At 47.5% G+C, this 144,179-nt stretch overlaps 1 protein-coding gene and 1 long non-coding RNA gene across 2 annotated transcripts; one reads left to right on the top strand and one right to left on the bottom strand.

Moving 5' to 3' along the window:
- Nucleotides 1–47,963: 47,963 nt before the first annotated feature.
- On the bottom strand, nt 47,964–96,380 carry LOC119437497 (zinc finger protein 841). Its single transcript, XM_037704503.2, has 4 exons — nt 95,796–96,380; nt 83,888–84,120; nt 68,187–68,420; nt 47,964–48,983 (listed from the first exon to the last, which is right to left on the bottom strand). The coding sequence occupies exons 1-4, from the start codon at nt 96,120–96,122 to the stop codon at nt 48,698–48,700; spliced, it is 1,080 nt and encodes a 359-aa protein (XP_037560431.1). The 5' UTR covers nt 96,123–96,380; the 3' UTR covers nt 47,964–48,697.
- LOC125942447 (uncharacterized) lies at nt 67,776–68,822 on the top strand. Its single transcript, XR_007465116.1, has 2 exons — nt 67,776–67,960; nt 68,327–68,822. It is a non-coding gene; the product is annotated as an uncharacterized LOC125942447 (long non-coding RNA).
- Nucleotides 96,381–144,179: the final 47,799 nt, after the last annotated feature.

Raw genomic sequence — 144,179 nt, 5'->3', positions numbered from 1 at the left:
TTCTTTTTCAGGGTCAGAAAATCACGCAAAGCAATTTGAAGAGAGGTGAACATTCTTCTTCTTTTGGGGGTTTTACGCGCCAAAACCAGTTCTAATTATGAGACACGCGGTAGTGGAGGGCTCCGGATTAATTTTGATCACCTGGGGTTGTTTAACGTGCAGTAAACGCAAGCACACGGGCGTTTTTGCATTTTGCCTCCATCGAAATACGGCCGCCGCGGCCGGGATTCGATCCCGCGATCTCGTGTTCAGCAGCGCAACGTCTTAGCTGACTGAGCCACCGCGGTGGGTGAGAAGTAAACATCATCATCATCATCATCATCATCAGCCTACATTTTATGTCCACTGCAGGACAAAGGCCTCTCCCTGCGATCTCCAATTATCCCTGTATTCCAAGCGTATTCCAACTTGCAGGCGCAAGTAGGAATACGCTAGCGCAAGGCAGGGGTAATTGGAGGTGAACATAGAGCAACGTATTCATTTTCCAGGCATAACCTATCCTTACAATGAGAAAGAATTGTTACTTGGCTAAATCCTTCTCTTTAAAAAATGTAACAAACTTATTCCTGTGTATATATTTAAATATATTGTATGTGTGTGTATAGTGTTCACAGTCGAAATGCAAAAAAAAAAAAAAAAAACGTTGAAGTGAGAAAAAATGCTTACGAGGTAGCCGCCGCTGGCGCTTCTAATGCGCTTGTCGTCCTATGGTCAGGATTTGCAGAAATAAAGCGAAAGTGTGAATCTAAAGCCGTGCACGTCCGCGCTGATGCAGTAAGCTTTCAGCCACAATGACATTTTTAGTGAAACGTTGAGGCAACTCTAAAGAAACCGCAAATGATGTGGGCAACAGAACTCTGGTGATGACACTTTGGCGAGAAAAGGGGGGGGGGGGGGGGGGGGGCTGCTCGAGCCCCAGAGCCCCTCCGTAGTCGGCGCCTATGACTCGGAGAACGAGTTAAGGAGGAAAAGCATGGCTAAGGAGGAGGATATAACTTGTAATAGTCCGTAGCTCTCTTAGTATGAGACGCTTCACTTAAATTGTGGCGCTAATGTTTTACTGTCGCGGTACCCTACGCGTCTCCAAAATTTGTCCAAACCGTTTCAGGGACCCTTTAATATCCACTCATAATAAAGGCTTTCTAAATTTTTCAGCGTTAAACGTTTTCTTGGACGGGGCTTTACAACGTCCAGTATATATACAAAACTTTCGAGGTGCCCTGTTAAGATGCTGTGGAAGGACGTGAAATGTGATAACCGCGGACAGCCGCTGGTCAGGCAGGTTGGTGGGGCTTTAATTTATGAGGATTCTTTACCTGCTTCATTCCTCCACCCTCTAGCAGTTCACATTTTGGACATCACAGTGCACGCCACATGAGGCGATTAAACGTCTAAATGTGGCTACGTTTTCAACGATATTTTTTAGATCAAGTACAAATTAGTATATGACGCTGGATTCTGTATGACGCGCACGTTATCGTCTTATACTAGCTATCTGCATTGTTGAGACTATGCACCGCAACTTTCTTTCCGTAGTTCCTGTAAACGAAATAAGCTTTAGATGTCAGCTAGCGTTTTGAGGCGACGTAGTTGAGACGCAGACGCTGTCGTTTGAGACGCTGTGGGCCTCAGAATACAAATCATGGTTCATACACCCCATTCTCAACCATAAATAGCTCAGGAAGACATTATCTATGTCAACTATACATAAAGGTTGAATCGCTGACTAAATTTTATTTTTGCTGATGCCGGGATCTTTTGCTCCCAACTGTATATTGAAATTAATGGAAACAACAGTAATTCATCACTGGTGGTATTTAGGCTGCAGTTAACTCGAAAAACCGTAGGCGACCCTAATAGCACCGTGACCCTAATCTTTGACTTAGGCGTCTCTTAGTGGCATTGGCACCTCGGCGTTGGTGTTCTTCAGGTTACTTTGTGTGTGGTTGTTTTGAAAGAAGGACACAGACGTAGATAACCACCGTCTGTCGGTCTTCTTCTCGTGGGTAGGCTGTGCTTGGCCCGGCGGCTTCCTAGTCGACCACCTCCATGGCGAACGCAACGCGCGAACCGAACTCAGAGGAGCAAGCGAGCGAACATCTTTACCCTGGCACGATATGTGGGCGAGCCACCAGAGTGCGCCACTTGGCGGGGCGTACCCCCCTAGCGAGCGGCGCACGAAGCGCACTTTACGCGCCCTATCCATGTGCTGACGTCAGAGCATGTAAGCGAGCGAGTGAGTGAGCGAGCAGGTGGGCGCCGGGAGAGGAGAGGCGCGAGAAGTGGCATTACATCCGCTTTACTAAGCAGATGTTTGGTGTATTTAGTTTTCCATTAATTAGTCGATTAAATATCATGTCACGTTCTTGTGTGTGACGTCATCAGTGACATCATCACTTCCGCTCTCTACTTACGGGTTTTCAGGAATTTCGCCGAAGTCGTGCTCACGTGGCAGGTCCCTAAAATCTATGATTATGTGCTTTGGTGTGCGGTAATCAGTGGTTCCTTATTAATTCTAATTATCCCAGACACTTCAGTAACTCAACTTGTAACTAAACTTATGCTCTGATACCACATCTATAATGGCACCCGTGAATTCTGTACGGTGCTATTTTTTAAATTTTTTTCTGATTTATTTTGAATTTCGTCCCCGATCGTCTCAGGAGGTGAACCGGAAGTGCTGCGCAAGAAACAAGAGCGTCACTCGATGCTCGTGCTACTAATAATTACCACACAAAGAAGTCAGCTTATACAAACAAAGCAACAAACTAATGGCATCTTCGGCTGGCCGTTTCGGAGCACTCTAGACCGCTCTCGCGAGCGGCTTTGTCTTCGGCTGGTTGAATGAGGGTGCGCGCCTTGCGTTCGGCTGGTTTTTTTCGATCGCTCTCCTCCATCTTCGAGCGCTCTGAGGCGCTTCGCGCCCTGTCATCGGAGCAGTCGTCGAGATAAGAGAGAGTGTCCAGCAACGTAATCACAGCACAGTGTCGCCGTTCTTGGCGACGGTCCACCTTAGCCTAGGCAACCTAGGCCACAGCATGCTGGTGTCTCAACGAACGGTCGTCCCACCGGCGTGTCCACCGGTTTAGCTCTGTATAGGCGAAACATCGGTCGTTAGCAGTAGTCACGTGGTTTCGCAACTGCCACTTCCTCCTCCGAGAGCGAGTCACACGTTCGGCTTGCGCGCTTGTCCTCTACCTCTGAGTTTGGGGAACGCCGGATCTACACGACTCTGCTTCGGGAATGGATGCGACCAGTCGAAGATTCCATAACAAAGAATGCGTCGCTCTGCCATTTGGATGCATGACGCTGCGCGTAGCTCACACGGCGCGCATGCTGTCTTCAAACGATGCACAAATGCTGTCCAAAGCTTAGGCTAGCAGCACTCGAGATAAGAGCGAGTTCGAACTGCTACGCCCTTTTGCGCCGGCTTCAGCAGTATTCGTCGTGACTACGCGCATTACGATTCCTCGAGAGGGCGCTCACAGCAGTTTTTTTTTTTCTCTCTTTTTCTTGCTTTTTGCCAATCACCCGGTGAACGGCGCTTCTGGAGCTTCCATGTAATTGCGATGTTGCCCTATATTAGCACCAGCTCTGCCTTGCTTCGCCTGAAATGCGGAATGGTTGGTGGCTCCGCTGTAAGAGCAATTGTCCGCGTTTGCTTGAATTTCGTTCACCATTTGTGTACGGGAGTCGCTTCGCTTGAAAGAAGGACTTCGCCGAGAGCGGTACGTTGGTAAATATCCATTTTGATTAGTTCTTTTGTTCCACGGCCCACTGGGAACATCAGCCATTTGCACTGCGGGGAAAGCCATGTTCGCTTCTCTTTAGCGCTGCGCAGTTCGCCGACAATTATAAGCGACTCCCTTTCCAGATTTTTCATTCTTCTTTCACGAGCTCCCGGCTGCCGCTACGCTTGGCTGTAGAAAGGAGTCTTTTGTATTTTGGGGGGCGTGTGTGGTTAACGATAATATCGCTCTTCTGGTGCAGTATTCCGAAAATATGTCTTGCTGTTACTTAGTATTGAACGAAACATGCGTATTGCTGGAAAGCTGCATTGCGTTTAACGCGCCATAGAGAAATTGGCGGTTCCAGCTTTCTGTTCTCCTTCATACATTTGGATAGTTCTTTCAGGAGTGCCCTGTATGTGATATGTATACAACGTATGTTTCCAATCGATGCTTTTCGTGGCTAATGCTCAGTGTCAGTGCGCCAAAATGTTAATGATGGCTAGATGGATTATATAGCATGGCTTAAGCATGCGGAGTACACGTGCGACGTGGCCCTCTTCACGCAGGCAACCAAAAAGGCTGAAAAATAAATTCAGGAGTGGCAATGCTGCTTTGAAAGTGAAGCCAGGCCGCCGCCATCTTACTCGGGGCAGGAAGAGACATCAGGGAATAGTGGAACATACAGGAAACGCCTGCTATTCTCCTCCTTCATATTTCAGATCTCTAATTTCGCTGTGAAGATCCTATTAAATGTACACCTGTGTTTCGCAGCTTTCAGGAACATAGCTGAATGTCGTGGTGCATTTTTGAGCGTTCTTGATATCAACACTTAGTCAAATATAGTATTTTAGCTAGAAACAACTCCCTTTTATTTTACAATTACCCTAGCGTTTATATTCGCACAACAAACGCAATTAAGGTGTGCGCGGACTGCAGCATTATTAAGTCAGGGCAAGCGCTGGCTTCACCCCTGCTGGTAAACATTAGCGGGCGCCGCCACTCCAGCAGCTTTTTTTTTCCCACCTCCTGCCACTTCCAAAACTGTAAGAAGGCAGAGATCATCCGCGAACAAAAAGAACATGATCGTACAGTGCCACTTATCAGGCGGCGATTAGCTGTGTAAGGGCCGACACGTACAGAATGATTTCCCAAGATATTTCTTTCTCGAACATTGACTCAGGCAACCAGAGCTATTTCAGTACTCGCATGCATATATAGAGGTAGTATGACACGAGGTTTTACGGCGAGAATTAAAGCGGGACAAAGCGAGATACATACATAAGACTCGTAACCAACTAGCCCTCATTAGCTCCTTCAGCACAGATAGAGATAGCACAATGCGCTGCCGTAATATGACGGCGATACGGCCATTGTTTACAAAAAAAAAAGCGAGAACGTCTAACTACGTGCCACTTCAAATGAACCTAGAGTTTCGACCGAGAAATGCCGTTGACAACGCGCAAAATTATCGTTTTCGGCACTTGCTGCACCGTTAAACCGACGATATCAGTTTTTAGGTATACGATCACAGAGCAGCATGCACCGCTGTAGCCATCGCCTCAGCACCCGATTTTCTAAGTAATGCTTCTATACGCTTGATAAATTATCGGATAACGATAACTTTTTCGCCTGTCTGACTGACCCGCAGGCAGAACAGTCAGTGACGGTGCGTCCAAGCAACGGCAAATGTCGTAGAGCTCAACCTGGCAGAAACCAAAAAAGGCCGCCGCAACGAAAACCAGAGTTCGTTTATGAATAAAAGCGCATCCCTGTCTTTCTTGGCACGTCATCGTTGCGCCCAGAGTGAACTGAAACCTAGAAATCAGCTGCATGAATGGTACGACATTGCTGGTCGACAAAGCAGACAGAAAGCTTCGCACGACTGACAGTTGAAACCGCGTAGAAAAATGTCAGTTTCGCCCTAAGGGCGAAGCAATGAATGCGATAGCAACACAGCAATCTCATACGAAGTAAGGTGAGCGGCTTTGGTAGCAATATGAATTGTAGTAAACATGAGCTGATTAAGTAAGCAGGTGTGCTGCGGCGTAAGTAGACCGACATGAAGAGAGACTCGATGACCACGAGAAGGCGCGTGTGAAACGGTGGTATTGATGAGAAGCGCTTCCCGTGGGCAGCGCGTGCGAAGGGACACACCTGTAGCGCTGCACTGCCGATCCGGGCAGCATTGCATGTGTAGCGTGCGTTGGAAAATGTGGCCCGACTATTACTAACTGAATAAACAAGCGTGGTGTGAGCGCGCACAAACAAACATGAATAGATCACACTGAATGACTGCAGACAACGACTGTCAAAACGCTGGCAGCAAGCGCATACGCCGCAGCGGGCGAAGGGACGTGCGGTCTATCGCTTCAACGGAAACTGAGCGGCGAATGCACAGAGCATACAAAGGTCAGAGCCGTCGACGGCAGAAATCCGGTTGAAGTGTCCATATAATTGCTATCGCAATAAAACACGTGCGCCGGGCATGCCGCCGCGTCGTCCGTCGAACCGGAAGCTGCTAGCAGACGGCGCGCCCCAGAATTCCCTGCGATTGCTCGTTTTACGGGTGACCTATTGGCTCCTGACCCGTTCGCGCGTTGTTCGCGTCGACTGCACTGAGCCACAATGCATTTCGCGCGAAGTAATAAAGGCGCCCACGCCGCTTCGCCCCTGCTTCGCCGACGGTCGCAAACAGCCGTTCAAAGCGGCGCGCGGGCTTCGGATCGTTCTGCGCATGCTCCGAAGATAACAGCCAACGGCGCGCGCGTCGGAGTATAGACCGTTTTTTCATGGGCGCCGCCATTGCGTAAAGCCCCTTGATGTTAGAAAGTAGCGACACGCTTTGATCTACGCCGCAACGCCCTAGCCGGCGCGGTCAACCTCCTCTTTTAAGTGCGAATGCACTTCTTAAGCGACCCCGAAAACTCCGCCGGCAACCGCGCTCCTCCTCCTCTCCCCTAGCAACGGCGCGAGGAGCGTCTGTAGCAACGGCGCAGCGACGTCACGCCCCACGTGACTGCGCGCGCTCCGCCCTCCACTCCGTGGCTGCGCGCTCCCCGCGCCGGCTCCGCACCGCTCTCCGCGCCGTGACGTCACGGCGCGTTGTGCAGCTGGCGCCTCCGCGCCGTGGCTGCGCGCGCCGCGCCGGCTCCTCGCACCCTCTCCGCGCCGTGACGTCACGGCGCCATGCAGCTGGTGTGCCTCTCCCCCCGTTAGGTTTGCACTCACCCTCGGCCGCCGCCTCTCCCCTCGCGCTGACACCTCCCTCCTCGCCCGGTAACAGCCCCTCGTGTGCGTACTCTCCCCACCGCTCACCCCCTCTCCAACCGCCTGGCGTGTTTCGCTCCGCCGTCACGTGTTGTGTGTGTGGCGCCGGCGCGTCAGTCGTGCTCTCTCGCTGCCGTCTCCTTCGCTCGGCTCTGCAGTTTAGTCGCGCGCGCCCCCTCATAGGCACCGGGCGCGGGATGAATTTGGACCGGTGGCGCCTTCATGCGGCGGCGCCGCGAATGAATGGCATGTGGCGGCCGGGCCGCACGCAGCAGGCGCTGCCGTGAAACCAAGTCTGATCAAACATGTTGCGTTTTTGGGTGCACCAACAGTTACTGAAACATGACTGAAGCTGGTTAGGCCATTAAATTTAACTATTGTTCATCGCGGCATCGCGTTTTTCAGGCGGAAAGTCTGTATATGTGCGGTCTGTAGGCAACAGCGCGTTCAGTGCTCAGCAATTGAAACGCGATACTCGAATCGCATGGTCGCCAGCGCTTTTTGCACTGACTGAAAGCGCTGGGGACACCAAACTGATGCATTGTGGTGTAGAGTGAAAGCGAGAACCTTCGTACGCATTATGACTGCATTTGGTCCCACGGCGCTCACCTGTGACTCGGGAAAAAAACGGTGGCAGCCGCGCGCTGCCAGCGCTTCAATCGCTGGGCACTGTACATTTCCGACGCTGATTTGCTATGGTCTAGTTGTTCTAACGTTAATAAAAGAGCCGTTCATACGCAAGAGCTTCGTGTCTCCCTTGCCTGTTTTCGCCTCCGCAGTGTAACGGCTCCGGAGCTTGGGCACCGAAGGCGAACACTCAGATTTGTAGTCATTTTGCCGTCTTATCAGTGTATCAGTTTTCCTTTAATGTACATTTTCCTTCCTAGCAATTTCCAACTCTGGTTGCGTCCGGCACACGACTGTGCTGTGCATCGACGGCGAACGCCAATGCAGTGGCGTTTCACACTCGCCGCCACCGACGGCTCCCGTCGCGCTAAGCTATATAAAATGGGCCGTGACTGAAGATTGGGCTAGTTTATAAGCAATTAAGAATGGGGAAGCATTGCAAAGATAAAAGAACTACAATGGACAGAGAGCGGGAACTTACTGACACATGTGCGATCGGCGAAGCAGCTCAAGAAGAGAATAAGGAAGACGTATGTCTCCTTTTTTTTCTGTCTATAATTTTCGTGTTATTCGCATATTTCCATGATTAAATACGCGGTAATGTTAAAGCGCAATGCAAAATAACATCTGGAATATAACTTCTGGAGTTCCACGTCTTAGCTTGCCGCGGTGAGCTCCGTTCGCGTGGTGCATTTGCATCGCAATTTGCGCTCGTTTTCTACTTTAAATAGTACCTGGTGCCACGAATGTGATCTGCCTCGTACAAGTGACGACCTTTCTCAAAGACAGACACACGAAAATGCGTTTTCCGGTGCGTCAGCCCTTAAAGCCCGCAGTGCCAAATCACTGGAAGCACCGTGCGCCTTCGTCCCATCGTCTACTTCACATGCCAGTGCTCCGACAGCTGCCGTTCGCGGCGCTGTTCGCCATCATATCGCCGGCGCGCCGCTGGCGCCTTACGACGGCCGCCCGGTGCCTATAGCATCACCCCGTGCTTCGCACTTCCTCATACTCCCCTTCGGGGAAATGCGGGTTTTTTTCTCCCCCTCTTTCGCGAAGGCAGCGCATCCGCCACGCTGAATGGCTGCGGCGCTCGAGACTACCCCGTCAGGTGACCCTGACGTCACGAAAACGGCGCGAAACTTGCTTTCGCGCGCCTTTAGTTTCTCCCGCTCGCCATGAGCAGTACAAGTGGTGGTCGCCCTGCCGCTCCGAACGTGTTTTCCATCCTTTCGTAGGAATGTGAGATTCGTTCTCCGTGAAAATGCCTTGCTGCTGCGCGTTTCAATGCAGCAGCAGGCCAGAGAAAGGGCAAGCCTTATTTTATATCCCCCGAGGTGAACGGAATGTCGTGAGTCGGAAGCAGTGGCTTCATGACATCGGGAGAAGGGATTTCGCCCCTTCCAAGCACGCCGTTCTTTGCGAGGTGAATGTTGCAGCTTTCCTCATATTTGTGGATGAAGTTGCATGGAGATTTTAATGCTCTTCGCATAGCCGGACTCTTCGTTCAGTTCAATACAGAGCACCGATAACTGTGCTTATACTTTTTTTTAAGTGAGTCGGCTGAAATTTTCGTTGACTCTTCGAGCCGTGACAAAGCTTTTTGTGTTTTCGCGCGTGCGTTAGTTTTCAAATGTATGTAATTTGTGAGTTAACGCCTGTAACTCATATTTTGTAGTTGTGTGCGTGTTTGTGTATGTGCGTGTATGTGTGTGCATGTATGTGTGTGCGCGCGCGTGTGTGTGTGTGCGTGTGATCCTTGCACCTGATACTTGTGAAGCCAAAGAACTATTTTACTCTTATTGCGTGCTTATTGTATCTTTGCAAAGTTTCAATACTGCGAGCATTTTTTTTTCTTTATGTACTTTATGTTGCGAAGGCATGAACCGCAATATATAGGTAGATAAGTGGTATTATGTATTATTCGCGCATGCTCATTAAGTACAAGCCACGCGCTTCTGATAATCTCCCTCAATTCTGATAAACTTGACATCTTGAAGTCTGTAAGCTAATTATCAAGTGCCAGTCTTAGCAGTTTCCGTGTAAGCAATCAGCCTTTTTTTTTTTTTTTTTTTTTGAGAGAGACTTAGGTTACTCCCAGAGGTGATGGCATGTAATTTCTCGTCGTTTCATAGTGACGGAATACAGGCGCGTGTGTAAAGTTCTATGTTGGCTGTTTCGCAAACACAGCACGTATTTCGCACAGTGGCATTGGTACAAAGGCTTTTGACCCACTCATTTTGGCGAATTCACTTTAAGCAAACTATCACGTTTCTTCTTGGTCACCTTCTCTGAGCCTTTTAAGAGCGAAGATTGTGAACCAAATTCTCGTTTATACTCTACGCTGCTTATATTGTATGCACCCAATACACCTTCGCGTTACGGACAACCCAAGTGGCGACGTAGGGGTAAACAGCTCAGCCACTGCTTGGTACTCATCTTTTCGGAGCGCTTCAGCTTGTATTTATCGAAGCGTCCTAAAAAAAATGGCACGACGTTCTATAGGAAGCGTACTTTCGTCATGACAGTTTCACAAGGGATACATTCCCATACAACGCTTCAAAGGGCCGAATAAACAAGCGCGCGCATTGATTCTAATACGGCTGCAGCGAGTCACTGGAGGGTTCAACGCCGCGCCGGCCCGGTGAGGGGGAGAAATCCGAGGAGAATTGAGGAGGAAAGCGCGCGCGCGGGGGAGAGTGTCGCTACTTTCTAACATCAAGGGGTTTTACCATTGCGTAGGCAGTGGCGCCATCTATGGACAGTTGGCATGCTGGCTTGGGCGAACGCCCGTGTTGTATGCTCGGTGGCAGTTTCTGGTTACTTTATTCACTTTGCCGTGCTCTATTTAGCATGCAATGGCGTCTTCTATGTGGGGAACGGTCCTGTGAGGCCTAGTGAGGGAATTTAAGTTTGACGTAATTAAACGGCTGGAGTTTCTGCTGGCGTTAGGGCGGACGGAGACACCTAGCGCGAGGTGTGCGCGTTTGTTTCTAAGCTCTAATTCTAAGCTCTAGTTTAGCTGCAACGAGTAGTTATGAAACATTTACTATCCTAACAACGTGGGTACCGTTCTGCTGGCGAATAAGTTGTGCTGTTTACTTTGACAAGCGTTCAAGTTGTTATCTGTAGATGCATTGCGTGACTGCCTTGTTTCTTGGGCAAGGTTTCCGCCCACAAATAAAATAGTTTGGTTAATAATAACCACTTACCGTACAGTGTGAGTCACTTTCCGAGTGGTCGAACGACCAGCTGCAGACTGCGCGAGCGTCCGAGGCAGTACTAAATGCTGTGTTATAGATCTTTTTGTTCTATATAGCGCATGGTCAAAGTGGTCCAAGCATGTGGCACGACCATGCGAAGTCTTATTGCATCGTTATCCCATGTTCTGTTTTATTTTGCCGCAAAAGGAGGACATGTGAACTCTTTTTTTTTTTTCAGTCTCGTAAGTTGAGTCATCTACGACGTATGCACCCATCTTACGACAATTGTGTCCTTACAAATAGCTGTTGGATTCTCTTTATGCGATCCCCTTTGTACATTGTGCCTTACAGGGCAAAAACGCAATGCCGATCGAAGCACGAAGCTTGCGTCTATCATGTTGGTTTGCCAACCGCATGAGAGTTGAGCAAACCCTTCGGCCTCTTGCAGGAGGCTAACGTAGACATTGTGATTTGAAGTCTACTAGTCTTAACATGCGTGAGAACGTTGTCGGTGGCTGATGCAAATGTTTTATAAAAAATCTTCGTCAAGTGAAAACCGATACATTCAACATAGTTCACAACACATACACACACCTCGGCTGATGATGCGCTACACAGTGGTTGTTCGACGACCTCGTAAGAACTGCCATCCCGTAAATTGCACTCAGAACTGGCTTAAACACCTCCAAATCGGTCCGCAGCGAGCGACCGGCAACACATTCAAGCCGCGCCGCGCCGGCTCCCACAAGCCAGAGAGGAGGAAAGTCTCGTCGTGCCCCCTTTCCTCCTCGCCCGATGAAAAGGTCCATAGAGGAGATAGCGTTTCGGCTGGCGCAGCGTAACCGGCGTAGCGTGACCGGCCGCAAACAACGCTGGCCCGCGCGCCGGAAACGTCGGACTATAAACGGGCCTTTACAGAGAAATCGGGCGAAAACAGCAGAGCTACAGAAGTAGCGTTCTGGCTCGCAGAAACTTCGTCTTCGTCATCCAGAAACCAGGGAACACGCGATAAATCAGTGCAGCTGAAAGTGTCTTTCGGGCAGCACTTGACCTATACCGCATGCTGAAAAGTATGGTTCGTAAAAGGAAAGCTTGGACGATAACACTGCGAAAACCTTAACGTCTCTCCAGTATTGCATTGAAAGTGGATGATACAACTATGTTTGGAATTGAATTTCCTAAACGTGGCTGCAACATTTCACAAATGAACGGATGTGTACCATTACGGAAAAGATAATCGGGGAAACAAGCTGTCTGACGAAAAGGTGAGCTAAACCAAGCACCCCGTTCGAGGAGATGTTGCCTCGTCCCATGGACTGGGACGAAAACACGGTGCAGTACTTGCAGAGGAACCAAAAAATAATACAATACCTGTAGAACGTACTATCGGTGTCAAATGAAAAAAAGTGGAGCGCGTGGCGAAAGCCTAAGTGAAGGTATAGTGCGCGCAGTCCAGTCATCACCTTTGACAGGTGCGCCCGTCCGGTTCTGGCGCTGCGTGATCCCCATTTACTGAGTTCGCTTCTGATCTGGAGAGGGAGGAAGTAATATTGCTCTTTACGGCGCACTCTCACTGTGCGTCGAAACCGTGAGTGCTGTCAGCGTCAAATGAAACTCGCGCGGCGGTACACGCCGAAAGCAACGCTAGATTAAAAGCGAAGTGCTGCAGGGTTGGGAGTGAAACGGCCAAGCGCGCTCGGCACAAACACGCCGGCCACCGTCGCGGCTGCCAGCGATACCGCGCTGCGCAACTTTGCCCTTCGAAAGAACCAATGTCGCGTACAAGACGCAAACCGCATGAGCGAGCGTATCTCTAACGTTGACGGTGCAAACTGCACCACACGCACCGCCATGCGCGTTTCATTTGACGCCGATGTAGTAGTAGTAACAACTTTATTTATCCTTTTTACAAGGAAAGGGGCAGCGGGGTAGAGGGGGGAAGGGGTCTACTCGAGGTAGTCCTCCGCTACCCTCTCAGCCCACCCCAGGATGGCCTCCTGAACGTCGGGCCTGGAGCTGCGCAAGGCAGCCCCCCACTGCTCCTCACTAGTAATTAAATTATTAAGGGGAGGGGGTAATGAGTGTTGAGGGCATCCCCACATTATGTGGTCGAGATTGGCCTTGGCCGCTGAGCAGAAGCGGCAGGCCGGGGAAGGGTAGAGAGAAGGGTGAATGACGTGTAGAAAGTGAGGGGAGGGAAACGTGCGAGTCTGTAGCTGCCGCCAGAGGATCTCGCGTTTACGTGGAGAATTACGTGCCAAGGGAGGAAATGTCAGACGATCGAGTGTATAATGTGCACAGATGTCGTGGAATGTGAGAAGGCGATCTCGCGCGGAAAGCGGCTTCTCGAAAGCAACGATTTGCGACTCACCTAATGCCCGCGCCCGGTCCGTCAATCCTCGGGCGCTGGCGTGAGCCACTTCGTTGCCGGCGAGACCCGCGTGTGCTGGGGTCCAAATCAGGCCTACGTCTTGTGTGGGAGGGCGAGAGAGGGTTAGGGAAAGGGCTTGCCTTGACACCCTGCCCGCTCCGAAATTGCTGATGGCTGTTTTTGAGTCGCTGACAATGACGGAGGAATTTGGAATAGTGAAAGCCAGGGCTATGGCCGCCTCCTCCGCCTCCTCCGGAGAAGAAGCATAGACAGAGGCGGCCGTAGCTAACTGGCCATGCGAATTTATTACTGAGAGGGCATATTTGGAGCCAGTGCTATATTCGGCGGCGTCGACATAGAGCACGTCGGTTGAATTGGAGAATTTTCTGTGTAGGGCCTTGGCCCTTTGCCTCCTGCGTGGGATGTGATGTATAGGGTGCATGTTTTTAGGGAGTGGTGGAATGTGTAAATTCGCGTGTATGTGGTGTGGAATGGTGTGTTTGGGGTGAGTGAGAGATGGTGGAGAAATGCCTAAGGAGTTGAGAATGTGTCGTCCGGTTTTCGACTTGGAAAGGCGGGTTTGTTGGGAGGTGAGATGGGCTTCGACGAGCTCGTCGAGTGTGTTGAAGGTACCGGTCTGCATGAGCCGTTCTGTGGACGTGCGTAGTGGGAGGCCTAGGGCGAATTTATAGATTTTGCGAAGGAGGGTGTTGACCGACGCCGATGTAACTTTTCGGCGGACAGTGCGACAGTACGCCGTAAAGAGCGATATTATCTTCTCCCTTTCCAAACCAGAAGCGAGAACATCTCGGTAGAGGGTGATCGCGGAGCGCCAAAACTAAAGCCCCTATATTTATAAAAGTAGCGCCATCCACTTCCCTCCTCCTCCGTTCCACTATCGCGCTCGGCGCGATATGGCGCCGCCTGCGTCGGGCCTGCCGTGGCAGACGACAGCTAACGCGCTACCAGAGGAAATCCGAGGAAAACTTCGATCGCGCCCTGCGGAGACGTTTTTGAGGCGCGATTTTGCTTCGTCAGTCAGTAACTGGTCTTAATAATGCCGTTTTGGAAGTAGCAACGCGACGATGCGAGACGGCGCAAATATCAAGTGTGCAGCAAGCGTTTGCGCACGCCGGATGGTAAACAAAAAAAGCCTTTTGCCCTCGCCTTGTCGGTTGCGGCAACTTAAGGCGCAGCAGCATGCCATCACAACGAAGTTCTTGTCCCTAACACGTTTGATCCGTTTGTGCGTACAGCACTTTCGTCGCACAGGCCCGAGAATGGCAGTCGGAGCGCGCTGGAAAGAAAAAAATATACAAAAGCGCGACGCGAACTTCCACGTGACACGGATTGGCCAATGGGGGAGCGGAGGAGGCTGGGGCGACAGGAGGCGGCTAAGAGAGGGCGAGGAGGAAGCGCCGGGGTGAGCGCGGTGGCGGCAAGATCTAAGAATGGCGCTACTTTTATAAATATAGGGGTTTTAGCCAAAACCGGATGTGCGCGCCTGTCAATGGTGATGACTGGACGGCGCGCACTGTATACCTTCACTTAGGCTTGCGCCACGCACTCCGCTGTTGAAGTTTGATTTGACGCCGATAGTACATCAAACGGGCAACTAGGAATGTGTTAGGCATTAGCGCGAATAAATACCGACGCCTTCCACCCCTGCCATGCATTTGCTTTCCGTTATACTTTTGCAACCTCTCTCGGCCAATGGGGGTTGTTTCGGTAGTGTGCGAGGGGTAGTCCTAAATACCACAGATCATCTTTCCATTGAATCCTAGTGTAATTAGATGTCATCGTACACCACTGCTCAAAGCAAACAGCTAAAAATTTTCTCAAATAATTCTTGCGCCAGGCGCAGTAGATAATTGATACATAGTTGCAAGGGCAGTCATCGCGCGGTCTTTTTATCCGTTAAAAAAAAATGCCAGATCATCTGCTATCTAACGAGGTGTGTGTGTTCTTGCCACAGTATCATGTATACTCTTATGGTGCATACCAACGCCAGCTAGCTTTCCCGGATTATCGTCGCGTGTGTCACCTTGCTTATATATAGCAAGCGTGCGTGAGAGCACATGAGCGCTCTTTGAGTGAGCACATTTTTTTTTCTGGCCCTTAGATCTGCATGTAGCGCAGTAAAAACAAGTTTTCCCGCTCATCCTTGCTATAAACCTCGAAAACGCTAGTCAAGTCAGAATCGCTGTTGAGGATGGATTCGGCTTTCCTTGATAACGTGCAGTTAACCCTGCTATCCAATATTTGCATAACACATCGATCATCTCACTTCTTTTTAAAACTAACAGCCGAGGGGTTCATACAAGTTGATAGCGCGACCCATATCGATAATTTCCGTTCCGTGCCGAACGTGCGAGCTACGCAGCGATATTTTATCTGCGTCAAGCTTGCGTCGTAGTGCGGTACGCTTGGATGACTCTTCACCTTTCGGCCTTCCACACGGATTAAGGACACTGATGGTATATTCGAGTGGTTGTTTCAGAGCGCTCTGACCGGGCTACAAAAGTGGTGAAAAACAACTTTAAAGCTGTATTACAATAACCAGGTATGGAAGTCATGATCCTGGGCCGCGATTTTGTAGCGATGACTTATGACTTTTTCCATACTAGTCTTATCATCCACCGCTCACGGCCGGCTTAATGCTAACTCATTAATATGAAACGTTCATTACATGCAAAAAAAATAATAATGGGAGAGGGCGGGGGAAGTGCACTGGAGTCCAACACTCGCCAAGGCGTCCTTTTGCTGCCATCACCGCAGGCAGAACTTCGTCCCCATTTACCAAGGTTTGCTGCTGGACTAGTTGGTTCTTGGTATGAAGTAAAATTAAAAGAGCGCAAGCAAAAAAAAAAGTACACGGACAAGTCTGAAAAACATAAGCGCCCCGTTGCCCGCGGTGGCATGCCTTAGCAACGCGGACGCTGTGGCCCCATCTGCGTGGCGGAGATCAATGAAATATCGCATTTTCGCTCGAATGTTACTTCTGGTCGTGTATAGCTGACGACGTGACGTATTTGAAACGTCTTCGTATTTTGGAAATAGTTGGTATTCCATTTGTTATTCCATAGTTTAGAATGTCCGCACACTACACATGGGGATGCTTTTTCTCTGCTTGTACAAGTGGGCCAATGCAGACTTACGATGGCGATTGTTAGACTGGGTGGTTTAAAGTCAGTCTTGAAAACTGGGAACGTGTCGCGGTAAGTTCCTTTGACCGTCGGCCCAGGGCACTAACCCTTCCATTCTCGTTCTAACGTCCTACTAAGCGTACGCTTATTGCTAGGCGGCGATTTTGATATGCCGCAAGTTCAATGGGCCGGCAAGTCTCCCGCCTCATCTTTCAATAGAATTTTTTTTATATAACCACGTGTGGTCTTTATCAATTTGACTTCCAAAGCAGACGTCAGTTGCAATTTCACACCCGATTTGCTCTTCTCCAATTCAGCAACTTGAAGTTCATTCAGCAGCATATGCGAGCGCATGGCTTTCCACTAAGGAAGACATACTCCCAGCTAAAGGTAGCCGATGTCTTAAAATGACGGTGTGTGCTAGGAGGCTCAAACCAACTCAGTGGTGTTGGCATTGCGTGTCTTAGTCTGCGGTATATTTTTCGTTTTGCAAGTTCAATAATTTGTATAACTTAATGACCAAACTTTTTTTAAAGATTGGCTTCACCAAGAAAGTGTCAACACGAAAGTTGTAGATCACATTAAAAAATGGCCGACTGAAGTGTTTGCAGCTAAGTACCATTGAACGAGCTTCTTGTAGTTGTCTTTAAAAAGCCCGCGAAATACGAAAAGAACCGCGTGATAGCGCCACTATTTCAGCGCCGCCACCCAATATGTATCCAAAAATGATAGCAAAAATACATATTCTGTACCTGATCAAATCAATCTGGCTAGGTGACTATGTCCCCGCCGCGTTTCGAAGGGGATGCCAGTAAATAATAATCATCACAAGCTGGGTAGGTGACGAGCTTATGAGTATTTGAGAGACCTCAGAGTAGGACACAATTCAGTTCTACAGCCTGAGTACCCTTGCACCGCCCAGAGACTGGCGTCTCTTGGTTGAGCCATGCGACAAGCGCATTCAGTTAAACACGTTAAAGAGATGCATACATTTAGTAGCACCAGTACACATCTATGAAAAAGCAGTGTGACGCCTTGTAAAAGATTTCAAACAAAATATACAATCAAGAAATGTACAATCAAGAAAGAAGGTCAGTTATTGAGAACATAAGACGTAACATGTACAAATATTAAACGATAAATAACAATTTCTGAACACAACTTACGACTAGAATGATTAGCATAAGTATAATGTGATTCCATAACGCCAGTTTCATTACATGTCAAAGCATTCCTTATGGCAATGGTTTCCTTTATTTTCCGGAGGCAGAACAAAGGATTATAGAGTGAAAATTATCAGGTGCCCAAATAAATAAATATATTAACAAATAAATAGGACAGCGATATCTCAAAAGCGCGAAGGGACTCGATAGCAAATATAGGAACAGCTGTGGATTGTGTTATTGAGCGGCAAACGCAGCATACGACGAATAAAAATTATTAAGGGAAATGCACAGATAGACAAGGTAGTTTTACAGATAGCGCAACCACGCGTCTTTTTCTTTACCCAAATGCCCTCGCTTTGCTTGCGCTGTTTTCGTTCTTTTGTATAACTTTATGCGTTGTTTTCTAAGCCAGGCGGTTTGCTTTGACTTGTAAGTTGGTGCCTTTCTCTCTCCTATCAAAAACATCACTTATGTTGTCTGATGCGATGATTTCGCTATCATTGAAAAAGTGTTCGTTCGGACACTTGATCTGGAAATGAAGTCGTCGGCAATCTTATTCAAATTGATTTTGCGGCAGAGTTCTTTGTGGGCGTGCAAAATTGCCAGGTGGTTCAAACGGGCTTGTCCAGTCGTCGAATGCACGTACATTCTCAGTCGCCGAAGGCAAAAAAAAAAGACCTCTCGGATGTGGTCGACGAGGCCGGCATGGCCAACGCAATCTTTTAGCTTGGCTATTTCCGGCAAAAGGTTTCGCAGGTGTTCGTCCTTGCTCCCCGTAAACAAGTGCATGACGTCCCCATATGTCCCCAATGATGCCGGCCTTTGCTGGCTTAAAATGTCAATCAGCACGTCTCTGTGCAAACTCGGGCGTCCCGCTTCAAGGTCATCACCGTAGAAATATGTTATATATGCTTCGTCTTCCTTCCCTATGGCAAGCTGCTCAATGTGGGACTTATGCTGCCACATATCAGGTGGAGACCTGTTGTTTAACGAAGACAACACTGTGTCAAGTACTTCATAGAGCCTCCGGCAGTACATGTCACTCGCTGAAAGAAACACGTGAGCTGAGGAACCTTCTTGATAGCGGCGTGGAGTCTTCTTTAGCCTAGCGGCTAGAACACAGGGGTCCTCAATTCCTACTTTTCCTGCCTCTGCCATACATATGTGGGTCACGGCTTCATTTTGCGCCGAGTTCAAGCTTGGGCCATCCGAGATGGCTGGTCCCTTCGCGTGTGCTTCGCGTGTGCTGGTGCTTATACGGTGGAAAATACGCTTCCTTTTCAGCGTCACACGGGTTCTGGCGAAGTACCGATAACCGAGGTGCCCACTACTGCTTTTGTCGTTGGTGCTCGACGCCTGTTTTCTATTTCTCCTTTTATTGTGACAGTAATTGTATGGATACCCCAGGCAAATCTTCGCTGCCGTCGTCGCCGTGATATTCGGTATAAAGTCCAAAAGTCATATGAGTGAGCGACCCATACACTACGGGTGCGAGAAAAAGCCCGTAATGCTGAGCCGTGACACTTATGGACATTATATTCCGACGCGCTGAATATTTAGGTTAGTTGGAGGTCACGTGATCAAATGCGCGCATGGAGAGGAGAGCACGCGTCTTCTCATCTAGCCTTGCCGCAGCTGCAAATTACTGTGTACGGTTGACGCTTACGCGGCCCGCGTACCGTGTCCAATTGTTGTTAATCATTGGGGGGCAGAATGATCAAGGGCGAGCAGGGATGGCTGCTAACTTCATGTGCGCTGTCTTCCTTCTTAGGCTGTTTTTCGGCGCCCCAAGTGTTGCAGATCCAATAGCCTAAGTTAAGAGACAGGGGTAATTGGAGATCGCGGAAGAGGCCGTCCTGTAGCGGACATAAAATATGCCGATGATGATGATGAATCTAATTTTCGGAGTCGCGGTGAATCGCGTGGCTGTACGAACCATTTGCCCCCGCTTACGGCGTTCATCATAATGCCAGCGTTGTGATAGCGACTGCTCGTGGTCATCCAGCGGGATATTTACGGGTTTACATGGTTTGTGCATTGTACGACGTGTGCTTTTAATTAGTGAGTAAATGTTATTGCAATTAATATAGGCGATATAACCAACGTACAGACTCATGTGAGGGCCGCACTTTTCTGCCGCAATTTTGACGAGCCTTACAAGTGACCGGGCCATTTTATCTAATTTTTCCAACTACGAGTATGAAATGCGCCGTAAACCTCCGCGATCGCCTCCTCTCGCCATCTATAGTCGTGTACAACTTTAGAAGGCAACGGCATTACATCCACCATTGGACGCGCATTACAGACTGACGTCATGAGCGGGACGGCCGGTGACCCCGCCGACGGAGGACATGGCAGCCCGTGCTTCGAGCTGGGCCGAGTAGCGTCAGCGGGACTATTTCTTTAGTCGCGGTGGAAATCGGCTGCTGAGCTTCAGTGGTCAGGGCGGGGCGCCTCACCTGTCTTAAGTTGTAACCGACTTTATATATATATATATATATATATATATATATATATATATATATATATATATATATATATTAGTTGCTACGTGCGAAAGTACGCTGCGCGAGAAAATTCGCAGTGGAGCGCGATCGGAATCGCGCTGAAGGCGATTGCTTCTCAGTTGGATTTTAACAAAAATATTTAATTTCAAGTTGGGGGTGCAGCTCTTACGCGGATTTATACGGGAAGAATCTTTTTCGTGTAATTGTCTTATGCTTCGCTTTCGCCTATCCGGCAAAACTGCAGCCTCTTTTTTTTTTTTTTTTTTTCCCCGGAGTCCTAGTGGAGGCTCTGCTGCCCATGACGGCTATTGATTCTGATTTCGAGTAAATCCGGCTTGGTCTCACTTCGGTTACAAGGTAATTATAGATATTTATGACCTCTGCATGCACGTTGCGATGTTTCCATCTCCAATAAAGGTTGTAATTTTTTTTTTCATGGGTCGCTAGCATTACCTACAGGAACGAGAAGCAATGCTGAGACACACATCATTCACGTGCATTTCACACACCATTGATAAAAGACTCTGCCGAAAGGGTCAGTGAAGTCTGCAGGTCTTTTTCAGTGTCAAAAAAAAGGGCGCAAAGCAATTTGTGGCGAGGTGAACATACAGCAACATATTGATTCTGTAGACATAGGCTATCCGTATCATTGGAAATAATTGTTAGTTGGCTACCTCTTTCTCTTTGAAAATATCATAAATTTTGTCCTGCGTACACATTGAAATGTCTGTGCATGGTGTTCACACTGGAAATCAAAATAACATGTTGAAGTGAAAAAAATACAGATGAGGGAGCCGCCGTTGGTGCTTCTAATGCGCTTGTTTTCCTATTGCCCGGATTTTGAGAAATAAAGCGAAATTATGAAGAAAAGCCGTGCACATGCGCGGCAACAATGATGCAGTTAGGTTTAAGCCACAATAACACTTTAAAGGAAAATGTAGAGGCAACTCAAACGAAGCCATAAACGGTTTGGGTAACAGGACTCTGGTAATGACATTGAAGGAGCAAGGGGGGGGGGGCATGACGTCGTCGTCAAGCTGTCGTTCCATATACGTTAATATTCGTCTTCCTATTGTAATCATACTTTCGTCAGTCAACGTGATTATGACACCCTTGTCATGCCATCATCGCGAGACAGTCGCTATCGTGCATCCGTTGTCAGACCGTCGTGGTCATCCCATCGTCGTCCTACAGGCTTCATGATACAGTCGTCGTCACGCCATTGTCATCATACACTCGTCGTCGTCGAATTATCCTCATGTCCTTGTCTCGTCCATCACGTCATTCCGCCGTCGTGATGCCGTCGCGGTCGTTATATCGTCGTCATTGTAACTTTGATACCTGTCATTGTGTGGTCGCGGGCCACGGTCTTCATACCGTTGTTATCAAGCCATCGTTGTCACACTGACGCTTCACCACCGTCATCCCGTCGTCGTCATACCGCCATTAACGAACCATCGTCATTCTTTGTTCTTCATTCAATCGTAATCATGCCGCCGTTTTCGTGCCAGTCGTCGTCAGACAGGCGCTATCGTGCATCCGTTTTCATGCCATCGTCATCGCCATGGTATTCGTCATTCCGTCTTCTTCATCCGGTTGTCGTCACACCTTCGCACTCCCGTCATCGTCATGTCGTCGTCAGGCCGTTACACCATCGCATAATTTACGAATCAAAATATCGTTGTCGCCATGCATTCATCGTTGTTCCACCTTTGTCGTTGCATCAATGTCACTCCATCGTCACTGCGTCGGCGTCATACAATGGTCATCATGACGTCATGCTCATGGCAAGCGAGCGCCATAGCAAAGTGGGACGATCATCGGAGTGTGTGGCATATAGCCAAATCAACGAAAGCCTCAGAATTACCCCTACACAGGCATGTTCATGAATAAAGCTGATTGATACACGGTCTGTCCCTACATTACTCCAATGCTATTCGCATTACCATCGACGGTCATTGTGAGATCCGTAGTGCCGTAATTTTTTTTAATTCGGAATATAAATTATGCAATCAATATGTAGTTGTTGCTATACATTTGCCGGATATTGAGCATAGTATTTCTCGAATGAAGCTAGCGGCATGTGACGCACTCTGCTGTCTTCGGTTACATTTCTGTGGGCCCCTTTTTGCATGTAAAACACAGGCAGCACGAAAGCACAGAAAGCTTCTTGTGGTAATGTGCCCTCTGTGGGAGCTAGCGCAATGATGTTTGAATATGTTACGCGCTAGTGCGGCCAGCTGTCGCAGCACGTCCGCTCACGTGCGAGTGCGGAACCAATCGGAGGATGACATCTGTTGGGGCGAGTCTTCGAGGAATAAACGGCCGCTGGTCGGCCCAGTCTGCGTTTGGGTTTGCCGTGAGCCAGCAGCGTTCCCTTCCCTCCCGTGTCGGCGAGCCGCGCGCTCTCCGGACGCCGGGCCCGCCTGCCTCCGCCGACACAACACTTCTCACAGAAACGAACCCAAATTTCCTCTTGGCCAAATAATGTATTCTGACGTCAGTGTGTAATGAGACAGTTGAAAACGCCGCGCACACAGAATAAAATCCGGTTCCTAACAGCTTGCTTTACTTGCTTGCTTGTTCCTCACATGTGGTGCTTACCCACTACGGGGGATTGGCCAAAAAGGCCGCGAGTAAAGGGAAGGGGGAGAGAGAAAAACGTAAATGAGGTTGAGGCATAACGTTTATAATAATTCGGAAATAGGTTTACCTGGCAGGTGTATATATATATATATATATATATATATATATTAACAGCAACTTTTGTGTGTTTTTTGTATTAGAATCCCCGATTTAATGAGCCATCAATTTTCTATTTCCAGAATTAACATGCTAGCTATCCTTCTTGCGTCACAGAGGTAGTCGCAAATGGCCACGCAGATGCTCCTATACGGCTAAAGCCCAATGAAGACCCGAAGGACAGGATATCTTGCACAGTTAAAGAAATGCCCAATTTTCGGAATAAAAATTTGAATTTCGTCCTCTAATTTCTAAATCGACGGCATGCTAGTAGAAAGTCGTCAATGCTTTCACGTTCCTGGCAGGTAGGATGGTGCCCGACCAGACGTGTATAGGTAAAAATATAATGGTGGGATGCGGCAGCGTAATTTTATTATGGAGATTTCTAATCTACGTGTGGGACACCATTTATTGTCCCATGAAAACGACTAATGATGAAATTCCGACGTATGAATTTTCAATTTTGTAGAATGCAGCGTTCCCGTTCTTTGTCGACGCCCTTCTCTTCATCTCTCCAATTTTCACTAGCAGGAATGTTTTTCCAGTGTCCTCTTTTATTCGCAGGTGGATATTTCTGTCACTTACATTACAAAAATCTGACAATCTAATTCCTCGAAAATTTTCTTTCCCACTTTCTTCCACTGTCGAAATCGGAGAAATCCACGTCAGTAGATGTACGTGGCATCCGGCTCGAGGAGAGACGATGACGTTTCCTCCGCGTGCTCGAATGCCTATTGGAGGTAAGGACAATCTGGCCAGCTACCATTCGCAACGTCATCACTAGAGGCTGGATCTTTAGGCATTAATAAAGCGCGTTTTAGGCGCCAAAATAGGCTGGCAAAACAACGTTTTAGGCCTCCAACGTCGTAAATGTAGGCACAATAAATATTTAAATAAACGCCAATTATTTCAAACGTAAACGTGCGCGACCTGTATCTACGACAAAAAAAAAACCAAGAAATGTTATTGCGTATGATGTCACAAAGACGCCAACAGTTGAACATAGCCGTGCAATTGCCCCATAACACTGCTGGACTAATGACGATCCATTGGCTAGCTTAATTCTACAAGCACACTGCTCATATTCATGTTCAACAGCCACTGTACTCCAGCATCGCATATAGTGAAACAGGCATGAAAAAGAATACTTGAAATTTGGGAATACTGATTAAAAAAAACGCTACTTTATGTCTGCCTGACGCAATTCAATTAAGACACAACAAAAACAGATAAATAATGAATGCAAGCGAGACTACGATTTATTAAGAAATAGTATGTTCTTACTCGAGGACTGTTGGGTACAACTCTAGCAACTTTCTCAATACGATGACATTATCCGAATTGTACAAGCAAAACGTCCCAACACTGCCAAATACCCTTCCGCCCAATTCGAAATGCACATGTTTGAAGAAATCTGTTTAGAGGGCACGCGGAACGTAGTCTAAGAATCGCTGTGAAGACTGTGGAAGCAATGGCAAACTACCACCATGTCGAGATTTTCAAAATTCTGCCTCTTGTCACTAAGAATTATCTTGTACGCTGAGAAGGAACGCTTGACGGCGGTGAACACCTTAAAAAGTAAATTACAAACAAAACAAAAGCCGCATGCGCACCACAGTTTTCTTCCTTCTTTTGCTCTTCACTCTCCTTTCCCGTGACGGCTTTCAATGTACGTCACCTCCGACCGTCACCTCCTGCGGCATGGTCCGCCTCAAGAACTGCTCAGCGATCGCGGACGCGTCTTCCTGTCGGAAGTAGTTGAAGCGATTCTCAAGGAGTGCCACGTTGTTCATCGTACGACTACAGCGCGTACCACCCTCAGACGAATGGCCTCACAGAACGCTTCAACCGTACACTCGGCGACATGCCTTCAATGTACGTCACTTCCAGGGGCGGATCCAGGTTTTTTCTGAGGGGGGGGTCAGCTTTTGTCGATGATGATGATGATAGTAGCCTCTCTCATTTACCGAAATTCACCGTTTCTGCTCACGATAAACCCGCGTTTTACACGGCTAGAGCAACACCTGTAGCCCGCCGTGGTGGCTCAGTCAGCTCAGGCGTTGCGCTGCTGAGCACGAGATCGCGGGATCGAATTCCGGCCGCGGCGGCCGCATTTCGATGGAGGCGAAATGCAATAACGCCCGTGTGTTTACGTTGTAGTGCACGTTATAGAACCCCAGGTGGTCAAAATTAATGCGGAGCCTTCCACTACAGCGTGCCTCATAATCAGAACTGGTTTTGGTACGTAAAACCCCATAAAGATGAAGAAGCCCTATAGCGAAGCCAGGTCTCGGTTTCTCCGAGCTTATAGGAAAATGACATTACCCAATATAGCCATGTGCTTGGCGGCTGTGCCTGATAATACAGGGTGTTCAAAACTAAGCTTGATGCTTTTCTTAAAATTAGGCACTGGGAGGCACGCGAAGACCACTGTGCAAATAAGTTATGTGGCCAGGGGGGCACAAAGTGAGATGATAATTATCGCGGTGAGCAGCCCAATTAACTAAAATTGAACAATAATTTTCGTCGACTGAAGTAAGTGGTTATGTTTGTATTGAAAACTTAGAGGCAGTCGTGTGTCTACACAGCATCAGCCGGAAGAATTATTCTAGCGTGTTCGTGCTCCGAGATATCCGACTCCAAATTTCAATTGTACTTCGCAGAGTTATCGAGTCGACGCGAGAGCGGTTTATGCTTTGCATTGCTGTGGAAGGGAGGCATTCTGAACATTTTTAGGGCATTGACATCTTGATGGGTGAATTGTTGTCATGAAACTTGTGCATGACAACAACAAATTTAAAGCGGCAGTATGAAATATTCGTTAGCATAGCTAAAAATGTTTCTGCTGTTGATGGTACCGTTGTTGCTTTTGATTCCAATAAAACTTACAATACTTGGAAATCAGCAGTCACTTTATTTGCGTAGCCCAGGCAAGGACCATGCCCGGTCGTCTAGTCACCATTACGCACGCGCGCTGCCCTCCGGCTTCTCTGCGCGCGCCATTATCTCGGCATGGCAGCTGCCGCCATCTTTACAGGCTGCGCGGTCGCGTGTTACGACAGCGGTTACGGGTTCTTCGATTTTTTTTTTATTTCGCCAGCTGTGAGGGCAAGGGGGACAGTTATTATCTTTGCCAATGCCTCCGCCGCGTTGTTAGACTAAAAGCCGTACCCAACAGCCGCGGCACATCAGGGAAGAGCTTTGCGCCGATCCTCACTCTCTTGCATGCGTAATCATGCAAACGACAATTAAAATTTGTAGTTGGATATCTCGGAGCATAGACACGCTATACTGGCGGACAACTTTCTGTGGCAATGAAGGGAAAGCTACGGGCGCGTGTATGCTGCACAAGTGTTACCGCGCCAAGTAGTCCGGCAGCGTTTGACAGTGTTTTTGGTTGCTCGGAACAGACGCTGAATCGACGCAACTTCCACGTGCGACGATTTCGCGTTTGCCCAGACGCGGAAGGGAAAAGCCGCAAAATGAGTAAACTTTTACACTCAGTGGTGTGTTCTGTCTTATTTAACTGTTGCTAATAAGCTTTTTATGTTTACTCTTCGCCAACATAAACCAACGTGGATTAAAACGCGGGACTCTTTTCAGAAGCACCCTCACTTGTGAGCGCTTTGCCTAGGTCCGTAGCTTTCCCTTCATTGCCACAGAAAGTTGTCCGCGAGTAAAGAAGGATTCTTCGAAGTGAAACTATGTAGAAACACGACTGCTTCGAACTTTTGAATACAAACATACACACTTACTGCAGTCAATAAAAAGTTAATTATTCAGTTTTAGTCAATTCGGCTGCTGACTAGCGATAATTATCATCTCACTTTGTGTCCCCCTGGCCACATAACTTATTTGCACAGGTGGTTTTCACGTGCCTCCCAGTGCCTCATTTTAAGAAAACCGTAAAGCTTAATTTTGAACACCCGGTATATCTAGCCTGTATTGTTTCTTAAAATAAAATTTGGGATGATCTGTCGCAGGTTGGTTATAAACGTGTAAGCACGGGTCCATCTTTGGAGTTCTGTTGGGACACCTTGATTTCCTTAAGAAGATTCCTTGTGTTCGGCTGAGACAGCTTCGTTTGCTTTGGAGCAACGCTCCGCTCCAACGCGGCAACCACTACGCTGGTTGTTTACGATATGCGAATCACCGCGTATGAAGACTCACGACGCCAGCTACAGGAAGAACGATGTGGCGTAGTAGCCGTGAGCGTGAGCCAGCCAGCGTCTTCATGTTTGCTTCCCACTGGACGTCATCCTTTTACACAAGGCGCGCATCTGCTCCCGTTTCTCTAACCACGCGACGCCATCCTATGCCCGCGCGCTGGCGTTGGCCGCTGACGTCACGCTCCCCCATTTCGCAGCCGCTGCTCGAGGTTTCGCGCCGCTCCGCGAGAACGCCCTCTTAGATAAACGGATCCGGTGGCTTTGAGCCTCCTATGCTTAATGTACGACAATACAACTGCGAAATTACAATGAAAAACTTGTAGCATACGAACGGTACTGTGCTCGAACTGGATAGTGTCAACGTGTAACTGTGATCACAATTGGTGCTACAGTTAAAAAAAAGTCGCCTATGCGTAGTCCTTAGTTTAGCTGTTAGTTGTTATTATTTATATATGAACACTTCAGCGAGAGATCGCTTTCATTAAGCAGGTTGGTCGCGGAACCGATGACACCCAATGAGGCAACCGTTGACACCCAAATGGGGAACTAAGTTGATCAGGCGCGAAGGCGCTCGCGCGGACATCGGCATGCTTGGCAAAAGGGACGTCCCCTCGTTCATTCGACGCCACCGACGGGACGAGTAAGGCACGGCCGGCGCCAGGAGGTCCAAGGTGTGCATGAGAAAAATAAGTACGGCAACCTCTGTGACACCACACCCCTACGGAATACAACTAAGCTTGTGAGCGAGCTAGCTTTACTTCTACATGGCTGTTACCACTGGTACTCGCGAAAAAAATTTTGAAGAATGCTGGTGGCCATATTTTTTGTGACAGGGCCATCCCCCTGTCAGCGAGGGGGCGATGCAGAAATCTGAGGGGGGGGGGGGGGTCAGGACATCCGGACATCCCCCCTGGATCCGCGCCTGGTCACTTCCGACCACACGAACTGGGACGCCATTCTGCCCTTCGTGACCTACGCGTATAATACCGCTACGCAGAGCACCACTGGATTTTCACCCTATTTCTTGCTGTATGGTCGACACCCTTCGCACACCATCGACACCATTCTACCGTACCGGCCGGATGCATCCGAGTGTGTGCCTATTTCTGCCACGGTCAGGCATGCAGAAGAGTGCCGCGACCTATCACGGGCCTTTACTTCCGATGATCAAGAGCGCCAGAGAACAATCGCGGTGACGCCACTTCCCCGGTCACCTTCGATCCGGGAGCGCTCGTGTGGCTCTAAGTCCCTTTGACTGCCCCTGGCCTCTCATCAAAACTGGTCCCGAAGTATGAAAGCCCTTATAGTGTTCACAAACGCGCATCTCCTGTCAACTACGTTATAGAACCAGTTGAGCCATCTTAAGACATGCGCCGCCGTGGACGAGACATTGTCCATGACGACCGTCTACAGCGTTACTTCGACCCGCTCATCGTGACAAGCTGTTAGGTCGCCGGGCGGCTCCCTTATCGTTCCCAGGGGTGATTGTAGCGAAGAAGACACACTATAGTGGGTTCAGTGCCACTGGATCTAAACGATAGTGGGTCGAGCGCTCTCGCTCAGCAACGGCTCTCGTGCTTTGAAGCTGCAACTGCCCTGCCCGTCGACGTTGCGTTGCTCCGAGCTCTTTCAATAAACACCTTTAGAGTTAGTACTTTTAACTACCTGCTGAAGCTAGAAAAAATCACTAACTTAGTACCAACTAAATACTACCTCGGTAGTGCAGTTACTAGCGCAACTGAAATATAATTACCAACAATACAATGGGCATATTCGATTCATAAGTGCCGCTTGCAATTTCATATGAAGTCGATGGTATTATAAAAGCATAAGAAAGTAAAAGAATAAACGTACATAAAAAAAAATAAAACCGCGTCCTATCGCTATATATTAAGGCTATATAATAATTGATGGTATATTATACATATACGTAATGTTTACTAAGGATATGAAGGCCCTTCGGTTAATCCCGTAAGAATGCACTACAAATCTCGAACAAGCAACGACAAGCAAGGACACACATACCGAACGACCAAGATGCTACGCAACACTTAATGTAAGAGCAACTTCACGAGTATTTATAGGCTTAGTTAGAGGGAGCACATGTGGCACCGGTGAGCACCTATGTATTTGGTTAAATAATCAAAGCTTTGTGCACAAAAGTCCAAAGCCTACTGTCTGTGCATATGTGTGATACGACGTCGCATATAAATGTTAATCCAACATAATGAACACCACTACAGTTTATCTCAATTTCGCATAAGACTGTTCCAATCGCAGCATAATAGGCCAAGGCCAGACAAGTTAGTAGTTACTTAGTAAAAACTACTAAGAAGAATTTCTGGTTAGTAAAGGCAGCACTTACTAGCTTTACTAACCGCTGGCTAGTACAGAACTAGTCAGAAGGTAGTAAAATACAAAGTAACCTAGTAGAAACGTGCATTTACTAGCCATTTACTAACTTTATTTTTAAGAGTGCGCCATGTCCAGATTTTCAAAATTGTGCCTCTTGTCACTAAGAATGATCTTGTACGCTAAGAAGGAACGCTTGACGGCGGTGAACACCTTAAAAAGTAAATTAGAAACAAAACAAAAGCCGCATGCGCACCACAGTTTTCTTCCTTCTTTGGCTCTCCACTCTCCTTTCCCGTGACGGCTCTCCGCGGTTTCGCATTCGCCAACCGCTCGCGCCATGTCAGCGCGGCGGCGTAATCTGGCCGGCGCCTCCCATTTCACTGCTGCTAGCGGTTGTTTTTCAGGAGTTGGTTGAACTAGAGGACTAGGTTAAACCCCATACAGTTCCTAACAGTCAATGTTGCCAGGTAACATGAATAACGCTCTCTAACTGCACTCGAAAGCGAAACTTCAGGGTAAATAGTGTTCATATAGGCGCCGATATTGAAAGTAGGCATTGAGACACAAACGCCAAAATAGGCATTTATAGGCGCTATAAAAACACTATAAAAGCCCTTCTTACACTCTTAATTTATGCTCATATATCACACTGGGGTGATAGGAGCGCAAGGAACAAAAAAAAATGCAGTTGCCTAAAATCTGGTCTCTAGTCAACACTCTGCTTGCCGGAAGCTCCCACCAGTCACTGTGCAAGGACACGTGGCGCTTGAACGAGGGCCCGCCTAAGAACCCATCCGACTCGGGGTGCTCTTCACCTCGTTGCTGCCCCCGGGAACGAGGCCCGACGATCCTTCCCGCCTCTACCGGCTGTTCAGCGGCTCACAACGTATCCGCAGCTCCAACCAATGCCACATCAATGGATGCGCCAGCGTCGGCGGCGACGTGTCCGCCTACCGAGGCAAGCAGTTCCTGCCATGTGCCAGACCATAGCCTCCTCGATAACTCTGTGCCTGTCAAACTGCGCTCGATTGGCCGTCGCTTTTCCCTCTCCCTATTGGTCGTTTCTACCGAGAGATGGCGCCACCGACGTAGACTAGCTCATGATTCCTGCCGTGTGCCCGCGTCTCCGTCTCTCCGTAACCTCCGCTGGGATCGCAAGTCGGGTGCATTGTTTTTGTCGAGTTTTCTCGTGCATTACGGTCAAACCTATCAGCGTTGGTACGGTCCACAAATTTTAAACTTTCTTGGGTGATCGTGGACCTGAGCTTAACGCTGAGCGGCCGTGATTGCTAGATGCTTTTGACGTGCGACACGTCAAAAAAAAAAAATAATAATCGAATAGGCCACGCTGGTTCACAGACGTCATGTGCGGGTGAAGCACCATGAACTTCTTCACGTGGATACATGTAACTTCGAGCAACGCATATAATGACAAAGCATATAGTGACAGAAGCGCCCTCGGGATTTTGTATGTCTGAACTGTATGCATCTCGGTATTTTGTATGTCTGAGCTGCATGCATCGTTCAACAAAGCGTTTGCAATAAAATATTTGCTCGCATATTGCTTATTCAAGGCATGCGGCGCTTTTTCTAGGTCATTAAATACTTGTTTCTATTTTTCCTGGTCGCCAAGGCACACGGGCGTGGTAGAAAGTGCAAAGGTTTCTGGGTATGAATATTCACGTCGGCCACAACGCGCATCTGATGCAAAAGAACTTGGGGAAAACTTGCCTGAAAGTCGTAAAAATAGTATGCTACTAACGTGCGCCTGAAGTCCCTAGATATTTTTTTGCTTTAAAATCTAGAGAATTTACGTGCGCCGAGGCCCGAAGGACGGCTCCCTATAAGAATGAAGGAAGAAGAGTATAAGAAGGACGGCTCACTATAGAGCAGCGTCGCAAGAAGTTTTTGACAAGATAGAGCTGTAAGAACGCTTGGCGACTTGCGTACTTTCTGCACTTTACTACGGTAACTAAGGGCGTATTAACCACAATGAACAAATTCGCGTTTTTTTTCGTTCTCTTTTTTTTTTTTTTTTTTTTTTTTGCTACGTGCGACGCGCGATCCGCTTTGACGTTACAGTTGCTGCAACCGCGCTCGCACTTTCACAGACTGTATTCGAGACACTACTATGGTGTTCTACAGCGCTATAAACAAGGCTCTGGTCACCCAGTGGATCGTTGTGCCACGATCGCAGCAATTAAAACAGTCGGCGTCGCGCCCCCAGACGGGAGACCGCGCAGAGTCGCGCCCGCCGCGCAGACGGGAGACGCGACGGCACTCTACGTCGGTGGCGCCCTCAGCGAAATGAGCGGCGGCAGTTTGCAACTCTGCCGACGGCGCCTCCCTATTGTTGTCTCGGCTTCTTGACAGGCACAGAGTTTATCGAGGAGGCTATGGCCAGACGCATCGTCGCCTTCGAAGTTCGATCTAAGCGGCGGGGCAACTGTGAGAAGTGATAGTGTTATGTTGCCGTAGCTGTAGTGCCACCTACTGCTGTGAGCAGTTGGCGGAGTGGAGAGCAGGGCTGTGGAGTTTGGGGGATGAAGCAAATGCATCACTTGTATTGGTGTTCGCTGTGAGCTCGGGTCTCGGTCCCTTTCTTCTGTCTACATGTAACAGCAACGTCACTGCTGCCGACCTCCAGGGCAACGAGGTCACCCTGAGCCATCGCCAACCTCGACCGTTTAGCAAGAGCTACGCTTCTGACAACCACGGCGCAGTGGAATATCATTCGCACCAGATTGGCTGCCAGCAACGACGACGGGACTCCCCATCTCGAGTGCCTGAAGGCAACGTCGTGCGAGGAGGACGTGGCGGATTGCGGCTGAAGCATCGCCCTGTTGGCAGCCGCCATGCTGTCCATCGTGTCCGCCTCCTACGTTCAGTTGCAGGAGAGCGCCTTTTGGGACAACCAGTGGCGATGACGATGAATCTGCTCTCTGGTAAGCCGCCTGGTGCTGGAAACGATGGCACCGGTTCGCATGTTCTCCCACGGGACGTCAACATCCAACGCGAGACGACCGCGGGTGGCAAATCCAGCCTGCTGGACTCCCCACGCAACGCCACTCGGGGTGCAGCAGACCGCGCTGGTGCCCGCCCACTTGCTATACCCGTGACGAGTTGGCCACTTTGGTGCCCGACGTCGGGGACAAGCAGGCGCGGCTTGCTGCCGCGAGAGCTTCTCAACGCGCGCAACACCAGCGGAAAAGCAAGAACAGGACGGCCGTAACATCTAGGTCGAAAGTGGCAGGCAAGCAAACTTGAAGGAATATATAACAAACACCTATTCCAGATTGCTTGCGCATGCCCCACTACTGCTGTGCTGTTTTGATAGCTTTTTGAGTTTAGAAGCTGCTTTTTCTTCGCGCCCGAGAATCGCGCCATGGAAAGATGGCGTCCTTATACCAACGGAACAGGCGGTCACCACGAAGCGGAGCCGACGCCAGCATCGCACAACGGCGCACTTGGCTGCACAGTGAAGCTGGAGCCAAATGACTTTTCAAGTCGGTGACCACAATAGAACTGCCATTCCCCGGCTTGCGTATGGGTGCATCTCGGGCCGTGGGAGACACATTTGTTTTCGCTGCTGTCGATAGACATTTTTAAACTGAACCTCACATTGGACAAAAAGTATCTTCATATAGTTTGTCAATCAACAATGTGTTAGGTAGTGTAATGACTGGTCAATAAGACGTTTAAAAACTATACTTGTTGTTTCGCTGAAACAGAACTCTGCATAACGCCTTGCATACAGAGCAGACTTGGCGTTTTAAGTCAGACTTTCGCCGCTGTACATTGTTTGCGTTTATTAAAAGCGTCTGCGCCGCGTATGTGTGGTCGGCAGGTGCCAGTTAGATGACTTTTCACTGGACCTATATGCGCCTCTCTGATTGTTACCAACGGTTGAATGGGTAACGAAGTTTAATTTCTTTCTTGGGTTTTACGTGCCAAAACCACGATTTGATCTTGATCTATTTGGATTATTTTGCAGAGTGACTCCCTGATCGATAAAGGCTGTGTAAAGAAATAGGCGCGAGAAATAAAGGGAGCCTGTAGGCTTTCTAGAAATGCATGCCTACCATGCATCGATTGAGTAAAAGTTCGTCCTCTGGCGACCCGCAAATTGCGCCAGGCGTGGTTCGGCGACGAGCTTCTACATAGAAGGCAGTTGCCGTCGTTCCTCGAAGTATAGCCGTCTCATGTGAGGGACGGATACCCGCCGTGGTTGCTCATGGGCTATGGTGTTGGGCTGCTGAGCACGAAGTCGCGGGATCGAATCCCGGCCACGGCGGCCGTATTTCGATGGGGGCGAAATGCGAAAACACCCGTGTACTTAGATTTAGGTGCACGTTAAAGAACCCCAGGTGGTCCAAATTATTCCGGAGTCCCCCACTACGGCGTGCCTCATAATCAGATCGTGGTTTTGGCACATAAAACCCCATAAATTAATTAACGTGAGGTACGGATGATTCAGAGGAATGGCTTTACCAAGCTGTTCGGTTTCTGCATGTTGATGGAATACAACACGCCGTATCTTACAGCAGTTAGACATAAAAGTAAGAGAAGCACGTACGATACTCCCATGACGCTTTTCTGCCTCCCAGCTGCTTCAATGCTTGACAATGGCGCGCAACCAACGCTGGCGCTCTAGTTGGCACGTCTGAGGAACAACACAGCTAATTTCAATCGAAATAGGCAAACATGAGCCGTTTATATATATATATATATATATATATATATATGTATATATGTATATATGTATGTATGTATATATGTATATATGTATGTATGTATATATATATCAGATACAAGAGGGTGTTTCCTTTTTATTGCGATATCAATTATAGGGACGCAACAGGCACATTTCCGTAACGTCACAGTGACGCACGTTCCGTCGACAGTCCAAGTGCGATAACATGTCCGGGAGCCGTATGCTGTGGGTGCCAGAGAAAGCGTGCGAGGGTGAGCTGCTCGGCTAGTGTGACCCAGTATTTTAGGTCACTCTAGCTCGGCCACTGTAGCTCGGCTCACCGTCGCACGTTTCGCTCGCAGACAGCAGCCGGCGCGCGGCCACGATGTTATCGCACTTGTTCTTTATACAGAACATCACGCGGACGGCGAAAATGCATTTGAAGTGTCCATACAGCGGCTATCGCACTAAAAAGGAGCTGCTATCGCATCATGTATTATCACAACGCCTACTAGGCGCAGCATTTGTGTCGATTGTACGGATACGTGGCGCAGCACGCGATCCTTCTCAGTTGTGTTGTAGGAGAAGCGTAATGATGTCAAACTCTGTGCAACGCAGCGTACGTGCTATAGAGCTCGTGTCAGCCAATCGGTAACGAGCGCCGGCTGCGTGCTCCAGAAAAGGGACGTGGGCTCGTCCATTGTGCGTTCAGTCGGCGTAGCGCGATCGGTGGTGGACAACAGTCGCGACAGTAGCGCGTCGCATTCGCTAGCGCATCACGGTACTTACTATGCGATAGCGTTTATACATTTGGCGCATCCGAAACAAACTGGAACCTGTCTCCAGCGGTTTGCGTTCCGCTAGTGAATGGAGGTGAAGCACAGTTGTCTCTCCATCAATGCGATACGCCAGCGGTTATACATGCCCCGTGTGACGTCTCTAACTGGTCTCTCTAGTCGCATCAACGCGATACACCTTCTTAGCGCACTAAGACCGGTTAAATGAATGGATGCAAGACTTGTCGCATTCATGTAAACGCCGTTATTTCGTGGCTCGCTGGCGCCACCCATTGCTGTCAGTGCACAGTGTTGGTAGACGGAAGTGCGGGGGATGCTCTTTGCTGTCCTGTCGTTTGTTGACACTGCTTAGTCTTTTACACTAGAACAAAATGAACTAGCCAGAGCAGAAAGAATTAGCAGTGTGACCCTTTTGGAGGAGTATCGCGCGTGTCTTTCGTACTCGGTCTTCTCTGAACGCCTGTCTGGGCGGTAGTTACCGAGAGCGCCGACGCCTCTGCTAAAGTGATGGTGGCAGCCGCGGAATGTCTTTGAATAGCTGGCAGAACAACAATGCTTCGGCATAATAATTTGCAGAAGCATCGCACAAATTGCACATAGCTAGTATTTAAGAATGTTTGTAATCGAATAGTTAACCCACATGCTTCTAAGACTGCACTTGTCTTGAGTGGAATTTTTGCTGTGCCACGTCATGCTCCCATTAATGAGTGTCAGTTTAATCAATTGCTTGGGCTTCAGAACATAATCCAAGGGTAGTCTGATGAACGAATCTGTCATGTGTTGGGACTGGTCCCCTGCATTTGTTGTCCCCTTGATAGCACTCGAGCTCTCGCACACCGGGCGCATCATCCTTCTCCTGCGTCTTCCGATCCGGACGAGCCCTCTGTTCTGCATCGCGGACACGCGCGCGACCGAATGGTGCACATTCAGAGAAATCCTCCTCCACTACCGCACTTACGCTACCCCTCCCCCCCCCCCCCCCCCCCCCCCCCCCGCCAGCACACCCAGCACTGAATAAATCTCAATCTTGCAGACGCGAACTTTCCCAAACCCCGTGCTATGCCACCACACTTACCCCGATGCATACTCCCCGCTCTGAAAAGCCTGCGAGGCCCGGGCTGACGTCGATCACATCATCTGGGCATGTCCCAAAGCTTCACCTACCAACACCCACCGCACAAACACTACACGCATCATAAATATGGCCGTGCAGTGGGAGACTTTGCTGCTCAGCTTGGACCCAGAAGAGCAGCTCTGGGCCGCCCGGATGGGCGAGGACGCCGCCAGAAAGCAAGGACTGCTCGCCGTCTGAGGAAGGAGAGAACTGAGGGTTAGTCTCCCAACCGCCCCCGCCCCCGGACCTCATCATGGACACAATAAAGTTTCATCTCTCGATAGCACTCCGATGGTACAAGTGGAACTAGAAACGCAGGTGCTCACAATCAATCTCTACAGTAACCCTATTGGGGCGTGTGATGCTTTAGCGAAGCCGATCAATAAATGGCTGTGGTCCCATTTTCATAAAAGTTGACACACGTGGTACAAGCCACTGTTTCCGAAGAGAGCCCGCACCAACGATGTAGTATTTTTTTTTTTTTTTCAAATATTTGTGGTGCCTTTTTTCGCCGTTCACTGCTGTCTCCTATTTACTGTTCCGTTTTCTGCAACTATCAAAGCGCGAATTCCTGTTTCATTACCATGCTTAGCATAATGAATTTAAGCATTTTTAATATAGTTTCTCGATCTTTTGCGTTGATCTAAAGCGGACCGAAGAGTTCGGAAACGCAAACACACTGATTAACGGCACAGTTTTGGTTTGCAATACGCCGGACTTCACAACACACCTTCAACGCCTACGGTGTGTTTTGACGTGCTTAACACGCTGGCCTACAACTAAACCTAAAGAAGTGCCGAGTGCAGCTGAGTGTGAGTGTGATTGCAAAGAAGTGCAGCTGACAATCCTCGGTTACGTCGTATCCAAGGATGGGATACTCCCAGATCCAGCCAAACTTCGGGCCGTCGCCGCATTCCCTAAGCCAACGTCTGTCAAAGAATTGCGCAGTTTCATTGGTCTGTGTTCGTACTTCAGACGCTTTATTCGCAATTTCGCCGCCATCATCTCACCCCTGACGAAAGTTCTGTCATGCAACGGGCCCCTCACTTCGTGGTCATCCTAGTGCGATGAAGCTTTCAGGAAGCTCCAGCATCTACTTACGTCTCCGCCAATTTTGTGCCACTTCGACCCGACACCTCCTACTGAGGTGCACACAGATGCCAGCGGCGTCGGCCTCGGTGCTGTTCTTGCCCAACGCAAACAAGGGTTTCCTGAATATGTCGTCGCTTATGCAAGTCGTACACTTACGAAAGCTGAGACAAATTACACTGACGGAAAAAGAATGCTTGGCCATCATCTGGGCTCTAAGTTCCGGCCTTATTTATATGGTCGTCCATTTGACGTATAGTCACGGACCACCATGCACTATGTTGGCTGTCGTCCTTAAAGGACCCTTCTGGCCGTCTTGCTCGATGGGCACTTCGCCTGCAGGACTACGATCTCCGGGTGCTGTACCGAAACGGACGCCAGCATTCTGACGCCGACCCCCTCTCGCGCTCTCCCTTGCCTGACAATGCCTGCTCCTCACTATCTGAGATTGTTTCTTCGCTCGACCTTAACACCATCGCTTCTGAGCAACGCAAGGACCATTGGATTGCCTGCCTTATAGACTTGCTTTCTAGTTCGTCGGCAGAACCAAGCACTCGCACGTTGCGTCGCCAAGCACGTCAATTTGCCATGCGCGACAACCTGCTGCACCGACGCAATTATAACCCCGACGGGCGCCAAGGGTTGTTAGTGGTACCCCGCAGTCTGCGTTCCGAAGTATGCGCAGCTTTCCATGCTGATCCACAGTGTGCACACTCCGGACTTTTCAAAACTTACCAGCGTCTTCAACAGCGGTATTACTGGCGCGGGATGTACAGCTACGTTCACAAGTTTGTTCGCTCTTGTCCCGATTGCCAGCGCCGGAAATCTTCACCCCGCCTTTCGCCATCCGGTCTGCAACCTTTACCTTGCCCTACCCGGCCGTTTGGAAGCGTCGGCATCGATTTGCATGGACCTCTTCCCTTGACGTCGGCTGGAAATCGCTGGGCCATTGTGGCCGTCGACCACCTGACGCGCTACGCCGAAACAGCCGCCCTACCGGCAGCTACAGCGCGCGATGTTGCCTCCTTCCTGCTTCGACGATTCATCCTGCGACATGGGTCACCTCAGGAACTACTCAGTGATCGTGGGCGTGTCTTCCTGTCGGAAGTAGTTGAAGCCATTCTCAAGGAGTGCCACGTTGTTCATCGCACAACTGCGGCGTACCACCCCCAAACCAATGGCCTTACAGAACGCTTCAACAGTACGCTTGGGGACATGCTTGCTGTGTACGTCGCCTCCGACCACACTAATTGGGACGTCATTCTGCCATTTGTAACTTACGCGTATAACACTGCCACTCAGAGCACAACTGGCTTTCCACCTTTTTTCTTACTCTATGGTCGGCAACCATCGCACACCATCGACACAATTCTACCGTACCGGCCGGATGCATGTGAATGTGCGCCCATTTCTGACACGGCAAGACATGCTGAAGAGTGCCGCGATCTCGCACGCGTCTTTACATCCAATGACCAAGAGCGGCAGAAGAGCACACGCGGTGACACCACTTCTGCACCCACCTTCCTTCCTGGAGCGCTTGTGTGGCTCTCGATTCCTTCCGCTACGCCTGGTCTCTCATCCAAACTAGTGCCCAAGTATGAGGGCCCCTACCGTATTGTCGAACGCACATCTCCCGTAAACTACGTGATCGAACCAGTTGAACCTTCTGCGCACATGCGCCGTCGTGGACGCGACACTGTCAACGTCGAGCGCCTCAAGCCCCACTATGACCCTGTCATAGTGACCAGCTGTTAGGTCGCCCGACGGCTCCCTCTTCGCTCCCGGGGGTGTTTGTAAGGAAGAATACGAACGCCATAGCGGGTCACGCTCTCTAGCCATTTCTAGTGGGTCGATCCCTCCTGCGCTTTCCTCGAGAAACGCCGCTCGTGCTTAGAGCTTAGAGCCCAAACGGCATGTGTCTAATAAACGCCTTTACAGTTGCATTAATTATTGCAGGAGAGGGCCTGGCGGGTTCCTTTTTCGGGACTACGTTGGACAGGGCTGCCACCCGCGCCCGCTCAACGAGGCTCCTCTGGTCCTCGAGAGCCGTGCTGGGCAAAGCCTCCTTACACCCCTCCCACGTGGGCTGCGTAATTTGCACTATGCTGCTGTTAGCATGGCGGGACCAATCCATGTAGTACAGGTCAGCCCGGCCGCCACATAATTTACATGTAGCATTGGGTAGGGATCTATTTTGGCCAACACGGCCGGGCTGCCGTACGACATAGTTTGGAGCCTGCGCAGACGAGTCTCTTCTGCTTTAGTAAGTCCCTTAGCGGGATGACGTAGAGTTTGTCTGCACAGGCGATGTAGTTGCAGGAGATCTGCGTATGTGATTATCGGTGTTGGTAACTGAATGCCGCGGTCTGAGGGGTCGGTAGACGTAGCCCGGGCAAGGAAGGCTCGGGCCGAATCGTATGCCAACTCGTTTCCGGCTACCCCCAGGTTACCCGGCACCCAGATGAGCTGCTTTCTCGTGGCTCGTGTTCGTGCCTGCCATAGGATGGCGTGAGATAGATGTGAAATTCGTCCTCTCATGTAGTTCCTGTATGATATACCTTAGAGTCGGTAAGTATATAGTCCGCAGCAGAGTGCGTTGCTGCGAGGGCGATCGCGGTTTCTTCTACGATCGATGCATCCGAGCATCTTACTGATAGACCGTCAACTACCTGATTTTGGCGAATGACTACTACTGTGGAAATCCCTCCCACTGGTCCAGCAGCGTCTACGAAGTAGGCTCCTTCTGCTCTGCTATAGCATTCATTCAGGGCTTTAGCTCGGGCTGCTCTTCTTCCTTGGTGGTAATCTGGATGCATGTTGCGGGGTAAAGGCAATGTAAGGAAACAGCTAGCACCGCCATTCACGGGGTATGTCTTGCCTGCCTGACGCTGTAGGAGGAATAGAAATGTAGAGATCGTCCAGGACCTTCCTACCGGTTTTGGTAGTGCTCAGGCGTATAATTTGATTCGTGAGATGAGCCACCATAAGCTCCTCGGTCGTGTTGTGTATACGTAATTTGAGAAGCCGCGAGGTGGATGTTTTAGGTGGTAAAATTAGTGCCTTCTTGAAGACGTTACGGATAAGGGCATCTAATCTGTGTAGATCGCATTTCCGTAAGTGAAGGTAAGGGGTGCTGTAAGTGATGCTGCATATGACGAAAGCCTATATAAGGGGTAGGATATGTCGTGTTCCTGCAAGCCCCCGTTCCAGTTGCCAATTCTGGAGATCATACTCGTGATTTTCTCGCACGTGCCTTGTAGCTTGGTCAGTGCGGCCGCGTTGGCCCCCTCACGCCAGAATCAGCACGTCGGCGACGAGCCGTTTCCCGAGCGCGTTCGCGGCGGCGTTGCTCAAACGCGTTAGGACACGTCGTCAGTTGCTCATGAATGGCTCATACCCCTTTAAGCAATGGCTCATACCCCCGTAAACGCGGCTTCCCCATTACGACGACAGAAGACAAGTGAAATTCTACGCTGGAATTATTAGCGGCAACGCAGCCAGCTGTGGAAGCAGACGACGAACGCAAGAGCAGTGGCACGAGCGCGTGCCGATGGGCTCCAACCGAGGGTTTTTTAAGCCACCTTGGCGCCAACGAGCCAGCTGCGGAAGAAGACGACGCTCGAGCCAATGCTAAACATGATAGTCTTTTTCTACGCATGGACACGATCCTGGGGGAACTAGCCCTTAACAGCTTGGCGCACAGATTTTCTTGTAGCGCAAGAAAAAAAAAAAAAAACTCGGACGTAGACGACGAACGGAGGCACACACAGGCGCTAACTTGCGCCCGTTGGAAGTTAGTGCCTGTGTGTCTCCGTTCTTCTTCTACGACCGTGTTTTTTTGTTTAGTTTTTTTTTTTGCGCTACAAGAAGAAAATCTGCAAACATGTTACACCAACAAACCCAAATGTCTACAGTGATGAGCTTGGTTTAAAAGGTTTACAAGAATGAGAAGGAAGACATGAGAAGGAAAAAAGTTGGAGGAGGCTTAAGCTTAAGCGCCGATAGCATTTTTTGTTGAATAATATATGATCGCATCATTGCGCATCCTGTAATTTTCGTGATTTCTATTTTTTTACTCCCTCCAAGCTTATTGATACTAATAATTTTTTGTATTAATTCTGCCAGTGTTTTAGTGCTTTCCATGTATAAAAATTACTTGATTGCGCTTCTTTTGTATTTCTGTGTTTGCCCTCCCTGCAACGATATCGAGATCGACAGTATTCATAAAATAAATAATACACGCTATGCGGCTTCTGTTCGCCTGCTTGAGCTCATTTCAACCGCGCTATTATCGCTGCAGGAAAGAAAACATTTTTCCACCCTTGGCCCGCCTAACAATGAGAAGGGTTCTGCGGAAAAGCCATTCGCACAGTAAATGACGCGAACACGACACAAATATAAACTACAGCAATGTAACACACGCAACTTTGGTAGAGCTGCAAACAGCGACCTTGCTTCGAAACACTTCAGACTTGCAGCAGACAGCAAGCACAACGCGAAAAAAAAAAAAAAGAAATAAAAAGCGCAGATATTCTGAAATGCACTAAACTCACTTGCTTCACGCAGGCCAACAGCGCTCTAGCTCTCATTGTTTCTAAAGTATTACACAATGTAAAATATAATCAACGCCAAAATCATAAAAGAGACCTGAAAGGTGGTTCTAGGAAACCACCGAGTGGACGGGAAATATGCATACAAAGTAGTGCAATACTTTTGGGATGGATCGGGAGTTCTCACTTTTCAGAGACCGAGACCAGCAGCGAAAGCTTCAGGAGCGCTGTTGCTATGGCAACGTTGATATTTGGGGTACCCGTCCCAGTGCTCCTTTGCGAATAAATAGCGCGTACTTCCGCCACACTTACCCCAATACGTCCGTGGTGGCCCAGGACAAACTCGGGACAAACTCTCCTGGGTTTCCTTCCTCCATGCCGATGTTCAACGCTGGTTACTTCAGTGTTCTAATACCGTTACAGCCCCAACCTCTCTCTGCCTATCTCTCTGTCATTGGCATTAGACGTATACATGGACGTGTGCATGCTTGCCGCCCATGCTCGTTAAGCTCCCCTTCGGTCGGATTCAGCCAAGAGAGCGGCAAATAGAGGGTGAGATTGACTGTCCGTATGCTTAGTCACCCACTTAACGCCGAAATAGACATACACAAAAGGGAGAAGAACGCGGTATCTATCATTACATCTTCGCTTTTTCTCCGTGTATGGGAGCGTGTGTCTGTTCAACATCAGCCTATGTATATGTCCACTGCAGAACGAAGGCCTCTCCCTGTGATCTCCAATCACCCCTGTCTTGCGCTAGCTGATTCCAACATGCGCCTGCAACTTTCCTAACTTCATCACCCCCAGGGGTGGATCCAGGTTTTTTCTGAGGGGGGGGGTGCCAGCTTCTGTCAATTGTGATGATGATAATAGCCTTTCTTATCGAAATTCACCGTTTCTGCTCACGATAAACCAGCGTTTTTACGGCTAGAGCAACACCTGTAGCCCCCACCGTGTGGTGGTTCAGTCAGTTCAGGCGTTGCGCTGCTGAGCACGAGATCGCGGGATCGAATCCCAGCCGCGGCGACCGCATTTCGATGGAGGCGAAATGCAAAAACGCCCGTGTGCTTGCGTTGTAGTGCACGTTAAAGAAACCCAGGTGCACATGGTCTAAATTAATCCGGAGCCTTCCACTATGGTGTGCCTCATAATCGTAACTGGTTTTGGCACGTGAAACCCCAGAAAGAGGAAGAAGACCTGTAGCGAAGCCAGGTATCGGTTTCTCCGACCTTACAGGAAAAGGACGTTACCCAATACAGCCATGTGCTTGGTGGCTGTGCCTGATAATACAGCGTGTTCAAAACTAAGCTTTATGGTTTTCTTAAAATTAGGCACTGGGGGGCACGCGAAGACCACCTGTACAAATAAGTTATGTGGCCAGGGGGGCACAAAGTGAGATGATAATTATCGCAGTGAGCAGCCCAATTAACTAAATTTGAACAATTATTTTTGTCGACTGCAGTAAGTGGGTATTTTGTATTGAAAACTTAGAGGCAGTCGTGTTTCTACACAGTATCAGTCGGAAGAATTATTCTAGCGTGTCCGTGCTCCGAGATATCCGACTCCAGATTTCAGTTGTCGTACTGCGCAGAGTTATCGAGTCGATGCGAGAGCGGTTTATGCTTTGTGTTGCTGTGGAAGGGAGGCATTTTGAACATTTTTAGGGCATTGACATCTTGATGGGTGAAGTGTTGTCATGATATTTGTGCATGACAACACCATACTTTAAAGCGGCAGTACGAAATATTCGTTAGCATAGCTAAAAAGGTTGCTGCTGTTCATGGTGCAGTTGTTGCTCTTTATTTCAATAAAACTTACAATACTTGGAAATCAGCAGTCACTTTATTTGCGTAGCCCAGGCAAGGACCATGACTGGTCGTCTAGTCACCATTACGCACGCGCACTGCCCTCCGGCTTCTCCGCTCGCGCCATTATCTCGGCATGGCAGCTGCTGCCATCTTTACAGGCTGCGCGGTCGCGTGTTACGACAGCGGTTACGTATTCTTCGATTTTTTTTTTTCATTTCACCAGCCGTCAGGGGAAGGGGGACAGTTGTTATCTCTACCAATGCCTCCGCCCCATTGTCAGATTAAACGCCACACGCAACAACCGCGTCACATCAGGGAAGAGCTTTGCGCCGATCCTCACTCTCTTGCAAGTTGCATGCGTAATCATGCGAACGACAATTAAAATTTGGAGTTCGATATCTCGGAGCACAGACATGCTAGAATAATTCTTTCAAGTGAAACTGTGTAGAAACACGACTGGCTCTAAGTTTTGAATACAAACATACACACTTACTGCAGTCAATAAAAAGTTAATTATTCAATTTTAGTTAATTCGGGTGCTAACAACGATAATTATCATCTCACTTTGTGTCCCCCTGGCCACATAACTTATTTGCGCAGATGGTCTTCACGTGCTTCCCAGTGCCTAAGTTTAAGAAAACCATAAAGCTTAATTTTGAACACCCGGTATGCCTAGCCTCTATTGTATATCTTAAAATAAAATTTGGGATGATCTGTTGCAGGTTCGTTAGAAATGCGTAAGCACGCGTCCGTTTTTGGAGTTCTGTTGGGACACCTTGATTTCCTTAAGATTATTCTTTGTGTTCGGCTGAGACACCTTCGTTTGCTTTGGAGGACGCCCCGCTCCAACGCGGCAACCACTACGCTGGGTGTTTACGATATGCGAATCATTGCGTATGAAGACTCACGACGCCACCTACAAAAAGAACGATGTGGCGTGTTAGCCGAGAGCGCGAGCCAGCGTCTTCATGTTTTGTTTCCTACTCGACGTCATCCTTTCACACAAGGCGCGCATCTGCTCCCGTTTCTCTAACCACGCGACGTCATCGCGGACGTCACGCTCCCCCACTTCGCAGACGCGGCTCGAGGCTTCGCCCCGCTCAGCGAGAACGCCCACTCAGATAAACGGATCCGGCGGGTTTGAGCCTCCTATGCTTAATGTACGACCATAAAACTGCGAATTTACAATGAAAAACTTGTAGCGTACGAACGGTACTGTGCTCGTGCTGGATATTGTCAACGTGTAACTGTGATCACAATGGGTGCTACAGTTAAAAAAAAAAAGTTGCCTATGCGTACTTCTTAGTTAAGCTGTTACTTATATATGAACACTTCAACGAGAAATCTTTCATTAAGCAGGTTGGTCGCGGAACCGATGACAGCCAACGGATGACACCCCGAGGGTGAACTAAGTTAATCAGGCGCGAAGGCGCTCGCGCGCACATCGGCGTGCTTGGCAAAAGGGACGTCCCCTTTGTTCATTCGACGCCACCGACGGGACGAGTACGGCACGGCTGGCGCCAGGAGGTCCAAGGTGTTCATGAGAAAAAATAACTACGGCAACTTCGCGACACCACACCCCTACGGAATACAACTAAGCTTGTGAGCGAGCTAGCTTTACTTCTACATGGCTGCTACCACTGGTACTCAGGAAAAATACTTTTGAAGAATGCTGGTGGCCATATTTTTTTGCGACAGGGCCATCCCCCTGTCAGCGAGGGAGCGATGCAGAAATCTGAGGGGGATGGGGGGTCAGGATATCCGGACATCACCCTCTGGATCCGCGCCTGATCACACCACCTATAGTTTTCTGCCGTCCTCGACTGCACTTCCCTACGCTTGGTATCTGGTATCTTGGTGTATGTTACTCTGTGCTAACTTGGCTAGTCCCTGTTTCGCTCTGCCTATTTATATAAGGAGCCTGTACGTGTACACTTAAGAGGGAGGGAGGAAAAAAATGAGCAGCCATTCCACCTTCTGAAGACGGATGACCAGCGAAGCTGTAGCAAATCACACAGGATTAAGCGTCTTCACTCAGTGGAAGTCATGGGAACATTTGCCGGTCATGATTTGGATATGTCTGCCATCAGCACTCCAGTCAGGTGTATTAAAGAAAAAGTCAGTTTCACCTGAAAACGAAGCCTTGATTGCGATAGCAAATTAGTAGAGAGCTATACGAAGCAAGAATAGTAGTTCAATGTGCCGTATAAAGTTGCAAACATTCACTTACTGACAAGACAAGCACGGTGTCATGTGCGCACAGGTAAACATGAACACATCTCGCTCCATGACCGCGGAAACTCGCTGTCAGAACGCTGGATCGAGAGGCATGGCAATAGCCGCGAGCGAATTGACCGTCGTGCCACCTCTCGCTTCAAAGCAAACTAAACATAGAAAAATATGAAGTTACTGGCTCTAGTTGAGCTTTATTCACATCGCAAATAACTTGGAAGAGGAGGCTCGCGTGGGCGCGCACTTTTTCCACGTTGCAGATGACTTTCAAGAAGCCCTGCGGCCACCGCCGGACGACCCTCCACCCTCCCCCTCCGTGCCTGGTGCGCGACTTCTGTCGCGCGCCAGGCACGGAGAGGGAGGGTGGAGGGTCGTCCCCGCCTTTTCAGACTTTATACAGAACCTCACAGCGACGTCCACAACCATGGCAGAAGTACGCTTGGGTGTCCATATCATTGCTATTGCAATATATCCGCTCACTTCACTATACATCGTCTCACTAATGCCTGAACCTTGCATTATTACGACATTAGTGAGTGCTTTCTATCTCGGTGTGCACAATCTGTAAACATAAGTCATCACCGCAAGTGAGCTTGTACACACAACGTACTATCGCGCTCAGTATGAGCTACACCGCGCGAGCGCGTGGCCAAGCTCACTGTAAGGTTGTAGAGTGGCGCCTATCAGGACATGTTTCTGAGTTATCATGGGAAGTTTTGGATGTTCCTGTGAGTGCACATCGCCTCCACTTTCTTTCTTTCACCCTCGCTTTGCTTCGCTCTGTGGTGATACCAGCTTCGAAAATGATAACTGCCGCCGTGGCTTGACGCCGAAACTTCGTGCTCGCCAAGTCGAGCTTCACAAGACAGGTGATATCTAGCCTAGCTCTGCAATAAAGCAAGTCGAGGGTGAAAGCAAGCAAGTGGAGGCGATGCGCACTCGCAAGAACAGCCAAACCCTCCCCTGATAACTCGAAAAAACACGTCCTGATCGGTGCCGTTGTACAACCTTGCAGTGCGCTTGGCCACACGGTCCCGCGGTGTAGCTCATACTGAGCGCGATAGTACTTCCATTTTTCCGCAAGAAAGATCAACCGATATCACCGCGGCTTATCGTTCACGCACTCGCCACGTTCACACTTACTTCTACTGACAAGCAGTCTCATATGTTCCCTCACCTGCACTCGCATTCACACTCACCTGCAACCACACTCACGTGCATGCACACATCCTTTTTCTTGTACTCTGCAGATGTTTTGACGTAAAAAGAAATTGTTAGAAAATTCATAACCTTCGTGTAAACCTTACTCTAATACTGCATTTTCTTGTTTTACTTACTTCAGCTACGTTTGCTTTATGTCATTACGCAGTATCAAATAGCAGCTGCCCTAGACGTGTTTTTTCCTTAAATGACAATCGGTAGGGACCCTTTAAGAAACTTGCTGGGTCCCAAAAGTGTGTACATTTATGTGCATAGCTTAAGTTAAATAAACACTCAAGCTTAATTAGATGGGCAACTTTCCAGTCACTAACTCGCACAAAACACCACCCTATGTGTTTACACATCCTATACATATTGTCATTTCTGCAATCTTTAGATTCAAATATAAAATGGTACCATCTTGCTCAACTTTGTAGTCCTTTGATGTTCTCAACAAATGCATGCATCAAAGATGTGCTACACAGTACATTTGCGTTAATTCGATCCTGGCTGAAAGTCCCAGCCGAAAATAACATGTTCCCATGGGCCCAAATTTTTATTATTTAAATCCTAAAATTGGCCATTGTCAGATAATTTGAACTTTACCAGTCCCCGCATACACGCGCCTGACCCCTTTGGTGACCCCGATATCGACCCATTTGCTGGTAGTGTGTCAAGGTAGAGCTCAAGCGACAGTGAACAGACATTATCTGCCATCGAAAATGCCTATTTTTGGCCTGTCCTAGGATAATTTTTCAGCAATAAAGGTAGCTCACAATGACCGGTTACGCTATATACCTGATTAAATCATGGTCGCAGCATTTGTATAACATGGCTGTACTGTGGCAAAGATGAATTTAGAAGAACGGTAGCCACTATGCAACACATATTAGACCCCAACCCTATTTTCTTGCTAAAAGATCGGGTGTGCATCGGGTTTTTACTTCAGCTTTAATGTTATCTCTACGTTAGTTTTCCATTTTGTACATGTCGAAAGCGAGCACATGTTTGATTCAGGGGCGTGCTAGACTTAGCCAAACACCGTCAAATGAACCAGCTCTGTGTCCTTTTTCCTGCATCTCGTTTATTTGACCTGCCGAATAATTCAATAAACTTACGCCAATCCAGTCAGGGTCGAATTAACGTAGGTACACTGTATTACTGTAAAAATGGAAGGAGAACAAAACAGATGCAACACTATATTTATTTGAATTAAACACACCACCAAAGGGCTATGAGTGATATGAACAATGGAAACAAGAACACGTGCTGTGAAAATGCAAACAGGCATACCTGCACACTGACAGGCATGAAAATGTAGTGCTTTTATAGTAGCACATTTGTTCGAAAACTAAGCATGAGCTAGTGAGGTACATATGGTTGGTTCAACTATGGCCGACAAACAACTTGCCTACTTCACTTAAATTGCGTTCTCTTAACACTGTTAGTTTCCAATAAGTTAGTTCCACTGTTAGTTAGAAATAACTGAGACTCTGTAATCACTGGGAGAAACCACTCCTTGATAGAGTGGGGAACAACACCTGCACACTTCCTTTTTGCAAAGACGTCTTCCTTTTCAACGTCTTCCTTTTTGCATGTGTGTGTGTGTGTGTGTGTTTTAGAAAGGAGCTGCTGAGTGTGGCACACAGCCACTCTTATCATCTCCACCAACAATTTAAGGCACAGCTTGCAGTACACAAATGCAATGAGGGGCCATACTTTTGTTTTGCAAATCGGGTCAAGCAATTTACTGTGACCCACCTTGTGAGACATTCCTAACATAACTTTGAACGCACTCTCGGCTTCTTACTGTATGTTTTCAGTGTGTACAATTGTTCGCCTGCCTGTTAAATGAGTTTGTTTCCCACTCTAACTTCCCCAAATTTCTGCACGTCTGTTTTGCACTGCTCAGGTCAACAGCATCTTCGAGTTAAATTGACATCTTGAAGTGCTTTGTAATTAGGTGGGTGGTCAGATTCTCCTTGGTGCGGAACACCTGTGAACACAGGTAGCACATGTAGGAGCTGCCTGTGTCACTGTTGTTGTTGGCAACATCCCCACTGGCTTTCTCGTACCATCTGCACACTTTGCAGCTTTGAAGGTTGCACTGGCATGGCACTTGACTTCTGGATGCAGCCCGTGCTTTTCTCGTGTGTGATCCCTTGTGCCTGCTAAGGCTGACCTGGTTGTCAAAGACAGCCTTGCACTTGTTACACCTGCACATCAGACGACGTGAATGAGTGAGAACACAGTAACATTACAGTGGGAGTGAAAAAAAGAAGACACAAAAATGGGATTTAAGAATGAAACTCTATATTGGGAGAGAACTTGTGCCCAGAAAGACAAGCTACACTCAAATCGCAACTCCATTTATATGTATAAATAATAATCTATTGTATTGATGCATCATCATAGTTGCTTTATATGTACAAAACCATTGCATTTCTGTTGTATTATATCAAGTCATGTAAACGATCTACACATGTATTTTGTTGCTGTATATGTAATGGATGTGTGTGTTGCTGGCTGTAACAGGGAGCCAAGGCCCCGTCAGGCCTACCGCCTTTGCCTTGGCTTCCCCTTTCGTTTGAAAGAAATAAACACTAAAATCAAATTTAAAAAATGTGACGAGCACAGTTGTCGAATCTTAAACTCAAGGCTGAAGTCAGTCTCACCAAACATTTCAGAGTAATCGCAATACATTCAAGAATGTACACTGTTCAAATTACATGTACAATCTGATTAGACAATAAAGTAGAACCCTGCTGATACGTTTTTCATAGGACTGTACACCAAAAACATAAGAACCAGGAAACGCAAGAGCCGAGAAATCAGAAAAATTATAAATTGAGAGTAGTGGTGAACTGCACACAATATTATTTGAATTCTTACGTTTCAAAAAAAAAAAAAGTCGCAGTTTCACACGAAAGCCAAAGCAAATTAGTAGACAGCTATAAAAAGTAAGGATAGTAGTTTTATCATCGCCGTATAAACTTGTAAACATTTGCTTATCCACTATATTAACAAGCACGGTGTGAGCACGCACAGGAAAACATGAACACATCACACTCGATGAGCACAGGCACTTGATGTCGAATAGTGCGGCATCGGCAGTGAGCGATGTGACCTGCATGCAGTCTATCGCAAACAGAGCGCCGAGAACACACAGCACACACAAAGCTACGAGAAACCGACACACCTATACTGCTTAGACTCTGCCCCCAACGCAGATCTCTTTCAAGGTACGGCCCACGCGCTGCCGCGCAGAACGCAGTGGACCTTTCCAGAAATCGCAGTGCCGTGCCTTCCCCTAGGGGATTGGCGCTAGGCCCTATGGGAAACCGGTGCACTGGTGTGGGCGGACGAGTGCAGCAATTTTGCAGGAACGGCACTTCAAACTTTGCTGACTGAAGAGGCGTGCCAAAGCAACATGGATAACAGCCAGCAGGCAGTAAGTGTTGTACGTTCATTGATAATATGATATTAGGTAGCGATATGTACTAGAGGAAGTTCTCGTTGAATAGGACACTTAAGGCGGCTGCGAGTGCATTTGTGTGCTGTGATCATTTGGTCCCCTACACTTCGTTTATCGTGCTTCCTGGCGTGGGTATTATTTTCTCCTTTGTATTATTCTAAATGTACGGATGCGCAGATACTTTGTGGCCCGGCAAAACGTTGTACATAAGATGTTGGTGCGTTCTAAACAGAAACACGTTTCACACGTCGCACTGCCACTGTGAAAAGCGCACCGAGAGGTTTGAGGCTGACTGTGTTGTGCACATCGACCAACTAATATGGCTGTCTCGAATGGTGCATCTTAACTACTTTTCACACGCGACGCTGCAAGTAGTAGAGGTACCCATCAACACATGCGTAGGTTGGACGTAATGCACCTGCAGGTACGGAACACATAATGAAGGCGTAATCGCAAACATGCAGCGATAATATCTACCGCTGTGTTTCTTGCACTTCGTTCCAAGCAACATAAAACAAGCTTTTTCAGTAGTGCCCCTTTCCAAACCGTGAACAGAAAATTCTCACAAGAACTTTGAACCTCATTTATACCACGTTCACAGAGGAAACAACATATGCAGTAACGTGTGTATATATATATATAATCATATCATAAGAAGCCAACAGTGACACCAAACAACATAGGAGAAATTACTTGTACTTACTAATTGAAATAAAGAAATTGCAAATTAATCAGACTCCTGCGGCAGAAAGGATGTTCCACATCTGCCACCTAGGTTTGTGAGTGGTGGCGCTGGCCAACACTCCCAGGGTTAATTCTAGTTGCAAGACATAAATACCCCAGAAAGTGGATGGGAGAACGGCACTGCGGTAGCTCAATGGTGAGAGCATCGCACGCGTAATGCGAATACGTGGGTTTGTTCCCCACCTGCGGCCAGTTTTTTCATCCATTTTCATTTAATTTATTATTTCTTTAATTCAATTAGTAAGTACAAGTAATTTTCCCTATGTTGTCCTTGGTTTCACTATTTGTTGGCTTCTTATGATATGATTATTAAAAATTGGGCCCCTCGGTTGCCTTTCTTTTAGTTCACATATACATACGTGCATGTGTTGCCGCCGACGGTGGTGTTATGGTGCTCGGCTACTGGCCCAAAAGACGCAGTGGCTGCATTTCGATGGAGGCGTAACACTAGAGACCATGTACAGCGGTGAGCACTGTTAGGGTGAACACGCGAGCGCGTGGCCGACGGCACTGTCAGCGCCCCGTTACGGTCATCACTGGAAACATTGCGCATGCGCATCACGCCTTCCGCGAAATAATTGTTCCACCGCGCGCATGACGTCATGAATGCACTTGTTTGTCGTCTGCTAGCCGCATTTTTGTTTTCTAAGCCCATGCATCCTGCATTTTAAGATTTCTTTAAACATCTGTGCTTGAACAGAACAAGACAAAAAAACTTGTATATCTATGGGGGCGTGTCTATTCGTTCCCTTCAAAGTTGTTGTGCATGCAACGCCGTATATAAAACAACCAAACATCTTTCGCAGCCGTTCATTCTGTCGCCAGATCGTATTATGGCTAGGGTTCCCGATGATGAACGGCGCTCAATTGTCGATCTTTCCCTGAAAGGTTATTCCCAGCGGTATATTGGCGCTTTAGTTAATAGGCCCCTGAAGACTGTGAACAGGATAATTCAAGCCTACAAGTATGAAGGTCGCATTCAGGATGCACCCCGCGCGCCCCGCCCTAAAGCTACCACAGACGATGAAGACGCCCTCATAGTTGCAGCTGCTGTTCGTAACCCTTTCTTGCCAGCCCCAGCAATACGCGAGGACTTGGATTTGGACGTTTCGGACACCACTGTTCGACGTCGCCTGCGTACTGCGGGCCTTCGCAGTCGCGTCGCAGCGCAGAAGCCACTACTAACGGCGGCAAACAAGGACGCACGACGGCAGTTCGCTGAGCTGCACGAAGCGTGGACATCAGAAGAGTGGGGTCGCGTCATCTTTTCGGATGAGTCGACGTTTTCGACGCGACAAGACCAAAGATTGCGTGTTTGGAGACTACCAGGCACACGGTGAGGCAAACTTCCTGCTTTGAAAAGCAATTGTTTTAGTTAACATCACAATGCCACGCAGGAACGACCCGGACAACGTGCAAGGTGTTTCTGCCAGTGGGAGATCGAGTGTGAACGTGTGGGGTGCTGTTTCAAGATATGGTTTAGGGCCCCTGCAACGTATACGTGGACACTTATCGTCGCAACAATACTGCAACATTTTGAACAATGTGCTGTTGCCATATGCGAGCAGTTTATTCCCAGACGGTGATTACCTGTTCCAACAGGACCGGTCACCGATACACACGGCGCGGGCTGTCAAGGAGTTCCAGGCGGAGCAGCACATGCAGCTACTGGAATGGCCTCCGAAAGGAGCGGACCTGAATGTGATAGAAAACGTGTGGGGCCGTCTGAAAGCTTCTTTGGCAAGGAAGCCCCTTTATTCCGCGACTTCGGACCAGTTGTGGGCGCAAGTCAGCAACGAGTGGGAAAGGCTGAAAGCCGATCGGGAATATGTTCGATCACTTTACGACTCGTTACCGTCCAGAATAGCTGTAGTCGTTGCTGTAAGTGGTCACATGACTCGCTATTAGATTTGCTCATGTTTTTATATTTGTTCTCATGGTCTTGTTTAACTTGAATTGCAAAAGTGCAATTTTCTTGAATAAAAAGTTTAATAATTATCCCTCTTACACTCACTTTTTTCCTTCACGCGCCAATCTTCAATCCAGATGGACCTTGAAATGCAGAAGGTATCAGCTCAGCGAACAAAAAATGCGGCTAGCAGACGACGAACAAGCGTATCGATGACGTGATGCGCGCGGTGGAAAGAGTGTTTCGCAAAGCACATGCTGCGCATGTGCAATGTTTCCAACGATGGCTGTTACGCGGCGCTGATAGTGCCGTCGGCCACGCGCTCGCGTGTTCACCCTAACAGTGCTCACCGCTGTACCACGCGATGTCAGTGCACGTTAGAAAACCTAAGGTGGTTGAAATTTCCTGAGCCCTTCCCTGCGATGCACCTCATAATCATATGGTGGTTTTCGTACGTAAAACCCTGCAGTACCATATGTTGTTTCCTCTTTGAACACGGTATAAATCAAGTTCAAGATTCTTCTAAAAATTTTCTGTTCACGATTTGGAAAGAGGAGTTACAGAAAAAGCTTCTTTTACATTGCTTGGAACGAAATGCAAGAAATGCAGAAGCATATATTATTGCCGCATGTTTGCGATTACGCCTTCATTAAGAGTTCTGTACTTGTCGGCGCATTACATCCAACCTACGCATGTGTTGATGGGTTCCTCTACTACTTGCAGCGTTGCGCATGAAAAGTAGTTAAGACGCACCATTTGAGACAGTCGTATTAGTTGCTTGATGTGCACAACACAGTCAGCCTCAAACCCCTCGGTGCGCTTTTCACAGTGGCAGTGTGACGTGCGAAACACAGTTCTATTTAGGGTGACCTACATCTTATGTACAACGTACCTTTTGCCGGGCCACAAAGTATCTGCGCATCCGTACGTTTGGAATAAAACGAATGAGGAAATAATACCCACACCAGGAAGCACGATAAAGAAAGTGTAGGGGACCAAATGATCACAGTACACAAATGCACTCGCAGCCGCCTTAAGTTTCCTATTCATCGAGCACATTAAGTAGCGATATGTACTAGATAATGTCATATTATCAATGAACGTACAACACTTACTGCCTGCTGGCTGTTATTCATGTTGCTTTGACATGCTTCTTCTGTCAGCAAAGTTTGAAGCGCTGTTCCTGCAAAAGTGCTGCACTCGTCCACCTGCACGCCCCTGAGCTGCAAACGAGGTGACCAGATGACACGCCAGCAGCGCTCCAGCTTCCCACAGTGTCTTATGATCGCCACAGAGGACGCGCCTAAATTTCTGGAAAAGTCCGTTGATGCCAGAGTACAACGCCGCCCGCCATCCCCCCCCCCCCCCCCCGTTCCTGGAGCACGACGAAAGAAACCGCGCTTCCTCCCCCCTTTCCCATGCGTGTGAGATTTCGCTGTGGTTGTCGACTCCCCTCCCATGCTTTCACTCGCACATTCAACATCTGGCGCGTGGCGTTGGACTTTATACCATCTTAACAAAAAAATAGTGCCAAAAAGACATGGATGAGCAAGAAACGACAAACACGGGCACTGTGTTTGTCGTTTCTTTTTCGTCCACGTCTTTTTCTTGCTTGTTTTTTCTTAAGATAGAACCACACCAACTGGCTGAGCTCTCAGTTATGTTTATACAGAACATCTATGCGCCAAAACCATTTTCAGAGCCCCAACGGGTCATAGACAACATCCTTAGATAGCGAATACAGATCTCAAAGGTCATGCTTTCGCTGGCGGAAACCAAAAATACGTCATAGGTGTTGCCCCGGCCACTTTGGACGGCCAATCCCATCGTCAAGCCACCAAGCCAAGCGACATGAAAAGTCAACGTGGCTGCTCAGGCCGGCGCGGTGTGGCCGTTCGCAACGCATCATGCAGCATGACTCAAATTTCAGATAAAATATGCACATCTTGCACAGAGTATTAACCTGATAATTTCGATGACATGGTGAAAAGCAATCATAAAACAGTATCACAAAGTGAAGCAATGTATATAGACAATATACAACAAAGCCTCTGTAATTCAAAATGTGTAATTCCAAATTGATCAGCTAATCCCAAAAGTTTTCCACGAACACTCAACTCTCCTTAACTTGAACTGATATCTTGAAATATTGATTAAGTAGAAATTTTTTTCCACTGTGCTGTCAACTCGGTGTTCCTCATCTGAAAAAGTTTTTGTGCCGGACTCCAGATATCGAAAACTCAACTGTGAAAATGAGAGAGAAGCTTCATTCTAAAGGTTTCCATAGTTCGTGTGCACCTACAGTATTACTAAAAAGTGAAAACAGAATCATGTGGCTACAGAAGCTTGGCACCACACCAAGATCATGTCAGTGAATGAAATATCACCCAACCGTGGCGTCAAAATGCAGCCCGAAGAAGGCTCCCTCTGAGAAACAGACACTAATCTCAAAGGCTGTGCTCTATATTGCGGAAGCAATTGCAACAGCCGGGAATGCATCATGACCATCATGTTGTTGAACATGTGGCAGCCATGACATAATTTTTTTATTGCTTCTGATACATGTTGCCAGCAAAAGCATAGCCTTAGATATTTGTTTCTGTTACTCGAAGGAATCTGTCATTGGGAGTGCAATTTAGACACGACCTATTTGCCCCATGAACAAGAGGGGGTAATGGCACATAGATTCCACCAAACTTGGCAGTGCATCTAAGATTGTTGAGGACTCTTAGCACTTTCTGCCCCTCTACATGCAGGTTGCCTATGCAACAGGGTAGCATCAACACTTGCATTTGCTTTACACCTGGCAACAGTGAGTTCTACTGATATACCTACCGTCACCTTGAATCCAATAACTTTTTGTTCTCTAATCAGCATGGTTTCAGGAAAGGCTACTCATGCGACACGCAGTTATTTGAATTCACAACTGACCTTCACTTTAACGTGAACAACAATGACTGCCTCTTTCTTGATTTCTTTAAAGCTTTTGATACTGTAGAAAAAGACTAATAAACGCGCGCAGACGAGCACTGCGAAGAGAAGTTGGAACAATGAGCTCTCTGTCTGCTTTCTTCGCGTCTCATTAGTTTTTCTACATTTTGGTGCCGAAAACCTCCGTGCGGACTCGTTACGGTCATCGCACGTCTCCAAAGACCTTCTACTCTACCGCTTTGCGCTGCGGGCGGTGAGGACTGACTGGATAATGCATCGTTCATGATCGGCGTGGAGACCAGATCTCTATCAAGAGCTAGTCGGATGGATCGCCTCCAGACCAAGCAGTCGGCTCGACGAGCACATAATATGAAGATTCTGCAGGAAGCTTGGTTGATGCTTCCTGATCCTACCGTGGACAAGTCAAAGCTTTCAGGTATTTTTGACCATCTATCTGCTAGCAACAACGAGCTCTCGAAACTTAACGATGCACTCGAATAGCACATTGCCGACAATGAGCTCGAAGCAGAATATGTAACTGCTGCAGATTATAACGATCAAGCTATCAGCATGTTTGCCGAGATTCGTTGCAAGATTGCCGCTTTGGAATGTGCGGACAGTACAGGGAAGAGTGCTTCTCAGAATCCAAGCCAGACAGTTCCTCACGCTATGCCCAGAATTGGCCCACGGCTACCGAATCTTGATACGCCAACATTTAAAGGCGACATTCACAAATGGGCAGCTTTCTGGGAGCAGTTCGAGCAGACTTTTCATATCGACAACGATATATCGACAACGTCCAAGTTTTTCTATTTACAGCATTATCTTGCAGGGGAAGCGGCAGTGGCCATTGCCGGTTTACGACTTCTGAAGCTTGCTACGCAGATGCTGTAGAACTTCTCAAAGAATGTTTTAGCAATCGTAAAAGGTTAGTGCAGCACCAGCTGACAGCACTTCGCCATCTACCTCATGTAAAATCCGGAAGCGACGTACGCGGCCTCAGGCAGCTGTGTGATGCCGCGCAACTAAATATTAGAGCACTGCACGGGCCCGGGCCGGGCCGTCCGAAGCGTTTGTCGGGGGGCTCGGGCTTGAGGCCGCGGGCCCGGGCCGGGCTTGAGGCCGCGGGCCCGGGCCGGGCTTGAGGCCGCGGGCCCGGGCCGGACTAGGGCTTGAAGCCACGGGCCCGGGCCGGACTAGGGCTTGAAGCCACGGGCCCGGGCCGGACTAGGGCTTGAAGCCACGGGCCCGGGCCAGACTCGGGCCCGCTCATTGAAGGGCCTTCGAGCACACGCGACCGTTATGCATTGTATGGTTCAGTGCATTCTGTGCCAAGCTGAAGTGACATGTGCAAGATGACTGTCATCATCATCATCAGCCTATATTTATGTCCACTGCAGGATGAAGGCCTCTCCCTGCGATCTCCAATTAACCCTGTCTTACGCTAGCTGATTCCAACTTGCACCTGTAAATTTCCGAACTTCATCACCCCACCTAGTTTTCTGCCGTCCTCGACTGCGCTTCCCTACTCTTGGTATCCATTCTGTAGCTCTAATGGTGCATCGGTTATACATCCTACGCATTACATGGCGGGCCCAGCTCCATTTTTTCCCGCTTAATGTCAACTAGAATATCGGTTATTCCCGTTTGTTCTCAGATCCACACCGCTCTCCTGACTGTATATCTTATCACATGACTATATCTTGTCAAAGATAATAGTAAAACAGATGAAGTTCTCATTTTTAACAGCGGAACTGTTTCAGTCGGGCCTAATGTGTCCACTGAATCTAAAAATGTGGGCCAATTCTGGCAGCAGTGCAGAAAGAATCCAAGCGCAATGGCACATAAACCTGTGAACTAGCGAAGCTGAGCCTGGTTAAGTCTAGCTAAGAATGGTGGGGACTAATTGCCTATCGGTAGGCAAATGATAGCCAATCAAAAGGTAGTCGATAATCGATCAATATTCAATAAATTCCCGAAAATGCTGGGGATTACTTGGTAGTGCTTAGCCTAGCCCAAATTTGTGGCCAATACCTTACGATAGCCAATCGACAGCCAATCAATAGCTAATCGATAATCAATCATTAATAAATAAATTCCGGGAAATTTTGAGGATGACTTGGTAGTGCTTCTTCATCATCATCATCATCATCAGCCTATATTTATGTCCACTGCAGGACGAAGGCCTCTCCCTGTGATCTCCAATTACCCCTGTCTTGCGCTAGCGTATTCCAACTTGCGCCTGCGAATTTCCTAACTTCATCATCCCACCTGGTTTTCTGCCGTCCTCGACTGCGCTTCCCTTCTCTTGGTATCCATTCTGTAACCCTAATGGTCCACCGGTTATCCATCCTACGCATTACATGACCTGCCCAGCTCCATTTCTTCCCCTTAATGTCAACTAAAATATCGTCTATCCCCGTTTGTTCTCTGATCCACACCGCTCTCTTCCTGTCTCTTAACGTTACTCCTAAGATTTTTTGTTCCATCGCTCTTTGTACGCTCCTTAACTTGTTCTCGAGCTTCTTTGTTAACCTCCAAGTTTCTCCCCCGTATGTTAGCACCGGTAGAATGCAATGATTGTACACTTTTCTCTTCAAGGACAGTGGTAAGCTCCTAGTCAGGATTTGGCAATGCCTGCCGTATGCACTCCAACCCAATTTTATTCTTCTGTAAGTTTCTTTCTCGTTATCAGGGTCCCTGTGAGTAATTGACATAGATAAATGTACTCCTTTACACTGTAGAGGCTGGCTGGCGATCCTGAATTCTTGTTCCCTTGCCAGGCTATTGAACATTATCTTTGTCTTCTGCATATTCATCTTCAATCCAATTCTAACACTTCCTTGATTAACGTCTTCAATCATTTGCTGTAATTCGTCTCCTTTGTTGCTGTATAGGACAATGTGATCTGCAAACCGAAGGTTGCTGAGATATTCGCTGTTAATCCTCACTCCTAAGCCTTCCCAGTCTAAGAGCTTGAATACTTCTTCTAAGCATGCAGTGAATAGCATTGGAGAGATTGTGTCTCCTTGCCTGACTTCTTTCTTGATAGGTAACTTTCTACTTTTCTTGTGGAGAAATAAGGTAGCTGTGGAATCCTTGTAGATGTTTGCCAAGATATTCACGTATGCCTCTAGTACTCCTTGATTACACAATGCCTCTATGACTACTGGTATCTCTACTGAATCAAATGCCTTTTGATAGTCTATGAAAGAAATATAGAGGTTGATTGTACTCCGCAGATTTCTCGATTACCTGATTGATGACATGGATATGATCCATTGTAGAATATACCTTCCTGAAGCCAGCCTGTTCTCTTGGTTGGCTGAAGTGTTGCCCTGATTCTATTGGAAATTATCTTGGTGAATATTTTATACAATACTGAAAGCAAGCTAATGGGTCTATAAATCCCGGCCCGGGCGGCCGCATTTCGATGGAGGCGAAATGCAATAAAGCCCGTGTGCTTGCGTTGTAGTGCACGTTAAAGAACCCCAGGTGGCCAAAATTAACCCGGAGCCCTCCACTACGGCATGCCTCATAATCAGAACTGGTTTTGGCACGTAAAACCCAAGAAAGAAGTAATGGGTCTATAATTCTTCAATTTTTTAACATCTCCCTTCTTATGGATTAGTATAATGTTGGCATTCTTCCAGCTCTCTGGTACACTTGAAGTTGTGAAGCATTGCGTATAAAGGGCCGCAAGCTTTTCAAGCATGATATCTCCTACACCTTTCATTAAATCTACTGCTATTCCAAATTCTCCAGCAGCTTTTCCCCTGGTCATGTCTTTCAAGGCCCTTCTAACTTCATCGCTAGTTATAGAAGGAGCCTCCGTATCCGGTTCATCACTATTTCGAATGAAAGTAGCTTGGCTGTTTTGGGCACTGTACAGGTCAGTATAGAATTCTTCTGCTGCTTTTACTATGTCATCGAAATTGCTGATGATATTAGCATGCTTATCTTTCAGTGCATACATCTTGCCTTGTCCTATGCAAAGCTTTCTTCTTATTGATTTCATGCTGCATCCATATTTTATGGCTTCCTCAATCTTTCCCACATTATAATTTCGAATATCCCTTACTTTCTTCTTGATCAGTTTTGACAGTTCAGCGAATTCTATCTGATCTCTTGAGTTGGACATTTTCATGTTTTGTCGTTTCTTTATTAGGTCCTTTGTTTCTTGGGAGAGCTTATCTACTGGTTGCCTTGGTGTCTTACCTCTCACTTGAATTGCTGCTTCTGAGATCAACCAAGTTATGGTTTCATTCATTACCTCTATATGGTCTTTATCTTCCTTTTCTAAAGCTGCATATTTGTTTGCGAGCACCAGCCTGAATTGGTCTGCTTTTACCCTTAGTGCCTGTAGGTTGGCCTGTTTCCTCTTGACTAACTTCACTCTTTCTCTCTTCAAATTGAAAAAATCCTAGACCTCACTAACCTGTTGTCACTGTTCTTTACGTTACCTAACACTTCTACATCCTGCACTATGCTTGTTTCAGCAGAGAGCTTGAAATCTATTTCATTCCTTGTTTCTCCATTAGGGCTTTTCCAGGTCCACTTCCTGTTACTGCGCTTCCTGAAGAAGGTATTCATTATTCGGAGCCTATTCCTTTCCACGAATTCCACTAACATCTCTCCTCTTGCATTCCTAGGATCGATGCCGTAGTTGCCAATTGCTTGCTCACCAACCTGCTTTTTCCCCACTTTTGCATTAAAGTTGCCCATGACTACAGTATACTGAATTTGCACCTTCCTCATTGCTAATTCAACATCTTCAAAAAAACTGTTCTATTTCTTTATCATCGTGACTAGAGGTTGGGGCGTAGGCTTGTACTACCTTCATTTTGTACCTCCTATTCAGCTTTATTACGACTGCTACTCTCTCATTAATGCTGTAGCATTCATCAATGTTGCCCGCTATGTTGTTATGGACTAGAAATCCTACCCCGGATTCTCTCTTATTTGGAAGACGTCTGTAGGAGAGGACGTGGCCGTTAGTGAGCACTGTGTAAGCCTCACTAGTTCTTCTAACCTCGCTAAGGCCAATAATATCCCAGGCAATGCCTGATAATTCATCAAACAGTCCTGCTAAGCTAGCCTCCCTCGAGAGGGTGCGCGTGTTGAATGTTGCCAGGTTCAGTTTCCATTGGTGGCCTGTCTGGACCCAGAGATTCTTAGCACCCTCTGCCGCGTAGCAGGTCTGACTGCCGTCTTGGTCAGGTGCTCCGCAGCCACTGGGGACTGAGGGCCATGGGTTAATTGTCGGAGTCATGAGGGAGGTAGTGGCCGACTACTGCACCAGGGAGGCCAATTCCTCTTCTGGTGAGGGAGTGACTTTGATGAAGCTTAGTGGGCCCTCCTAGTTTGGTTGCACCTGAGCTAGTATAGCCCCACTAGCTCTCGGCATTATATTTTTTTTCTTGCCGTTGTCAGGCACCACTCTATGCCCGAAAATGTAGTGGACTGGAGCAGGATTCGAACTTACGACCTTCAGGTTTGAGGCCAGGTATTCTACCTCTGCTCCACGCCACCACCCAATTATTTGATTAATAATGTACCGAAATTTGCGATACCCTATCGTACAATCTTGGCATCCACCTTACGCTTGATCTTTCCTGCGATACGCATCTAGCAGCCATCTCTTCAAAAGCTTGCAAGTCCTCGTATCCGCATAGAAACTTTCATAACACACCTTCTAATGTATGGACATTATCATATCTAACCTCTATTCATCCGCAACTAGAATTTGCTTCATCCAGATGATCACCATATTAGGAGTACCTTATCAGCATGTTGGAAGCTGTTCAGAATACAGCAGCCAGATTCATCTTGCGTAAGTACAACCATCTTTCTAGCATTACCCGAATAAAAAAAGACATTCCACTTCACTCATTAGAAACTTGCCACGTGATCGCTCTTCCATGCCTGTTTCGCAGGTACATTTACATCGAATAAATCTGTCTGCTGATTCATGCACCTGTTCACACATCACAACGCCTTCACAACAGGCTCAGTTTCATGCGCATACATGGCCAAACGCAGGCATTTAACTCATCATGACTGCCTCGTGCTATTGCACATCAGAACAATCTTCCAGACCACATTGCATTCATGTCAAACCACGAAAATTTTCGTGATAACCTGAATAAGCTCTTTGATAACACTGTATTATGATGTCCTACTGTAACCCGCCGTGGTTGCTTAGTGGCTATGGTGTTGGGCTGCTAAACACGAGGTCGCGGGATCAAATCCCGGCCACGGCAGCCGCATTTCGATGGGGGCAAAATGCAAAAACACCTGTGTACTTAGATTTAGGTGCACGTTAAAGAACCCCAGGTGGTCTAAATTTCCGGAGTCCCCCACTGCGTGCCTCATAATCAGATGGTGGTTTTTGCACGTAAAACCCCATAATTTAATTTTAATTTTTTTGATGTCCTACTGTACTTTTTGTGACCTCTTTGTTACCTTTTTATCTGATGCTAACATGTTTTTCTGTTCTTTAGAAACGGCTACCCCCTTTACTCAATGCCCTTGAGTGGCCCTGTAAGGTATTATTTAAACAAATAAATAAATATTACCATTGGCACCCAGCCACACGCTGCATTCCCCGCCTACAGTTCTTCCCCTTTTTGTCTGTCTGCCATTGCATACTACAGTTCTAAAATCACTACCACCCATTCAACTGCTTGCTGCCACTTCAAAGTGGCCTCGCAAGAGCTGTGCGCAAATGAGGCGATCATGCAAACTCGCGGCATACTTTCAGCAAGATTGTGGCTTTAGAAGAACACTTGCTCCATTTGTGTGCGATGGTGAGGTGTAAGCAGCATGTCACTGGTGGGCGTTGGCTAAAAGCGTGACAGTCGAGCATTTCCGCAGTTCCATTTTAATTTTCAAAGTGGAATCATCCCGAATTCATTTGGATGCAGAAATGAGCAGCATAAACTTTTTGCATGTCCAGAATCGGTTACAAGCTCCTCGGAAGACGGGCTTCAGGTCAGGGTCAATCGCCTGACCAAGCAGGTAGTCTTCGCGCAGTGCAAGACGCTGTTGCCCGTGTACATGCGGACATGTCCTGTGCCGAGTCGGGCGAAAGTTAGTGACCAAAAATATTACCGCCACCATTCTGGAAAAGCTCCAAGATTATGCGTGGCCAGTGAGATTAAATTTTCCTGATTTCGCTTATCTCAAAACTCGCATCTCAAAATTTCTTTGGTTTTTACAGCTTTGAGCTCAGGGGGATTTATGAAGTGTGTTTATATGCAATTTCAATAGAATAAAATTTGACTGCCCCCACGAATGAATACCGAAACAATAAATAGTTCTGTTGCAGCACAAAACGAAATAGACGAGATACGCAGGACAATCGACGAAATGGAAACTGCCACGGGTGCAGACTGCCAAATTATACACGCTCGCATGTAAGCGCAGCTCTCAATCCCACGCCACGAAAAGCAGCTACAGAAGCGTCTTACGAACATGAGTAGTGATGTTAGTACTAAACAAAAGACGACTTCTCACCATCACGTCTGTACAAAGTCCAAGTGCGATAAGATCCTATCACACCCTGCACAATTACGGCTGTGGTTGTGAGGGAAAGGATGAGCCAATAAGGACGATGGCTTGATGAGCACCGTCTTCCCGCATGCACAAGAGGCAATTTGATCAAGCGTGCGCTAGGGAGGGGGGGGGGGGAGCAGCTGAGCGCACGTCTCCTCCCGTGGCCGAGATGGCAGGTGGCTACATGCGTGCTTGTCTTACCGTAGTGCTGGAGGCGTGTCATCTCAAGTTTTAGATATGTGTTGAAGCAAGAGGCAGCCGAAGCGTTCTGCCTGCGCTCTTCTTCCCATCAGCACTGTGGCAGCTAGTGTTTGCGGTCATTGAGTGAAATCGATTCATGTTTACCTGCGCGAGTATTACAACATGCTTGTTATTTAATTAGTAAGTGAATGTTTACTGGAATTTATACGGCCAATAAAACTAGGAACCTTCGTGTAGTTGTTCAATAATTTGCTGTGTAATAATAACTCTGTTCAACATGACTCCATTCGTTTGCACAACGTGGTACCACTTTTCCACGCACTAGCTGGAAAAGAAAGAAATTACTCTCTCGCAAGGAAATGTTGCCAAAAGAGCATAAAATGCAATTTTAGGCAATACAATATTGTCTACAAGCAAAACAATTCCCCCTGTGGAGCTTTTTGATTAAATGACGGTACACAAATTGGTGGCACTGTTTCACTGTCGAGCAACGTCACAGGTCATTCTTGCACCCCCTTCGCTTCAAAATTAAACATACAATTCCTTGTTTATGGGATACAAGCTAGCATGCTCGTTTCTGTCAATATATGACACACAATCCCAAGACATGTTCCGAGCTTTAGTTAATGTCCATCATGGGTCAGTCACACAGGTTTTTATCATCACGTGCGACAACATATTGTCCTCCATGCAGTCCACGGCATTTCTTGAATTGCACCAGCACTGCGGACAGAATTATGGACCAACATCTAGACGCCCCATTGCAGTTCAAAGCTCTCGATGCAGGAAAAATGCGTGGCATGGCTCTGTTGCCGCTAGGTTGGCACGTACAGTGCTGGGAATGCCCTTCAGCGTTTTAAAGCAGCCCCTGGGGCAAGGACGAATCTACTTTTGGAACACCTGCTGCTGTGTGTGTGCAGCACATGCAAAGCTTCCACGAAAGTGCACACAAAAAACGGAAGTACAGTTTAGTGTTCTCTTAAGTTTACATAATCATTTCTTCATAAGGGTGAGGAGAAACTATGCGATTCACCACAGCACGCCACGACGGCAGCAGCGAGCTTACACTAACAATGCACTGCTACCAGCTGCGCAATGTTAAGGAACTTTAAAGGGACACTAAAGAGAAACACTAAATCAGTTTAGTTTCATGAAATATTCTTTTAAAACGCCATTTTCTTTAATATCGCAGTAATAAGTAGATTATTAAAAAAGAGCAAATGAAGGTCACAGTTCCTCTTAATGAAATTTTGTGCCAAAACATGACCGCCAGCATGACGTCACGGATTTCAAAGTACTGTCTCGTATTTGGGCCGGTAAACATTCTTAGAATTTGCCAAGTTGAGACGGTTGGCTCTCTTGCAATACAATACATAGTTCATCTTTACTGGTAAAAAATAAACTTTGCACGAGCAGCCACCACCAAAATCTAATACGTTGTGGCAAGCCGAAGCAAGAACTCAATGGCAGACCCCCCCCCGTTTGTCGTTCTTCCAGCTTGCTAAGTGACAGTCAGAGAGGTGCTTTTCTTATTTACATGATGGCTAACTGTCTGGTGTAGCTGAAATTGTTTTGCTTCTTTAGTAACCATTTAAGGAAGGTTTGATATTCTGCACATTCCAATTTTGTTTTATGAGCCATAATCAGCGATGCGAGCACGTAATCTTCTTTAATCCGCCAATGATGTGCGCTCGCAGGACAAGGCGTATCGAGCTCGACCACTTGCTTGTTCGTGTTCCGCTTTTTTACCATGGGCTTTACCAAAGACATAGCTGACAAAGAGCATGGAGTCTGGCCTAGGACTCGGTCATCATGCGTGTGGTTATAATGCCTGATACTAAATTCAATGACCTCAATTCTCTTGAAGAAATGTACAGCTTGGACCGCTTATAACCCAACCGTTTATAGTGCAGAACTGGGGGGGGGGGGGGTATTCTGTAATAGTCCAAGTGGACTGTCTACTTCGGTTGTCGGCCATTGGCTCCACCCGCACGCAAGAGGGAGACTGGCTGGCTCCATCTCGCACGTGCCGCAGGAGCCAATCGCAACAGCCGAAGTGGATAGTCCACTAGGTGGACTCTTACAAAATACCCACCCTGGCTACAACGCAGCTTTTTCTAACTGACTTTTACCCTCCCATAGAACTCCATGTATATGCATATCGCTTAAAGTACAGCTGCGTGAGACTAAATATCGGTTATAATGCAGCTTCCGCAGGAAAATTACACCGACAAGCATGATGGCAAGCACACTTCTCAACAAGGTGCGCCCGCCGATGGGAGTGGGGCATGGAGGAGGAGCATGAGATGTGGAGTGAACGAACGAACAAAAAAACCATGGCAGAGGCACAATTATTTTTTAATTATAATCACTTCGCCTGCTTCATGCGAAGACCGTGGGTACTTGGACGTTCCCTTTTCAAGGTTCATAAATTTAAATGGATGTAAAACTCGAGTTCACACACTTTGATTCTTGGATACACGTGGCTGCTTGGTCTACATGTTTTGCATATGTGCAAGCCTTAAATCGTTTTGGTTATAGTGTGGCACCACTTCATAATCGTCAGCATCATCAGCCTATTTTATGTCCACTGCATGACCAAGGCCTCTCCCTGCGATCTCCAATTACCCCTGTCTTGCGCCAGCGTATTCCAACTTGTGCCTGCAAATTTCCTAACTTCATCATCCCATCTGGTTTTCTGCTGACCTTGACTGCGCTTCTCTTCTCTCGGTATCCATTCTGTAACCCTAATGGTCCACCGGTTATCCATCCTACGCATTACATGGCCTGCCCAGCTCCATTTCTTCCGCCTAATGTCAACTAGAATATCGGCTATCCCCGTTTGTTCTCTGATCTACACCGCTCTCTTCCTGTCTCTTAACGTTAGTCCTAAGATTTTTCGTTCGATCGCTCTTTGTCCAGTCCCTAACTTGTTCTCGAGCTTCTTTGTTAACCTGCAAGTTTCTGCCCCATATGTTAGCACCGGTAGAATGCAATGATTGTACACTTTTCTTTTCAACGACAGTGGTAAGCTCCCAGTCAGGATTTGGTAATGCCTGCCGTATGCACTCCAACCCAATTTTATTCTTCTGTAAGTTTCTTTCTCGTGATCAGGGTCCCTGTGAGTAATTGACATAGATAAATGTACTTTTTTACACTCTAGAGGCTGACTGGCGATCCTGAATTCTTGTTCCCTTGCCAGGCTATTGAACATTATCTTTGTCTTCTGCATATTAATCTTCAACCCCACTCTTACACTTTCTCGGTTAAGGTCCTCAATCATTTGCTGTAATTCGTCTCCATTGTTGCTGAATAGGACAATGTCATCTGCAAACTGAAGGTTGCTGAGATATTCGCAGTTGATCCTCACTCCTAAGCCTTCCCAGTCAAAGAGCTTGAATACTTCTTCTAGACATGCAGTGAATAGCATTGGAGAGATTGTGTCTCCTTGCCTGGGACCCCTTTTTGGCACCAGTGGCACCACTTATAGTGCGGATATTTGCAACTCCGGCGACTTATGTTATAAGCGGTCTACACAGAAACAGTGCAATGAATAAATTTACAAGCAAGCAACATGAATAAGTAGGGCAAACACAGATTATCATTTTGTCATCTACAGAGCTCCATCACGCATCAGCCCTCGATGCATAAAACTACTGCGTTGATCACGCAGTCACAAAGCCAACAAGGCCACCCTACTTATTGTAGCCTCACACACGTCTCCCAGTTGGTGTGTAAGAATAGCAATCAATTTTGTCGGATTTTGCAACAGTTCACTGGCTTTCACACTATGAACAAATGCGGCCAAAGAAAACAGCGGCGCCATGCTTCGTACTGTATTTCTGGGTAGCTTTCCTATTTTCCTACCACTGAAATAATGTCGTGGCACAGCAGTGGCACAATTTAGGTAAAAAAAAGACCCCCTTGGAGCAATACGGAGCAAGAAATTCCAGTCTGTGCAGATTGAACCAGCATTGCCACCACTGCACATAAACTGTCTTTTGATGTTTTAGTTTTCGTTATGAAAGCAGGTAGTGAAACCTATGCTCTCACACAACTTGCTGTGTCACCTGACAATGGTAAGGACGCTGGTTCCAACATCAGACTAACACCATTAGCACTGACAGCCTGTCCTTCCTCCTGTTATCTTGCACTGCCGTGCTCATAATGAATGCCATTGCACAGCTAAAGTTTCTATCCCGCAGTAACACCATAAATTGTTTCACGTTTTTTTCTTTTTTTTACAAAAACTGCGGGCTATACATCGGCTGACATTTTTACTTGAAGCTCCACAAAAGGCTGTCAGGACTGATCTCGTCGGGGTCACCTGTTGGATGAGGCATCCGTGTGCTGATCGGTCAAGTTCAGATTATCGAGTGAGTGCATGAATTTCGTGGTAAAATGATGCAAGTCTTGGTCCACAGAACTATATGGACGCTGGCCCCAAAGTAAAATTAAACAAAGCTTTCTATTACCCAGAGCTGAGGTAGTCTACATCTTTTTTCGTGTTTTTGAACCACTCGTCTGTAACGCCTCGACCTTGAGGATGGACTAAAGAAAATACAGTGCCTCCAATATACAGTGCATCATCGACGAACGTACTTGTACGCCTTGGCGCCAGATGTCTTTGGCTTGATGGCTGTCTTGGTGCAGGTGAGCCTGTGTCGCACCAGTCCACTCGGGTACTTGTAGATTCTGCCACACCTGGAGCACTTAGGCTTGTTGACGGCCTTCTTCCACAGGTGCACCTGTTCGTGCTTCACCAAGCCCCGCAGGGAGTCAAACACAAGGCCACACCACTGGCATGACAACGCAGCCTTACTGCTGCTGCCACCACTGCATGGACCATGGCGAACCAACCAGCATTATTATACAAGAAAATGAATGCACAGCTACCTGGCTAGTGTCCAGTCCGTTACAACAATATTTGTCACTGCCCATGAGAAAGATGACCACAAATGTCTGTCGATAATCGCAACAAGACAACAGTAGAGCCACCCTACGGCTACATGATTGCTTTAGACTTTGCATCAAGCATGACGAGCTTGACAAGTCTGCAAATACAGCTGGAAAGATTGGAACAGAGCCATTTTCCCAACAGCCCAGTCAGTTCTATCGCTGAGAAACTGTCAAAAACCTTGACCTCAAGAAGCCAAACAAAACCGCAGGAAACTTGGAAACATGACAAATGCTTGGCGGTGAAGTCTGGAGTAGTGCAAATAACGGTAAACAGTAGGCGTACTGGTCTTCGGGTTCTGTTGGGGAGTGGAGATAACAACCTGAACCGGGAAATAATTTACGAACCTAAGTAGGCGCAACCAATCCAGTTGTATGGTTTTCAAAGAAAGCAGGAACTATTTAATTAATCCCTCTGGAATTCTAAAGAGGTGGGGAGAACACCTGGTAGCAAGTTGTGTTCGTTCTGAGTTTTCAATAGCTTCAATAGAAGAAGGTATTTGTGGTGGGAGGGTTCGAGCCGAGGCGGCCGAGGAGGCAGGCTGAAGCCCGAGGGCCGCGGAGTAAAGACACACGCTCCGAGTCCCCAGCAGAAGTGCCCCCGTTTATTCACAGCACAGCCTTTATATGCTACATCCTATAGAGGGCGCCTCATAATCGGCTTAGCACTCGCGCCCTCTACATCCCCCCTTTTGGGAAAGTAACAGAAAGCAACCCCTTGCTCTCAGGTATACAACGTAATGACAAATGTCTCATGGCACGTTCTACAAGTTCAGCCGCACCGGCGGCCTAACACAACGTCCAGACCGAGTGCGTACAACTGACCCAGGCGGTCTTGAGGGAGTAGCCGGGGCAACCGGTGGCGATGCAACTGGTAGAGGAGTAAGTGCCCTGGGAGTTGGACTGCTGCACACAGGCTCTGGGCGAGTTGGAGTCTGTGGCAGGCTTTCAGATCCTCGTGTCCGTGGACTGGAGCTGCCGAGGTCTAGACCACCTGATGACGGAGACTGCTGCGGAACCAGATGTCTCCGGTTGCGGACGAGAGCACCTGCATCCGTCTGGACCACGTAGGAGCGTGGACGCTGCGCTGGGCTAAGAACAGTGCCAGCACAATCTGTGTCGCGAATCCACACTCTCTCTCCCTCCTCCAGGGGCCGCAAATCTTGTGCAGCATGTCGACGGTCAAAATCTTGACGCTGGCGACGTCGTTGGGTAGTGTCACGCCGGTGGAAGTCGGCAGCGTTAGGTGGTTCTGGAAGCAACGCGGCCATGGGGACCGGAAGGCGAGTCCTGAGGCTGCGCCCCATGAGCAGCTGAGCAGGGCTGTACCCGGTCACGCCAGGTGCGTTGCGGTATGCCAAGAGGGCCAAAGGCCAGTCCGGAGACTTCTTGAAGAGTTCCTTAACCGTCCGCACCATACGCTCGACTTCCCCATTAGACTGCGGGTACCTGGGACTGCTGGTGACGTGGGAGAATCCGTAGCTCTGGGCGAAGACGCGGAATTCTGCCGACGAAAATTGAGGCCCATTATCGCTAACGAGGGTCTCTGGGATCCCATGCCTTGCGAAGACACTTTTGATGATGGAGATCACCGCTGTAGACGTCGTCGAGCGAAGGGACAGCACTTCAGGGTACCTCGAGTAGTAATCTACGAGGAGAAGGTAGTCGGCTTCTTCGTGATGAAATATGTCCACCCCGACTCGCTCCCAGGGACGGCTAGGCGTCACGGTAGGCAGCAGTGGCTCTGCTCGCTGGACCCGCGTGGTAGCACAGTTGGGACAGTTCTCCACCATTGTCTTGATCTGACTCCCCATGGTCGGCCACCAGACAGCTCCCCTGGCGATGGCGCGGCAACGGTTCACTCCGAGGTGTCCGTCATGGATGAGGGAGAGGACGTGCTTCCGCAGAGAAGCGGGCACCAGCAGGCGTCCACCGCAGAGGAGAAGGCCGTCACCAATACTGAACTCGGCCCGATGAGCCCAGAACTGAGCCATGCTGAGAGGCAGATTCTCTTTCCTAGGCCACCCTTGCTCACAGTACAACTTGAGCTGCGCGCACTCCCCATCTGCAGCCTGGTGAGCTCGGAAGTCGTCGAGGAGGACTGCAAATGTAGGAGGGATAGCACGGAGTGCTTCTTGAACGTACAGCTCCACCTTGTCAACAGCTGGAGTCGCTGGCAGCTGGACGACTGGGTCCCTTGAGAGTGCATCTGCAGTGGCCAGCTGTTTCCCAGGAACGTACTTGACATCAAACTGGTACTGGAGAAGGCGGATGCGGAAGCGCTGGATTCGTGGTGGCATGAGATCGAGATCCGCGGTTCCTAGGAGCTGTACTAACGGCTTATGGTCGGTCTCGAGGGTGAAACGAAGACCCCGAAGAAACTCGTCGAATCGGTTGATGGCCCAGGTGGCAGCCAGTGCCTCCTTTTCGATCTGGCTGTACCTCCGTTCCGTTTCAGTCAGCGCTCGAGAGGCGTATGCAACTGGTCGGCGCTCCCCTGATGGCTGGTCTTGAAGGAGGACAGCACCCAACCCGAAGGAACTGGCATCTGCGGAGACTGTCGTCAACAGTGCAGGGTTGTACCTTGCGAGGCAGATGTCCGACGACAGCATGCTCTTGAGCTTTTCAAATGCTGAAGCCTGCGCTGGTCCCCATGTCCAGGCTGCAAGCTTGTTCAGGAGACTTCTGATTGGCGCAGTCGTTTGAGAGAGGCCCGGGAGGAAGCGACCGACATGGTTGAGCATACCGAGAAAACGTTGGACACCATGAACGTCCTGAGGAGCTGGCATGCGCTGAATGGCGGCCACTTTCTCTGGATCCGGAGTGATGCCATTGGCACCGACGACAACGCCAAGGAACCGCACGCTGGACACGCCGAAAGTGCACTTGGCAGCGTTGAGGGTGACCCCCGCTTGTTGGAGGCGACCAAGGACTGCCTGGAGGCGTTGGCCGTGTTCTTCTGTGGTGCGGCCAAACACAAGGATGTCGTCCATAAGGTTAACAACACCAGCCAACCCTTCCAGCAGGCGAGACATCTGACGCTGGAAGTATTCCGGGGCCGATGTTATGCCGAATGGGAGGCGGCAGTAGCAATACCTGCCAAACGGAGTGATGAAAGTCGTGTACTTCTGGGAGTCGCGCGCCAGGCGTACTTGGTGGAAGCCTGAAGTTGCGTCCAACTTCGAGAAAACGCGTGCGTCACCGAGAAGTCCGAGGGTTTGGTCGACGGTCGGGGGTACGTGGCGTTCACGCAGAACGACTTGGTTGAGTTTGGTCAAATCAACGCACAGGCGGTAACCCCCCGCTGGCTTCGGGACGACGACAAGTCCCGCGCACCAGTCCGTCGGTTCGTCGACGCACCGGATCACGCCCTCCTGCTCCATCTTGTCGAGCTCCTTTTTGACTACGTCTCGTAGCGGTATCGGGATACGCCGGGCTGTGCTGAGGGCATACGGTACCGCGTCAGGCTTGATACGTATCGTGTACTCTTCCGGAAACGTGCCCAGGCCGGTGAAAAGGGCTGGAGGGACTTCACGAGGTGGTGCGTCCGGCAGAGCTGGTGCGACGGCGCCGACGAACTTGACGACCCCAAGGGCAACGATAGCGGGATAGCCGAGAAGTGGCTGCTCTTGTCCCGCAACGACGTAGAGGCGCTCGTTGACTTGCCTGCCTCTCCAAGACAGCGCCGCGTCGAAGGTGCCGAGAAGCTTCAGGGCTTGTTTCCCGGGTCCGAAAAGTTCTTCGCCTCGCGGCTTATCGAGGACGGCTGGGCAGCCGGGAAACGTGCGCGGAACCACCGAGACGTCGGCTCCAGAGTCCACTTTGAAGACGAGAGGGTTCCCGTTGACACGCACCTCAACGTACCGCCCGTTGCGGGCCACCGCCGCGACGGAGTGGAGCTCGACGGATCCGAGGCGCTTCCCTGAGCGACATACCGCCGCGAAGTGGCCTCGCTTCTTGCAGTGGTTACAGACCGCTTTGGCCGCTGGACAGTCAGACCGTCGGTGAAACTCGTGACCGCAAAATCCGCATTGCCTACTTAGGCCTAGGCCGCATTTCAAAGCCTCGCCAGCTCTGTTGCTCGAGTGCGAACCGTCGGGTCGGTCACGTGACGCAAAGTCAGCAAAGTTGCCAGAGTCCCGTCTATTGCGTCGTCCGCGTGCACGCTGCGCGGGTTTACGCGAAGTCGCCGCGTCCACGTGAGCTGCCGTAAGCGGTTGCCCAGCGGTGAGGGACAGGCGTTGTCTTTCGCGTTCGGCGTCTTCGTGCTGACGAGCTTGCACGAGTGCGTCGTCCAGGGAAAGGCTCGGAGTGCGGCACAGCTTGTCTGAAAGGCGAGAATCCGCCAAACCCACGACGAAACGGTCGCGAACAAGACGCTCTTCAACGGCAGGTGACGGGTAGTTACACTTGCGTACCATGTTCCGAAGGGCCGTGAAGAAACTGTCGACGGTTTCGCCTGGCTCTTGCGTCCGCTTGTGGAACCGAGAGCTCTCGTACACCTCGTTTACGGGGTGCACGAAGTAGCTTGTGAGCCGCCGGGTGACTTCCGCGTAGGACTTGTACGCTTCTTCATCGGACATGAGAGAACTGAGGACAATGCGTGCACGGGGGCCCATACAGTAGAGGAGAGTCCTAACCCTCGTCTCGTCCGGGGCTGCGTGCATGCCGGTGGCGAAGGCATAGTCCTCAAATTGCCGTAACCAGGGCAGCCACTCGCCGACATCGTCGAAGGGGAACGGAGCGGGACTCCGGAGACTGGCGGCAGCGAGAGCAGGAACTGGAGCGTCTTTGTTAGCCATGGCAAGTCGCGGGAACCACGCATCCCACTTCTGACACCATGTGGTGGGAGGGTTCGAGCCGAGGCGGCCGAGGAGGCAGGCTGAAGCCCGAGGGCCGCGGAGTAAAGACACACGCTCCGAGTCCCCAGCAGAAGTGCCCCCGTTTATTCACAGCACAGCCTTTATATGCTACATCCTATAGAGGGCGCCTCATAATCGGCTTAGCACTCGCGCCCTCTACAGTATTGGGGGACTCTGGTTCGGTTAAGAGTACATATGAAAGAGCATGCATACAAGTACGCATGGAAAAACAAAAGTAATAATTAAGGGCTATATCTGTGTGATTAGTATAGCGGATGGATTTAAGAGCTCCCTTTGAAACATTTATACCTGTTGGTTGGAGTGTGGTAAATATGTGAATGAGATATGACTATATTTTCTATCTCTGGGAGACAGGAAGTTTGACAGTAGGTTATAAAGTTTTATTTCATCGAAATTGCGGCCTGAATAGATTAAAGTGCTGTGCCACTGCTTTGGAAAGTTTCTTGGCAGTGTCCACGCGGTGCTTGTTTAGTCTAACATTAATTGGCTGTCATGTTTTGCCGATGTATTGTTTGTCGTAAAGCAGACACTCGAACACGTAGATAACATTTGAACTAGTGCAGGTCAAAATGTCCTTTTGAAGGTGTTTGCAGGTCTTGCACCTGGCGCGAACACAGGCTGCTACGTTGACTGTGCACTGAGGGTTTAATTTTGCGTGTACTAACATGTCCTTAAAGTTTATATTGTGGCGATATGTCTCTTTGTACATCTGGCAATGCTTTTCTAAGGCACTCATTGCTTGCTAAGATTGGATAGTATTTCTGTAGAACAATGTTTATGTGTTGGATCGCATCGGATTATTTTGTTATGAATGCTAGCTGGTTAGACTGTGTTGTAGATTCTTTTCTAGCTAAAGCTGAGCTCTTCTCTAATTTACATGCGTTCTTGTAGGCCTGGTTTAGGCAGCTTTGAAGGTAATTTCTTTCAGTTAGTGTTGCCCTTATATTATTTAAATGGTGAGATTGCTGTCATTGCTACAGATGTGTCTGATGCATCGTGCCGGCCCAAGAAATATTCCTCACGTACAGTTTCACTGGTGATGACTACAGTAGAACCCCGCTGATATGTTTTTCACGGGACCACAAAAAACACAGACGAGCTGGAAAATGCAAGAGCCGAGAAACAGAAAAAAATTGAGAAATGAGAGTAGTGGAGAAATGAGTCCAGCTAAACTTGTAAACATTCGCTTATTAACTATATCAACAAGCATGGTGTCAGCACACACTGGCAAACATGAACACACCACACCCGATGAGCGCATGGATTGCTGTCAAAACGCTGGCGTGAGGAAGCGCAGCAGCAGCAGCGAGCGATATGACCTTCGAGCGTCAAGAACACACAACACGCACACACCCTACACTGCCTAGACTCTGCCCCCAATGTTAATCGCTTTCAAGATATGTCCCACACGGCAGCGCAGTTGGTGCCAGAATACAACGCCGCCCCCTATCCGTCTCCCTGGTGCCTCGAGCACGACGGAAGGCACGGCGTTATCCCCATTGGACTTTATAGGGAACATCTATGCGCCAAAACCAATTTTAGGGCCCCAATGTGTCATAGACACCATCTTTAGATAGCAAATACGGATCTCGAAGGCCATGCTTTTGGGCGGAAACCGAAAATACGTCACAAGTGTCGGCCCCGGTACTTTGGGTGTCCAACCCATCGTCAAGCCACTAAGCCAAGCAACATGAAAAGTCAACATTGCCGCTCGGGCCGGCGCGGGGTGGCAGATCGCAACGCATGATGTGGGAATGGTCTCACTGTTGTGACGCAATAGTGGGGCTACCAATGCATTGGGTCTTATGGGAGCCAGGCTGGGACCAGTCGAAAACAATGTAAGAGCCAGGAAAATGCAGCACTCGGGAACGTAAAAGTGTGGTTCTGCTGTTGTATAGTATGATCTAAATATTGCTGATTACCTGTAGGATTTGTGTAAACGACACTTTTAGTTTCCCATTTTGAATTCAAGCTGTCCTGTCAAGAAAGGTAACAAAGAACAAAGGTAACAAAGCATCACCCCTCAATTACCACCCTGTCTCTTTAACAAGTGTGCCATGCAAAATCATGGAACATGTCATCTATTTTCACATAATAAATTTTCTTGACTCTACTGAAATCTTTCATCCTTCTCAACATGGATTCCTTAAGAACTTATCTCGTGAAACCCAATTAGCTATTTTCGTCCATGACTTGCATATGAACCTTGATTCTAACCTCCAAACTAACAGTCTTCCTAGATTTCTGCGAAAGCCTTCGACAAGGTTCCTCACAAACGCTTTCTTCCGAAGCTTCCTTGGTTAAGCTTACATCCTCGCATATTGCAGTGGATAAAGGAATTTCTGGCACACGAATTGGGTACGGTTAGTACCCAATTTGTTCTCGTCAATAACCAAACCTCTAGTTCTCATCCAGTAAGATCAGGCGTACTGCGGGGGTCAGTCCTTGGTTGCCTCCTATTTCTAATATATAGGCTTGCGTGAATATTCGACCACTTCGAATATTCGAATACTGTACGCTTTGACCCGAATTTAAAAATGTCCGATATTTCGAAATATTCGAGGTGAACGAATATCAAAACTGCACGCAAGTACTATCGGCAGTTTCAGTTTCGTTAGGCAAGCCGCAGTGCCATTGACATCTGAACTACATCTTGACTACATGTGGAGCCAAGACAAGTTAAGCCACATTTCAGAGTGTTGTCGTAGCCATCTTACGCGTTTACGTTCGTCAAGGCTCCCGTTTCATTGTTCGGTTACTGTGTGGCATGCGTGCAGTGAGCAGGTGTTGATCGCACTCTGCGCTTGAACTTCAGTGTGCATCAGTTACTTATGTCAAGTGATATGGCCAATGCGTCCGCGGGTGCCAACCCTATATGGAACTTTTTTGTAAAGGTCCCGCCAGGCCAAGATTGCTCAGTGTCTGATGTGCCACTCCATTCTGAAGATGCCAACGGGGACTACGACGACTACGGGGACTACGACGACTACGGCGACTCTGGTGACGCATTTAAAGAGGCACCCGGATGTCTTTGTGAGATACAAAAAGGAACGTGCGCGGAAAAGCATGAAGTCTACTGCTAAGCCTGATGTGCAACAGCTTTCAGTTGCTGACTGGTTCAAGCCGAAGCTGAAACATTCGGCGCCTAAAGCACAGCAAATGACAAAGGCCATTGCCGGATTCATAGTGCGCGGGATGCATTCTTACAGTGTTGTTGAGGAGCCGGGCTTTGCAGCCGTTATGAACGCTGCTGTGCCAGAGTACGTTGTGCCGTCGCGGACATTTTCTCGAGCAACAATTCTGGAGCTCTACCCTTCGAAGAAGCAAAACTTGATAAACAGCCTTCATGCGGTGATTGACGGTGGAGTAGAGGCCATTTCAATAACAACGAACAGTTGGACATCGCGTGCTAATGAAAGCTACTTGTCGATAACATGCCCACTTCATGGACAGCTCATTTCAACTTCATGTGCACGCACTGGCATGTACAGAAATGGCAGACACTCACACAGCCGGAAACTTGGTACTGTTTCTAAAAGCGTGATGGAGGAGTGGGCACTTCCTGGTCCAGGTACTGTGCCAGTGTACGTTGTTAGAGATAATGGAAGAAATTTAACTGCAGCAATTACAGTCGCCTTGGATAGGCATAAAATGTTTCGGGCACACGCTGCAGTTGTTCGTGAGTGATGTCAAGTGGGATGTACCTGGATTTTCCCAACTGTGCACGCAGGCCAGGGCTATCGTTGGACGCTATAAGAAAAGCTCAAAGGCTCGGGCCCTCCTTATGGAAGTACAGAGGGAAATGCAGCTGAATGCCCTAGAAGTAGTGCATGATGTTCCGGCACATTGGAATAGCGAGCATCAGATGATGACTAGGTTGCTCATGCTTCGCAAACCGATCACCATATAGCTTTTGGAGTGTGATGCGGTTGATAACCTCACTGCAGCTGAATGGAAGCTGATGACTGCCGCTGTGAAGGTACTGAATCCACTTGCTCAAGCCACAACTAAGCTATCTGGGGACAAATATCCCACATTGTCCCAAGTCATTCAATTGCTGGAGTGCACTGGCATTCTACTTGCTCAGCACGCAGCTCAATCAGATGAGTCATCGGCAATTGCTAAAAGTCTGGCACGCAGCATCAAGTGGGCCTGCGCTGTTCTCACCAAAGCAGCAGAGGGAACACTGCAAGTTGTATGCTGTGAAACATCAAGTGAGAGTGATACGGGTTTAGATAGCCCCCAAAATGCTTCTGTGTGGGGGGGCTTTGCAAGCTTTACATCAGATGGTTGTATGAAGTCTGGTCCAAGCTTCCATCAAAGATGATGTTGAGAGCTACCCGAGAGCACCCCTCCTTCCTCGCTGTGAAGACCCACTCGATTGGTGGAAGAGCAAAGGCAGCCACCATCACCCGTCCCTTGTAAGGGTAGCCCGCAGGTACCTTTCAGTGCCAGCAACCCAGACAACAAGTGAAAGGTTATTTTCGACAGCGGGTGCCATTGTAACCTGCAGAAGGGAGCACCTTCTTCCCCAGCATGTGGAGCAACTAGTTTTTCTGCATGAGAATTTTCAACTTTCTTTATTATTTTTTTAATATGTTATCAAACCATCTTTTTTTTCTGTGTGTGATGTAACCTTTTAACTAGTAGAAGGTGGCACCTTCTTCACTGCCTGTGGAGTGGCTAGTCTATAGTATGTCATTATTTTTTACTTGAAATATATTACCAAATGACTTTCTGTGACGTTTTATGCATGTGTGTGTGCTGTGGGTTATCTGTGTAGAAGGGAGCATCTTCTACAACCAGTCTATATACATAAAATGTTTTTACTGGTTAACATATGTTACCACAGGATTTTCTGTGATGCCTTTGTATGTTGGAGACTGCAGGTCTCTGATTGCATTGACAAGTTTGGCAGCGTAGCCTTTCAAAATGCTGCTGGCATCACCATAGGGAGATCGCTTGAGCTTTTAGAAGCGTATTTGAAGTTGACGTTCACCACTTGGAGCAGGAAGACGTACCTACAAAGGGACGAAGTTTGCATCGGTTCATGCATAGCGCCCGTGCTGAGTGACATCTTGCTAGCCACTCATGGCCGTGCACTTTCCATACGCTTTCCGTCTTTAGTGAAAAAAGATTTTAGGTTTGTAGATGATTTTTTAGTTTTTAGATACTGACGCCGACACTGTCGAAACTAGCTGCCGTGATGCTTTATCGCTGTTTGAAGAATGTCTTCATCCATTTGTCTTAACCCATGAGCTGCCAGTTGCCGACTCCATTAGGTTTTTAGATCTTAGATTCATTTTTAGGAACAACCAGCTGTGCTGGATGTATGAACCCAGAACTAGCAAAGCTCTTTTATCTTTTAGCTCAGTCCATTCAAAGCTCATCAAGCAAGGAATCATTAGCCTATGCTTCACTAATTCCCTTTCAAAGTCATGTCATCCACCACTTAATGGAAAGCAGTGTCGAGAAACAGGCCAAGACTTGAGCAATCGGGCTACCCGGGCAGTCTTTTGACGTCAGTAGCCGAAGCTTTCAAAAGCAAGAAAAAGCTAGCAACCCAGATTCTGCCACTCCCAGGAAGAAAGTCGCCATGACATCCCTTACATTCACACGTTGTCTCATAATCTCAAGAAAGTTGGTCGGCGTGCTGGTGTCGATGTGTTTTCGGCACCACATAAGCTGTTACGCTTATGCAGGCAGATTAACTGCAATCCCAAAGAAGAAAAAATTGCTGCAGAACCAACCATAATAACTGCTTTCTCACGTGCGCTGTAGGCGTTGTTTACAACATTCCTCTTTCCTGTGGCCACGAAAACATTGGTCAAACGGGACGCTGTGTCAATGAACAATTAAAGGAGCTTAATAATCATGTTTTCAACTCCGTTTCTGGTCATCTCGGTATACATTGCAGAGACCACCATTGCAAACCCTTGTTTGATAGCACACAAATTATCAGTCGCAACAAAAACAAACATACTAGAGAAATTATTGAAGCGTTTGAAATTCACAAATCTGGGGAGCGCTGTGTCAGTTCCCCTTCATTGTCACTGTGCGATAAAGAAGTGCAATATGTAACCACATGATCTGCCTATTGTATGTTTGAAGCTGAGTCCTGAACACGTGCTACCCTCCTGTTCTTTCTACTGTGCCTTAGGATGGTATTTAAACCTTGGTTATGTGCGCAATAAATTGTTGTAAGTCAGCGCTCTTTCTTATCCCTTCTCTCGCTTCCATGTAGATCGTCGCGCTGCTAACCAGAGATGCATAAAACAACTTTAAACTGCTGAGTTTTGTTCTTCAGACCCCAGACAATTATTTGAATTCACTTCAAAAGTATTCGACCATGAGGACTATTCGCTTCGAATCCAAAATATTACTATTCGCACAAGCCTACTAATATATAATAACGACCTACTAACTCATGTCTCCTGTAATGTCCATATCGTTGCTGATTATTTATTGCACAGTTAATAACACTTCTGATCAACTAGCTCTCCAAAGAGACCTAAACTGCGTCTAAGACTGCTGCAACCAATGGCTCATGGAACTAAACACCGATTAATGCAAACTCGTGTCGTTCAGTTGAAAATGTAATTCTCTCCTGTTTCCCTTATACTACCTCGAACATTACGATAGAATTGCCAGTCTTATAAATACCTCGGCGTAACGTTGTATAATGATCTAACCTGGAATTTCACATACCATTAAAGTCATATCATCTGCTAAGAGAAGCCTTAGATTCTTAAAAAGTCATCTACATCACAAACCACCAGACTTAAATTCCTTGCCTACAAGTCACTCGTAGGCTCTAAGCTGGAATATGCCTCTGCTATCTGGAGCCCTAACCAAAAATGCCTAACAAACTGCCTAGAATCAGTACAAAATAGTGCCACAAGATTCATTCATTCATGCTACTCATATAATGCCAGTATATCAACATTAAAAGCAGAGTCCAGCATATCAACCCTGGCTTGGCGGTGTATCACTAGTATAGTGGAACCTCGATTATACGTCCCCTGGTCATGCGACGACCCGCATTTTACGACGGATTGGTTTGGTCCCAGCAAAACAGCCATAGAAATAATATATTAAAAACCTCGATTACACGATGTAATTTTACACCGACCCCACCTCGTACGACGTCTCTCTCGGTACTGTCCGAAAAAAAAAAGAAAAAAGCCCTAAGCAGACGCAGGCTGGCGTGTGAGCACACTGCAGCTGGCTGATACCGGGTATGCAATACTGTATTTATCCGAATGTAACGTGACCACCATTGTAACGTGAGGGGCGATTTTCCAGTCACGCGAAATAATAAAAATAAAACCATGAATGTAACGCGAGATGAACGGAATTTGTAAACTTGTTATCTTCCCTCATCATCGTCGCCTGAAGAGGAGACGGAGCTTTCCTTAGGTGGTACTCTCGGGCGATCACTTTTGTAGGTAGTTTTTCGTTTGCGAAATTTCGCGTGACTCGGCACTGAAAGCATTCCCACGAAGAGTTTCTGGCGCTGTCCTAAGCATGCTATCGGCGCCAAGAGCGCTCGCTGTCTCGGCCGTATACTTCGAGGAGTTCGGTGCCGGGACGAGCAGAGTCCCGTGAAACTGAAACTATCTCCAGAAGTGATCGCCCGAGAATCAAGTCATCTTCTGCGCCGTCAAGTTTGTTTGAGATTTAAGTACTTCTTAAAGGACCGCACAAACTTTTCATTCGGGGTCAGTACCAGGCCACTTTAAGTTCCACAGAGCCTTTCCAGCTGGACTCGCACTTGAAGATCAGGCGCTGCAGCTGGTCCCGCCATCCGCAAATTGTCGACTCGATGTTGAGACACCCGAGCCGCGGCAGGTTTTCCCAGCTCCTTGGCCATCAAAATTGCTCGTCTCTCGAAGCAGCCGTCATACCGAATGCGCTGCGTCGCCTTAACGTCGCAAATGAACGGACTCGAACCACAAAAAGCCGTAGAGTATTGCGGCATCGCAACCAGGCACAAGCACAGCGAAAACAGCATCTATTCCAATCAAAAACAAGTTCCGAAGTCGACTTGTATATGGATTGGATCGAGACGTAAAGTTACAGCTTGCCAACGTAGCGCTAGAAATAGCGGGATTTAGCGAATTTGTTTTAAAATGGCCAATTTTGCTGTTATTCGACTGTAATTAGGAGTTGAAGCAACTAAAATCATGAAAAATATGTGCGTTACAATCAATAAATAGGGTGATTTCTTTAATTCAATCTACCTTCCTTGGAGCAGTGCAGGTTCATGCCGCAGGCTCATTCAGGCGGTGTACCCGTTTTTTTGGGCAAGACTGAGCATCACTGCCTATATTCTTAGTTTTTGAATTATACGACGCCCGGATTATACAATGGTTTTGCGTGGTCCCCTGAAAGTCGTATAATCGGGGTTCCACTGTATGTACTCATTCCATAAGTTTTTTTACAGCTCACGTCGTCATCCACTATACATCAGTCCTCTTGGCACGCATTTCACTCTGCATTTGGACATCCCCTCCAAGTCGCCAAGCCACGTGCGCACACTACCACTATTGCCTCATCATTCTTTCCATGCCCAGCCTCAGACAGGAACGCCCTTTCACACGACATCGCCGCAATCACCTGCCCATCCTGATTTTTAAACTGTATAACTACCACAATAAACCACGAGCACGTGTACTTAAACATCCTTTTCTTGTATATTTACTTACTTTATACTTGTTACCCATCCTCTTAAGCAATACTCCCAACCCTGGGGGCCTTTAAGGTAATAAAGTGAAGTGGAGTAGTAGAGTGGTGCATGACAAATTGAGAACTAGGGTGAAACTGGTTACAATGACTGAGAGTGCCACAGATATCGAACCAGCACATGCGGCAGTGCATGCCCTGCTGTTTAAAATGGTGTACGCCTCCTCCCTGGATGCGTGCCTTGAAAGCAAGTGACTTGCCTCGCGGCTTCCCAAATCCATGTGCAGTGGTCCCTCGCACATTTCGAAGGCCGTATCATTGTCGCGGCTGAACTGGAGCGGGATACACACTGCTGTTTGGCCACACTTCTGTCTTTGGTACTTCGCGTGAGCCCGCTCTTTACCGTGACTGGGTTCGAAGTGTTCATTGTAACAGAGCGGTGATTTAAAAAACATTCTTTACATCTGGAAGCAGTATCAATAGGGAGGATTGGAAAATCGTAAATGCCGTAAAATGTAGTCATTATAACCGATAGATCGTTATAAGTGGGTTGGTTCGACTGTAAGGTAATTCTCTAAATAACGAAGTATTTAACTTTTTATAACTCCATAGAACACCTTGTATTTGGAACCCCACTATAATGAAATGTGTTTATAAGCGATTTCAATAAATGAAATTTCACTGCCGCCACGAAGGGTTGCCGAGGCGATAAACGAAAACTGCCATGGCCGCATAAGGTGAAACGGCTGAAATACACGAGTTGCTTGCAACACGCCTCTCAAAGCGTACGACAGAGACCAGACGCCGAAGCATGATACGTTGCAGTACGAGCACAATACGAAAGCAGGGCCTCTCGCCGTCGTGCTCTGTAATAAAGTGCGAGACGCATGCTGCGAGGAAAAGTGTGCGAGAATGATCTGAGAAGGATGGTGGCTCGTGGTGCATCGATTTTAATGTGGCAAGTCATCCCATGCCCAGCCATCCCTGTGCACGGGCTGCTCACGATGAAGTGCTGTGGTAGCGAGCCTTCGCCGTCACTGAGCGAGATCTGTTCATGAGTGCCTGTGCGCGCATCCACCGTGCTTGTTAATTTATTCCGTAAGCAAATGTTTACTGCAATTTATACAGCTGTTACAACTACGGACCTTCGTTATCATCTAATACTTTGTTATCGTCTACTACCGAGATAATGGCAAATATTTTACTCGTACAACAATACTAAAAACAATACCATAATTTCCAACGCCACAGCGGACCTTGCTTGATTTCTCTGACAACACACTCGCGCAACATTGCAAATGTACAACAGACATGGCGGAAGTGAACAATGCGTTGTCACCCGACGCCTCGAATTCATGCGACTTCAAGCGAGGCTTCCTTTGCGGTGCTGACAGTTTTTGACGCTCCTGTTGTTGGAGTGTGTGGAGATAGGTCCACTGATGACGCCGCCCCACTGCGGGCAACAAAATCGGTTCCAGGGGCCGTTGATGTGAAGATATCGACATTGCATGAAACATATCAAAATTAAATCATTAAATGTTTTTCGTAATTCAAATTAATTTTTTCCGATTGCACAATAATTGGGAAACTTTTACGGCTCTTTCCATGCAAGAATTACCAGCAGGCGACTGTACTTAATTGCAAAAAAAGTTGCATTTCAAAATAAGAATTTCGATATAACGAAGTAAAGTGCCAATTTTACAACTTGGTTAAATACGGGTTTAACTGCAGCGTTTGTGCATCTATCGCAGTTGTGCTATTACTCTTGCAGAGACTCACGTGACTCGCTGGCTGGATGACGGCTGCTGTGCTGAGTCACCTGGCTTGGGCTTCTTTGCCTTAGACGTTGATGCCTTTGAGACAGTGCCGACAGATGCCACGGCAGCGGCTGCTTTGGGCAACTGGCGCTGTGCTGCTCCTTCTGCTGCTGCCTTTTTGGTCAACTGGCCGTGCCGCTTCTGCACAGCTTTTACTTGGGACGTCGTGCGCTTCGCGCGACCTTTTTGAAGCCCCTTGGTGAACAGGAAATGGAACAGATATGTTAACCACCACACATCGAGCATGATTGCAACTTAACCAAATTCACTTTACCCCATGGCAGTGTGCGCACTAAATCTTGTGCCATCACATCCAGCTACGGAACTACTAGTTGCCACAATGAACGCCTAATGTTTCTTCCTATATTTTAACTCGTCACACTGCACCAGCTTACATAAATACGCAAAATGCACTGAACCTTCCTGTAACCGGGATGGAAGTCACCAAGTGAATTTTGGAGCAGCTCTGGGAGCAGAAAATTTGGCCCTTTGGAGCAGGTTTGGAACATGAATTCTTCATTTTGGAGCAATTTGTGAAGCTCCACATTAGAGCACTGCACGGGCCGGATTTTTCGGCCCGAGCCCGGCCCGGGCCCGCTTTATGAAGCCCGAGCCCAGCCCAGGCCCGTGGTACCAAGCCCGGGCCCGGCCCGCGCCCGGGCGTACATGACCGAGGCCAGCCCGGGCCCGGCCCGGGCCCATGGCTCCAAGCCCGGACCCGGCCCGGGCCCGCGGTTCCAAGCCCGGACCCGGCCCGGGCCCGGGCGTTCGTTACTAAACTTAGCCAGGGCGCGCGTGTTCATGAACAGGCCCGGCCCGGGCCCGCTTGAGGATATTTGTTGATGGTGATTATTATTGATGCCTTGCGCTTTGTAGCGGGCGATCACACGGAAAATTAGGTGTGTACATGCATCGAAATGTTGCTTTACCCTCGGTGGTAGCTCAGCGGTTAAGCTGTTGCGCTGTTAAGCCCTAGGACGTGGGTGGTATTCCCGCGGCCACGGCGGCCGCATTTCGATATGGGCGAAATGTAAGAACACCCGTGTTATTTAGGTGCACGTTAAATAACTCCAGGTGGTCGAAATTAATCCAGTCCCCACATTGGCGTATCTCGTAATGTTATTGTGGTTTTGGTATGTAATACCAAGGAATATAAATGAGATTTGGTACATGAAAAGTCATTACAATAAAAGTATAGTGACAATAAAACATGGTAACAAAATTTATTTAACAGGAGTGTACAACTAAAATGGAAAAGCGGAGAGAAGCAAACCCGGCATATTTTCTTTAATGCTCTTTTCTACACTCGCGTTGGAAACATTACTTACACATTTTTTAAAAGAGGCTCTTGAATAATAATTTGTTACAGCAAGATAAAAAAGCTTAACGTTATATATGGTGAACAGCCAGCAAAAGCAGATGAAATATAAATCGTTCATATTCTAACGTTGACATGGAAACGTAATCACCCCGTACAATATAATTATATAATCAACCTGTCACACACCACACTTGATGCTATTACAGATAAAAGGTTTCTCCTTTTTTATCAAATAAATATAGAAAATACGCTTAAAATAACGCCCGGTGACACAAAAAAGACCGCACCCAAAAACGATGCCACAGCAATATAAGCCTGAAAAGGCCAGCAAAAGGAAGAAATTTACATGTTCTTGTGCAAAAACAGCAGGTTGTCCAGGCTCTCCGGCTTCAAGCAGGTCCTCCTCTCTTGGAGTACGTACCCAGCTGCACTAAAATTGCGTTCGCTACTGGCGCTCGTCGATGGGATGCAAAGTACTTTTCTTGCAAGAAATGAAAGCCCACGGTATTTACTACACTGGCCTTCCCACCATTCAAGCAGTTTCTCAATGTCCTCACACGAGTCACTGTCCCGAAGGTAACTGTCAAGCTCACTGTCGGCTGGCTGAGTTTCCACAGCATCGTGCCACTCCTTAAATTCGTCAAGGAACGTACGCTTCGCTGGGGGTCCATTATCCGGCTGGTCAGTGCTCGTTTCTCTTTGTGGAAAACGCAGATGTACATCAATTAACAATTCGCGTACTCTGTCGTGAACAGTTTTCCTCTCCTGCTCCTCAAGCACGCGGAGATGGCGGAAAGGCGGCCACAAGAACGTTGCGATTTTGTGAAGTTCTCCTATTTGCATTTTTGTTTGAAGAAATTCTAACGTCCTCGACTTGAGCTTGCACACTTCTGGTGAGTCTGTCGAAGCAGCAGTAAGGTGCTTCTTCAGTTTGGTGTAGTACATCAATACAAGGGGCAGCGTTACAACTTTGTCCTGCTCAAGCTTATCGCTGGCCTCTTTGAAGGGCTCCAAGAATTCGACGACCTCCGTCAACAAGGCCTTATTGACGTCTTCCAAGAGTAGATTACCCCTTGAATTCAGGAGGTTCTCTATCGCATCGTACTGAGTTAGCATGGACTTGATCATGGCGAGTTTCGAATTCCACCGCGTGCATATCTCCTGGCACACACCGTGTGGTAGCTGGCTCGTCAGTCCGCTCTGTTTTAAAAGAGTCACGACAGCCTTCACTTTTTTCAGTTGTTCCAAAAGGTCAGGCAGTTCCTCAGCGAGGTACCCGTCATCAAACGCGTTCCGAAGAACGGTGTTCAAGACGTGAGCACAGCAGCTCATTCTGGCATACGGACGCAGCGCGCTAATCATGTTGGCACCCTGGTCTGTCACGAACACCACATTGCTTAACATGCCTTCATCGATCCTCAACTTCGCGCTCCTTCGTACAACCTCTTTACGGATGTTCTCTCCCGTTTTTCTCTCGGGGGGAAAATCACTAGTGAACAGAACAAGGCTCCTCAGTTCCCATTTCACACTCACGTAATGCGCCGTTGCAGTGATATAGGCGACTTTCTTGTAGTCGTCGGTCCACATGTCAAGGGTCATCGAGCAGCGACCTTCCTTCATCGCTGAGTGGATCTCAGGCATCACCGCTTCTCGGAGCTCGTTCACAACTTCGGACACCCTGCGAGACACCGTCGTAGGATGCGGAATCACGGTCCTCGCGGATATGCTCCCGTACTTGGCACCGATAGCAATCAGTTCGTCGGCAACCTTTAGGAAACCGTCGTCGCAAACAACGTCAAATGGCCGCATATCTTTTGCGCACCACTTGACGCAAGCAGTCGTTAGATTCCCCTTTACGGTAGATGAAACCTGGGGTTTGGTCTCGGTGAAGAACGAAGTAATGGCAGCGGTGTCATCTGCAGCCTTGCACTTGTGGCGGTTCAGGTGCGACGTTCCTGTCTTCCCGCCATCATATGCGAAGAAAGCTTTGCAGCTTTTGCACTGCACATGTCCTACTGGTGATAGGGTGTGCACGTCAACCACTTCCAGAAAATGTTTCCAAACCTGGCTTTTCTTAACTTGCTTGGAGACAAGCTTTAGCTTCCCGGCAGCGAGCTTATCTCTTAATACAGCAGCATTCATGGTGCCACGTGTACGGGAGACAAATTACGAACTATATAACGCCGGTAACCAACACGTTAAAAGCATCAGCGCGCTCTGACGAGCTGCGACAGAACAGCCAAAGCCTATTTTTTTTTCTCTCTTTTTCAGTAGATGGCGACGTTGGTCCCACGTTACGCACGAAGCAGCTCCTCGCAGGTGCCAGGAGGTTCCTTATGGGTGGGCCGCGCTGTGCGCATGCTCCGCCTAGCCGGCTGTCGCCTAGCAACGGAGGTCGTCTCTTAGGCGCTTCTTCCTTCGCGCGCCTCTTATTTCTGCCCACGTGTCAGGATTTAGCAAAATCTCGCAGTGGTCGCTGCAAGGCGGCAAGGCCTTCATTTTCGGGATGGCGCGCATTACACGCGCTTGCGCCTTGGGATGGTTCAGGTGTGCGCCTCGAGCAACACAGTTCCGAACTTAAGATGTCTGTGACAAGGAATGTCCCTTTAATTCCCTCACTGCTCAAGCAAAAAATAATATGACGCTTTGAAGGCGATTTAAAGTTTACACACGCCTTAACATCAGCCCTTCGACCAGAAGGATAGTCATATACAGGGTGTTTCAGTTAACATGGGTCAAACTTCAGAAATATGCAGATGCTTCGTAGCTCGACAGAACCAAGGTAATGTTTGCCGTCGCTTGTAGATACACAGGTTATTTTTTTGCAATCCGCCTAATTCGATAACAATTGTCTTAATTAATTAATCAACTTCTCAGTTATTATAATTAGATAAAAGTGTCAATGAGTAAATTGTAGAGCACCATGAGAAACTCCCGATACAGCTTTCTGTTGCTCAATACGTGCTGCATATAAGTGTTTTTCCGAGTCTGTAGCAAGCTCGCGAATACACCCAAAATGACCGCGCGACTGGCCGCTCGAGGCACTTTGCGTGTATGCGCGGGTTTCTTTCTCATTCGAAAAAAAACAAAAAAAAACATTATTTTGCACGTATTGAGCAACAGAAAGCTGTATCGGGAGTTTCTCATGGTGCTCTACAATGTTCTCATTTACATTTTTAATCTAATTAAATAATTGAAAAGGTGTATAATTAATTAAGACTAAATATCTAATTAGGTGAATTGCAAAAAATAAACTGAGTATCTACAAGCGACGGCAAGCAAAATTACCTTGGTTCCGTCGTTCTACGAAGCATTTGTATATTTTTAAAGTTTGGCCCAAGTTAACGGAAACACCCTGTATAATGCGGTCTACAGCTCTATAGGCGCAACGAAGGACGCGAGCATCAAAAGCTTGTTTACTTACAGATTGTACCATATGTGTCAACCTCACCTCCAGCTCTGGCCCATTATTGTGCTGTTATTGTTCCCCTGGTGCGCATGTATTTAGCTTGATCGTACAAGTTTGATCCATGAGGTCATTTGCTATACGAATATATATATATATATATATATATATATATATATATACAGGCAAATTCATGAGCATACATCATAAAATAAGCGCACCAGTAGAAATAGATACTCTTCGCATTAGCGCTACAATAATTTAAGAGTATCGACAGTGGTCATCACAATGTAATCTCAAAAGCGGTACCGTGGAAATTGTTTGAAGAGTGCTTTTTTGTCTAATTTATTTTTCCTCACGTGGAAGCAATGTTCGTTTTTGTGGACAAGACAAGAAATAGAACTTCATCTGTTTTTCGCTTTTCTTTAGTAAGGTATGCTAAGAGCCAGCTCTCTGCACGTGTCACTTCAGCTTGGCACAAAATACCTTAGACCATGCAATGCATAACGTTCGCGTGTGCTCGAAGGCCCGACTTAGTCCTTTTAATGAGCGGGCCCGAGTCTGGCCCGCGGCCTCAAGCCCGGGCCCGGCCCAGGCCCGCGGCTTCAAGCCCGGGCCCGGCCCAGGCCCGCGCTTTCAAGCCCGGGCCCAGCCCGGGCCCGCCGGCAAAACGCTTCGGGCGGCCCGGCCCGGCCCGCGGGCCGGGCCGGGCCCGGGCTTTCGGGCCGGCCCGGGCCCGTGCAGTGCTCTACTCCACATGCGTTACATACAGGACGATCAAGGAAATGTATTCTTTATTTAACTTTGCAGAACACTATTACGATGTGGCAAATCAGTACTACATAACTGCCACGTTAGGCGAACCTAAATCCGGGAGATCTTCCGACCGGGGGGCGGGTTACTTGGTTACACCACCCTGATGTCTACATTTTCACGTACTGACAGGAGAACTTCCTTCCAATTTTATTTACCGATATACAAATGACCACATGAACATCACTGTCTCACTTTTGCAAGCATTTCATTATTGCTAATTCTGTCTTCAAAAATTCTTTCAAATTTAATAAAATTCTTGGCTCTTGCATCGCACAACCACCATCTGATTATGAGGCACGCCGTAGTGGGGAACTCCGGCTTAATTTCGACCACCTGGGGTTCTTTACCGTGCACCCAATGGACGGCACACAGGCGTTTTTGCACTTCGCCCCCAACTAAATGCGGCCGTCGTGGCTGAGATTTGATTCCGTGAACTTGTGCTTAGCAGTGCAATGCCAAAGCCACTAAGCAACCACGGCGGGTGTTCAAAAATTCTTCAGATAATGTTTCTTTCTTTCTTTCTGGAGTTTTACGTGCCAAAACGAGTTCTGATCATGAGGCACGCCGTAGTGGAGATCTGGGAATAAAGTTTGACCACCTGGGGTTCTTTAACGTGCACTACAACGCAACCACACGGGACATTTTTGCAATTCGCCTCCATCGAAATGCGGCCACCACAGCCGGGATTTGATCCCGCGACCTCGTGCTAAGCAGCGCAACGCCTTAGCTAACTGAGCCACCGCGGCGGGTCTCAGATAATGTTTGATTGCAAGAAATTTCATTTCTTTCACGTCTTGTGAAGATGACGTTTTCCAGCGTCTTAGACGAGCGACACATGGACAAGCGGCACTGCGTCCTCGTACTTTTCTCGATGTTAAATTGCCGCTCGCACTCTGCATTGCTCTGTGGTATCAACAAAATACCCAACGTCACTTCGGCTGAGCACTACTTAAAATACTGGAGACTTTTTGTGCTAGCGCTCCTTGCTTATAAACCCCTGACTGTCTGTAGGCCTACGCAATGCCTGAGCGGCTGACGCCGAGGCGAACGATGGAGAGTCTAGTGTTGCTAGTTCCGGAACGCACCATTCACTCGCTAGCTAGGGCCACTAGGGCACCCAACAACCTCGTCAGCATAAGGAGGGGCTCTGCAGTTAACCAAATAGCGCATGTATAGGGTTTCCCTACTAGTACTTTCTTAATGTTTTACCCGATGAACTTCCAACTGGATTGGACTGCGTTGAATTCTTTTTGGCACTATGGCCTGACAAAGCGCTGGACGCGGATAGAAATGGGACAGAACTGCAATTTCCGGGAGATCATCCTGTCAACCGTACAACCGAAAGAAATGGTCCAAATCCGGGAGTCTCCAGGATAATCCAGGAGAGTTGACAGGTATGGTTCTAGAAAAGCTCACAAGGTGGAGGAAAGTTCATGAAAGGGAAAAGTTGTCATTTTCTCGACTGTAGCATGAAGCTACAACGGAAACGCATAAAGGTTTCTCAGAAAACACTGTTTAGTTACAGCTAACTAAATGTGGCCGAGAAAAAAAAAGTAATTGAGGGCAAACAGCACCCAGTGAATGTTGATTGGCTTTTGTTAATGCTAGTAGAGTTCTCTTGTATTTTTTTTGTCACTGTGCACAAGCATCTAACATTCAAGTTTAATTAGCGACGATTTATTAAGGCGAAGTCTTTATATGTTTCGTTCTGAGGTGACTGAAAAAGTGGTTCCAGAAATCTTAAATATATGTACACAAAATTTATAACTCCTGAAAGGTGCCCTGAACCACTTTTTATCGAAGTGGAGAAAGACATTTGAAGGGAAAATAAGCTATTTCAGAATCACTTTGCCGCAAAAAGTACTTCACTGCGTTCAGCAGAAGCGGAGTTATTGGCAATCAAACATGGCCTCCGCTGTGCTCCCGTTCTTTCTTTAATGCCTTGCACTGCGAAGGCTACGGCGGAGTGGGGCGGGGCCACAACGCTCTGCCTCCGAGACGTCACCGTGGCACGCAGTTCAAATTTCATTTTGGTGCCCTACGATGCACTAAACATAAGCCAAATGCGGTTGTCCTCTGCGAGCCAGTGGACTCGGGGCAGCCGCGGTTTAGCTGACCGCAGCAACCAATAGCAGCCACGTATTTCAGTGTGCTTTATTACGAAATATAGCACACAGAAAAGAGAGAAGATCACAGGGTTTTTGAAAAGAGAATTTGAGAAAAAGGTCACTTCGTGCTCCACTTGCGAGCTCCACGGGCTGCGTATGCTACCCGCAGACTATGTTATTTCACCAAGCTCGAGGGGTGGTTCAGGGCCCCTTTAACATAAATACAAATCCCATAACATTATATATCAATCGATAAGTAATCACACAAGGAATATAAATAGATAATGATAAATGATCAAGACAGTCATTAGTTTAATTATGATAATTAGCATGACAAAGCGGGAAAAATTGGTCAAAAAACCCCCAAAAATGGCCAATAACCGAGAATTAACGATAGTAATGGGTGTCAGTATGCTTATGATGGTAATGATAATGATAAAAAATGGGTATACGGAGAGGTGAATTAAGAGAGATTTGATGGTGAATTAAGGTGGTTTAGTTGGGTGATAAAAGTCAAACGAAAGGTAACTTACTCATTCATGTTACCCCTAAAGGCCCTCACGGGGAGGGTATTACATGGGGGGGATACAATCATAAATAAATGCTGTACCTACTAGGAAGAATAGCAATACATAGATAATAAAAAAACAGTAATTAAAACATTAAGCATAATACGAAAGGTAAGGATGAACAAAAGAACAATCAACAAAATATTACACATTTCTATTACAGCGAAGTAAACCTTGGAATTTTTTTCTGTCAGTTTTTGTGGTGATGTGTGATGGCAAATTGTTCCACTGAATGGTAGTGCGAGGAATGAATGAGTTGCCATGAGAGGATGAATGGCACTTTATGCGTTTAACTTCGAAAGAATGATCATGTCGAGAAAAGATGGCATGGGGGACAGAGATATGGAATATAGAGATGGCATCGAATAATGAGAGTCAACTAAGATAATGAAGAGTAAATGAGAGTGAATTTAGAGTGAATGAAGGTGAACCAAGTGGTGATAGGGTCAATCAAGAGTGATGAAAATTGTAAATTTGGAGTAATAGAGCAAACCAAGTGTGATGGAAGTAAAACCGAAATGATAAAGTAAAGGTAAACCAAGCAGTGACAGGGTGAATCAAGAGCGAATCAAGTGTCAATGAAGAGTGAATCAAGGGGATATTGAGTAGGGGAGTGACTTGCAAAAATAAGTGAGATTTGAGGGTCCACGTGAGAGTGACTACGCAAAAGAAAGTGCTAAGTCACAGTTTGAGTTTAGTGAATCATAGGAAGGGTGACTTGCAAAAAAACATGATGACTTGCAAAAACGACTAAATTGCGGTTTCAGAGCAATCATGACTTGGCAAAAAAAGTTCTGAGTCCCGGTCTGAGTTTGGTGAATGAACAATGACTTGCAAAAATGACTGCATAATATGGGTTCAGAGTGACGATGACTCATCAAAAATAAGTGCTGAGTCACGATCCAAGTTTAATGAAATTAGGATGACTTGCAAAACTGACTTTGCAAAATATGGGTTTGGAGTGAAGATGACTGAGCAAAAATTTGGTCATTGTGTCAGTGAGTTAGCGGCGGGCTTTCACCTTCAAGTTGTCTAAGTTGTAGCACAAGGGGCCCCTACTAACTTACCTATTCAATAAGGTGGCAATACAAGAGCTGTGGAGGACACCGAGAAATAATCAATACAGCGTATAAAGCAACCTAGGTCTTGTTTGGTCCTTTTTTTCTTAAAAAATAAGAAAAAAATGGCCATCTAAATTTTTAAAATCCGACGTGACAACACGTCCCCGCCCCAATAATATCACCAGCATCGGACATAAGCGTCGTAATCTAGCACAGACGTGAGCAGCCTTGTCTATAACGCGGGAACGGCAGCTTCCGGGGCTCTCCAGAGCCAGCCAGCGACGTCTAATGGTAGTTGCTGGGCCCAAACATGCCCAGCACCTACAGTTGGACGTCGGACCCAGCAGCTAGCGTTAGATGTCGCTGGTTGGCTCCGGAGAGCCCCGGAAGCCGCCATTCCCATGTTCTAGACAAGGTTGCTCAGGTCTGTACATTTTGTATACAGTCGAACCCAAATATATTGAATGTGAAGGCCCGGAGATCACAAGAAAGTTCAATATGTAGATTTTTTGATATACCGTATTTATTCGAATCTAGGCCGATAGTTTTTTTCAAATAATCACACACGAAACTCTAGGGTCGGCTTAGATTCGAGGATTTTAAAAAACGCGCCATTTTTTTAACTGAAACTGATAAATATGGTGCATAGTTAGCGCCATCTAGAAAAGTCGGTATCGCAGCCGCTACTAGCCGCGCCAGTACCCAGTAGCCAGCTGAAGTACATGAGCGACGTCGCCATTTTGACCTGCGTCGTATCGGTAGTATCGGTATGGTGCAGCATCGGCGCGCGGTGTGGCGTTATCGTAATGGCACCAAATGGGCGATGCCACTATAGTGCCGCTTTCTAAACGAATACTGTATTTACTCGAATGTAACGCGCACTTTCAACACGACCCTAAATCTGCGTCGGCATTTCAAAATGGCCGCCTCGCACGCGCGTCGTGCCTAGCTACCGTAGCATGTGGAAGCTTCCTCCGTGTGCTGCAGTACACGTGCTTAGGCAATAGTCTACCGTCTGTCTTCACGTTCTCAGCGTCTGCTCTATCTATCAGCATGAAGTACCGAGTTCATCATGATGCCGCATTTAAAAGGAAAGTGATCATCTGTGCGGAGACGGACGGAAATCGGGCCGCATCACGGGCGTTCGGAGAATCCGAAACTTGCGAGCGGGACTGGCGCAAACAGAAGGAGAGGATTTTCGCCAGCAAAGCAATGCGGAACGGTTTCAGTGGACCGAAGCAGAACGTAATCTGCGACGATTCACTCCGGCGATACGATCAGGCTTGGCCCTATCTTGAAAGCAATCTGCGACTGGTAAAGTCCGCCGCGCGCCGTGTTTTCGCCGCGTTGAAGCGAGAGGCATGCTAGCACGAAGGCGCGCTTCGTCTCCAGCGTTTTGACAGTTCGTTTCCGCGGTCAACGAGCGAGGTGTGTTCATGTTTGCTTGAGCGCGCGTGACACCGTGCTTGTTAATAGCGGTCTACTAATTTGCTACCGCATTCGATGCATCGCCTTTCGGGCGAAACTGCGACTTTTTTTATTCATCGCAACATCAGTGCATCGGGAGGAAATCTATTGTTCCAAATTTTTCCTCGCGGAAAACGGGTGCGCGTTACAATCGAGGAAGCGTGAGAATCGAGTAAATGCGGTAGTTGTGCTAGCCGTAGAGGCATCGTCAAACGTTCAAACCGGGCGGAACTTCGGCATCGGTCTGTCGTTGGAGGGGGCCACGGAAGATGGTTTTTGCGTGCGCCGCAACGTGCGCTCCTTCCAAAAATGCAGCATCTCTAATGCGCTGGATGGTACTGAATATAGCGCACTGTTTGGAGATGTCAGCAGTAAGGAAGATAGCGACGAGGCTAGCAGCGATGGTGACATAGAATGAGCTCGGCATGTTCCAAATTAATAAATGGTGTTTCATTTTGCGAATGCTGTCCTCGCTTTTTCGTTCGGCCTACATTCGAGGTAAGTTTTTTTTTTTTTTCAGACTTCGAACTTTTGGGGGGTCGGCTTAGAATCGGAGTCGGCCTAGATTCGAGTAAATACGGTAAAAAAAAATTTTTTGAAATTTTTAACGGGATTTTACAGCTGTTCGTTATACACAATATTCATTATATGTGGGTTTGATATATCCGGGTTTGACTATTACGCACGTGCGAACCAAGGGTGTGGTCTTGTAAGGGTTCGGAAAGCAAACCTGTACAGGATTGTGCTACCTTGCATTTGAAAGGGACAGAAGGTGCGGACCAAGAGCTGCTGACAGAGAAATGAGGGCAGCCACTCGCTCCCTGCGCCCACATTTTATGAGGTTTGCGTAAAGATTTATGCAATCTTTGGGGTGCAAAAAATAGGTAAACATTTGTGTTTGACAGGGCTTGAAGAATCAAATTGGTAAATTCACGTTTTTCACTATCTTGGGGAACTGTCCCGGATGTACGGAGCTTTCAGATAAGCCTCAGATAGGCCTACATTATATTTCAACAAATCAAGCTATTTCGCTATGCCCTTGGAATTTGATGAATCTGGGATCGACCCTACTGCACACACCAAGCAGAGCACAGGTCAAGATTAAGGTCAAGATCCAAGTACCTGCCGATTCTGGCTTTGCGGCATATCCAGGAAGGTGGCTGGGTTCACGCTGTGTGCACTGCGCAGGTGGCGAACCATGTGGCAATGCATCTTAAACTTGCGATCACAGACCGGGCAGACAGGCTCGTCCCCACTCGAAGCTGCACTCGGAGGCCTCTCTTTGGTGAAATGTTCCTCCAACTTGGCCATGCTCTGCAGGGACGCTGACACTTCTTTCCATGGGGACTCGTCCAGTGGCCAATATAGCGTGGGCAGTTCACCTTCATGCATCGAAGGCAAGAGCAAGTCACCGCGGCATTGGCTTTGCCTTATCCCGCTATACTTCATTGTGAAGTTGAGCAATTCAATCAAAATTATGCAACACAGACCACCAAAAACACAATGCCACAATTTGCTCTTAGTACGGCCCTACATGGAACGCTACACAGCAGCTATTGCAGGCATATCACTATGAGCTCTGCATAACTAAAGCTTGCACTTTATGCCATGGCACTATACACCTCTCATACAAAAATGTCTTGTTCTCAGCAGCTACGTACTATCCCTTTCTAAATCGGGTAAAAGCAGCCCCCCCCCCCCCCCCCCGCCCCACCAAAAAAAATTAGGAGTGTGTATGAAAAAAAGAATACAAACATTGAAACACAGAACACGGCAGCACCAAGAACTGAAACTTGGCCTATCTAAGCAGGAGCTCCGCAATCCTGTTTCATCAGAATACAAATGACTGCCAACCAGCAATTATTGCACACACACGATAACAAAGCTAGCTTCATCAAAACAGCATGCACTGATTTTGGAAAGACCCACTGGCGAACATGAGCCATATTACCCATCAGTCACTTTTGCAAAATCTATTATGCAGCATAATGTTTCATTCAAGTGATGTACGCTGGCTTGGCCAATCAAGTATCTACTGAAGGTGACTTCCCTAAGAGTGATTGCGTGACCCCCATTTACAATAGAGGTGATGTCTTGGTTTTACTATGGCATACAGCACCCGATCCTAAGAAGAAAGCACAACTCTCATTCATAAAAATGACAGACATCTGGGCAATAAACTGATTGCAATAACTGGCAGGAAGTGAATACTACTCTTACTTCCCCACCCGACACACTTGCACTTCAAAGCCAGCAACTACTGGGAGACATTAAATATGATCAACTTTTTCATCTCGGGGGAGTAAGTCCACAAAAATAGGCATTGATGGCTGTTATAAAAGAGGACACAGCACTTGCAAGTCCATGGTTGAAGCACATCTTCATCTGTGCTTCCACATGCAACTTGTTCATCTCGGGGGAGTAAGTCCACAAAAATAGCACAATGATGGCTCTTATAAAAAACGACACAGCACTTGCAAGTCCATGGTTGAAGCACATCTTCATCTGTGCTTCCACTTGCAACTTGTTCATCTCGGGGGAGTAAGTCCGCAAAAATAGGCAATGATGGTTGTTATTAAACATGACACAGCACTGATACACACACAGTCCATGGTTGAAGCACATCTTCATGTGTGCTTCCACTTGCCGCGGCTTCGTGGGATGAATGAAAACATCACCTGAAAAACAGTGAAATGATGAATGATTATTATGTTGGAATGCTTGATGGCAAGCACATCCACGTGGACAGGCACGACACACAGAACAGCCACATCTTTCACCTGCATCTTATTGCACAACAGATGCAGCAATTCGGAATTACAAACAGCAGACACTTTTTTAATCTTTTTATGCTTGTTATAGCATTCCTGCCAACCTGTGAACTTCAAAATTCATATAACTCCCATAGACACAAAGAGAGAGAGGAATATCAAACAATTTTGGTTACCTATAAGCACACGCCTTTTCAGGGCTATTTATGCACTTTATTCACAATTATCTGTAGACTTGGCACACAAGCAGTAGCTAACTTGGAACAACAGTGACTGACGAGAAATAATGCACCGTGTTTAGATCACAGCTACTTTTTCTACAACTGCACTGTGGCCAATTACACCAACTACACCAGCTTGTCAGCATAAACTTGGTCACAGCTATTACCCATCTGGTATATGTTAGGCTTAATGTTAAATTAGGAGACAGGGCAATGTGGATCAGAGAGCAAACGGGGATAGCCAGATATTCTAACTGACATTAGGAGAAAAAAAATGGAGCTGGGCAGGCCATGTAATGCATAGGACGGATAACCGGTGGACCATTAGAGTTACAGAGAAGGGAAGTACAGTCGAGAATGGCAGAAAACTAAGTAGGGTGATGAAGTTAGGAAATTTGCAGGCGCAACTTGGAATCAGCAAGCGCAAGACAGAGGTAATTGGACATCGCAAGGAGAGGCCTTCGTCCTGCAGTGGACATAAATATAGGCTGATGATGATATGGCACCTTGACCGGCAGCAAGAGAGCAGCACAGGTATCATGACAATGTTTTTTTTCGGCATAAATACAAAAAAAACATACACATGCTGGGGGCAAAGACAAAATAGCCATGAAGGCTTGATGGGGTTTGTACCCTGTTTGAGCAACCTTGCAGCTTTTTTGTGACTTAAGATCAAACAAAAAACATTTCACACTTTTACAGTACCCAAGTTTTGCGACGATAATGTAAGTGCAATTAAAAGATGAGGACTATAGGTGAAGACGAGACACACACAGTGCGATTTTCAACTTGCTTATTTGAAAATCTACTCGTCCCTTATACACGCTTACACATGTAACACTTGACGTGCGCAATGCACTCATTACGCATCCAAAAACCATAGTTCAGGCTCGTAGGCTTCCACAGAAAGCTTTTCAGTAAAACCAAAAAGAAATGGTGTTACGATCCTATGACAAAAAAAAAACTGGTCATTCTGCTATATATCAATTTTTCAATACACTTCGAAAAGATGGGCTGGATAGATGGCGATCCATAGCTAGATACACTGTTTTTATCACCGCCTTGGAAAATAACAGTAACTTTAGCAATCTCGAGTGAACCTGGAAATAATACTGATACAAAGATTAGCTCAATGAAGTCCGCTAATGAAGGCATTATAATGTCAAGGACAATTTTATTTGGCCAAACTTGTAATCAATAAACATCAGCGCAATTGCGGTATTTTAGCCATGAAAATATTGCTGCAACTTGAGACTCGCAAACCTTTCTTTCCTACATGAATTATTTTGCAATGTCTCATTGTTTCATCTTCCAATTAACCCCTATAAGAACTTTTTCATGCACAGAGTTTTCGTAAAGCTTGGCTCTAACGTTCACGAAAATGTAGAATACATAAACTTTACGAAAAACTTGGGTGAGTTTGCAGATGTGGGCTACGGTGATGCAAAAGAGCAACAACTCCACCTGCTCGATTTGCAATTGCTTTTGAATTAATATTTCTCCCATCTTTCACTCCCAAATAGCAGTCCAGGCAAGTTAATACATGCCAAAGTATTTTAGCATGCTATTTTTGTTGAATAAGATGCACAGGTTTACCTTATGGTTTCTTTAAAACACAATGCTTGTTTATGCATCGGCTAGTCTCAAGCAGATGCTGCTCACATTCTATGTCACGAGGATTTGGCACGAGTGCATTTTGTTTCTGCATTGCCAACATCCCATTCAGGGTAACACTGACATTATTACGGTATCTTACAGTAACATATCCTTGAGCACAAAAATAAAGTGTTGCAATGAACATAGACCACGAGTACGAAGCACAACCTACGTTGCATCATATCCCTTTGTTCCTAACACAACACAAATGCACGTCACACCCTAGTCAAACCAGCAATGTCCTCAATCATTGCACAGAATTGTGGGGTCTAATCTCCTGAAAAGGCAGAATAAGCCGATACTCACTCCCTAATACTTTCGCAGGCTACGTACTCGCTCACACCAACACTCACTCGCATTCATAGTCACTTCCATTCGCGTTTACCAGCACCCTGCTCGTTCACTGCCACTCACCTACGTTCATGCTACTGTCATCTCAATGCGACTCTCATCGAGTTTCCTTCGTGCCGACCTTAACCAGTACTCACCCCCTTCCTCCCTCACCAGTGTGTGGAGCAAGTGAGTGTGCCCATTCTGAAATACTGCAAAGTATCCGGATTAATTCCAAAATCTGGTGTTCTCCAAAATGCAACTGAAGCCAAGCACACCAACATTTTTGTGTTCATGGAAATGTGGTCACCGTGGCCGGGAATCTGAAGCCGTGACCTCGTGCACAGCAGCCGAATGCCATAGCCAGCGAGCTACATGAGCTGAACACATTTTGCTACAGAGTAACTTCCAGGCACGTCAGTAGAAGAGGGCACATGAAAGTGTACTTTACAGCAGGCCATACAAGGGCATTACACCGTTTCCGCTGGCTTCACACAATCTCTCGTGCTCAACAGTCAAGCAAAAAGGATATTGCTAGTACATACTCGACAAAATGTGCACATCACAAGTCGACAATTTCGCGCACTTAAATTCGTGAAAACCGCACAGAGAACACTGCCAAGGACCGGTACGGAAATGCGATTGCTTCATTGAGCCTGATTATCACAACACATCTCCTAGCACTTACTAAGAATTTGCATGCCTTTGAAGCACTTGTCGCACGACTGATTAACAATGACGGTGTAGGTCACTATTTTCTTTTTGAAATTGGTCTATGTAGGAGGGGCTGCCAAGCCTACATGGTTTGCAATGTTTGATTTGAGAAATCCAAGGACAGCTAAGCACTTCTTATGAGTTGTGATGTCCACTTGCCTACCGCTAAGCGGTGCTTCGAGTTACGAACTCGTTGCAGGCAAGGAAGCACATTGAAACGCTTGGCACATTTTGATTTGGCCTTGCCCGAGGTACAGCTAGAACGCAGGCGAGACCTTGCACAGGTAAAAAACGCATCGATAGCACAGGCTTCTGAGAGCGAGAGAAAGGGTGCCGTGGTGTCTTGATGCCCTCTCACTTCCTGCAATACCGCAGCAGCAGGTGTTCCCTTTCCCCCGCTCTGCTGCATCAAGGCCCAAGCCAGCAAGCGCATGAGGCGCGTTCATGATGTGGCATCGCAACCAATGGGAATTTGAGTGCAGTCTTTTCGTTGCTACAGATGCCGTCGGCTTCTTTCACTCGATGGGCCATTTGACGCTTGTGTATGAATAAATCAATTGTACGTGTGCATTCATCCTTGACACCCCCTTTACATACATGGCTTTCAAGAACGCAAAATAAACACAGTTGTCCTACGCTAGCTATTAGAGCCACGGACTAGGTGCTAAGAAAAGAGATGCACAGCCGAGGACTACGTGGTGAAACTGCACGGTGTGATGAAAAAATTAGAAGCCCTTCCCCTGTTGAGATGGGGGTAAGCGAAGCTTGTTTCTTCAGTGTTCCTCCGAACGAATTGCACTGACAAGTACCACGTTGTGCTTGAACCACAACCAGTCACACACACTGCAGCTGGCTCCGAAGTTCCAGTTGAGAAACTCGCGCTGAAACCTGGCAGTGGCATGAACGCGTGCCTATCACGGCCTACCTGTGCAGCTCCGAGAGCAGCTGGTTTTTTAGCATTACATTGCCGCTGCAGGCTAGAGTATCCAAGTTTTGCTTGAATAAGGTCATCATTCACAGGCACCACAAGTTGGGGTCCACTGGTGGAGCACAGGGCCTGGAGCTCGATGGGAGAGGCCTTCATCCTGCAGTGGATGCGGTAGGAGAGCAATGACAGGGATGTTCCCCAGAGCAGCGAGAAGAGTGCAAAGAGTGGAAGGAAAAAGCACAGTGAACACACTCAACCATTTTATTAAACAGGTGCATACCAAGGCACATGGTCATCTGAATGGATATGATCACCAACCGCCCCAAGGCATGGGACCCAACGCACGGAAAATCAACCCGGGGACGGTAGCGCGAGTGCTCTTCGGAGCCACAACCAACACTGAGATTTGGCCGAGTTAGTTAACCCTTGTTTAGAATGGAGCAAGACTGGGACAAAGTCATGCAACACAAAAGAACACACAGAAAACTTGTCCTGTGCTCTCATGACTTCGTCTAAGTTGCACCACACTGTAAGGAAGTGTGGTCGAATTACTCGGCATTTTAAATTTCGCAAGCTGCAGATATCGTAATTCAACTGATAAAATTAAACGAAAACCTTCTTCAGAGTTGCAACACCAGCATTATCTTATCATTCTCTAAACAGAACTAAGTCTTTCACACAGATCAATGAGGAACAAGGCAGTTAAGCACTAATTCAGTTTGGTTGTGCCACTTTTTTTTTCTGTTCGTCAGCAGGTAACTTTTTTCAATGCGATAACGTTAAGGGCCCCGTGTTGCAGAAAATCTGACGTCGGTGTCGGCGTAAGCGCTGGCGTCCGTCGCTGAGAAAATCGTCCCAAACCACCCTGACGACACAGGCCCTCCACGTGGTGAAAGGGCGTTTGTGAACAAAATTTAATTTCTCAAAGTAAAATCCATCAGCAAAATTGTAAAGTACGACTTAACCACAACCTACAGACATGATAGCATCGGATTGTAATTTGAATGTACGAGTAAACATAATTCTGTTACGAGGAAACTCAAACACAAATCCCTTTTCCAGCATTTCTACCATAACAACAGCAGCACGGTCGGGTAGGTTACTTGCGAAAACCCCATCCAGATGGCCGTCTCCTCCTCGGCAGCGTAATGCGGTATCGGCGCGCATAGGCGAAGGTGGAGAAAAAAAAAAGCTGCAGTTGCTGGGAAGCCTGACAAGCATTCAGGGGTCTTTGAATGCTATCTCGTTCCACTCTTAAAGGCGAAGCTTAAGCGTCCTACAAATTTTTTCATGATGCATTGCCAACTAACCCAATATGAAGCTTTCGCAGAATCTTAAACTTCCAATATTTTCAAAAACACGTATTTGCTCTAAATTAGGATAGGCTGCCTCAGCTTAAGATCTAAGTCACGAATGCTGATAGGTGACGAAATAAACTAAACACAGATTGATTTATTCATAATACTAAAAATGGCTAGAAGGGGATTGACTAGAAATGCCTGAAAATAACTGTTCGTTTCATTCAAATGATAGAACTGCAAATACAGGGTGTTTCAGTGAACACTTACACATTTTTTAAAGGTTGCCCGTGGCAGATAGCACAATTCTTGTTAACGAGCTGGTATACTCGAAGAGACGGACATTACTTGCACAAGAAATTGAAATGCATAGTCGACTAATTAACAAAAATGCACTAATTAAGTTTTTTAAACTAATTACCTGATGGCGCATACTGCAATTTAAAAATTGTAGCCGTGGAGTTCACAAGGCGATCGGATCCACTTGGAACGAATTCTCGGAATGACACCAGTTTCGAGATATTATTTCCCGATCTTTGTGGAGAAATGCATTGGCGTTCCAGTTACTTTTGTGCTTCAATGCATAAAGCGACGTTTTGTTAAGCAAGTAACGAACGCCAATGCATTTCTCCGCAAAGTTCGGAATTATTATCAGGAAACTGGTTTCATCCTGAGAATTCGTTCTAAGTGGCTCTGCCTTGCGAACTCCACAGCTACAATTTGTAAATTGCACTTTGGCCATCAGGTAATTAGTTAAAAACTTGATTAGTGATTTTTGTTAATTAGCCGAATGTGCATTGAAAATTCTTGTGCAAGTAATGTCCACCTCTTCGAGTAGACCAGCTCATAAACTATAATTGTGGTACTGCCACAGGAAAACTTTAAGAATTTTTGAAAGTGTTCACTGAAACACCTGGTATATCTGCCATGACAAGCCAATCATCCCTTGCTCTCCCGTTGTTTGGTTTGAGCATTTTTCACGCAGTATTCTATTATCCTCAACTCCACACTGAGCTTATTGTTCACACAGACCATGAATAAGTTGGCTTTTTTTTCTGTAAAACTGATGCTTTTTTTTAACCATGCTTACCGTGGTCAACAGCACAATCGCCTTCCTGCACAGATAAACACATTAGAAAAACATCACGTTTTCCCAAAGGTCCTGGCTTACATTGTATCATTACAGGTTTAAATTTCTCTCGCTTTTTGTTTCTTTCAAATTTTCGTGATCATCTGTAACCCACTCCCCTCTCTGATGTTTATTGGCCCTGAAGGTATTTAAAATAAAAATAAAATGTGTAAAAACTCTGTCCACTTAGTGTTCACAATTAGACATCTGTGGATTACTCCTTGGATACTTAGATTTAGAAATAATGCTTGAACCTCTTTAAGATTTTTTTTGCTATGTTTACACAAAGTCATGCTCCCACTGAGTGTCTTAATTATAGAAATGCTGGCTGGTAGCATTCACAGTGACATATTTTCAAGCACTTTTTTGGACTCTTGAGCAGTAAATTAATATTTTAGAGCCTTTAGGGATACACATTTCCAATACAGCACAAGTAAAGAGTAGGGAGTAAGTGTTTATGCAGATCAATTGAGTGACAGTCAAAATCTCTAGATTTCTCAACATTTTCTGAACACTGTATTGCCTCAGTTCCTGATAAGACTGACCGTTTGCAGCAGTTAATTTTGTCCTATATATGCCATTAAAAGAAAAATATTACATGCAAGCTGCTGCAAACCTGCAGTCTCTAAGCTAACAATGCAGTTTACCTTAGACTGCAGTTTAGCTGCAGTCTAAGCTAACATGCAAGTTAACTGCAAAATTATGCCATTATACTGCTTGTATATTATTATTGCTTTCATGGTTGATATTCAGAAAAGCAACAAAATATTTATAAAGCAACGGTTGACTACGGAGAATGTGGCAAGTTTCACAAAAGGAGGCCTTGCAGTCAGTTAAACATCAGAAGCTTGAAATGAAATGTCGGTAATTAAGTACCACAGGCTGTCGGGACAAAGAAAGAATATATCCACAAGGCCACCAAAAGAGTGCTTGTTTCATGCAGCAGATAAAACAAAACTCTCAGAATCGCAAAGAGTGTTTACAAAGGTTAGCTGGCACTTGAGAGGTATGCCTAGTAAAAAGCCACCAGGTGAGATCTTCCAGCAGGCAAACTGCAATTTAAGTACTGTATTTACTCACATAATGCTCACACTTCTCTTGAAGAAAATTGATGCCATGTTGGAGGATGCGAGAAATATGTGGGGACGATTTTTCTAGGTGCTAAAGAAAAACTGAGAAATGAAGTGACTGCAAATTGCAATTCTCGTGCCAGCCACTGAAAGCTCATGCAAAATGTTACTACGCAGCCAAATTATATTTTTGTAAAAAGAGCAGAGAGTCTACAATAGCAGAAATTGCTAAAGCAATTTAATTGCAGACAATAGCCAAGTTGCTAAATGTACAAATAACGTAATTTTGGGCCGGCCTACTCAGTCAGTGTCAACACATCGTCGTTTATTGCTTCCTCATCGCTAGCTGCATCACCAATGTCAACGTTGGGCTTCAGCTTGAAACCAGCCACATAGCTTCCATATCAGCCTATGGCAAAGCGACACGAAAACTACCAATTCTGGCATTATCCATCCACAATTCCAACTAAGAACTTAACGAAATCGCAGAAACGTTTCCACTTGTGATTTGTGTTGGATTATGGGTGCGCGCACTGACAGTGTGCTTAGGTGCCACGTACCACCATTATCACCGGCTGGAACAAGCAGATGATAGTCGGTGCAGCAATTTTTGAGGGGGCAATGATTACTTGAAGAAAAAAAATATATAATTTTTGATGGCCCATGTGGTGGTGCGAGAATCGTGCAAGCCAATACAGTACACTTTGGGTCACAACTAAAATCCCAGTTGTACATGCATGCAAAAGATGACAGACCCCATGCTTCATTTAGTTGCAAACAATAAATGAACACAAAAGTGAAACAGCACATTAGTTTAGATTGGTGCTTTAATTACATAGCTTTCACTAAGCCAGAAAAAAGGTTCAATACTAGCCAATGTGTTCAATTACTCACCTTGCACATCACCACGAACACACGTCACTTCACACAGGTCATTCTCTGAGCATCGCTTACCCTACTGCCCGTACTGTCACTTTTTCATCCTCTGCCCTCATACAGTAACCAAGTACGGACAGCCTTCTGGACAGCCCCACAGCTATCATCAGTCCACCAGCGTTCATTGGCACAGTCGCATCTCGAACAACATGACCGTCATCATGAATCATTTTACATGTAATTCCCACCCCTTACGTAATAAAAGAACATCAAGACCAGAGTTTTCCAGGGATCGTACAGCACACTTGACTCAAAAATCAAGGAAGAGGAAAAAAAATCTTATTCGTATACACACACTGAATTCTCCTTCTTTTCAGGTACAATTTCTTGCCTAAGCAGCTGCTGAGTTTGACACGTACTTCAAGCTCTTCTAAATTGATTTTCAGATTGTAATGATGTCAGTCGCCTTCTGGCATGATGGTTAGTAATGTCCGACTTAAGCCATATTAAGGTACTTGCCGGCAAATCAGTTCTGCGGAATCCCACCAGGTGGAGGAAGGTTCGTGAAAAGAAAATTGGCATCCACCCAAATGCAGCATGAAGCCACGACAGCAAAAAAAGCTCCACACTTCAGGAAAAAGTCATCGTCGTCCGAGACCCATAAAGGTCCGGAAACTTGTGTAAGAGTTTCCTTCTTGACTTTGTGCTTCATCCGGGTGGATGACAATTTTTCCTTTCATGAGATACTGGTTGTCATACAGCCAAATGAAACTTACTTGCCGCCAGTACTTTCTAGAGTGTAGGGCTTTTTTGTCTTAACGTAGTGAAGGTAATATTGGCAATTTAGCATTCCAGAGGCGTAGTAAACAAGTCCAGTTTAACTTAATGCTCCTGGATCGATAAGTGGCATGAAACACGACCTCAGAAGAAGCCAGAACTTGTTCCCCCATTTACTGGGCATGCTAGCAGCCTGGACAGCCACGGGCTTGGTGAAATAACATAGTCCTCGGGTAGCATACACTTCTGTGAACATATCGGCCAAGTTTTGCTGTCGTACGCAGTGTGTGGGGCTCGCAAGCAGAGTGCAAAGTTACCTTTCTCTTAAACATTCTCGTTTCAACAGAGGCCATGATCCTCACACTCTTCTGTGTGCTTTATTATGTAATAAAACACATTCCAATACGCGGCTGCTATTGGTTGCTACAGTCGGTTACACTGCCGCGGAGTGCTGTCACGAGTCCACTGGCTAAGCGCACTGCGGATCACCGAGCTTTTGGCTTAAGTTTAGTGCATCAGGCACCAAAATCAGAAGTCGTGGCATCTACATTCACATCCAAAATGAAATTTCAACTGCACGCCACGGTGACATTTAGAAGGCAGAGCGTTGTGGCCCCGCCGCACTCCACCGTAGCCTTCGCAGTGCAAGGCATTGAAGAAGCAACAAGCGCACAGCAGATGCCACGTTTGATTGCCAATTACTGCGCTTGTGTTGAACGCATTGAAGAAGAAACAAGCGCACAGCAGATGCCATGTTTGATTGCCAATTACTGCGCTTGTGTTGAACGCATTGAAGTACTTTTTGCGGCAAAGTATTTCTGAAATAGCCTATTTTCACTTCAAATGCCTTTCTCCGCATCGACAAAAAGTGGTTGAGGCCCCTTTAACAATGCATACAGAAAACACAGACATCAAATAGCTTAACTAGATGGCACCAACACAAGGCAGCAAAGGTTAAAAAAATTGCTCAAATGGACTTATAGAACAGGTCTAGCCACACTGGAAGACCACTCTTTAAAAAATGGCAGACACTAGAAGCAGAAACAAAGTTTCAAATAATTTTTAAATAAGGCACCAATGTGGTAAGAAAAAGAAAGTGTCTGTATTGTCACATAGAGTAATGCATATGCTATTTTTCATGATGTGAACCATCCTTGAAATTTGTCATTGCACAGCACTGTCTACACTTTAATTAAAACATTTATTTTCCCAACGCTTTGTCTGGCTTAGTTGTGTATTGGTTTTTTGTGCTGATTAAAGTGGAATATATGTAATGATATTTGCTTTAAAAAAAGCAAGCACAAATAGCTCTTTGTCTTTAGCAGAGTGCGAATTTTTGTCTGATGCATAGCAGATGCATAGCTAAAGCTGTATTCATATCCAAATGCAGTTGCTTGCATTTTTTTTGCTGTGTCTTCTTGTGTGCGCTCTTCTGACCGACCTTGTCTGTGATTTGTTTATTCTGACAGAGGCAGAGTCGGGCATGTTGGTAATTCATCACAACACAAGCACAGTGCAAAAGATGGGGACAAGATAGAAAAATACACATTGTGCTGACTTCCAACAAGCTTATTGATGAAGCAATCACCGATGGAAGCAAATGAAGCGTCTTATCCAACACCAAGATGAACGTATCACTTGTCAGAAGTTAACAGTTCACAAGGCACATCTACAATGTTGAAAACTGATTTAGGTAGGTTATCTCACTTGATGTCAGCATGACTGGTAGGAAGTTTATGCCTTAAATGCAATGGCTGCAGGTGTTCCTTCAGTGCGTCTACAATTTCAGAAACCAGCCCAAACCGATTTACTGCACAAGCTTCTTGCCAAGAATTCTTAACTTAATTTGTTGGAGCTCTAGCTGTGCCTTTCGAGCAGACATTATGCTAGTACTATGAATCGAGAAGTATAAAACCCCTTCTGTCTTTCCAGTTGTCGCACTCAATCAACTTGTGAAAAGGGGCATTATAGATGTCAGTCTTGTCAGCGCTCTCAGGAGGTTTTGCCCGCACTAAAGTGACGAAATTGCGAAGCTCAGTGCGATCGTCTACTGAGCACTGATTACCCGAAGGCGTTAATAGTTGTTGTAGCAGAAAAGCTTCTGAAGCCGATCATCAAGCATGGTGAACAAGCTCAGCTGAGATGTCCACCTGTTATAGAGAACCGGCTTCTTGCTGTGCTCCCATATCTACACAACGCAGGCTGAAAAGGATTGGCCAGCGTGCTGGCACCACTGTAGTTAATTCTCCTCCAAAAAAACTATCCGAGCTTTGCGAGCTTGTGAATGCTTTTGGAGCCCGCCGCAGTAGATGTTCTGTGAAACACAAAACTCGCTTTGCGTCCCATGTCACAGCCGTGGCATACTCAGTACCGCTGTCCTGAGAGAACAAATATGCAGGACAAATCGCCAGATGCCTCAATGTTCATCTATGAGAGCATAGCAGATGCTTAACAACACCTGGGTATCCATTATCGTGATAGTGGCTGTGTGCCCCTCTTTGAGCGTGCTGAGGTCTTGACAAAGCACAGCTCGCAGCTGTCACGCTAAATCACAGAAGCGGATTCCATTAGATAATTTTATAGCTCATATGCTAGTTCTCCATCACACGCACTGACACAAAGATTGTACATGTGCATTGTGAACTGTTAACACGGGGCAAGTGATATGCTCTTCCTGGTGTTGGATAAGACAGCTCACTTGCTTCCATTTCTATTTGCGCATGCCTCTGTGCCATACGTATATAAGGTGACTGCTTCGTCAATAAACAAGTCACTGCAGTGTGTGTGTTCCTATCGTGTCCTTATCTTTTGCACTATGCTTGTGTTACATCATGTGGTAGGGCATTGCATTAACAAATTCCTATTCATTTCTAATAGGAATGGCCAGCAGTGCGGCGTGCTATTTGAGCGGGTGCAATGAGACTCTAGAGCACCTTCTGTGTCATTGCTCATCCTTTAAGGCTCAACACGTACTCTACAAGCTCAACTCAGTCTATTAGATAATAGAGTGTTCTGAGAAGAAAAGACCTGGGACTATGGCCTATGCATTCTTGCATGCGAAAGGCCACAAAAGCCCTTCTGCACTTCTTGAAGGCGACTGGACTGTATGAACACTTGTGACAGTAGACATTCCTCTGCGACTGACTCTCAATATTTCTCTTCTCACTCCTCACCTATTCTTCCCCCTTCGCCCTCCCCAAGTGTTGGGTAGCCAACCGAGCACGCTCTTGGTTAACCTCCCTACCTTTCCCTTCTCGTTTGTCTCTCTCTTTCATGTTACATTGTTTTGTTTTTGTATAGTGATTACCGAATAGTGACACGCGAAGACTGTCTTCAGCAGGGTTCAAGATAGTCGTATACTTTGCTGAAGTGAACGGCAACATGGCCGCAAAGCACCAGTTTGGAATTTCTGAAGAAATCGTGCGATATTGGTGGGCACAAGAACTACCAGTGCACAACTCATCTGAAATGCCATTTCGTAGGGGTTGAAGACTGCTTCCACAGCTTGAGGATGCACTTGCAGGCTTTGTGCAGGAGCTTTGTGTGTGACAGCTACTTGGGAAAGTGCAGTCAACTTGCTAGCTGCAAAGCCAAAAACGCATTCCAGTGATTTTTTTATTGTTTCCTTTTTTTCCCACTTCGAGGCAAGTGGTCATCCTGCATTTCTACTCAACCTATAATCCGGTTCATATAGTAGGGCCGGTATATCGTAAAACTATTCCAAGCTGTTTTTATTCCAAATCGGCCTTTAGCCCACCGTGGCGGCCACCCATATGGGAAGAGCTGGACTGGTTTTAACCTATCACGGAGGGCTAATGGCAGACTAAGTTTGGAATAGTCTTACGTTATACTGGCCTATTTGTAGCGAATCTCGCCCTTTGGTTGCTCTAGTTCTTCTCAATCACTACTGCATCTTCTATATCATCTGCAACCAGGGACTAAAACGAGACTGTCACCTCTGCCAGAGCTAACAGCATCACTGACAAAATGCAGAAACTGTTTCAGTTTTCGAGATAGCCAAATTATGGCGGCGTCAGCACACACTCACACAGGCACAAATGCATGCAAGAGCAGTTTTCATTGCAATATACAAAACGGGAGATGGCTGCCCGGGGACAGTTTGCCCTTGAATACAAAGTCTTCAGAGTAAGCAAGGTTTTGTGTATTACGATTGCCAGGGCATAATTATAAATCTGTTTTGAACTAATAATTTTTTGTTTGAATCCGTTTGTGGAAAATATTGCTTTGCTAAAATGTAATTTTAAATTAGTGTTCATAACGAAATTTGGGGAATCCTAATCTGTTATATTCACCAGTTCCTTATAACCTATTGTGTTATATGTTTGACTGTATGCCACGAAAATTTAAAAGCAGTGATTTAGCAGTTGAGCCTTATCTACCCCTTTTTGTGTTCACCTAGATGGACACTAAGGTTAAATGTTGAATCAATCCTAGACATACATTATTCCTCCACGTTCATTTTGAGGAAAGAAACAATTCCGGAACATTCCTCCATTTTGAATTCAAGAAATTAATGCTTATGCAGTCACTGCATTTCAAAGACACTCCATGATGACACACGAGAAATATTTTAAGCAGGTGCTCCCAGAGTTATATACCCTAAAGGAGTGATGGAGTGTTTGCCAAGCAATTCCTCATCCCGTAGATCATCGAATAGGGTTGATGAAGCATTTATGGCAGCATGGCAGCACTACAGAAAAACAGGCCATGAATATTTACCTCCCTTTCTTGTTCATTTAGTGCACGTTGTTTTCATTCTGCTCGGCTATGTACAAATGAGCCTCAACAAATCTTTTTACAGGTTGCGGCATCAAGGACGATGCTGAATTGCCAAGGAGTTTGTATAGAGTAAGATTATACCAAGCTATGTCATTCACATGGCTAAAGTGCAGGCTGCAAACCAAAAGACCAGGTTTTGGTGATGTGCAGCTTTTTCTTAGACCCTGTGGTCCCCCAACTTTTGATTTTCACCTTAAAAAGTAAGCCAACTGCAAAGTCGCCTGTTTTGATTCCAAAGCAATGCAAAAAAAAAGAAAGCACACACATCCACAGGAGAAAGGACTGCTTGCAACAGAGCAATCCAGCAAATTTGACTGCGTAATTTTGTTCAACACCTCCACGACAATCAATGTTCATTTCAGAGATTGGTCTCGGCAATGCTGCATAACTTTGTAATTTTATACTTTTGACTTAATACGTGATTGTATGCTGTGGTGCAATTTGCGAACCTTGATAACTGGTGTGGGGTGCCCTCGGATTGCTCAATACATCCACTGCCCTGCATACCTTTGCCTTTTCACTGCATTCACTGTGAACAGCAGCTAGCACAGGGCTATATCACGTGCAGTGTGTTCCTCACTCGAGGGACTGCACTGAGGTCTAGTCAATGGTGTTGAGACCTGCATGTCTTAATAGAGAGGATAGCTGCACAAAAGAATACAACTGTATGAACGAAAAGTACGAGTACCCTCTTCCTTTGCCGCTCAGACTGCCTACAACGAATGAACTGACTTTGTTAGCATGTCGTGCTACCCTAGCTGCTACCGTTAGCAGCTTGACCATGGCTTAATGAGGGCCTCTTGAAAAAAGACAAAATTAGAACTTGGCCTGAGGTGACAACTGATCATGTAAAGTGAAATGGGTTGACGCACAGAAAGCTGGCACTACCATGTTGTGAATGACAGCTTGCCATTATGCTCGAACAGTATACAGTTGGTGGCACTTGATCAGTGGTAGCCTCTTGGCTGAATGTGGAGCATAACAGAGGAAGCACGAGAAGAAGAGTGGTGGAACACAACATCGGTAGGCATTGTAATGTCCAGACAGGAAGTGTGGAATCAGACAGGTAGAGTAGCCTTAGCTGAGATTAGAATTGGGCAGTGCAAATAAGGAGTGGTCCACAACAGAGTGGCTTTCAAGGATACCCAGCAGAGGCTGTGCAATGAGACAAGGATATTTGCAGGCATAGAGAGAAAATGTGAGTGGAAAGGCAGGAAGGTTAACCAGAGTACAACTCTGGTCTGAGGTGAAGGACAGATTATATCTTACGGGCATATGATGGAGCCACATGACGCGAGAGGCAATTGGAGAATGCTGGGAGAGGACTCCGTCCTGCGGGCCACGAGATAGGATACCGCCAACGGCAAAAAGCCTGTTGCCATGGGCTTCTCTGGTGGCAGCGCCTACTTGCAGTCTCGCATACTCTTCCAACTGCTACAGCCAGGCCAGACCATCCTGCAAAGGACGACAAAGTGGTGTTTGCTGTGCACCTTCCTTCTGTGGCAAAACCTAGCAGATGAAATGCAATACCCTTTTATGGCAACCAGTTGGCTACAACTTATCACAAATGCAACTGTGTCAGGCCCTGTTTTCACAACGCCAACTCTGCCTTGTCATCACCTTTATGGTGAAAGCGATGCCACAAAACACAAATCGTGACTGCCTCCGGAGTTCTTTAAAACAAAAACAAAATTAAATTGCGGGGCCTAACATTGCAAAACTGCACACTAGGTTACGAGGTATGCGAAGGGCTCTGGGTTACTGTAACACGAGTGCACAAGCTTTCTAGGATTTCATCAGAGTGTGGCCACCACAGCTTGGAAATGAACCCGCAACCTTGTGCAGTACAGCAGCCATCAGAACCACCGAGTCACCATGGAGAAAAAATTGCGAAGGCTGCTTGTCAATGCACAGACAAGTTCCTGGCAAGGCAGCACACAGTTCCTAAGCTGTGTTTTCTTAGTTCAAACCAAACCATGGTGCAACAGATGCCACAAGTGAAACCACGAAAGTGGACGTGCCCATGTAGCATGCAACGAAGGATCTGTGAAACAAATATGCATAATGTGCTCAACTTCCAACATGCATGTATTTGAAACAATTATGTAGATATGTGGAAAGAATCTCAACTCACCAAGGCAGGTGTCACGAGCACTTCAGTTACACTGACCCCAATATTCTACTTAAGTAAAATAAAAAATGCTAAGTAGAATATGTTCAGCAGTGACAAAAGTCTACGACACAACCTTGTTGCCACATTAGTAAGTGACATTCAAATGACAAAAAAGTGCGCAATTCAGCCCAATTAGTTCGCTGATATTTGCTAAAATGATCCATCAAAACCAAATCTAAACAGACTTTTTTTTTTTGCGACATAGCTAGGTGCTTTCAACACCCAAAAAAAGAGATGCGTATCAAAGTCGTTACATTCTGGTGTCTGATGCAACACAAAAACATGCTTAATTAATTCGGCATACCAAACATACAACTTTGTAAATTTTTGCTGTCTTAGCTAGACACATGCTGGCTAAAGAATTTGTGTATCGACTTATATCATTACATATGAAAATGTTTGCACCTTTATTTCAACGTGCACTACCACAGTGTGCATGAAAATATATGCCATCCTGCGGTCCGCTGTGTTTTCAGGATGAACGTCTGCTTAAATCATCAGAGCGTAATTTGATGGGCTAGTTGTGGTTGTACAGACTAAGGCAGCAGCGCAAATACTTAAGAAACGTGAAATTCAGACGCTAATCAGTTCGGCACTCGTTCGTCGTCTACTCTGCAACTCTATAAAACGCACGCGAACGGCGGTCACGTAGCGTCTACATATAATACAAAACTACGACTACACGCAATGTGGCGAACATGCCCATCGAACGCGCCGAATTATTTTCGCGAAAGGCGTACACCAACGCACATACGCACACGGCAGCCGTTGCGAAAGGGCCGCGTCTACGGTGAGAAGCTGATCTGGCATTGTTCTAATGACGAGCGAAATATCCTGCCATCCTACTGCTTTTCGTTTGAGCAATGCTTACTTTATGTGATAAGTAGCTGTACGCAGTGCCGAATCGAGCCTTTGTCTTCACCAATACAAAGACACGGCCAGCGTCGCGTTTGGTGGAGTCCTCGTACTCGAGCCGATTACGGCCCCTGCACGCATCGTCACTTACCGGGTGACGCGACGAGGTACTGAACCTCATTTTCTGCAAGGACCATGCCTAAAAACATGCGGAACACGGTGGACACCGCGCGCACGGCCGACTTACCGCCAAAACTAGGCCTTTCGCAAAATCACATTCCCCGACGCGCCGCTCGACCAGCCGGCTTCCATTGACTGCGAGAACGACCACCTGATTCGTTGGCTGACAGGCATACTGGCCACTCCGACGAGTGCATCGCCAACGCCGAAGGCGTTTCGTTTGAGATGACGTAACCGCACGTGACCAAATACAGGAACAGAAACCATAACCATGAAAGCGAAACTGAAAGTGGTTTGCCTAGCGAAACAAAGAAAAGGCTCGGCAGAGACGCTCACACAAAATCGACGGGGGCCAATAACGTATGGCGGGAATAGCGAGATAATTTTTGACAAGCAGACATTTATTAACTAGAGCGCGGGCGATGCACCCACTTGTTCAGCAGGTCATGCACACAAACGCCACACACGGGAATCATAGCTTGACCGACTGCCTGGCGTGGGACCGTCGACAGTGTTCTCGCCGCGTCGTCCGTGGCGCGATGCGTCCGTTTGGTTCGGAATCCTTCTCTGCACTGGTTGCTTCATCCCGGAAGTCAACTTTGTGGACTAGAACGGAGGTTTCCGTGCCTTCTCCGTAAACGTTAAGATCACGCTGCTCGCCTCAACGGACTCGGAGCGACATCAGAGCCAACCCGTTCAATGGTTCCTCAACAGAACTGTTGCAAATATGCGTTTCGAGGCATTTCAGCGTTGGAAAGCTTCTCTGAGCTGTCGCTGTGGTGACTGCGAGTGCGGCAGGTATCTTAAGGACAGTGTTGAGATTTGGGAAAAGGCTGATGCTGCACGCACTGCTCGGTTGCATACTTAGGCAGCTGTTCTAAAAGTTTTGTTCGCCACTTTCAGATATACCACTAAAATTCGCTTTATAACTTTGAGATAACTTCAGCGAGAATTGTATTTTGTATCTTCTCGGGAACGCGCTGTAGCGGACGACGCGCGGGATTTGTCATACACGCTCGCGTTGCGGAGATGGTTTGGCGTTAGGCAGTTCCCGCCCTAGCAAATGTCAGCTTGCGCTACTTGCATCATGCCCAGTTTTTTTTTGGAGGGGGGACCACTATATCGGCATTTGAAAACTCAATCAGCTTGCTCTTTTTACCTGCGGTCCAGGGGGCGGTCCTAATAAAGTATTCCAATCAGCCGCGCCCAACAACTCGTGGCTTACAGCATGAAATCGTTGGATTTGATCATCCAACGATTTCATGCTGTAAGCACATCACTTGTTGAGCGTGGCACATTGTATGTTTTAGCTGGAACTACTTAATCTCTGTCCACAGATAGTCTACATAGCTTTGCAGTCTGGGTATCTTAATTATCACCATCAAAAATCTAATTAAACATCTTACAAGTATAACTGTCGAATTTCATTGTGTAATCACGACTTATAGTAGATTTTTTCGTGAGCATGACCTTGGTGGAGCGTGCAGATCTATGTCAATACCAGTGAATTGAATTTTTTATTAAGGCATTTGTCACATGCGACTTTGTCGATTTCATTTTCAGGCTGTTCCTAAATAAGAGTTACACTAGCATTTGTTTCCTGGCAGGAGCAAGAATAGCTGATATTTTCAAGAAATGGGAACCACCTTCTGGTGACGCGTACCGAAAATTTGAACTGCTAATGTGCTCTGGAAAAAATTACTTGATAGTCGCGTTCTCCCAATTTTTTAAGCGTTATACACAGCATTTAGTTGTTTGCTCCGGGTACCCTCGGTAAACTATGCGGGGCACGGTGTTTCCCACACTCCTAACACAATAGCACGAAATACGGTCGAAATTTCGTGAAAAAAGAGATAGGCGCAATGCTTTGAGAAACTTTCACTTTCCTGCTTTGAATGCAAGTGTTGCAGACAATGTACTAACCTGTTGTTTTTCCACCAGTTTCCGCGCATCATACGAGATTCGTAGTTGGTTTCTCGGTGTTCTTGGTGAGCTAAACAAGGCATCTTGTTTATATCTGGGGAAAATTAGTGGCATGGTATGGGTATTGTGCTGGCAATGTTCCAATTGGGTCGGTTAAATGCGTATTTTTCAATAGAATACGTATACAAGTGGTCCATACGGAGTTATTAGTCTGTTTTACGAGTGATGTAAGACTTGGACTGCTGCGCTGGCATAATTACAACTACAACTGAGATCAAACTTTGCGAACGTAGGGGGAAGATTACGCAAATTTTATGTGCGATGGTAAATGCGTGTTTATCAAATACAGCTTTGAAAAGATTTGTAAGCAAATGTTGGAAAGTATCACGCTGCTGCTATTAGCCAGGTTTCCCAATGTTCCAAGATAACTCTGCATTTCAGATATTTTATACTTTGAAGGAATAAGTAGCATTTAAGTGCAATGTGTCGCGTAGTTTTCAGGTTTCTGGCTTATTTAGAAGCGTTACGAATAATTATTGAGCCCTCATCTTTCTTCTTTTTTACTTTTTCATGCGTGATATATATTAGGTTTGCCTGGTGTCCTCAATGAACTAAATGAGGCGGCTTCGTTATGTTTGGTGACTGTAAGGACAGGTGAAGTTCAAAGTAGATGGGCAAGTGGGGCTTTCGGGATAAATACGCATGCAAGCACTCTAGGGAGTTACGAGCGTGTCTAAAGAGTTGCCCTGGCAGAACTATAAAAGTCACCAAGACCAAACTTAGTAAAAATTGGTGCGTGGTACGCTATGGAAACTGTCTGTGCGAAGGTAAATGAGGTTGGATTGCAAACATAGCCTTTGTAAAAATATTCTTATCCGTGCGTGTGATATTGCAGCTATCAGCTATGCCTCTCAGTGCCCCGACATATCTGTAGGCCACAGCAGCTTTATATTTTCTGGAAAGGGGAGCGGGGACATGGTTACTGCAATGTGCGATAAAATTTTGGTGTTCCTGGTCAAATACAAGCGTTGCAAACAATTACTGAGCCGTCGTTTTTCTTTCCCCATCTCCAGGTGCCATAACACGTTCGACTTGGTTTCAGCGATGTCCTCGGTGAACTAAACAAGCTATTTTGTTTCTCTTTGGCGAAAATTAAGGACGCGTGATGGCCAATATGTAGGTAAACTACAAAGACAGGGGACTACAATGATGACATTTGCAGTAAATTACGCGTGCAAGTGATCCGGAACTTTATGACTGTGTTTTGCGAAGAAAGAATATTTATCTCGTTGGCCTGGCAGAACTGTGAACTCCACCGATATCAAATCTAGCGGAAATTGAGTGGGAGGGGGGGGGGGTAAGGGAGAGAGGACACCATGGCAAATGCTTTGGCGATATATATATATATATATATATATATATATATATATATATATTGTAAGCACATTTCACGTACTTCATCGTTCTCATTTGTATATAGCCATCATCATCCCTGTTTCTCTTCTTCTTCGTGTTTGAGCCTCGGCCGTGCCGGTGGAATAAACGGGTCTGCCAGTGCTGCCTGTCCTGGTCGTCTTCCGTCTTTCAAAGTGGTGGAGGCGCGTCAAGATCCCGACGTCCTCCTGCGTTCCTGCCCTACCTGGAGCTACGTTCCGGTCGCCGCCTGCGCCCGGCCACCCCCACAGCTATGACCACCCCTGCGTCGGCCGCCGGCACTATCGCTACCCCTGACGCTCCTGCTCCTACGACATCGGCTGCACTGACATCGCGCACCATTACCACCCCTCATCGTGATCCACCAGTCTTTGCGGGTCTCCGCGGGGAAGACGTCGACGACTGGCTCGACAACTAAAACCGCGTGAGTTCGGCCAATGGGTGGACCGATAGACAGAAGTTGACTACCGTCGCGTTCTATCTGACCCACGTTGCGAAGACGTGGTATTTTAACCACGAAACTGACTTCACCGACTGGTCAGCGTTTACTACCAGCGTGCGGCAAATTTTCGCGTCTTCATCTGGCCGTTCAGAAGTCGCCAAACAGAAGCTCGCTGCGCGTCTTCAACTTCCGCAAGAGTCATATACATCGTACATCGAAGATGTCCTGGCTCTATGCCACCGCGCCAACGTTGGAATGACGGAAGCCGAACGCATTCGCCATATTCTTAAAGGCATTGGTTCCATCGCATTCAACGCCTTAGCTGTCCAAAATCCTACCTCGCTTCAATATATTACATCGACGTGCCAGCGCTTGGACGAGCTTTTCAGGCCCTCCGTCTTCACCGTGACAGCGACCTTCCAATGCCACCTCATTCTGATTTACGTGCTCTTATCCGCTCTATTATTCGCGAAGAACTTCAGGAGCAGCAACAGCGGCGATCCACTGTTGTTCCCGCCCCATCGCCAACGTTCGACTTGCGCAACCTTGTGAAGGAGGAGTTGGCAGCCATGACGACACCGACAACGTCTGTTGCCCCAGCAGCGTTCCCGATGCCCACATACGCGGAAGTCGCTGCAATGCCACCTGCTACTGTCCCTTCTGGGCCTCCTGACCTCACCTGCGACCATTTGGCCTCTATGGGCGCCCGAGCACCTGCTGCACCTTCGTATACTCCGTGGCGTCCACCTCGTCCGGTCTGCTTTTACTGCGGTATACGGGGCCACATATCGCGTTACTGCCGTCGCCGCCAGCTGGATGTAAGCCGAGGCTATGCCGATTTCGAGCGAGACGAGAACCGCCGACACGACGCTTACTACCCAGGCCCGTCCGCTTTTACGCAGCGTCGTTCTCCATCTCCTCCAGCGTCTCCACGTCTGCCTCAGGGCTCCCGTTCGGCTAGACGACGTTCTCCTTCTCCCTACCGCCGCTCTGCATCACCGCTTCGCCCCATCTCCCGCCTTGCTGACCAACACTCGGAAAACTAAGGATTGCAGTTTTTGGAGGGAAAACTGCGTCCTGTCGAACTTCGGAAATACCTCCTTGTCGCCCGGCCAATATGCTATCTGTAACTCTCGAAGGTGTTCCTGTGCAAGCTCTCGTCGATACTGGTGCCGCTGTTTCCGTTCTGCGTAGTGATTTGTGCTCACGGCTCCGTAAAGTCAGAACGCCTTATCTTGGACCCGTTTTACGCGGCGCTAATAACGTACCCATTCACCCCGACGGACAATGTACGGCTCGTGTTTTGATCGACGGCATTCGTCACCACATTGAGATGATTGTGCTACCCGCGTGCATCCATGAACTTATTCTCGGTTGGGACTTCCTGCATTCTGCCTCCGCTGTTATATCATGTAGGGAGAAAGTCATCCACATCACAGATACCACGGATGCACCTATTTTGGAGTCGTCACCCTCCATCTTGAACTTGGCTGTCGCTGCAGATTACGTCCTGCACCCTGGTCACGAACACATTGTAGCTGTCACATCCGGCCAGCTAACCGATGGAGACGCACTGGTTACCCCCTCTTCACGCTGCACGTCACGAGGAATTCTAGTCACCCCTTGTCTCGTCCGGTTTTCATGTGGCCGAGCTCTCCTGTACGCCTGCAACACAACCCCAGATCCTGTATTGTTGCCCAAAGGGATGACCGTGGCAACCTTCACCGACCCGCCACTGATCTCTGTCGCAGCGCTTTCCCCTTCTTCGTCACCAGTACCAACCTCAGGTTTGGATTCTTCTTCTCTCCGAGCCCTAATTGGTTCTGACCTAACCGCTGCCCAGTCGGATGCGTTACTCGCCCTTTTGGCTAAGCACAAATCCTGCTTTGATAGCTGTGCCACCGCATTGGGCCAGACTTCCGTAGCTGCACACCGTATCGAAACCGACGGTTCTGCAATTATACGCCGTCGCCCATATCGTGTTTCGCAGTCGGAACGGAAGATCATTGAAGAACAAGTTGATGACATGCTAGCACGAAATATTATACGACCTTCATCCAGTTCCTGGGCGTCTCCTGTCGTTCTGGTGAAGAAAAAAGATGGTTCCGTTCGCTTTTGAGTTGATTATCGAGCGCTCAATAAGATTACACGCAAGGATGTGTATCCCATGCCTCGAATTGACGACGCCTTAGATACACTACAAGGAGCGGAATATTTTTCCAGCCTTGATCTGCAATCGGGATATTGGCAAATTCCCATGAACGAGGCTGACAAAGAGAAAACCGCTTTCGCCACGCCGGACGAACTTTATGAATTTAATGTAATGCCATTTGGCCTGTGCAACGCTCCAGCCACGTTTGAGCGTATGATCGACACTGTTCTTCGTGGCCTTAAGTGGAAGACCTGCCTCTGTTATCTGGATGACATCGTTGTTTTTTCTTCCAGCTTCAGCCAACACCTACAGAGATTAGACGAAGTCCTCCAATGCCTTTCAGATGCTGGTCTCCAGATTAATACTAAAAAGTGCACATTCGCCAGCAGAAGCATCAAAGTGCTGGGTCACGTCGTTTCAAAAGACGGCGTCCAACCTGACCCTGAGAAGATTGCTGCTGTGCTTCAATTCCCTTGCCCATCAAATCAAAAAACATTGCGCAGCTTTCTCGGCCTGGCGTCTTACTTTCGCCGTTTTATACGCAATTTTGATACAATAGCAGCTCCTCTACATAAGCTACTGGTCACCGGCGCCTCTTTCACATGGTCCGAAGACTGTGAGTTGGCATTTCAAGCCCTTAAGAAACATCTCAATTCCGGACCGGTGCTTCGCCATTTTGATGAGAGGGCACCCACTATACTCCACACTGACGCAAGTGCGCAAGGCATCGGAGCAGTGCTCCTGCAACGGGGTCCCGCGTCTAAAGAGCAGGTTGTGGCGTATGCTAGCCGGACCCTCTCGCCATCTGAACGGAACTACACGATCACAGAGCAGGAATGCCTGGCTATTGTTTGGTCCATTCAGAAGTTTCGCCCGTATCTCTATGGTCGCCACTTCACCATCGTAACCGACCATCATGCTCTGTGTTGGCTGTCATCTATGAAGAACATGTCAGGACGCCTGGGACGCTGGATATTGCGCTTACAAGAATATGATTTCACGATAACGTACCGGTCTGGCAAATGTCATCATGATGCAGACGCACTGTCTCGATGCCCGCTTTCGCCTTCTATCGATCGTGCGCACTCCCCGTCTCTACCACGTCACTCTGACGCTACGCCTGCCGCCCACCAGCTCACGCTAATGTCACTGGATCAAGCTCAGCTTTCTTCACGCTCCGATTTAGCTTCCCTTCAGCACGCAGACTCCTACTGTCGAACTCTCATTGATCGCCTTCGCGGCCTAACTAAACCACCCAACAGCCGCTTGCGACGCCAGCTTCAGCAATTTCGCCTTCAAGATGGGGTGCTTCATCGTTATATTTATCATCCTACGGGTAACAAGTGGGTCCCAGTCATACCTCGCTGCCTTCGTCTTCGAGTTTTAGAAGCATTTCATGATGACGTTGCCGCCGGCCACTTAGGCTTCCTCAAGACCTACGACCGCATCAAGACCCGCTGCTTCTGGCCTGGATTGTCCACAACGGTAGCCAAATACGTTGCCTCATGTGCGTTGTGTCAGCACCGCAAACGCTCCACATCCCCGCCTGCCGGTTTTCTTCAGCCTCTGCCATGTCCGACCGAACCTTTCGAGTGCGTTGGAATTGACTTATACGGTCCCTTGCCGTTGACGCCCTCCGGTCACCGCTGGATCGTCACAGCGGTAGACCGCTTAACAAGATACGCCGAGACTGCGCCTCTTCGATCTGGTGCTGCTTCTGAGGTTGCTGACTTTTTCCTGCAATCCATAGTCTTGCGCCATGGTGTTCCTCGCGTTCTTTTGTCCGATCATGGCAAAGCCTTCATGTCCCACGTCCTCGAAGAAGTCTTGCGGCAGACTAATACGAAGCATAAAACCACTTCTATATATATATATATATATATATATATATATATATATACAGGTGTGTGTGTACTCCGCAGTTATCATCCGCAGACTAATGGCTTGACGGAGCGCTTTAACCGCACTCTCGGTGCTATGCTCTCCATGTACATAGCCTCCGACCATTCTAATTGGGACTTGGTGCTTCCTTTCGTGACATATGCCTACAACACCGCTACGCAAGCCACCACTGGATTTTCCCCTTTCTTTCTACTATATGGGCGTGAGCCATCTTTCACACTGGATACTATACTTCCATGCCACCCGGATGCGTCCGAATACCGCCCAGCCTCAGAACTCGCTCAATGTGCCGAAGAGTGCGGTCAACTCGCACGCTCATTTACTTCCGTGACACAAGGTCTTCAAAAAGAGTGCCTTGACCTGGCTAAACCTGCCCCTACCTTCGATCCTTGTTGGCTCGTTCGTATGGCTTTCCATTCCATGCCCGACACCGGGCCTCTATTGCAAGTTTGCAGCCAAATATCACGGTCCCTACCGGATCGTTCAATGCACGTCGCCGGTGAACTACGTCGTCGAGCCTGTGACACCTCCCACCGACAGACGTTGCCGCGGTCGTGAAACAGTCCACGTGAGCCACTTAAAACACTACTACGACCCTCTTGTGCTTGCATCTCCTTGAGTCGCAAGGATGGCTCCTCTTCGCCGCCGGGGCCTATGCATTGGGGAAGAGAGTCCGGAACCATTGAGAGTGAACGACCAAGTTTGGCAGACCGGAGAGCGCGAGACAGCGATCGACGCTCTTGAGCCAAGGCTGTTGCGTATATAGCCCTAGCTGTGTTGTAAATAAACCCCCTTATAGTTTGGTGGAAAGGTGCCGGGTATTCTCCCAGTCACCCAACCTGGAACTACGAAGCCGTACCTTACCTCCAGCGTAAGCGATGCCGGAAGAAACCACCGCGCAAGGCCCCTCCCAGACTCAAGCCAACGTCTGTCCCGGCGTGCTGCCTTACCGTCACCCACCGATATTCAGCGGGACGGACGATCAAGACGTCGAGGACTGGTTGGCAACTTACCAGAGGGTGAGCGCAGTCAACAGATGGGACGATGTGACTAGGCTGACCAATGTAATCTTTTACTTGACCCGCGTCGCCAGTCTCTGGTTGCGAAATCACGAAGCGGAGCTTAATAATTGGGCGTCGTTCAAGACAACGTTTTCCGAAATCTTCGGCCGCCCCGCGGTTCGCAAAGTATGCGCCGAACAGCGACTTCGTGAACCCGCTCAACAACCCGGTGAGAACTTCACCAGTTATACTGAAGACGTCGTCAACTTGTGTAAGCGTATAAACCTGTTGATGAACGAGTCGGATAAGATCAAGCAAATCCTCAAAGGAATAGCCAATGTCGCATTTCAGATCTTATTGGACAAAGACGCACAAACCACCGCCGATGTTGTCAGCTTGTGCCAGAGTTTTGACGAATTGCGAAAGCAACGCGCCCAAACTCGACGCCCTCTGGAACAGAACGACTCGATCGCGGCGTTGACTCTGGGCGACCAGAATGCACTGTTGCTTCAGATCAAGCAGTTTGTACGTGAAGAGGTCGACCGACAGCTCTCCATTTTATCGAGCACGCCCGAGCCAGCCCAGGCACAACATCTAGCCTCAGTCATACGCCAAGTTATACAGGAACAGGTCACTGCCGCTTTGCCTTTCGCTTGTCCGCCACCTCCGGAGCCTGCGCCCTTGTCGTACGCGCAAGTCGTCGCGGCCGGGTCGCCTCCTCAAACAACCTATTCTTCCGCGTCGGCACCCGTTCGGCCCCCACCAGTTCCGTTCATTCGACCAGTCCCCACGAATCCATGGCGCAATGCGGACAATCGCCCTATATGCTATTCTTGCGGTTATGCAGGACATGTGGTACGCTTCTGTCGCCGTCGCCCTCCTGTGCCCTCCATGCGACCGTCTGCGTACGATCCTGGGCGCTTTGACGGCACAGCGCCGCTACAACAATCCTCTTCGCCCGAGCGCATGCCCTCCGTCACCCGCCGATCTCCATCTCCCCGTCGTCGTTCTCTGTCAATTATGCGCCGTCGACTCTGTCCTTCTGACGCGGAAAACTAAACGTCGCAGTTCCCGAGGAACGAACTAAGTCGTCATCGAAAAATTAAAGTCCTCGAATTTCTCCAGCAAACCTCATCAACGTTATTGTGGATGGATTTCGTACCCTTACGCTTGTGGACACTGGTGCTGCCGTTTCAGTGATTGATATGAAACTTTGCCTCTTGCTTCGCAAGGTGACCACGACGTCACCGTGATTATCCCTCCTTACCGCCAGCGCACACCATATTCAGCCGTCGGCCGCCTGCACAGCCCGCGTCATCATTCAAGATGTTGTTTATCCCATTGAGTTTCTTGTGCTACCAGCCTGTTCGCATGATGTCATTCTCGGTTGCGATTTTCTCTCTCGCCATCATGCTGTTATTGACTGTGCTCGTGCCGAGGTTGCGTTCTCTGCGTTGTGTTCCGCGTCGTCTGCACCTACAAAGGAAAATTTGTTTGTCGTCGATGATACGAACATACCACCCAGTAGTACAGCCCTTGTCCCCGTGTCCTGTGCAGCTGTTCGTGAGTCTAGTTCTCTTTACACCCTCCGAGACCGTTCAACACCGCAGGAATCTCATGTTGCCCTTTGACGTTCTCGACATGCCCAACGGCGCAATATCCTTATTTGTTACGAATCCGTTGGCGGTTCCCTCAACCTTACTCCGTGGCGAGTGTATCGGCACAATTCAGGCATTCAACGTATCCTCCATCTTGTGCCTTGACGACGTGGACAACTTTCACCTTAGTGCCCTGACACCTTCTGCTGGAACGCCTGATCGCCCACCTCTAAGTATGTTCGGCTCCGCCATCGACGATGAACTTGCCGAGGCGCACCGCGAGAAACTTCTTGCACTCTGCACCAGTTTCGTGGCTCGTTTGATTGCCAGAAGACGTCATTAGGCCGCACGCATACTGTTCTCTATCCGATTGACACCGGCTCACAAGCGCCTCTGCGACAGCGCCCTTACCGCGCATCCCCTGCTGAGCGTCAGGTGATCGCCGAACAAATCGACGACATGCTTCAGCGCGGCATCATTCAGCCGTCCTGCAGTCCCTGGTCGTCGCCTGTTGTTCTCGTCAAGAAAAAAGACGGCTCAATCCACTTCTGCGTCGATTACCGCCAATTGAACAAAGTTACACGCAATGATGTGTAGCCCCTGCCACACATAGATGATGCTCTTGACTGCTTGCAAGGAGCCGAATTCTTTTCATCACTAGACTTAAGGTCCGGTTATTGGCAGGTCCCTAAGGCACCATCCGATCGCCCGAAGACTGCCTTCGTAACTCCCGATGGGCTGTACGAATTCAATGTTATGTCCTTCAGCCTATGTAATGCCCCAGCTAAATTTGAAAGGATGATGGACAGTGTCTTGCGTGGGCTGAAATGGAAAACCTGCCTGTGCTACCTGGATGACGTCGTCATTTTCTCCCCTGACTTCCACAGTCACCTCCGTCGTCTTTACGAGGTACTGAGCTGCTTGACGTGCGCAGACCTTAAACTTAACATCAAGAAGTGCCGATTCGGAGCTCGCAAACTCACCATCCTGGGCCACGTAGTCTCGAAGGCCGGCGTCCTTCCCAATCCGCAGAAACTTCGTGCTGTTGCTGAATTCCCGAAGCCTACCACTGTGAAATCGCTTCGCAGCTTCCTTGGTCTGTGCTCATACTTTCGCCGCTTTGTGAAGAACTTCGCTTCTATAATAGCACCACTGACGAAGCTGCTCACCGGCGATAGCTATTCTTGGTCGCCGGCGTGTGATGAGGCTTTCGCAACATTACGTGGGCTCTTGACTTCACCGCCCATTCTACGTCACTTCGACCCTACCGCTCCGACCGAGGTACACACGGATACTAGTGTGATCGGCCTTGGCGCTGTCCCTGCCCAACGCAAGCCAGGCTTCTCTGAGTACGTAGTTGACTATGCTAGTCGTGCACTTACCAAGGCAGGGTGCAAGTACTGGGTTACAGAGAAGGAATGTTTGGCAATTGTTTGGGCGTTGCAGAAATTTCGCCCTTACTTGTACGGTCATTCGTTTGATGTCGTCACCGATCACCATTCGCTCTGTTGGTTTGCTGCATTGAAGGATCCGTCGGGTCGACTTGGACGCTGGGCGCTACGTTTGCAAGAATTCGATATTCGCGTCATTTACCGCTCCGGACGGAAGCACGCCGACGCCGACGCACTTTCCCGCTCGCCTGTGCCTTATGACGTCGCGCCTGTTTCCCTTTCCGCGACTTCCTTCGCTAACATCAATATCAACGAAATGCCTTCAGAACAGCGCAAAGATCCCTGGATAGCCTCGCTGATCGACGTTCTCTCTATGCCTTCGACGACACCAGCCCCACAGCTATCTCGCGCCCTTCGTTGCCAAGTACCTCATTATTCGCTCCGGGACGCCATGTTGTACCGCCGAAACTATCAGCCCGATGGTCGGAAGTGGCTTCTTGTTATACCTCGCCATTTGCGCTCCAATCTGTGCACGCACTTTCAAGCAGACCCACAAAACGCGCACGCTGGCGTTTTGAAAACGCATGATAGACTTCCCCAGCAATTCCACTGGCGTTGAATGTACACCTACGTCCGCAAGTACATTCGTTTCTGCATTGAACGTCAACGCCGGAAAACAACTTGTCGCACGCCTGGCCCATTACAACCTTTGCCGTGTCCCACTCGCCCGTTTGATCGAATCGGCATAGACCTGTACGGGCACCTTCCTTCCACCCCTGCGGGCAATCAGTGGATTATTGTGGCCGTCGACTATCTCACTCGATATGCCGAAACCGCCGCTCTTCCAACAGCTTCAGTTCGTGATGTTGCCTTGTTCATCTTGCGCAGTTTCGTTCTTCGCCACGGCGCGCCACGCGAGCTGCTTACCGACCGAGGGCATGTGTTTCTTTCTCAAGTCGTCCAAGAGCTTCTCAGTGAGTGCAATACTATTCATCGCACCACTACAAGTTATCATCCGCAGACTAATGGCTTGACGGAGCGCTCTAACCGAACTCTCGGTGCTATGCTCTCCATGTACATAGCCTCCGACCATTCTAATTGGGACTTGGTGCTTCCTTTCGTGACATATGCCTACAACACCGCTACGCAAGCCACCACTGGATTTTCCCCTTTCTTTCTACTATATGGGCGTGAGCCATCTTCCACACTGGATACTATATTTCCATGCCACCCGGATGCGTCCGAATACCGCCCAGCCTCAGAACTCGCTCAATGTGCCGAAGAGTGCGGCCAATTCGCACGCTCATTTACTTCCGTGACACAAGGTCTTCAAAAAAGCGCCTTGACCTGGCTAAACCTGCCCCTACCTTTCCTGTTGGCTCGTTCGTATGGATTTCCATTCCATGCCCGACACCTGGCCTCTCCCGCAAGTTTGCAGCCAAATATCACGGTCCCTACCGGATCATTCAATGCACGTCGCCGGTGAACTACGTCGTCGAGCCTGTGACACCTCCCACCGACAGACGCTGCCGCGGTCGTGAAACAGTCCACGTGAGCCGCTTAAAACACTACTACGACCCTCTTGTGCTTGCATCGCCTTGAGTCGCAAGGATGGCTCCTCTTCGCCGTCGGGGCCAATGTAGTGGGGAAGAGAGTCCGGAGCCATTGAGAGGGAACGACCAAGTTCGGCAGACCGGAGAGCGCGAGACAGCGATCGACACTCTTGAGCCAAGCCTGTTGCGGAGCCCTAGCTGTGTTGTAAATAGACGCCCTTATAATATATATATATATATATATATATAGAGAGAGAGAGAGAGAGAGATCGGATTGTTGCGTGGTTTGCAGCCCCCCCCCCCCCCCACTCGACAAATAGTTGGTACCCCGCTGAAAATAATGTGTTTTAGTTTCTTGCCACCATTAACAAGCAGTTCTGTATCACACGAACTACCTCACGTGCAGCACTGCATATGCACTTACAATAGCATAGCCTTCGAGATCTCCTTTTGCTACTTCGAGAGAATGGTCGGTGGAAGGTGCGCTTTGGACACCACGACCAATAATAATAACGTAATCAACTAATCAATCAATCATTTATTTATCGTGCCCAGGAAGAACCGTGAGGTCTAGGTGCTGGCACGTATACTTCGGAAAAGAAATACAGCGGGCGAATATCAGTAAAAAAAAAACAATGAATAAAAAATAACAATCTTGAAAAGAAAAGTGTACATACATGTAACCGTAGACGCAAAATGCATACATAAGAAAAAGGAGGAGAAGGGAAGTTGAACAATATGTGAGACTATAGACACAACGGAATGCTCACAGCAGAACAAAGACCGAGTTGCGAAAAATATCAAGGTCATGAAAGTGGCCGTTATAAAGACTGTATTCTGTGGACGGTTGAGTGTCGGTGGTGACAGGCAGCAACATGGAAAGGTCTGTGTTCTCTGGTGATCTTGCGCGGAATACGAAACTTGATACAACTGAGGAGTTCGGGGCACATGAGGATAGTGTGAAGGAGTTTGAAAAGGAAACTCAGGTCAGTGCGATCACGTCGGCAGCGAAGTAAGGGTAATGGCAATAATCCAACAGTGCTAGAGCAGGACCCAGAGTCCGTGTAGGCAAAGCGGTGATGATATATGCTAAGAAACTTTTTCTGAAAACGATCTATAATGTCACTGTTGGATCTACAAATGCCGTTCCAGACGACCGATGCGTATTCGAGTTGAGGAATACAGATTGTTGTGTACAACTTAAGGAACGGTGTAGGAGAATTAAATTCTAAACCCGCCTGTTGCTACAATTCACCACCACCACCACCACCAGAATTGAATTCTCTCGGCAGTCTGCAAACAGAGTCGAGAGTGCGCATGCCCCGCATTGCAACGCGTTTAGTGTTAGCTGAAAAGTGTAAGGTTGTATCAAAAAGTACACCGAGATCACTGATCTCACGGACGTTACAAAATGGTACAGAATCTACTGAATAAGAAAAATATATGCTTGCTGTTTTGCGGGTGAAAGTCATGACTTTGGTTTTAGCAGCATTCAAGGTGTGGTTATTATCTGTGCACAATTTAGAAAAAGAAAGCAGGTCAGACTGCAGGATGTGACAGTCATAAACAGTGTGAATTGCCTTTAAAATCTTTATGTCATCGCCATATAGAAGGAATGAAGAATGTCGAATGGCGGAAAAAACGTCAATAATAAAAATTAAAAAAAAAGGAGTGGTCCTAACACTGATCCTTGAGGAACGCCGCTGGTGACCATGTACGAAGAAGACGTTTGGCCATTGACGTTAAAGAAAACGTGATCTATCAATAAGATAACTCCGCAAGAGATTTATAAACGACGAGTCAACACCAAAGTACGTAAGCTTGATGAGAAGCAGTGAGTGGCTTACCACATCAAAAGCTTTACTGAGGTCGCAATATATGGTGTCTACTTGCCCCCTTTGAAGTACCGGCGCGGAGATCTGTGTCATAAAGCTTGCGAGATTTGTGATAGTGGAGCGCCCGGTGAGGAATCCATGCTGATTCGGAATCAATGTGTTCTTCACACTACAAGACAATACGTTGTGAAGAGCAAGCTCAAAAACCTTAGACGTGGCACAGAGAAGAGAAATCTGGCGATAATTTGAGACATGGGTTTTACAGCCAGACTTAAATACAGGAAAAACACGAGCAGTTTTCCACATGCGAGGGAAAGTGGATGTATTCAGAGAGCTATTAAATATAGATTTCAATACTGGGGCAAATATACCGCCGTACCCTCTTAAAATTGCGGAAGAGATGCCATCAGGGCCGCAGGATAGGGAAGGCTTCAAGCACTTAAGGCATTTGTTGATCAGCTTTTCATGAAACAACACAGCACTAGATGTAGGAGCCGTTGTTTGCTGCTAACTGACACCAGCGTTGAAACCTGAAGGTTTATATAAGGAAGAGAAAAGGGCAGCAAAACAATCCGCGACTACTTGGACTTCTACTCCACTAGAGTCGAGCAGGCGAAAACACTCTCCACGATTACTAGTACGCTTGCGTTATACTTCCAAAATTCCGCCGGCCGGTCGGAGGCGCTCTTCTGCAAGAATGCAATATATGAGTCATGATCCTGCTTATAGAGGCGTTTGCAGAGAGTTAGAAAAAAGCGGAATTCTTCGCTCCACTGATTAGGCACAGGAGTTCTGGATTTACGGTGCGCGCGATCTTTATGCTTTAGGGCAGTTATAAGTTCAGATGAGAACCAGTGGGGATATTTAGAGCGCCTAGGACTGTACTGAGGAATGTATTTGCGCATACCGCTCAAACCAAGCTCCGGAAACTGATCTATTTGGTCATCAACATAGCTTTTATCTGTGACCTGGGACCAACCTCTGGTGGACAAGAAGTCATACAAGCCAACATAATCACCCCGATTGAAAGCAAAGCGAGAAGATTAATTAATGCCAGTGGAGAAGCTCTGCCTGAAGGATGACACAGAGCCAGTTATCTTAAGCGAAGGGTGAAACTTATCGGGACGGACAAGGGAAATGTCAGAACGGGAGACATTTATAGCGTGAGCATTCGATAGGCCAATGTCTAAAACGTTGCCACATGAATTGGCGATCAAGCTGTGCTGCTGTAGAGAACAGAAGGACAGAAAGTCTAACAACAGGCTGCATTTGTTCTCTATGTAATAATTATAACTAGAATATGTAAGCGTGTTCCAATCAAATCCTGGTGTGTTAAAATCACAAAGAAGGATTACTCTATACTTGCAATGGGAGGATAAGACACTTTCAATAGAAGAGATCACCTCATCAAACAATACAGGAGAAATATTCGGTGGAACGTAGAAGGTTCCGATTAACAATTTTTCACAGTGCGCTAGGCTGACTTCAAGCCAAATCGATTCCTGTACACTTTCTATGTCGTTGCGCCTTACACATGTCATTGAGCTGTCAACAGCAATAAGTACGCCACCACCATTTTCTTTAACTCCACTGAAGTCCCGGTCACTGCGAAAGACGTTATAATGTGGCGGAAAAAATATGAGGAGGAAATTTCACTGCAGAGCCAGGTTTCGGAAATGACAAAAATTAGAAAGGAAGACGAAATGACATTAGCGAAAAATTCAGGTGCCTTGGTGCGAAGTCCACGAACGTTTTGGTAGAAATTGTCCAGATTACACACCACTTTGATCGGTTGGGGTCTTCTCTGAAGCATGAAGCATGCCGTCGTGTAGCACCCCACGGAACGGCTTGAACAGGCATTCCATTGGCCACATAGACGGGTTGTTAAGGCGCTTAAGAGCTTCATCGTCGACTGCTTCTTCAGCGCAGACGAGAATTGAGGCATACTATTATGCCTCGTTTTGAGGAGTTTGCAGGCAATCGGCGGTGCTCCGACGTTTGACAGGTGAGCAGTCAGATCCGCAGACGTGGTATTATAAGAAAGCCTGGACACAAAAATGGCTTTCGGTCGTCCGGCGCGTTTAATAATATCATCAATCAATCAATCAATCAGTCAATCATGTTTATTTAACGTGCCCAGGAACAACCCTAAGGTCTGAGTGCTGGCGCACGCATACATTACAAACCAAAAACAAGACCTCAGGGAAAAATCATTAAAAAAATAAATGAATAAAAATAAAAATTGTGAAAAGAAGAAAGTACCGACAACAAAGCGCAAAGTAAATACAAAAGAAAAAGGAGGAGAAGCGCACTTGAACAATGCATAAAATTATAACACAAGGCAAAGCTCGGAAAAGAACGATGACAAGGAGTTATGAAAGATATCAAGTTCACGAAAGTAAGCGTTACAAAGATTATGTATTCTGTGGACAGTTGAGTGTTCGTGGTGACAGACAGGAACGTGGAAAGGTCTATGTTCTCTGGTGATCTTGCGTGGGATACGGAACATGACACAGCTGAGAAGTTCGGGACACGTGAGGTTACCGTAAAGGAGTTTAAAGAGAAACAGGAGATCAGCGCGATTACATCGGTCGCGAAGTGAGGGCAATGACAACAATCCAACAGTGCTAGTGCAGGGTGCAATGTCCAGGTTTGCAAAGCGGTGATTATATATCCTTAGAAACTTTTTCTGGACACGATCTATAATGTCACTGTTGGATCTAGAAGAGCCATTCCAGACGACCGACGCATATTCGAGTTGAGGAAGACAGATGGTTGTGTATATTTTGCGGAACGGTGTAGGAGACTTGAATTCCCTCGATAGACTGCATACAGAACCAAGAGAGCGCATACCCCGCATTGCAACACGTTTAGTGTGAGCCGAAAAGTGTAAGGTTGCATCAAGAAGTGCACCAAGACCATTGATCTCGCAGACCTTACACAACGGCACAGAATCTACAGAATAAGAAAATGAAATACTTGCTGTTTTGCGTGTGAAATTCATGACTTTGGTCTTAGCAGCATTCAAGGTAACGTTATTATCCTTGCACCATTTAGAAAAGGAAAACAGGTCCGACTGCAGGGCTCGACAGTCATCAACAGTGTGAATTTTCTTTAAAATCTTAATGCCATCGGCATATAGAAGGAAAGAAGAGTTGCGAATAACAGAAAGAACGTCATTAATAAAAATTTAAAAAAAAGGAGTGGTCCTAATACTGATCCTTGAGGGACGCCGCTAGTTGCCATGTAAGAAGAAGACGTTTGGCCATTGACATTAACATAACAGGATCTACCAAGAAGATAACTGCGCAAGAGATTCACAACTGACGAGTCAACGTCAAAGTGCGTAAGCTTGATCAGAAGCAGCGAGTGGCTGACTATATCAAAAGCCTTGCTGAGATCACAGTAAATGGTGTCAACTTGCCCCCTTTGAAGTACCGGCGTGGAGATCTGTGTCATGAAACTTGCGAGATTCGTGATAGTGGAGCGGCCGGTGAGACATCCATGCTGATTCGGAATGAGCGAGTTCTTCACAGTAAAAGACAATATGTTGTGAAGAGCAAGCTCAAAAATCTTGGACGTAGCATAGAGAAGAGAAATTGGGCGATAATTCGAGACATCTGATTTAGATCCAGACTTAAATACAGGAAAAACACGAGGAGTTTTTCACATGTGAGGGAAAGTGGAAGTAGTCAAAGAGTTATTAAATATAGATGTCAATACTGGAGCAAATATACTGCCGTAAGCTTTTAAAATTGCGGAGGGGATGCCATCAGGGCCGCAGGATAGGGAAGGCTTCAAGCGCTTAAGGCATTCGTGGACAAGCTTTTCATCAAACAACACCGCACTAGATGTAGGAACCGTCGTGTGCTGCTGACTGACACCAGCGTTGAAACCTGCATCTTTATATAAGGGACAGAAATGGGCTGCAAAACAATCCGCGACTGCTTGGACTTCTGCCCCTATAGAGTAAAGTAAGCGAAACCCTCTCCATGTTTATTGGAGCGCTTACGGATATACTTCCAAAATTCCGCCGGCCGGTAGGAGGCGCTATTTTCCAAGAAAGCCATATATGAATCTTGATCCCGCTTATAGAGACGTTTACAGAGAGCCCGAAAAAAAGCGGAATTCTTCTCTGTACTCATTAGGCAACGGAATTCTGGATTTTCGGTTTGCGCGATCTTTATGCTTTAGGGCAATTATGAGTTCAGACGAAAACCATTGGGGATACCTAGAGCGTCTAGGCCTGTACTGGGGAATGTATTTGCGCATACTGCTCAAAACAAGCTCTGTAAACTGATCTACTTGGTCATTAACATTGCTTTTGTCTGTAACCAGTGACCAGTCGGTAGTGAACAAGGAATTATATAAACCAAGATAATCACCACGCTTGAAAGCAAAGCGTGGGGATTCATTTACGCCGGTGGAGGAGCTCTGCCTTAGTGCTGACACAGAGGCAGTTATCTTTAGTGGCGGATGAAACTTATCGGTACGCACAAGGAAAATTTCGGAACGAGAGACATCTAAAACCTGAGCATTCGAGATGCAAAGATCTAAGACGTTGCCACAGGAATTGGTGATTAAGTTATGCTGTTGAAGGGAACAGAAAGACAGAAAGTCCAACAACAGGCTGCATTTATTCTCTGTGTAATGATTGTTATGAGAATATCTAAGTGTGTTCCAATCAATACCTGGTGTATTAAAATCACCAAGAAGAATTACTTTGTGCTTACTATGGGAGGATATTACACTTTCAATGGAAGAGATGACCTCATCATACAAAACAGGGGAAATATTCGACTTTACATAGAACGATCCAATCAACAATTTTTCACGTCAGGCTAGGCTGACTTCTAGCCATATCGACTCCCGTACACTTTCTATATCGATGCGCCGTACACACTTCAGTGAATTGTCAACTGCAATCAGCACGCCGCCACCTTTTTGTTGAGATCCACTGAAGTCCCGGTCACTGCGGAAGACGTTGTACTGCGGTGGAAAGAAGTCTGAAGACGAAATGTCACCACATAGCCAAGTTTCAGAAATAACAAAAATCGGAAAAGAAGATGAGATTACATTGCAAAACAATTCACGTGCTGTGGTGCCAAGTCCACGAGCGTTTTGGTAAAAAGTGTCCAAATTACACGCCACTTTGATCCTTGGGGGTTGTTATTTCAGTAGCATGGATCATGTCATCGTGTAGCACACCACGGAACGGCTTGAACAAGCAACCCATTGGCCACACTGACGGGTCGTTCAGGCGCTTAAGGACTTCTTCATCGACGGCTACATGAAAAGAAGAATACGATTGATATTTAGTTATAAGTCGCCGGCAGGAGAGGGGAGAAATGTTCAAGGCTTTGAAGTGGTTGGTCAGGTCGGAAGAGCTTGTTTCAGAGCTCAAATTAGACACAAAAATAGCCTTAGGTCGATGCTGCCGTTGAGCTACAGATAATGTCGAAGTCTTTCGCGCTCCAACCAAGGCAGGACTCTTGTTTTTTTTTGTGTAGTCTCGGGTGCTTTTTCAGTGGACGAAGCGAAATCACGTGGGGAAACAGAATCTCGTCGTTCAGCAGCGCGTTGTAACACAGGTACATTAGCTCGCGTTGAGGCAGGAGTAGAAGAAGTAGTAAGGGTGGATGACTTTCTGGAGTCGGCAGGTGTCTTCACAGGCATGGCAGTTGCACGTCGCGACAGCTCGTCGCGCAGGCAACGAACCTCCGCTCGAAGGGAGGCGACGACTTGGGTCTGTTGCTCCACGCCGCGGGAATGGTCCTTACGAAGGCGTTCATTCTCCTCTCGCAGTTGGGAAACTTCTTCGCTCAAGAACGAGATGCCCTCCAGCGCGTCGAGGAGGAGGCGACGCAGACCTGCTATGCTGCCGTCAAGGTCACCCAGTGGGGCACAAGAAGAGAAGGGGGAACCAGTTTGGGAAAGGGAAAGCTGCGGGGAGCACGCCGTCGCGTCGTTATATATGTATATAAATTGAGCTCTGCATGCTTGTACACGCACTCCTGATGAAGGCCGGACCCCGGCCGAAACGTCAGTAAAGTCTTGTTATGTTTTTCCTACGTGCTTCTATTTTTTGAACTACTTCTGTGCCGGCTCCTGTTACTCTTTACTTCACTGATATATATATATATATATAAATCCAACCGAGAAGCAATCGCGTTCAGTGCGATTCCGATCGCGCTACACTGCGAATTTTCCCGCCCAGCATACTTTCGCGCGTCGCAACTATATAAAAAAAAAGTCGGTGATAAGTTAAGAACACAGGAGAGGCGCCCCGCCCTGACCACTGAAGCGCAGCAGCCGATTTGCACCGCGACTAAAGAAATAGTCCCGCTGACGCGACTCGGCTCAGCTCGAAGGGCGGGCTGCCATGTCCTCCGTAGGCGGGGACATGGCAGCCCGGCTCATGATGTCAATCTAGAGTGGACGCCCATTGGTGGGTGCTCGTGTGCATCCGCCTTCGAGGGGCAAATGCCGCTGCCTTCTAAAGTTGTACACGACTACAGATGGCGAGAAGAGGCGATCGCGGATGTTTACGGCGGATTTCATACTCGTAGTTGGAAAAATTAGATAAAATCGCCCGGTCCCTTGTAAGACTCGTCGAAATTGCGGCAAAAAAGTGCGGCCCTCACACGAGTCTGTACGTTGGTTATATAGCCTATATGAACTGTAGCAACATTTACTCACTCCTTAAAATAACAAACATCATGCAATGCAGGGACCATGTAAACCTGTAAATATCCCCGTTGGATGACCACGAGCAGTCGCCATCACAACGCTGGCTTTATGATGAACACCGGCAGCAGGGGTGAACGGTTCGTACAGCCATGCGATTCACTGCGACTCCAGAAATTACATTTATCATCATCATCTGCATATTTTTATGTCCAATATTGGACGGCTTCTGCCAGCGATCTCCAATTATCCCTGTCTCTTAACTTAGGCTATGCGATCTGCAACACTTGGGGCGCCGAAAAACAGCCTAAGAAGGCAGACGGTGCGCATGAAGTTAGCAGCCAACCCTGCTAGCCCTTGATCATTGCACTCCCCAATCATTACCAACAATTGGATACGGCACGCGGGCCGCGTAAGCGTCAACCGCACACAGTAATTTGCAGGTGCGGCAGGGCCAGAAGAGAAGACGCGTGCTCTCCTCCCCGTGCGCGCATTTGATCACATTACCTCCAACTAACCCGAATATTGAGCGCGTGGGAAGATAATGTCCATCAACTGTTATACGGCTCAGCGTTAGGGGCTTTTTCTCGCACCCGTACTGTATGGGTCGCTCACTCATATGACTTTTGGGCTTTATACGGAATATCATGATGACGACGGCAGCGAAAACTTTCCTGGAGTGTCGATACAACTGCTGTCGCAATAAAAGAAGAAATAGAAAACAGGCGTAGAGCTCGCTTCTGCCGCGGCCATGGTCGTTGCAATGTGCACTGGCTACAAACACAGCATGAGCACCAACGACAAAGCCAATAGTGGGCACCTCGCTTATCGGTACTTCGCTAGAACCCGTCTGACGCTGAAAAGGAAGCGTATTTTCCTCGCTGGTTACAAGTATAAAGATCCTCGGTATGCGTATGCAGAACAACGGCTACAATATTGAAACCATCAGACAGTTAGAAAGCACTACATATCAGACAATGCGTCTTATTTCGCGCATAGCAAATAAACACCGCTGTATGAATGAAAATAGCTTGATCAGACTAATTCAAACATTTTTTCTCAGCCGGATCGCCTACGTAGCTCCATTCTTAGACCTTAAAACTAAAGAAAAGAAAAGAATCAACGTCATGATCGGGAAAACCTACAAGCAAGCTCTGGGGATCCCGGTCTCCACTTCGAATGAACGTTTCGAGGCACTTGGACTCCATAACACCATAGAAGAATTGATAGAAGCTCACAGAACTGCCCAGATGGAGAGTCTCTCGAAAAGTCAAACCGGAAGACATATTCTGGAATCACTGCGCATAATTTATGAATCCAGAACTGACATCAAAACAGATATAACAGCGGACATTAGGAGACACCTATATGTCCCTCCGTTACCTAAACACATGCATCCTTCGCACAACGAACGAAGAAGAGAAAGAGCCAAAGCATTAGGAAGAAGGTTTGAAAATTCTAAAGATGTGCTCTATGTAGACGCAGCCGACTACGAACATGAAGATGCCATGGCAGTGGCAGTAGTCAATAATCAAGGACATGCAATTGCGTCAGGCACAGTCCTAACAACAACTCCAGAGGTAGGAGAAGAGGTCGCCATTGCACTAGCAATGACATCTTCTCCCAAAAATAAAATTCTAATAAGTGATTCCAAGACCGCCTTATTAAATTACGCTAAAGGACGCATCTCGTCAAAGGCGCAAAAAATCCTCCAGGCTGGTTTCCACGGAGACCGAGTTAGAGGAATACAAATAATCTGGGCACCAGCCCACGCTGGCCTGCCAGGCAATGTGAATGCGCATGACGCGGCTCGAGGTTTCGCAGACAGAGACGACGTCACCAACACCAACACGGACGCATTCGCAATCCGCCGGTCGGGCAGAGATAGGCTGGTTCCCTTTTGGGAAATCATAGATTATTACAGACTAGCCAGGGCAATCCGGCAGTGCATTGCTCGTTAAACAAGTGGCAATCGGTGGCTTGGCGGCTAATACAAACCAACACATTCCCCAACACCATTGCCTTCAGTCACTATCACCCAGACGTATACGCAGCCATATGTAAGCATTGTAACAACTGAGCAGATCTTCAACACATAATCTGGGCATGTCCAAAGAAACAATATCACAACAATAACTGTTCAAAACCACAACAACCAAGTTTAATAAGGAGAAATGAGGAGCAATGGGAGACCATGCTGCTCAGCTCGGACTCGAACGTACAAGCAAGAGTAGTCCAAATGGCTGAGGACGCCGCCGCGGCTCAGGGGCTGCCGGCCGCCGTCTAAAGGGGGGGGGGGGGGGGGAGGCATCTAGTCATTACCCCCTCCTGTAATCACATTTTGGACACAATAAAGACATTTCTCTCTCTCTCTCTCTCTCTCTCTCTCCGTATATGCCCCAGCGGAATAAAAACAATAGGCGCGCGGGGAGACAGCGCACGCGAAGGGACCAGCCATCTCGAATGGCCCAAGCTTGAACTCGGTGCAGATTGAAGCCGTGACCCACATATGTATGGCAGAGGCAGGAAAAGTAGAAGTTGAGGACCCGTGTGTTCTAGCCGCTAGGCGAAAGAAGACTCCACGCCGCTATCAAGAAGGTTCCTCAGCTCACGTGTTTCCATCAGCGAGTGACATGTACCGCCAGAGGTTCTATGAAGTACTTGACACAGTGCTGTCTTCGTTAAACAACAGGTATCCACCTGATATGTGGCAGCATAAGTCCCACACTGAGCAGCTTGCCATAGGGAAGGAAGACGAAGCATATATAACAAAGTCTTACGGTGACAACCTTGCACCCGGACGCCTGATCTTGCACAGAAATATGCTGATTTACATTTTAAGTCAACAAAGGTCGGCATCATTGCACACATTTGGGGACGTCATGCACATGTTTACTGCATGGGGGCAAGGGCGAACACCTGCGAAACGTCTTGCCGGAAATGGCCAAGCTAAAAAAAATTGCGTTGGCCATACCGGTCTCGTCGACCACATAGTAGAAGTCCTTTTCTTGCCTTCGGCGACTTAAAGTGTACTTGCGGTTGACAACTATACAAGCCGCACGACAACTATACAAACTATACGCCCACAAAGAACTCTCCCACAAAAATCAAACTGAATAAGATTGCCGACGACTTCATTTCCAGATCAAGTGCCCGAACGAACACTTTTTCAATGATGGTGAAATCATCGAATCAGACAACAACCTGGTGTATTTAATAGGAGAGAAAGGCACCAACTTACAAGTCATAGCAAACCACCTGGCTTAGAAAACAACGCAAAAAGTTATACAAAGGAACGAAAATGGGGTCCATAACAGCGCAAACAGAGTGAGGACATTTGGGTAAGAAAAGACGCGTGGTAGCGCTATTTGTAAAATTCCCTAGTCTATCTGTGCATTTTCTTATTAATTTTTATTCGTCCTATGCTGAATTTGGCTCTCAATAACACAATTTACGTTGTTCCTATATTTGCTATCGAGTCCTTTCGCGCTTTTGAGATATCGTTGTCTTATTTACTTATTTGTTAATGTGTTTATTTATTTCGGCACCTGATAATTTTTACTTATAATCCTTTGTTCTGCCTCCGGAAAATAAAGGAAACCAGTGGCATAAGGCATGCTTTGACATGTAATCAAACTATGGCGTTATGGAATTACATTATACTTATGCTAATAATTCTAGTCATAAGCTGTGTTCAGAAATTGTTATATATCATCTCATGTTTATATATTGTTACGGGTTATTCTGTTAGGAGAGGGCTTATTGGGACACGACGTACCCGACGGTCTTGAGCGCCAGCCTAGGTTCCGTGATCCCGTGGCAAAACGTCCTTTTCGTTCACGCCTCTTATCTGCGTCCCCCTGCAGCTTATTGCAGATACCCAAATAACACAAGACCTTCACGCTTGTAACACATACCCCCGCGCAGGCGAAGCCCACCGGGCAAGTCAAACAGCATCTCGAGAGGTAAAGGTCTTCAAGCGGGCAACATGAGTCACTTCAGTCTTTGAAGAGCGTCGACCATTTGAATGGAGGTGCGCTATACGGTAATTCAATTCGCTTATACGCTCTAGAACAACATAAGGTCCAACAGAGTGTGCCAGTAGTTTTTCGCACAACCCACGTTTTCTTGTCGGCGTCCATAGCCACACTAAGTCACCTGGATCATATGTGACGTGTCGGCGTCGGCGGTCGTAACATGCCTTTGAGCGATCTTGTGAAGCAAGAGTGCGCCAATAAGCAAGGCGTCGGGCTTTTTCTGCATGGAAGATGGTCTCAGATATGCAGGCATCATCGTGGTTCATAAATGGGAAAATCGTATCAAGGGTATAACGTGGCGGCCGGGCGTAAAGCAGAAAGAAGGGGCTGTAGCCGGTAGTTTAGTGCTGGGCGGTGTTAAATGCATAAGTCACTTAAGGTAGAACACTGTCCCAGTTTTTGTGATTTGTTGAGACGTACATGGACAACATCTTCGTGAGAGTTCTGTTAGTGCGTTCCGTAAGGCCGTTCGTTTGGGGATGGTACGGCGTAGAGTGTCGAAAACTTGAACAACATAGACGAAGCATCTCTTCCACGACATCTGCAGTAAACTGCCGCCCACGATCGCTAATAACAACTTTAGGAGGCCCATGTCGGAGAATGATACATCGTAGCAAGAAAAGGCACACGTCGTCTGCAGTAGCCGATGGTCTTGCAGCCGTCTCACAGTAGCGTGTCAGGTGGTCAGTGCACAAACGATCCAACGATTTCCGTTAGAGGACCGTGGAAACGGGCCGAGAAGGTCGACGCCGACGTGCTCGAATGGAGTCCTTGGGGGTGGAACAGGGTGCAGTCTACGAGGAGGAGTACTTGTGGGACGCTTGCGACGTTGACATTCGTTGCAGCTAGACACGTACTGCCGCGTCGTCTGATGCATATTAGGCCAGTAAAATTTTTCTTGAAGGCGGCAAAGTGTTCTAGCTGCTCCCAAATGACCGAAGGTTGGGCCGTCATGCATAGCCCGCAAGATGGAAGTGCGTAGACTTTTCGGGACCACGAGGAGATATCGTGAGCCTGTGGTAGAATAGTTCTTATATAGGAGCCCATCACGTGTGCAAAAGCGATTGGCTGTTGATTTCTTTTTGGCAGCCAGCAGTTGCCTTAAAGTGTCGTCGTTTTGCTGCTCAGTCTTAAAGGTATTTAGATTAGGAAATGCTGGCTCCAAGGATACGATGTAGTGGTCGAAGTTGTCCGCGTCACAGTCCGTTGTGGGAAGCGGTAGCCGCGAAAGGCAGTTTGCGTAGGCGTGCCGTCGACCGCTTTTATAGGAAACGGTGAAGTCGTACTCCTGTAGACGGAGGGTCCAACGTGCGAGCCTACCAGATGTATCACGCAGATTGACGAGCCAGCACAAACAGTGATTGTCTGTGATGATCGTGAAAGGGCATCCGTACAGGTATGACCGAAAGCGCTGTACTGCGAAAATCACTGCGAGACATTCCTGTTCCGTGACGGTGTAATTGCGCTCGGGCTTGCTTAGAGAGCGACTCGCGTACGCGATGACGTGTTCTATGGTGTCGAAGCGTTGAATAAGAACAGCGCCGACACCAATACCGCTAGCATCCGTGTGTAGTTCTGTTGGAGCCGCAGGGTCGAAGTGTTTGAGAACGGGATGGGACGTCAAACGGAAATTCAGTTCACGAAAAGCTGACGCACATTCTGGGGTCCAGTCAAATTGAACGATGGGACGTCAAACGGAACTTCAGTTCACGAAAAGCAGACGCACATTCTGGGGTCCCGTCAAATTGAACGCCTTTCTGAAGCAGACACGTCAATAGATGCGCGATGTGAGCAAATCCGGGAATAAACCGGCGGAAGTATGAGCAAAGGCCCAAGAAGCTTCGCAGCTCTTTTACTGAGCGAGGTTGTGGAAAGGATTCGACCGCAGCCGTTTTCGCTGGATCAGGTCGTATGTCCTCTTTGTCGACTAGGTGACCTAGAACCAGCGTTTGGCGTTCGCCAAAGCGACACTTCTTGAAGTTTAATACCAAGCGTGCTTTGCCTAGGCACTCTAGCACAAGATTGAGGCGTGCGTTGTGTTCGCAAAACGTGCGTCCGAAAATCACGACAACATCCAAATAACACATGCACACTTCCCACTTCAAGCCAGGCAAAATGTTGTCCCTGAATCGCTCAAATGTTGCGGGCGCGTTACACAGCCCGAACGGCATCACATTCAATTCGAAAAGTCCGTCTGGTGTAACGAATGCCGTTTTTTCCTTATGTGCCTTGTGTATCGGAATCTGCCAGTATCCGGGCCGCAAGTCTACACTCGAAAAGTATGAGGCCGAAGAAAGGCAATCGATAGCATCATCAATCCGTGGCAAAGGATATACGTCTTTCTTGGTAACGGCGCTGAGGCGGCGGTAATCAACGCAAAATCGCCATGTGCCATCTTTCTGACTATAGAATTACTGGGGCTGCCCACAGCCTACTCGACTCTTGGATAACGTTTTTCTTTAGCATGTCACGGACTTGGTCATTGATCATCTTGCGCTCCGAAGGGGACACCCGGTATGGCTTTTGTCGCAGAGGCTGGTGAGATCCTGTGTCTGTGCGGTGCTGTACACGAGAAGGGGGAAAGGATGGTGGAGCTTCTCGCTGGGAAAAGTCGAACACCGCGACGTGGTTTCGTAAAATATTCGCGAGCTCCTGACGTTGGTTCGTACTAAGCGATTTGTTTACCATAGCTATTATGGAAGTGTCCGTCGCGCATGCAGCTGAATTGGACTCATCCGTGGCATCGGGGCCTTCTGCGAGGATGGCGAGCGCCAACACTTTATGTTCACGAATATAGCTGCAAGTTTCAGACCCTCTGGTAGTATTGTGGGTTCATTGGAGCAATTTATCGTCCATAAGACAGTATGCCCGTCAATAACCGACAGCGTGCAATAAGGGACCGGAACATTCTTCTTAATGCAACTAAGGGGGACGGGCTCTACGGTAGCATCAAATTTTCTGTTGGTTGCAGGAGAACAGGCGACTGGGACACATTTTGCAGACAATGGCGGTACAACGGTATCTGCAGACACACAAAGGGCACTTTCATTTTCGTAACATGGCGGGTGATCCACAAATACGGCCGGAAGGCTCGAATCTACAGTTATTTCACCCGTTCGGCAATCAACATTGGCACCACACAACTTCAGAAAATCGAGGCCCAGAATTACGTCATGCGTAGCATGAGGTAAAACTACGAATTCCGCGTTATATGTTTCACTTCTCAAGCTAACTTTCACACTGCACAGACCTACAGGGTATAATAGTTCTCCACTCACTCCACGAAACATATCGGCATGGTCCCACGAAAACATGACTTTTCGTCCTAGCAGGCGTTTGAATTCGAGACTCATTACTGAAACGGTCGCTCCTGTGTCCACTAAGGCCATTGTTGAGACGCCGTCTACACGCACACACACCTTATTTTTAAACATGAAAATTGGCGGAGGTATTTCTGTCAAAATCGAGGACTGTCCAGCGGCCTCACCTCCAACGGCCGCGCTGACTAGTGTTCCGGCGAAGGCGAGGGGTAGCGGCGCCGAGGAGACGGGGATCGGTGTACGCGAGGAGCAGGCGGTGGTGTCAAGCTCCGATAGGAGGCAGGGGAACGGTTACGCAATGTTACCGGGGTCTCATTGGACATGCGGCTTGGATAGGTGTACGCACGGCCAACGCGTTGCTGGCCAGGTATTGTTGATCGGTCGTACCTCGGCGGCTGGCGGCGTGGTGGGGCCGCGTTACAGTACCTGGCAATGTGGCCCACGACACCACAG

Source organism: Dermacentor silvarum, chromosome 1, assembly GCF_013339745.2.
Source record: "Dermacentor silvarum isolate Dsil-2018 chromosome 1, BIME_Dsil_1.4, whole genome shotgun sequence".
Taxonomy (NCBI): domain Eukaryota; kingdom Metazoa; phylum Arthropoda; class Arachnida; order Ixodida; family Ixodidae; genus Dermacentor; species Dermacentor silvarum.
The sequence above is the reverse complement of the archived record's forward strand: the minus strand, read 5'-3'. Positions and strand labels throughout refer to the sequence as shown.

Excerpts from the sequence above, each read along its gene's own strand:
- LOC119437497 (XM_037704503.2), bottom strand. The coding sequence starts at position 96,122 with ATGAAGTATAGCGGGATAAGGCAAAGCCAATGCCGCGGTGACTTGCTC. Across the intron at positions 84,121-95,795 it reads CGCAAAGCCAGAATCGGCAG|GGGCTTCAAAAAGGTCGCGC; the intron begins GTACTTGGATCT and ends CTGTTCACCAAG. Across the intron at positions 68,421-83,887 it reads TCATCCAGCCAGCGAGTCAC|TGGTGGCAGCAGCAGTAAGG; the intron begins GTGAGTCTCTGC and ends TGGTCCATGCAG.